The sequence below is a fragment of the Diuraphis noxia genome, unplaced genomic scaffold, assembly GCF_037042655.1.
Source record: "Diuraphis noxia isolate RWA-SAM2 unplaced genomic scaffold, SU_Dnox_SAM2 contig0003, whole genome shotgun sequence".
Lineage (NCBI taxonomy): Eukaryota > Metazoa > Arthropoda > Insecta > Hemiptera > Aphididae > Diuraphis > Diuraphis noxia.
This window is the reverse complement of record NW_028301713.1, coordinates 48,720,919-48,865,097: the sequence shown is the minus strand read 5'-3', so window position 1 is coordinate 48,865,097 and position 144,179 is coordinate 48,720,919. Positions and strand designations below refer to the sequence as shown.

The 144,179-nt window shown below is 27.6% G+C and overlaps 6 protein-coding genes, 1 long non-coding RNA gene and 1 pseudogene across 9 annotated transcripts; 4 read left to right on the top strand and 4 right to left on the bottom strand.

The window, feature by feature from the left end:
• The first annotated feature begins 62,353 nt into the window (after positions 1-62,353).
• LOC149057476 (uncharacterized) lies at positions 62,354-62,895 on the top strand (annotated as a pseudogene).
• A 17,303-nt stretch (positions 62,896-80,198) lies between these two features.
• LOC149057475 (uncharacterized) lies at positions 80,199-91,432 on the top strand. The gene is made up of 2 exons (XR_016191005.1): positions 80,199-80,312; positions 91,246-91,432. It is a non-coding gene; the product is annotated as an uncharacterized LOC149057475 (long non-coding RNA).
• Positions 91,433-94,574: 3,142 nt separating this feature from the next.
• Positions 94,575-98,063, bottom strand: epsilonCOP (coatomer subunit epsilon). 2 transcript variants are annotated; one of them, XM_089222573.1, is made up of 8 exons: positions 97,180-98,063; positions 96,956-97,032; positions 96,769-96,878; positions 96,469-96,632; positions 95,567-95,716; positions 95,362-95,497; positions 94,917-95,141; positions 94,575-94,854 (listed from the first exon to the last, which is right to left on the bottom strand). In XM_089222573.1, the coding sequence occupies exons 2-8, from the start codon at positions 96,960-96,962 to the stop codon at positions 94,738-94,740; spliced, it is 909 nt and encodes a 302-aa protein (XP_089078699.1). In that variant the 5' UTR covers positions 96,963-97,032; positions 97,180-98,063; the 3' UTR covers positions 94,575-94,737. The 2 variants fall into 2 exon arrangements, with proteins under 2 accessions (XP_089078699.1, XP_015369723.1); XM_015514237.2 differs by lacking the exon at positions 97,180-98,063 and adding an exon at positions 97,108-97,126 and having other exon boundaries at positions 96,956-97,030.
• A 705-nt stretch (positions 98,064-98,768) lies between these two features.
• LOC149057474 (52 kDa repressor of the inhibitor of the protein kinase-like) lies at positions 98,769-99,646 on the bottom strand. Its single transcript, XM_089222574.1, has 2 exons — positions 99,478-99,646; positions 98,769-99,394 (listed from the first exon to the last, which is right to left on the bottom strand). Exons 1-2 carry the CDS (start codon positions 99,564-99,566, stop codon positions 99,199-99,201), a joined length of 285 nt encoding a protein of 94 aa, XP_089078700.1. The 5' UTR covers positions 99,567-99,646; the 3' UTR covers positions 98,769-99,198.
• Positions 99,647-99,947: 301 nt separating this feature from the next.
• Positions 99,948-107,585, top strand: ash2 (Set1/Ash2 histone methyltransferase complex subunit ash2). Its single transcript, XM_015514236.2, has 10 exons — positions 99,948-100,187; positions 100,472-100,659; positions 103,779-103,957; positions 104,013-104,185; positions 104,310-104,478; positions 106,011-106,400; positions 106,484-106,628; positions 106,703-106,832; positions 106,921-107,187; positions 107,262-107,585. Exons 2-10 carry the CDS (start codon positions 100,496-100,498, stop codon positions 107,358-107,360), a joined length of 1,716 nt encoding a protein of 571 aa, XP_015369722.2. The 5' UTR covers positions 99,948-100,187; positions 100,472-100,495; the 3' UTR covers positions 107,361-107,585.
• A 4,338-nt stretch (positions 107,586-111,923) lies between these two features.
• Positions 111,924-112,883, bottom strand: LOC107165831 (uncharacterized). Its single transcript, XM_089223646.1, has one exon. It carries the CDS (start codon positions 112,881-112,883, stop codon positions 111,924-111,926), a length of 960 nt encoding a protein of 319 aa, XP_089079772.1.
• Positions 112,884-116,150: 3,267 nt separating this feature from the next.
• LOC107165830 (mitochondrial tRNA methylthiotransferase CDK5RAP1) lies at positions 116,151-122,076 on the bottom strand. Of its 2 annotated transcripts, XM_015514233.2 has the most exons (9): positions 121,698-122,074; positions 121,366-121,602; positions 121,075-121,288; positions 119,910-120,055; positions 119,639-119,844; positions 119,290-119,574; positions 117,219-117,368; positions 116,501-116,638; positions 116,151-116,377 (listed from the first exon to the last, which is right to left on the bottom strand). In XM_015514233.2, the coding sequence occupies exons 1-9, from the start codon at positions 121,957-121,959 to the stop codon at positions 116,270-116,272; spliced, it is 1,746 nt and encodes a 581-aa protein (XP_015369719.1). In that variant the 5' UTR covers positions 121,960-122,074; the 3' UTR covers positions 116,151-116,269. The 2 variants fall into 2 exon arrangements, with proteins under 2 accessions (XP_015369719.1, XP_089080188.1); XM_089224062.1 differs by lacking the exon at positions 117,219-117,368 and having other exon boundaries at positions 121,698-122,076.
• A 203-nt stretch (positions 122,077-122,279) lies between these two features.
• Strump (WASH complex subunit strump) lies at positions 122,280-131,489 on the top strand. The gene is made up of 20 exons (XM_089223999.1): positions 122,280-122,838; positions 122,980-123,082; positions 123,156-123,347; positions 123,437-123,648; positions 123,887-124,112; positions 124,174-124,314; positions 125,427-125,574; positions 125,648-125,784; positions 126,070-126,187; positions 126,260-126,379; positions 126,445-126,680; positions 127,037-127,288; positions 127,357-127,539; positions 127,594-127,901; positions 128,486-128,648; positions 128,754-128,856; positions 129,331-129,514; positions 130,425-130,654; positions 130,737-130,893; positions 131,175-131,489. The coding sequence occupies exons 1-20, from the start codon at positions 122,732-122,734 to the stop codon at positions 131,335-131,337; spliced, it is 3,483 nt and encodes a 1,160-aa protein (XP_089080125.1). The 5' UTR covers positions 122,280-122,731; the 3' UTR covers positions 131,338-131,489.
• The last annotated feature ends 12,690 nt before the right edge of the window (positions 131,490-144,179 follow it).

Genomic DNA, 144,179 nt, shown 5'->3' with positions numbered 1-144,179 from the left:
AATATGACTTTCATAAACTTATTTAATTAAATACATACTAAAATAAGTTATATTTTAAATAAATAAATACATTTTGAATAGTTATAATAATAATAATAGCTACAACATTTGAATCCATACAAATAAGATTAAAAACACACAGTTTAAAATTTGTATTTTATGTATATAAAACACTTTATTTATTATAAAAAAAAATAATTTAGCTTTTTTCATCACACCAAATCATTTTGATTGACGTTAAAAATTTTATGTTGAAGTCGATGTTGATTCTTGATATTTCAAGTAATAATAAATACTAATAATAACTAGTAATAATAATTCCATCATAAAAATACACCTTTAACTGAAAATATTATGTATACTATTCTACTGTAGTATAATAAAATTATTTTCGTACCATTACTTTCTCAAGTCTTGAAATTTACATATGAAATGTTTTTACTCAGTTCTACTTACCTACTGATATTAGAAATAAATAAGAGATTTTCAAGAAAAATGATCGGTTTATGCATAGTATTAATTATTTGATCTGAACATGGTAAGCAATTAGAATTAGTTTAGTTATATGAATAACAATGTGTTGAGCATCATAAAAAATATGGCGTTTTGAATTAGTGATGTTTAAATAATTAAAATTAATTGTTCGGCAATCTTCTTCCTGGACTCAGGTTCTCTTTTAGTCATAATTATACAGCAAATCCACTGTCAAAAATCGATAGGTAAGTTATACTTAAGAGAAGCTGCAAACGACGGGCAGAATAATCAATTGCATGGAGATCAATAAAAATAATTAGATCTGAATTACTGAAATCACAACACGTAAATACCTCTAAGGGTAGGTATATCAATCAGTAAATAAATCTATGATGAACAAAGAAAAAAATTTCCCTGCACTATAATACAAATTAATAGACAAAGCTTTGAAAGAATTATGGAATTTTCCACTTTTCTAAAGCTTTAATTTTAAAAACCATAATTTATTCATGCATCAGCAAACAAAAAAATTCTGTTAGTAATAATATATACAGATTGTTATAAAAAAATACAAAACAACGTTCTAAGCTAGATTTAATTCAACTATTTAGTTTTCATAAAATATGTCAATATTCCCTCAATTTTATAGTAATACAGGAATTTCGGAACATACATTATTATACAATAATAATTTAAAAAAATAAATAGACAGAAATATCACAAGAAATTTTTCATATTGTAATTATTAAAAATGTCCAAAATTCAAGTATAGTACATTCTTAAATAATATAGATTTTATCATTTTTTAAATTTATTTAATCAACTATAGTTATAATAATAATCCAATTATAAGATTAAATATTTCTTTTTAAAAAAATGCGGAATTCGCTATGTGTTTGTGCGGTGCGAGCTTATGTTACCATTTCGATTCAATTTTCAATCAATAGATAACGATAAATGGCATTTTTAGCATTTTTTCTACAAAAAGAAATGTTAAAACAAAAAACTTAACATTGAAAAACGAATAAATATCTCGCTTTTCAATACCTTTAGCAACTACAACTATATTAAGGTACAAAGAAAGAAAGTATACTCTGAATAGTCTGAATTAAGTTTAAAACAACTGTATTTTATATAGTAAATATTGATCGAAACGCAATTTCAACAAAATAAGATCAAAAACTCTGTTTAAAATTAAAACTGTACGTATAAAAATTAATTAATGTGATTCAATCATTTATTTTTTTAAATTTCTTTAGTATTACCTATGAAGCGTACATTTCGTGTAATGTGACCTAATACGATTAATTAATAAATAACTGGTTCACTGAAAACAACAAACATAATTAATAATAAGAAGAAAATTACATTTGTTTTTAATTAGAAGAATTAATGGTATGATAGGATAACATTATATTAATTTCAGCTAAAAAGCTCATAAAATAAATAAATTATTTTTGTGAAGCTTTCGTGTTGAAAATTCCACTAACAATCACAAGATAATCAAAATATAGAAGATAAAATGTAATCAAATTCAAATTCATGTCTAAACACGATATGGTGTAGCTGTCACCATATAATACATTCAATCACTTATATTGCAATATGCTTGTGCAAGGAGTTTTTTTACTTTTCACATTAATTTTTCAATAAAAAACGTAAGAGCAGAAAGAAGTTTTATACTTTTATATTCAAACCGATTTAATGTAAAAATAAACACTGTGTTATAATTGTTCTTACTTCCATTAACATCTACTATCTATTCTTAAATTTTGAAAATTTATTATTATTAAACTAGCATAAACAATTAAAAACCTACTTTTAACCTATAAACAGATATACGAGTACTTTTAACTCTTAAATTTTTATAATAATAAATATCTTGTAATAATATTATGATTGTCAATAAAGCCAGTCTTATTTAAAATTTGTATATTAAAGTAGAATCACATGATATAAATTTTTGATTGGTAAATATCATTTTAAACTTAATATTGGCTTAATGATATGTCTTATTGTTTTTAACTCGGAACGAATTGATCGATTTATTGATTTTACAATTATGTTTTATTATTTATTGTATATTCCTTCAAATCATTTTCCTGCAAAAAGTAGTGCTCAAAAAGTTTAATATGACCTTATTATCTATCGATTGAAAATCTAGTTCTGATGTACTTTGAGAGTATTTTTTGTAATCTAATTGTGGTTTCCCAGTTTGTAAGTAAAAATTCCTATATTAATTAATTATTTAATTGAATGGTGATTTGAATTGTTTTTTAATACTATGATCAATCATTCCTATTTTAGTATCATCACATAATCCCATTTGACTTGTAACAAGACTAGTATATAAATCACCATCAATCCATAACAAATATCATCCAGGATTCAGTTCATTACAACCGCCAACCTCTAAACAAAAATCTATTAACACTTAGATTTAGTAACTACACAATTATTATGTAATTAATTATTTTGTTTTAAGCCCAATGGCCTATGTTGCCGAGGGTATATGTACAATTAAAAAAAATAATAACTAGTATATACACAATATTGGACTACTCCGGGACCTACCTATTCAGGAACCTACTAAATATTTTCACTCATGCCATTAATGTCATTTCGGTCAAACTATTCAACGTATGCATATTGTTTAGTCGTGAATTGCGATGATGAACAACAAAATTTGACGGCCACCAAATTATATACCTACAGAAAACAATGTACATTTGTATACCAACGACATACAGACAACTATAATGTATTTTCTAGTTGTCCAAACTCCTTCGATTTGCAAAGACGACTTCTACGTAAAAATCAAAATCACTGCAGTACGTTTTACGATAATATATTATAAGATGTTCTAGACACTTCTAGCACAACGATAACGACATTCCTGCAGCAAGGTTCAGCGTAATATCATAATATTTATTATTAATTGTCACCGGGTCTTTGCGCACATCATAATCTATTTACAATTGTAACAAAACGACAGGGTGTATACCATGCCCATATAATAACAATAGTAATGTACGAATATTGTGCAGTGCACCGCATTGGTATTTCGTTTGTTAACTTCTACAATACCTAGCCGGTCCGTGGTCGGAAGAGCGTAGCGGAGTGGTTGTTTACGTCCCACACGAGTATTTGTAAAGGAGGAAGGGGGTAAAAATGTACCACCCGACCTGCCAAAAATTCCGCGCATGCTTACACATAATATAACTTCCCAGCATCCACTACCGGCTTACCCTCCCCTTGATAGGTATATAATAGGTTAGATACACCCTCTCATCACACCCCTGAACCACCCGTACGCCATCTACTTCTCCGGCTGCTGCTGCTGCTTGCGCTCGGGCGCCCAGAAAAATAAATTGTCCACGCCAGATGCTGTCTGCGTATTGTGTTCCACCCACCACCGGCGTTACCCCTCTTCCAATGTCACACAGTCAAACGCTGATATACCACATCATCATCTATGAAAACTCACGTAACACGAACACACATAACATGCGATGGCACCTTGATAATAATTCTATCAAATCGGTTGTTGATTTAAGTCGAGCGAATCATCGTAGATATTTCATAATATTATCGTGGATTCTAGAATTTTTTTTTTTTTACCAACCATTATCTATTTATAATAATGAATATTAAATCAATCTGTAATATAAACAAAAGTTATTTGTAATTTTTAACGATTTTGTTTTGATTTTGATTTTTTAATCTTATACTAATTTTTTGTTCTATCGTTTTTAACTTTTAATATAGAGCAATTGCAATTCTAAAGATGATTTCTCTAGATTGTACCTATGGGAATGATAAAGTGCGATTTTCGTAGATTGCACACTAATAAAAATAAATTAAAAAATACATAAAAACCCACAAAAAAACTATTCTTATACGCGAACACTATATACCTACCTATTTTGTAATGGTATATACGTATAATCATGTTTTAGTGTTATGTCTTTTTTTAAGATTATACTTTAAGGTCTTAATCTAGAATATTAGCAAAGTAATTTCTTGAGTCGATAAAAATATTAATATATTCATATTTTTCATGCACCATGAAAAATGTTGGTTTTACATTTTATACAAACGACCATAACCTTTACTTCGATAAACTTAATATAAATTCTTTCAATATTTTATTAAATAAAAAAAACATAAGGCCTTACTTATCATTTTTTTCATATGATATAATAGTATAATACATATATTCAAGTTTTCATTATTATTATTATTATAAATTAATTACCGAATATACTTGATTAACAATGACATATTTTAGTTTTTAAAACATAACAAGGTTATTTGTAAATTATAATGTTTCTTTTTGATTTAACTGGGAAAATTAAATAAAAATCTAAGAAATTTGGCAGCTCAGTAACTATTTATTTATGTGACTTATTCAAAACTTTAAAAAGTAATCTTATAATATAAGTTTTAATGAATCAATTTTTTTGTTTAAAAATATGACGTCCGATTTTAGTCAATACAATTTGGTACAGGTAAATTTCTCTATCGTTAAATTTATCAACCAAAAATCTTATTAATATTCAAGCATGAAAATGTATAAATTATTTGAATGCATAACAAATGTTATGTTTTTATTAACACTAATGATTTTTTTTTTAAATAGGTAGTGTGTATAATTTATGAAAATTGTTAGTTTTACTTATAACAAGACTTAAACACTCTTATATAATGAAGCGCTTAATAGTTACTCAGTTTTCTGCTAGTAGATTGTTTCATTTAAAGCGATATAGCTATGCATAAATATATAGTTTTACACTCTGACATAATATATTTTTTTATACAGTAAAAGTTTTCGAAAATTCTGTATTATTAAGTTTTCTGTGATTTAGCATGGCCGCTCAAAATGAAATATTTCGATTTGTATTGTAAATCTTCAAAATTCTAATAGTTTTGTTTTATTACTCCAATTATAATATTATTACGATTTATAATATCGAACAAAAAATACATATACTACATTTTTATATATATGGCTATACTTGTATGTAGTTTATATTTTTCATAAGTTATTGAACTTTAATTTTTTTATAACTATATGCAAGGCCGGACAAGGCCTCTGTGCTACTATTCTACAGAGATCGGATATGTAAAAAAAAAAAATAGGTATTTATATAAATATTAATATCAATTAGAGTATGCAACAGCTTACACTAGTTAAACTTAGTAGTACCATAGGATATATTATGTTCGATTTAAAATATATGATTAAAAATATTATGTTTATAATACAAATTAGTACAAATTTACTGAATATTCATCACTTTGCAGTTTATCACAAAACACAGTGGAAATATTAAAAAATAATGTAGGTTCATTGGTGCAAACGTAGTTGAATGGCTTTTTAAAAAATTTAAAATATACACTTTATAATAGGTTTATAACATCCCTTACCATTCGCGTCTACAATAATATAATTCAGAATAAAAATTAGTACATTTTACCCATTTGGGTGATATACCAAATAATAATTGTGAAAGAGAATTAATCAGATTTATTCAAAACGGTTAATAGTATTAGCATTGACACAGTGATTTGTTACTTAAATTTTGTTCCAACTTAATTTGTCAAACACACGCACAGCTTATTATGACAATTATATAACATAATAATATGATTACAATCAGTAACTATAGTTTATAGCTTCTATAGTATACCAATATGCACCTACAACTAATTCACTTTCGACATTATATTTTATAAACATAGGATTAAGTAAGTTCTATGATATGTATGATATATTAATTTCCATTATTTTTATCTAAACATTTTATTATAAATAATAACAGAAATCTGTATCAATGAAAAACGAAGAAAAACTTCCTTTCACCAATATTTCCAATATCCTATCTAATTTCATTTTCAATCTTAATCCCATTATCAGCTCTCTAATCTCTCTTCTCACAACTACTCTTAATTCTTTCCTTGCTAAATCAACATAACACCTTATTTATGTTATATATATATATATGATTTAACGTAGATAATTACTAAACAGCTATCGATCTATTTTCATTTTGTAATAATATTCTTATATAAATGTCTCACTATTTCATATTTAATTCACTTTCTAATATTTTAATTTGATTGTCTTTTGTTATCATGTATCAACTATTGTATCTTATCTTAAATTGTAACCTTTGCATCCTATATTATTAATTAATTGTTGAACTGTAATAGCTATTGCTGAAGGTTCTAAAATAAAAAAAATAAATAAAATAGTTATTAGTTTCTATAAGTTATATTTATACAAATTTATGCTAATTATACAGAAAACATGAACATGTTTTATTTATACATTTAGATTATGAACGTAGCAATGAATGTATTCTATTTAATGATGTGTATTTTCTTCTGTCTATCATCAACATTGGTGGTAGTAAAAATGCTCCCATTCCAGACATAAACATCTTTTCAAATACAAAATTGAATCTAGTTGTTCCTTTTTGAACAAAAATTCTCAGTTGTTTTTTAAAGCGTCGGGAAACCCCGAAAAAATAAAATAATTTTTATAAAACAAATTGTTGTCGTAAATCAAAAACTAATAACCGTAGACAGTTAAAATGTCCATCAAACATTTATATTAGCATTTCGGATTTCCATTTATGGAGACATTTACATAATATTTTTACACTTTTTATGCGATTTATAACAATGAAAATTTTTTGGAGTTTTGTAAATTATTTTTCAGTTAGAAATTTCTTTTCATGCCTAAAATTTAACATTTTAATTTAAGATGATTCAAAAGTGTTTCTATTTATTTCCAAAAGAAATTTCACTGAAAAGTTAGACTATTTAATACTTATATCTATGATATGTTTTCGATTTTTATTACAAACTGTTTTTTAATTATTCAATTATATTATTTATACAAGTATGCTAGGATAAGACAATGTCTCCGCTCAGAATCATTTTTTGTATGAGATGATTTATCATTAAATTCAAATGTAACACATTCATTAGTCATCACAAAGTCATTGCAACTGTCATTGCTAAACAAATACTGTATTAGCATAGCTGTAGTCACTTGTCAACCTTTTTATAAATTAATTTTTCTTTTCTTTTCTTTTTTTTAATTTGATTGAACGCTTCTATGCAATCTTATATCTATTCATTTCAGATCAAATCATAGATAGCTTATAGTAGTCTTTATAGATAGTGCCATTAGAAAAGTACAAGGGAACATTTAAAATGTGGCGTAAAGTCCTGGATTAGAAGGTTTGAATTATATAAATATTTTATGTTTTGGCGACACCCCAAATTTCAATTCCGTATCACCACATGTGCATTATAAGACACCTATTTATTTATTACATACTAATTTAGCGTAAAAGTTGGTTTTAGTCTTATTTTTTAATTAGGTAGTGTTTGAAGGACTCTTGGGCGTTGATTTACGGCTAGCTTTTGGCATGAATATGGACTGTGTTATAAAGTAGTTGTGTACAAGTATGTTTATGGCTTACGTATACACAGTGAAAGTGGGTGGAAACAGTTTAGCCAAAACATATTCTAGAAATTGAGTAACAACATTTAGAAAATTGTCAAATAAAGTATTTATTTTGTAATACAAAAATGGCACGACTGCACGAGTAAATTAGTACAGAGTAATTCATCAAGCATGCTTGCTCTGTTTATCTTTAATAATGCAAATATTCAAAATCTGATTGTTTTCGAACTTTTAATTGTTACTTAAAAATAACTTGTGGAGATAAAAACTTCTGTTTGTCTATTTAACCCCTCCCCTACTCTACACTAAATTACTTAACGAATAATTTTCCTGATTTTTATCAGAATCAAAATTCAAAGAGTAGGTTTGAGTAATTAAACTTTGTAGGTATACAACTAAGAATAGTTCCATGACAATGGGTTTAAAAGATATGGGAGGGTGTGATGATTTCTAGTTTAATGATTAAGATTAATGTATCTACATAAATAATTTGTAAAAATGGTCAAAGTATAATAAATACTAGATTCAATATAACGTTTATTTAATATTTTTGAAATGTCGTTTAAGGACTTAATAACTGAGAAACCACTCGTCCAAATTTTGAAATAGGTACCTAACATTTTCAAAAAATAAAAACCACTGAAAAATTTTCAGCCACAAAAATAGGTTCTCATTTAAAGATAGAAATTATTGTTCCACCATAAGATGATTCTTAAGTAATAACAAATATTAAAGAATTTGAAACAAAATGGTCTTTGATTAAATAATTAGTTAATTCCAAAAATTTGAATTATTAACTTAAAGGTTATATTCTATTAAACAAAAACATTATTAAAAATCGTACAAATAATTATGCACTTTAAATGATATTTGAAAACATTTCATACAATTAATGATCGTCGACAATAGTTTAAATATTCTATTTTTCACTGTTTAAAAATGTAAAGTAATAACTCAACTTTTGTGAGGTGAACGATTTGTGAACATGTCTCGTAATCCCTTTTTCATTAAAAAACAATAACAATTGTTTTTGTGCGTTTAAATGATTTTTATAGATTTTACTTGTGTCGTAGAAATACCTAGCTGGCTAGCTAGTTTGAGCACTATAGCACAAATATAAAATTAATATCGTGTTTATTTTTAATTATTCCATATATTTCATAGTTGTATTTAAGTAAGTAGTTACATAAAAATTTTTATTTTATAACTAATTCAATATATTATAATACCATATATTATACATGTTTTCTTATAAATGTTTTAACATTAATACTTCGATAAGTTGAATAAGTTTATTTATTGTATTGATTTTTGTTTTAAAAACTTGTGGTGTTTGTGTCTTGCATCCACAGTATTTAATGAAACGTGAGGTATGATTGATGAGCACGATAATAATTCTAAGAGAGCAATTAAGATACTATTTTCGCATTTCTCAGGAAATAGTTTGTGTGTGGAAGTTCAATGTTCAATTTTGACGTAAACTATAGTTCATATATGAATAAGTAAATCGTCATTTGAAATATATTTATAATTATCAACAGATACTAATTTGACACGGTATAATGGGAACAAAGACCCAAAGAGTAATTTCATTAACACGAAGTTCGTACTTATTGTTGAATAAGCCGCCGGCTATGATATTAGTAGTTTATTGAATGATGTAAACTTCTACATAATATTATGCTATAATATCTAACTGAATAAAGAGGTCTAAAAATGTGTGATATTTGATTATTTAAGTATCAATAAAATTGTTATAAAATTAGATTAGATTTATATATTTGTATTAAATGTGTACAGTTTGGCGAAAGTAAAAATGTGAATAATTAGTGTATTAAAGAATGCATAGAAATTAGTTTTAATTTGCATGTAAACGCATTGTTGAGGGGTTATAGGATTTTTAATTAATTCTGCATATTTTTATGCGCATTTTGTAGAATTTATATTAAATATAATATATTTTGTCAAATCGCGGGCTGAGAATGAAAAGGTTCTATGTCAGAATATCAAATTGTTCAGCAGAGCACATAAATAAAACACATTAGGTATCACATCATCGTCTTGACAAAATATTAAAACAAAATAATAAACATAAATTGGCGGCAATTGAAATCGATAACAATATAGTAAATAGTTTTAAAATTCAAACTATAATAATATTATTAAATCTACAAATACCGGCTGGCTACTATTACAAAAATATTGTACGATATTATTGTAATTTTTGTTTTATCGTATAAACGACATCGTGTATTATTGATACAACCTTTTAATACTAACCAACATTGAATAACATGACGATAGAACCTTTTCATACTTATGTAAACTTATCAGAATAACAAATTTCTATCGAGCTACAGCTATAATCACGATTCTTTAATTTTTCATGATATAGAACCTTTTCATTTTCTATATCTCACTAAGTACTAATTGTAAAAACATCATTTTTGAATCAAAAGATGCACAATTAAAAACTAAACAAATAAATGCAAAAAAACGATTTTTGAAAAAAGTGGACATAGAACCTTTTCATTCTCAGCCCACGAAATATCAAATGACCCATTTTTAATTTATCAGATACATTATGTGAGTATATACGAGTACACGCCAATATTTTTTTAATTAATATTAATATTAACAAAACAAAGAATTTTTTAGTTTTTATTATTATTAACATAAGTACTTTAATTATTAAATCGATGCATATATTATAATTGAATAGTCAATTTTAACTTATTACATTTGATCCATAAGCCAAAAGTCAAGATTCAGCTTTAAATATTAATTAAAGAAACAAATTATTTATTCTTATTAATATTAATTTATCTTAAAATCTGATCATGTCACTGTGCACAAATATTTAACAATAATAATTGTGTCTCAGCGTTTCGACATAACTATAATAATCATTAACACAAAAATAACTACTTATATACTATATATTTACAAATAATAGTATTTTCAATTTTGAACTAATTTTCGGTAAGTATAGTGGTAAGTAGTAATATGGATAGTAAGTTCTTTCCTAATAAATAATAATGTACTTAAGTGTGATGGAGAGCCAATCTTAAAATTAAGCACTTTAGTCTATACCTAGTTAGCAGGAAAATTTGTTCCAGTTGAAAAATACGTAACGATCTTTTGGTCTTGGGTGTCTAAACGTATATCTTGTAATATATAAATACTCCAAAGGCAAGATACCAACTCATTATTTTCTTTTTAAAGTGAATAATATTATAGGAGGAAATGTTGTTTAAAATACCTGAGATAGAATTTAAAATTTGATCTTTGATCAAAACCATCACATAACGTTCAAGATTTTCCAATTATAATTAATATTCCATTTAATATATGAATTCAATTTTAGTTTTTCAGTTAAAGGTTCAATATGTTATTTCATGTTACATAAAAAAAGTTATATCTTTGTAATGTTTAACTTATTTACTCTTATTAAATAACAAAATTGATTGTTTTTTTAAGTCACTTTTTTAGTACCAGGTATTTGACCAGAAGTATTAAAATATATGAGTGTAAGATTAAGCTATATTATTTTATGAACAAACATGATTTCCTAAAATGGCTGATAGGTACTACCACCATTGTTTTTTTTCAACAATCAGTATAAAGTTTAAATGCTCAAATAACATTTTAGTAGTAGTTAACTTCATGTTATCCAAAAACTTTTGCACCGAATATTTAATGTACCTACCTCACAAAACTATATCAGTCAACAACTTACTGTTCAGGTAAATAATTTTGTGTGATGTTATCTAGTACTTATACTAGGTATACACTATACGTATTTACAGTCAATAAAACAATTCCTCACTCATTCGAAATAAACTCTTTGAAGTGTATCTAACAATGAATTCCAAAGTTTAAGACTGCCAGTGCAAAAAATTATTAAGTGTATAACGTCTGAAGAATTACTTATATATAAATTGAGATATCTAAAAGTTCGTGGCAGGGCCGTTCTAAAGGGGAGGAGAGTAGTCTCACCCAACGTTAACACCTGCAGTCGGCAGTTGGGCTTGTTTCATTATAGATAAGGCTGTGAATTTAATGCACTAAAAAACCTTAAAAAATACCAAAAAAATGCAATAAAATATGCACTTAAAATGCAAAAAAAAGGAATACTCGTATAATTTATAGCCTATAAGGTAAGGTTAGTTATTACTTATTGTACAACTACTTACTATAAGACATTTTTTTTTTTTTTTATAAGAAATTTACAATCTGTTCTTAGCTAGAACAATAAGCAAATGTGCATAAAATAATTTACATATGAATCTTTTGAGTGAAGAAGCCACCAATTAGTGACACTACCAATTTTTTTAATTTTTTTAATTTTTTTGGTTTATCTAAATCATTGGTTTAATCTATTTTAAATTTGAGATAGAAGGTAATGACACCATCTTGGGGGATTTCCTGTAATGAATAAGGTAGATAGTTTTTTTATAAGAGGATTAGAATGAAGAGGTAGTTTGGTGTGAAATGTTTTGTAATAGCATTCTGCTTCATCAAGAACTGTTGCCTTATATTTTTATTCTATTATTGAGTTTAATTTTCACCATAAATAATCTAAAAATAAACTAAAACTATTGCACTTTCTGCGAATGTCAATAGTCGGTTTCCACTTGTACACAAATATACATGTTAAAATGTAAAAACACGACCAAATATAGTTCGTTAATTAATAATTATATTATATATACATTACAAAAAATTGTAGTTGAAATTTTTCATATTATTCACCTCCAATTAATTTTCAACTTCGGGACTGCCCTTTCATGGTTACATAATATAGAAATCTACGTTATAAATACCAGATAGATGTTCATTATAAACTGGCTATATATGGTCACTGCTATATGGATAACACGATAAGAGTTTGAAATTAAAATTTTAATGCTTATAGGTATACAACATGATGTATTGATTACATGACTAGTTTTGATTGAGATGTACATCAAAAACTTTGGCAACGCGTGTACCCAAAACAAGCTTGCTATTCCGATTCATATTGTATCCACGCACGAGACATCTGCTCTTTACTGTTCGCTTGTACCTATAGGTACAGTGTCAACGCCGCACCGTACGTATACTCGGATATACCGCTCCGCAGAGGATAATACTACTAATTCTGGTTTCATAAATTTCACTAGAATAAGTTTTGACCTTTATTGTGTTATTCAATATTCACCCACCAACAACCCTCGACGGCAGTATCGACCTTTGTAATAACGTTCTCCCGCCTCGTCACCATTGAAACGACACTATGTAATATATTTCGTATTTCTCTTACCACCCCCCCTAAAATCAATCAAGACTCATCGATAAATTTAAAATGATCGGATGTAACTCAATCCTCGTTCAACACGAATAAATCTGTTACATCCGGTACCTGCGTTTCAATTAACCACAGATACGATGACACAAAGATATTGTTATATAATAACTTTCGACCGTATTCTAGGCACAAATTCCATAAATATTTACAACATAAATCAACAATGTAGCCAATGTAGATTCTATATTTATATATATAGACAGTTTATAAGTAAAATATATGTTGAAACGGTGCACGTACTCTACGTAGCATTGTTACGTAATAATAGATAACTTTTATTTTATTACAGTATAAAATGTACGTGTTTATTTCGATTAGATATATAAATTAATAATATATTTTATTAATAGCTAGGAGGGGCTCGAAGGCCAACTGGTCATCGAGATCCCCGTACAAGAAAATGAATGTTTGTTCTTTACAAGGTTAGCGTTAGATACAATTATGGGACGGGTAAGAGCCTTAAACATATCGGACCCTTTTACAAAAGTGACGTCCACTCTACGAGTCTCGTCCGGGATGCGTAGCCGTAATGGCGCGCTTGGAGGGCTGTGTATGTATAGTTGTCCTGAAAAGATCAATTTTCAAGTGTTCCCCGTGATTATCCGACGAAATTAGCCGTCGGCCGGGATGGGTTCAGCTTCGACGTCATTAGAGCCGGTGTCCCCGTGGTCTTGGTAAAAATATTACGGCATTGCCCGTATTTACGCCTTGACGTGGATTGTCAGCACTTCGAGGACGTTCGTCAAGTGCCTGTGGGTGAGACAATTCCTGATAGCCGATTGGCCCTGAGTGGTGCTGAACAAGATACACGCCGTCACTTGTATGGTATAGGTGACCCGTAATTCGTTGCCGCCTTGCCGATGTGGTGTACGTTGTCTTACGGTCCCTATGGTCTTACTATCGTCCTGCAGTTGGCCTCGTTGGAGCGCTTGATAGCCCATTTCTACAGCAGGCTGTTCAGCTTCGCAAATCGACGTTGGCCGGTTCACTGGATAACGGATTCGGTCGGTGTTTATTCGATTTCTTCAGGCTTGGTAACGTTCTTGCGAGAAGATGTTGACTTGATTTATGATGGTTTGAATTTAAGTGACATACATTGGGGAACGCACTGGACACTGGTATATATATACCCGTTCACCGCTGTATTTCGGTTTCTTATTGGCTGACTTATTGGTCCTTTGGTTAGGCGAGCCCAACTAATCTCGTTTCAATGGTCACTTGGTTTAACGGTGTTATTTCCATCGGCAGAATCCATATATTTGTCAAAAGTTTCGTGTCTCCTTCCATGTGATAATATATGCTGGCCATGAGAATGGCCGTTTTAGTAGTGTGTATTTGTTCCGTTACAATGTATAATTATTTTATGTCACAAATTTAACCACAGCTTAAATTTTTTAAATGTATTTCCTAAAAGTTCTTACTATCAATAAAAACATATTTTCGATGATAGCATTATACCTACTCATAAAACTATTTACTTCAATAAGAAATGGGTCTCCTATGAAATATAATATTTTATAATAGTATCTAAATTTGTTTTTAACGACTCCAGATTCTCACATTTAGATTGTACATACATCGGATATTTAGGTATCATTTTAAAATGAGTTTTGAAATTAACAAACATCAGAGTTTATCAAATTCAAATACAATATCATTAAAGTAGATACTTCAACCATTAAAGACCATTAAGGAAAATATGATTTTGCTACATAAATAGAATATTGTCTCATTATATTTCAATGGTGTTATTTATGGTTGAAATAGCAGTTTTATATTTAAAACGTTTTCCCTTATTTTATTTTATCAATATTTAAAAAATTGATTGAATATATAGCAAGTTACAGTATAAGATAAATAATACATAAATAACTAGCATTTAGTTTCTGTTGAATTTTATCTATGTTTATTATTTATAAATAAAAAGAAGGTACAATATTTGCCTACATAATATTCAACTATGTCTTGAATGTATTTTTTTTAATTAGACAAATAGGTTTATAATTTAAATTACAAGCATATTTTGTAAATGTTTTATAATAATTATAAATACTATAAATAATGATTTTAAGAATAAATAAAGTTAAAGCTAGTAAAGCTAATCCTTGGAGATCATATGATAAACTAATATCACTATTAAAAATTAAGCAAAATCAACCTGACCCACATTCATATTATAAAACATGAGAAACAACCACTCTGTAGTTAATGCAACGGACCGCTCTCAACCAAACATATAGACTGTCTGCTATTCTTCAACGCAAGAAACATCCTCAACTAACCTTCATAGATCAAAGAAGTATTATATAGGAGAACACAATACACACCTGATTCATAGTTTCTTCAAATCCATTGGCATCAACTCAATAATTTGATATTAAGATAAAATCAAACAACTAAAATAAATGTAAGTATATAATTCTGTAAAAATTACTGACCTCATCAGTATGTCACCAATCACAGCTAAACTATCCGTCAATAATAATGTAAATACAATAACGGGCTAATAATAACTTAGCTGTTGAAGCTTTTACTATAAATAAAAAAAATATATTATTAATTATTCATCTTATAAGCTATAACTACGAGAATCTTTGAAATTGAATTATAAAATATATGGGAAACTTATTCTTTTATAGTTACTATAAAAGAATAAGTTCCTTAATAATTATTTTCATCAATTATATCTAATACTTAAGTTACAATCATAATATTATAAAAATTTTATTTGTTATGATCGGAATTTTCAAACAAAGTTATAAACCTAAAAGTAACATTACATACAATAATAATAATAATAATAAGGTGAATAAATAGATTATTGAATATAATTTGCCATTTCTAAAATAAAAATAATAAAAATGATATTTATAAATGCATATATTTGTATAAACGATTTTATTATTATGGATATCATTAAAATGCATTTAAAAATGTGTTTGTATACAAGCTTATATTTTTAAGAATACGCCTAAAAACACATTTTTTCTTGAAATTCTCTACACGCTCTAACAAAATATTATTTCAGTCGATTTAAGAAAACATTTTTGTTAACAAAATCATAAGTAGGTATTATATATTTTTTCGATGAGTACAATGAGTACATTATTGTTAAATCGAAGAGAAATATTTGTTTATTTTGTTATTCTATTCACATTAGTTATTTAAATATATGATAATATAAGTACCGTTTAGATACTTACAAAAACTGTTGCTATCAAACTAGATAAGGAACTGTGGAATCGTAGAATATTTTACAATATTTTCGATTTTTTTTAAATTTTTTTTTTTAACAGCATTTGAATACAAAAAAATCTCAACACTGACTTTTATTATACGATGAAAATCTGCATTCGATTTCAAATAATGAGGGTAAGTTTTAAGTAGATTATAAGAATATATATGATCTAGTTTATACTTTTATAAATAAAAAATAAATATTCCTTAATAATCAAGAACAATTCAAAAAATTGATTTTGTTTTATTTTTGTAACTCAAAAATCAATAACCATCAATACTTGAAATGCTCAAAAAATATTTATATTAGTATACTTATTTAGATATAATTTAATATTGAAAATATTATAATTTTTTTGAGATGTTTATAGAAATTTAAATTTTTTTATAAATGTTGATAAAAATAGTTTCATTTAGTCAAAATGCTTGAAAACGTAATACGAAATTCCCTATAATTTTTCGTTGTATTAATTTAAAAATATCAAATGTGTACACAATTTAACATTAACATTAGAAAAAAATCACAAAAACCTACAAATTATTTTTTAGTTAAAAATTTATCAAATTTTAAATTTTATTGTAAAATCTTATAAATTTCAAACAAATCACTTTATAAGTGGTTTTTACTGGAAAATAAAAATATTAAAATGCATAGATATTTGAGTTTAAAGTTTGATAAGATTGGACATTCAATCGAAAATATATGATATTTTTTCTAATGAAATTAGTTATTTAGAAATGTAATCCAAAATAATTAAATTGTATAAGGGCTTTTAACTTTTCACTATTATGTATAATATTGTTTTCTATACACAATATAATTTCTAAACTTCAGTGTGGATTTAAATGTTGATAAGAATAATATTATAAAATAATATAAAAATGATTATAATATTATTTGAGTGATATTTAAAAAAAAATTATTTAAAAGTACACTAACTAATAATATAAAAGAATAAAAAATAAAAATAAAAATTGTGGCTTGGCGCCACACGTTGGCTGCTACCAATCGCGGAATGCGACTGGGAGTAAGTAACGGTCACAGCTACTAGCTACCGGATGGGTGACCACCCGGGATCATAGTAGTTAAAATCCATTCACTTCACACATACACGTGTTTGCTACCTACCGTCACAACCGTAAAAACAACCTACCGTACTAAAACCTTACCCTTATCACAGTTCATTACCCCTACAACAGCTAATGACTTTAGTCACCGGGCTTAAATATCAAAATCAATCAATAAAAATCAATAAAAATCAATAAAAATTAAATAAAAAAATAGACAGATATAACAGATCGTAGAAGCCTACCAGTAGAGGTAATACAATATTAAAATATTATAAATAGTAAAAATTGACACGAGTGACACGCCGTTTCCATCACACTCGAAATTTTTTTCTGTATGCAATGATTTACCAAATATCTAGGTATTAAAGTTACCTCGATAACTCAATATCGAGGAACACTAAAAACTTAATATACCTATAGGTACGTAAGAAAAGTTTAAAGTTAACATTTAACATTTAATTTAACACAATTAAATATCAGTTGGTTAATTTTTTTAAATATTATCACCTGGGTCATAAATATTTTTAAATTGTTTATATTATAACTAGGACTGTTTTTAAAATATATCCTACTATTTCTTTTTATGAATCCTAAAAAAAAAAAATTATTAATAATAATTTAATCGGTAATACATAGTAATTTAAACCAATTTTTATATAAATTGATCATAATTTATATATTCTATCACATAATTTACTTATTATGCTCATTTGTATTTTTCTCAATAAGAAATATGTATAATTAATTTTATTTTCTATAAAATAATATAGCATAGAACTTTTATTATAAGGTCTATGTAATATAGGCATGTATATTTTTCCTAAAACATGATTTATAAGAATATATAGTTATAATATATTATTATTATTATTATTATTATTATTGCTATCATATTATAAGACCTATAGTAGGTATGTAAATTGGAAAAAAAATATATAGCTATATTATTTTTAAATGTAAGCATAATAAATTTACATTATTTATAATATTGATAGTAGAAAATAGATTATATTTGTGTTTATATTAATTATCTAATTATATTATAATGTTAATTTTTTTCCTTGGTTTTTTTCCGTACATCCTTTTTATTGAACATTAGCTGTAATTTTAAAAAAAAATACAGTCTCATTAAATCAACGATCTAACATTTTTTTATTTAAAAACGATTGTGTACAGCGTGATTAAACAAAAAAGTAATTAATTGATTAGTTTGAACTACAGTTGTAGATAGTATAATATGAATCAACATATAATTTTAACATGCGTATTATTTTTCAAATTATTTTGAAAAAAGCTAAATTTTTACAATAGATACTTAACTATTAAAGAGAATTAGAAAATTATTTATCTGGTCAAACGTTAAAACAAAACTATCAGCCAGTATTAATACCAATTATTAGTTATTACCCACCTTTGTAATTTTTATCATAAAACTGTTTTGTTTAATATAATATTTCCAAACCATATTTAAATAAAAGTACGACTACGGAGACCTAATTATGACGTGACTATATGAGATGTCAGCTGATGCAATATACATGATATACACACGTATAACATGATATACACAATATGTGTGTACAAACGCACTGACGTTCTACGAAACAACACTAATGGTGATATATACGCGTAACACCGTAATTGTAATACATAAATTTACGAGCGTATATAGACGCTCTAACGGTTCGTTTAACAGATACTCATTAATATTAGAAAGGATGACACTAAAATTATTCGATATAAGCGTCAAACGATGATAGTCTCTTAGTAAAAATCAAAAGAAACGTCACCCACACCCGTATCACTTTGATACATTTTGTCATTCAACACTTGAAATTCACGCTTGTATGCATATTGAGTTACTCAAACTTGCTGTAGGTATTGTCATATAATTATCTATCTTGTATTTTTAACCAAGATTCATATGTTATTTTATTACATCACTATCCAACCGTCCATATTACCTACTATTAAACCTTAAAACACAAAAACCATTAACATGATATAATATTTAAGTATAGGTCTATTATATTTATTAATATTATATCTGACCAATCGCATAACCACACACAGAATGTATTAATATTATAGTATATAGTAATTATTTAAAATCAGTAGTATAACAATATTATTAATTGCATAGCATTAGTGTATAATTATTTAAAAGAAAAACCTATGTCTGAGAAGTATAGGTACATTATAGTAGCCCGAAATCTGAAAACGTTTGGAATCTGAAACAATTTATTGTTAAATTTTCTAGCTCTATAAGTAAACCTGATAAATTCACGAAAAAATTAAACAGATTCTATATAAAACTGTAAATAATGAACTACGGTAATACGTAATATAGTATAAACTAATAACACACATCAATGGTGATCAAATTAGGTACTATTACAGTTCTATAAAAAAAACATTGAAAAAAGAATATCTCAGTATCTTATTTGTTTAACGAATATAAATTGATTCAAATAAAATAACGTCATATGTCATAGGTACGTATTTTATACGTCGTAGTACTTCGAGCATAGAACATGACTCCGTGAACAATTATACACGAAAATATCGGTTTTATATTTGAACAATACCTATTATACCAGTAAGACGAATGAATTGAAATACATCAGCATACACATTAAACACAAAATATAATATAGGTAGTGATAGAATAATTTTACATCCACCCTTTAGGCTATTAAAATAAAACCACTAAACAACCTTAAATGACAGCAAGACACATGCACATTTCAGACCCATAAACTCCAACTCATAACATTACGGTACATATACTAATTCACTGCACTAGCTGTTTAACACATGTAACATAGTAGCAGCGGTCGTGGCACCTTATTTAGAGGACCTCATATGGGCGGATCCTGCACACATCGTTTTTTACGTATTCCTTAAAAATCATCCCTATGCTTTAAACCGTTTTTTCTATAGTTGTAATTTTATTATCCTACGATTTTTAATAGTTTTAAAATATGCATCTAATAGGTATGTTTAGTTAGGAATATTTTCAAACATGAATTAATCAAACGCATGACTCTTGAAAACATTTTTTTTTTCAAACACCTATTTTTATTCAAACAAAATTTACCCCCATAAAATAAACAGATAAATATATTTAATCTAGGTGTTCGCGCAACACGTAATGTTTTTCTTTAAATATCACTGCAATATGTAATATAGAAATCAATTAAATATATATATGCATTATTCTCTATTGGTCCGTTGGCCAAAATACGTTGCATAATAGCATGAGATTCGGAGTACAGTCGGTCGGCACTCTGACTGGTCGATCGTCACGAATAAACGCTGAAACGGCGAGCACGTTTGACGTCGGGAGGCGTACATGAGCTACCAACCTCCCACCGACTGTACCGCGGCCGGATCTATGTATTATGTAGAGCACGTGTCAGACTGGTCCACAGAGCACCGGTTGCAATAAGGTACACTATAGTACACACTTGCTCAATCAAACTGTTGATGACCGGTGTATATTCTGCGATAAGGAATGCGCATCATATCACAATGGTCATTACACTAGTAATAACTACTAAGGCTCAAATGAGCCAGGGTGGCATTGTATGCGGACAAATGCCGGTACCGTGTACGGGAACTCGTGCGTAGCGCGCCGGATCTGCACGCCGGACGCTGCACCACGCGCAGCAGTCAATCGGACTGCTGTGGGCGTGGTTTCGAAGGTGGCAAAAACCAATGCATTGGTCAGCGTCGTCACGTGACCGTACGCAATAACCAACCACCGACAATCATGGGCGGTTCATGCTAGTGCACGGCGCCGCAGCTGGCGAGACCAAGAGTATAAAAGGGAGTACGGAGCACAAAATCATTCAGTATTCCTTCCTATCTTACCATAGCAAGACCCAACCAGGGCAGACTTGCGTGGTATAATTTCCCTCCTACCTCACCGTGCAAGACCCACCCAGGGCAGACTTACGCGGTGTTGACTCTCCACTCAACACAAATTAAGAACCAAAAGGATACAGTCCACTCAACATCAAATTAAGAACACTAGGTACTAATGATGTTATTCATATAAAATTAGTTAAATTAAAGTATAATCAATAAAACAGACATTTTACATACATTTTACTATTTTAGTTTAAAAAAAATATTTTTAGTTATCTTATTTTAATAATCTGTTATACACAGATTGTTAATTTCATACATCTCAAATTAGCTCAAATATAAATTTGGACGTTAGTAATTAAAACACTGTCGATAATATCCAATGTCTCAAAATATACCGTGCAAGCTAAATTCAAGCGTTAAGATTTAAACAAACCTTCATTAAGTATTAACATATTTAGCCATGTATTATGTATACTTATTGTCATTTAGACAATACTTAAGTTTAAGGGCATCTGGAAAAAACCTGAATGAATGGATATAGTTATAAACCATAATTATAACCAATAGTTGTAAGATATTCCAAAAATGTTTGAATATTTATAATTTATGTTATGCCATCTGTAAATGTTATAATAATAATATACAGGGTGATTCTTTTAAATGGGTACACTAATTATCTCGAAAAGTATTTACTTTTTTCAAAATATTTTTTTACATGGTTTCAGGTTGTTAAAAAAACCAACGTTTTTATTAAAAAAATTATATTTTTAAATATTTTTTATCCTTCTAATTTTTTAAGTTTTTTACTTTTTGAATGACAACATAGAGTTTTAATTTCATATTCCAAAGCAGAATATTTTTCTAAGTATTTTGATTCATAAAAATCGAATTTAGGACGAGTAGTTTATGAGTTATATGTATTTAAAGCATAGACAAGCGGAGTAGTGGACAAACACTTTGCGGGGTAACCCTGTACCACTCCACTCTGCCAATCTAAACTTTAAATACTTGTAACTCAAAAACTACTAGCCCTAAATTCGATTTTTATGAAACAAAATACTTTGAAAAATATTCTGCTTTGGAATATGAAATTAAAACTCTATGTTGTCATTCAAAAAAGTAAAAAATTTAAGAAATGATAAGGATAAAAAATATTTAAAAATATAATTTTTTAATTAAAACGTTGGTTTTTTAACATTTTGAAACCATGTAAAAAAATATTTTGAAAAAAGTAAATACTTTTCGAGATAATTAGTGTACCCACTTAAAAGAATCACCTTGTATATTTGTAGTTCTCAAAATTTTGTAAAACTAAATTATATTCCGATACACAATTTGTTAAATTTAAAAATTATTTAATCAAAATTTAAAAAAAAAAAATGGATACGATGATTGAATACTAAACTTGGGCTCCAATTGTATTGCGTTTTATTGAAGTTCTCTTTAAAAGTCTGATGATACGTCATAACACATCGTTATATAAAATAACAATATTCAATAAAGAAAATCTACTAACAATAAAAATCAATTCTTTTTCTGATTGCAACTTTTAATTAAATGTTTTATGCATTTTTTTATGTTTTAGTTTGAAATTCTGTGCGATGTGATAAATGTATTAGTTTTACAGCAGATCTATGTGTGTGCTTTTTTTTATTACATCACCTTTTTGAGCCGTAAAGAATAATAATACTTCGACATTCAACATCAACGATAATTTCTTTTAAAAAATTTAACCTACTTTGTATATTAGAAAGGGTAAAAAAAAATTTTTTTTTATAACAGAAAGAATCGAGAACATTACGCTAGACCAGTTTTTGATAACACCTATTTTGTCTTTTTATTGTAACTCGACAATTTTTCCACACACATTCTTTATACCAAATAACCCTTCAGATATCAGTCTAACACACACTCAAACACATGCTATACCACTAGACTGCACCTCGCCTACGCACATCCACCACCATGCGCTATACTCAAACCCAAAAGACAAACCCTCATACGCCGAAGCCACAGCGAATACACCACCATCCAATCAACCTCTGCAAATCGTCACAAGTTTCGCTAACAATTGAAAATTATTCTCCTTCCTAGCTGCTCTAACATCCATAATACACAAAATCTCACTCCTTATCACTTTGACTCCATAATTTTTTATAACATACGCATCACGTATCTTCAAATCATACATACCATATTTAATAAATAAATTCTTAACTATATTAATTGTATTAAAAGAAAATTTGTGAAAACGTGTGATATGTTGACACATTTAAAATATGATAAACGAAAAACGAAAAACAGTCTAAAACTTCTAACTTCTGTTCACAATCTTTAAAATTATAATATTCTGAATTCCCATTCACGCTAATATGAATTAAAACACTGATTAGAAGGTATATTTTATCCACTACATATTCACATTCAAAGAAAACCTTGCCGTGATAAAAAGTTGAAAGTGCAGACAAATATTATTAATTTTCAATCTCAAGTTGTCCAAAAGTTTTGAAGTTATTATAAAAATACTCAGAATTGGACTCAAAAAAATACACAATATTTTCTTAGTGAAAAAATAGAAGCCTTAATGCTCCTAATATGCATCTTTTGTTAAGTTCATGTCAATATTTTCATAGTTTCAGAATTTTTTTTAATGATTAAGTAAAATTAACAATTATAAGTATGATTGAATCTGAAATCATCAAAGTTTCTTTTAAAATCTTTGTAGATTAATATTTGTATTCATTAACTACACAGAGTGATAAATGTTCGAATCAAACAATTTAATTTTCATGCTTTCTGTTATAAAAATAGAATACCTCATACTAGAATTTTAATGATTAAATATCAATTTAAGCAATTCTGATTTTTTCAATGGTTTCTCCAATAAAATTTCTTTCAACTAAAGATATTTGAAAAAATATCTAAAATTAGGATTTTTTAACTATTAATGGTCGATACATTTTTAAACGCCACTATTATTAGCTGCAATTAAAATAATTACAATATACTTTAATGGCTTAATTCTTCATAGAAGTCAATCAAAACAAGTGCTTAATACCTGGACAGAGTACTATTTTCGGTTTCATTTAATTATTTAATTATTATTAATCTCAGTACAACACTTGGATATATTTTGTTATTATTATTAATAGTGAGAGCCAGCGGCAACAGACTATTGGGTGTGGGGTGATACGGTATGAGTTGTTTTTGTGTATTTGTTTTTAGTTTTTAAGTTGGTAAGTTGTAACACGTATTCGTGGCAAGGATGTGTTGGTCACCCATCCGGGAGCTAGTAACTTCGACCAAAACGTACGTTCAGTTCATTTCCGCAGAATGAGCGTACCACCGCACCTCATCAAGGACACTCGGATATTAATTTGTATGCATAATTTAATATATTTTAAGCTTACGTAATAATATAGCATATACCAGCAATTCTTTGTTGACTTAAAAAACATTAAAATTAAATTAGATAGCAAACAAAAACCATGGAGATAATGTATAACCTAAATTATATTATTTAATATTCATCACACATAATTAATTTCCATGTGTACACCTAGTTTATAACTTTTCTGGATTATTAAATAATAAAACATATTTTATGTCTCATATCTTATGTAATTATTCATGAAACATATTTGCCAGCTCCTCAGAATTAAATTAAATTATTTTATCTAGACTTATATAAAATAACAAAAAACAAGTTTAAATTAATTTAATATTTTGTGACTAATAGATAGGTATCAATTAAATTATGCTCTATTTGAATATATCGTGTTAAATAAGACATCCGATAACTCATTTTAGGTTAATATCTTATTATATTTTGGAAAGCTTAACTTATTACTATTAAGTTGATAAAAAAATTTAATATTAATTACTGAGTTCTAAATTTAATAAACCATTGAAATCAACATTGGTTTGATATTTACCCGTATTTACTCATTTTTTAAGCTGGTTGAATATAAAAGGTGTCACTAAAAAAAAATTTTTATGATATCGCGGTATTAATAAATTTGTTTAACACAAAATATACTTAACTGAAATAATCCAAAGTTACATTGTAACACTTAATTATTAACTTATTTATAAAAAGAAAAAATCCCTTTATACTAAAATTAGTGAAATATAATTGGAGTTTTACATTTTTAATTTTTTAGAGTCTCCAAGGATCGTGGATGCCATGTGAAAAGTTTTAACGATGAAAAATGGCTAATTTAAAAAGTTAGAGTAATGAAAACTTGATTGTATGCTCTCTGCGAGATGTCATCTATTACTAGCGGAACACTACATCTCTTTGTACCTACAATTCTTAGTTCATACACACGATTAATTCTTGGATCCATACACAGACATCACGTTGGAATTCGTTTATATATTTTTTCGGCATTACTTAGTAAATATTGCTATTCAACACTGCACGTTGGGTGATGGTGATAACTTTTCCCTGGGATAGAGATTCTACACGACCTCTTATTTACATACAATTTGGACAGTTAATAATATTGATGAATATAATAAATAATCTATTATGATAGGTTTTGTATATTTTAATCCCTAATATTAAAAACCTTTAGGGATTTTCAAAATCTAACACTGTTAAACATGGTTTTTTAGTAGGTATAATGTATTGTGAAACGACAGATTTTTAAAATGTAAAACGAATGAAATTTAACTTACTCTTTTGGCATTTCAATTTAAAACTAAAAACTATTAAAACTTTTTCAGTTTAAAAGGCGAATATTCAAATTATTATCATCTAAACTTTTAAATTGATATGATGATATAACGTTTTTGATGAAATGAGGCTTGGTAATTGACAAATTCTCAACGAGAACAAATTATTTGCTATATAAAAATTGTTTTTGTGAAATATTATATTTAGAATAAACAGATCTGAATAATTTGAAGTACTTATTTATTAGACTGAAAAGTTACCTTTAAGACTCAATAGTTGATAATAATACATCCTACTATTCATGAATCTTAAAAATACCCATACTTGTCGATAAGGTTCGTTTACTGGACATCCGTTACGTAAAAATATTGATTTTGTGAAATGGATACGACATATTATAAATTATAATGTAATATCATGTACCATTATACCCTGTGGAAGTTTTAGAGGATAGACATTAATTTCCAAACGGAAATTTAAATTTTCTCTCCAACTAAAACTCATTATCTTTAGTTTGATATACTATAGTTGAGTGTTTTTTTTTCTTGAAATTATTATAATTTTTAGTAGGTATCTAGCTAAATATTGATATGCATAAAATCCTACTCAAGTAAACCATGTATATAGAATTTTATTTAAACATTTTATTAAACTAAAATATACTAAGCAAAATATTTTTAAACGATGAACTTGTTAGATGATGAATGATATATTTATTAAGTAATAATATTATTCTTAGTAGTATGATAAATATAATTTATAAAATTTTAATTATTAAAATATCTACAATCTACATACCTATTATAGCAAACACATACATAAAATTAAGTTTGGAATCACAACAATTAAATTTTGTATAAAAATTGACAAGATCGGTTTAAAAAAATCGGTCATTTGTTGACTACTCGATTTTAAATAAAATCTTATGATGAGTTGAGAAAATCTAAAAAAAAAAAAGATTAAAATGCAGATTTGACATAATTGGTACATATCAGAGCGGATCTGATGGATGTTGGTACAGTGACACTGGCGTATAATCCTTATGAGATAGATAAATTATTTTAATCAGTGTTCTATTGTTTAGTATGTGCTACTGAAATAATAAATGCAGGAAATGCAACATAATATTATACTCGTTACAAAGTTAATACATTTAAATTAAGTTAAAAGTGAGTTTTTTTTTAATAATGCACTTATTTAAGTTTAACTTCAACTACAGTTTTTGCAAATGCATTAAACTGTCACAATTAAGCTAATTTTGAATTTTTTCCATTATCAGAGTAATGAAGGTACTATTTTCAAATATGTATGATGTATATGTTAGCGGCAATGTGTATAATATTGGTATTTTATAAAATTTATAGGAATTCTATATAACACCAACTACAGCTGGCAATCTATAAAAATTTTTAAATTACCTAAGCATTATATGAAATGCCAAACAATGTATAGGTAATATATTAAATCCATTATCCATATTATCAGTACCTATTGATATTTGACAATGTACCTTCACCTAATATAAATCCATTAGTAATCTGTAATATCGATAAATTTAATGAAGTAGAATTCCGACTGCCGACAGATAACGCGATAACTTTGACGCCGTAGTCATATTATATTCTTATACTATTTTCACATTTTAGTCTTTGACAAAATGTCGTGCGTGGAGAGTCGATTGCGCGAAATGAAAGTTCGTTTTAACGCCGAGTTATTGAAGCATCATTGTGACTTGAAAAATAGTATTATATAAGCCGTAAGATGAAAATATTTATTTTTTTAAATATTATTAGTATAACGTCAAAAAAATTTTTTTCTAAAATTGTACCTATACAAATTTTTTTTTTTTTTATTATTTAAGAGATAATATACAATCTATACAATATAGCATAATAAGTATATGTGAAAAGAGTAGTTATACATGAAAAGACTTGATTAAGAAATCACCCTATGGTAACCCTATAAAATTGAAAAGATTGGAAGGTGGGAGTAAGAAGGCAGGAAATTTATTAAGCAGTAGGTAAGGTACACATTTTTTTTTTTTTTTTTTTTTTTAAATTTAAGAGATCTCTTCACCATCTTCTTTTTAGCCTCCTACGAGAGTTTTCCGGGAGCGTTAAAGAATTTAGGCTTTGAATCAGTGGATTTTCGTGATTGTTTAGACGTGAGAAAAATTATACAAATTTAAAAGTTTATTTTCAATTGTTTTATGAATAAAATACGATAGTATAGAACTAAAGATTCACGCATATGTGTTGTTAAATCAAATAAGAGATGAGATTTAGACTTTTTCCTAAAATACTTCATCAGACAAATACCACAATTAATGACTATCTACAGGTTTTTTTCAGAGCAATTTTAGAGATTTAAATCTCTATTTAATGCTATTGAATAATTGAGGTCCCAATACATAGGTACTTAAACATGCAGATGATCCAGAAACATATCTCATAGGTCTTTTTTCATCACTTCTATTTAATTGAAATTCAGAGCATCAGAACTATCCTAACATAAAAGAAGATGGTTAGTCCCTGAAGTATTAAAACTGGTTGTATCGCTTAGACATCCTAGAAAAATAACAATAATTTATTCTATGAATTCTTTATAGTCTAAAATTCATACTTTTCGTGTAAGTATTTACTGAATATCGTCACTTATCGTCAAATAATTGTATAGCTTGGCCATAATATTAATAGTATTCTCATCCTTTTTCTCTCGGATAAGTAAAAAGCCTCCATCTTACTGAATCACTATAGTAATATGTATATGTTTTTAATAACTTTTATTCAATACTCAATAGCTATAATTAACAAAATAATATAATTACCAATCGTATTTAATAAGCAAAGCAAATAAATGGTCCATTTTCAAAGTAAACTCTTCTTCTCTTTTTAATTGGTTAATTAATTTTATTATATAGGTACCTACCTAACCTATAATTTTAAAATTAATGGTTTTTCCACTCCGCTCAGAATCTATAAACTGTTTAAAAGCGTTTAATCAATATTTGAATGAGAAATAAGTATATATTTTTACTTTTAGATATTTATATACTTAAAACAAAATAATTCGTTTTTTAGCTACAAATATTACCTGTTGCTAATAATATCATTAACTATCGTATAAAATATTTAACATGTATTATATTAACATAATATAAAATAATAATATGTTATATTTTTATTTTTAACAGTTATTATTGTGTTCCCTGAAATTCATGTTACGAGTACTAGATATATTCTAAACTAAAACTGCATACCTACTTAGATAATCTATCGGAAATTTTTGAAGGTAGCATCCCAACATAATATTATAATGTATGATTTTTTTTTTAAACTTGATAAATTGTATTTTCATAAAAATGAATTATTCAATCCTGTTAAAATCTAAAATACAACAATTGCCAATCACATTTACAAACTCCAATGAAATTCAGTTTTCATTATGTCAATAATAGATTTCACGGAAAAACAACGTGATGAGAATTATTTTTATTTGTAGATATTAAAATAAGTAAAATTGAATTATTTTGGCTTTAATGAATCTATCTTATTTATAATGCGTGGTTAAAAAACGGTACCTAAATAAGAGGATCCGTGCATGGTGTTTTTAATTTTGACCTTATAAGTTCTGTTCAAATAAGAACACTGTTCCAGTGTGTCATTCATATTAAAATTATTAGGTAATCAAATTTTACCGAAATATTTACTGTAAACCAATATAACACAATTTCTGATACTCAAAATGCATATCCACTGCACATTGTTTGAATTTTAATTGTTACTCAGTTAATAAGTTAAGGACGATTAAAATTGTATCAACCATTTTTTTATTTTTTTTTGTTATGTAAATCAAACTATTTATTTTAGCGTGTGTTATTATTGGTTTGAATATTCTACAATATTATGGTATTTAAGTGTTCGGAATTTTACCCATTTAATAATTTCTGTTAATGAGTGAATCACTTTTATGATGGTACTCTAGCACGTACACAGAGAGAGTTCAAGGGGTATAAGTAAAACCGATATTTTTTTTCTAATGTATAATTATAATTGTTCTACCTTCTACATATTTACCTACGTTAAAACTTACAACAATTGTCTAGCTCATACAGATACTCACTACGTTGTTAAAAACATAGTATACATCAATATAGTTATCTATATTATTTCTTGTGCTTATAACGAAATAGTAAAAATTAAATAAACTTACAAAGAGATAAAAAATAATTCGGGTAGAAAAACATGTAATTAAAAACTTAAAAAAATAACGTGAAAAAGAGGGTCAACTGCTGCATCGAAAACAGTAAGCACACTCTTCCGCAACAGCCAAATCGAGCCAGATCGGGTCATTGGTAGTTTTATTGGCGACTAAGTAAATGTATATATACACTTTTCAGAAAACGCTTTGTTTGTTAGGGATTTATTGCAATACTACGGAGCAGATAAGCCCGCGTGAACTTTTACAATCCAGCGGAAAATTTAAAAGTACTATAAAAATAACAAAAAAAGTCGAACTTTTCCAATCCACGACCGCGGCAGGCGTGAAAACGGGGGATGAAAGTGGTAGGTTTTAGAAAACCAGGTAGAAAGTAAAATATATTATAATATATACATAAAACATATTATTCGGACACTGTACGTGGAACCCGGATATCACAGAGAGTTTTATTTCCCGTTGTGTCGAATGCGATTGGCGGCCACAGAGAAACGGCGTACCACGTAGATAACGCACTTACTATAGACACGTGATTATCCCTAACCGAGCTTATCCGGAAAATCGACAAACATTTATTATTTTAAGTAAAACGGCACCAACGCCCGTATTATTATGTACCTTTGCTGCAGGAGTCAATCTAACCGTTCGTTTAACGTTATATTGATGACAATAACGTTACTGCGCGTATAATAATAATTAATGGATTTCTTTCATGGTTTAAAATAAATCTGCATAATACAAGGAGTACCAGATAGAACTGACTTTTGTAATAACTTTTGTTCAAATGAATATTTTTTATTTCTATTTTTTTTTGTTCAATAAGTCACCCATCGCTACATGTATAATACATTATTTTTTTGTTCATCTTTAGATTCTGAGCGGAGCGATGAATGTTTTGATTTTACCATGATGTGTGTGTGTGTTTTTTTTTTGTGTGTGTCTGTCATCACGTTTTGGGGCAGTAAAAATGCTTCGATTTTTGACTTCAGTACCTTGTTCGATCAGAAAGTGAATCTAGTTGGTACTTTGGGGGTCAAAAGTAAAAAATTCTTAATACTTTTTCAAATAATCGAGATAAACAAACAAAAATTAAGGGAAAAACTGGAAATTTTCGAACAATCAGTTTTTGACTAAATCGATTTTAGTTTTTGATGTAACTTTAAAACAAATGACCATAGATACATGATACATGAAATTCCACCGAATGTTTATATAAGTATATTCTATCCACCATGCAATTTTCAAAAAATTTCGACTTAAGTTGAACTATTCATAGGCATTTCAAATTTTCAATAATTATTAGTTTTTTTTAAATTAATATCGATAAAAATATATTTGTTAGGCAGAAAAGCTTGAAAATTTAATACAAGGCTCTTAACATATTGTTACAATAGCAGTTGAAAAATAAAAGAAATTCATTGTCACAATTTTTTTTTATAAGCATTCAAAGTTTGAATTTTGACAAAATACGTAAAAATCACGAAAATTCATAAATTATTTTAAGCTAGAAATTCATAAAAAATTTTCTTTTTAAATCTAAGATTTAAAAATTTAATACAAGATTCCTTACAAGTTTTTCAATCTTTATCACAAATAAAAACTCCACCGGAAATTCAAATTAAATTTTTATGAGCATTTGAAATTTAAATTTTTACAACATTGGATTTTCACTTTTAGCGATTTCCTTATTTTGGTATAACTCTAAAACAAATTACCGCAGATACTTGAAATTTTGACTGAATGTTTATAAAGGCGTTTTATATATTTGATAAGATTTGTTTTGAGCTGTTTACTGACATTTTAATTTTTCAACTTTTTTAGTTTTTTTTTCTATAAATATCGATAAAAATTAATTTGTTCGGTAGAAAAGCTTGAAAATTTAATACAAGGCTTCTAACACATTGTAACAATAGAAGTTAAAAAATATTAAAAATTCGTAGGCACGATTTTTTTTTATAAGCATTTAAAGTTCAAATTTTGACTAAATACGTAAAAATTACGGCAATGTTCAAATTATCTTAGATAGAAATTCATATAAGTTTTTCTTTTTAATTCTAAGATTTGAAAATTTAATACAAGGTGCCTAACATATTTTTACAATAGCAGTTGAAAAATAAAAGAAATATATAGTCACAATTTTTTTTTACAAGCATTTAAATTTAAATTTTGACAACATACGTAAAAATCACGAAAATTCGTAAATTATTTTATGCTATAAATTCATAAAAAATTTTCCTTTTATATCTAAGATTTGAAAATTTAATTCAAGGCTCCTAATATATTTTTACAATAGCAGTTGAAAAATAATGAAATACATAGTCTCAATTTTTTTTATAAGCATTCAAAGTTTGAATTTTGACAACATATTATGTAAAAATCACAAAAATTCGTAAATTATTTTATGCTAGAAATTCATAAAAAATGTTCTTTTATATCTAATAGATTTAAAAATTTAATACAAGGCCCCTACATATTTTTACAATAACAGTTTAAAAATAAAAGAAATATGTAGTAACAATTTTTTTTTTATAAGCATTCAAAGTTCAAATTTTAACTAAATACATAAAAATTACGGCACTGTTCAAATTATCTTAGTTAGAAATTCATAAAAGTTTTTCTTTTTAAATCTAAGATTTGAAAATTTTTAATAATCTATTAATCTATAATATATCCTTGACAGATAAACCGTTTCCGCTTAGAATCGTTTTTCGTATACAATGATATAATATCATTGGATTAAAATAGCCTATTATTTGTGAATCTGATTCTAAAAACAATTTTGATGGTAAAAAGATTTATCTAAGTCGAGAAGTTTATTTTTTAGAATTTTTTTGAAATTCAATATTTTTTGGTTAAATTAATTAAGAATGCAATAAATTTTTTTATATAATTATTTTTTATAATTTGCTGACATGAGTATCTAAAAATTATTTACTTATCATTTAATATCAACAATTGTTATCATACGATGAATTAGCATTTTTTTTTTTTTTGGTCATATCTTTCTGTTACACCCAGTATAGTAACGTTCTGGATACTAAACTAAATTCAAACACAAGTAATTACTTAAAGATGTTTTTTGGTCTCCTCTTTTTGAAACCCGGAGAAGTAAAATTAAAAAATATCTTTTCTTAGTATCAATTTTACTGAAAATTAAAAGTACTATAAATTATATTTTAGATACATATATAAAAAAAATAGCAACTTCAGATTATAGCTTTCATCTTTGTTTAACAGTTCAAGTTCATAGGAAATGTATTATGATTCAATTGCAAAGCCAACCGTCAAAGTTGTAAAAGTTATCGATCGAAACTTAACAAGATGTTTTATTTTTCTGGTCCAAATGTATATAAATAAATCAATTTCTATATGATATACCTACTAAAAACGAAATATTATGTAATCATAAAAAAAAAATAGTAATAAAAATTAAATATCACCCCCCAAAAAAAAACAAAATGAAGAATATCTTAATAATTAATCTTAACACAAATATAACTGTGTAACACGTTTGGATTGTATTTAAACTGGAAAATCTCATTTAAATTGTTGCCAGTTCAACCAACCATTATCAATACAATGTTCAATATGGCTACTGTCTATTGACAGCCATAATTAATCTGTATTATGGAAAGGAAAATAATATATTTACATCGGGCGCAATCATTATATAGACACTTGAATATTTCTGGACGCATTACTAATTAGTGGAATAGTTGTTGTTAAATATTATTGCGGATATTATGAATAGGTGATGACGGTAAGACGTTACGTTAATTAATAACCAATTTAATAATATTATGGTGACGTAAATTCGTTCTCAATCATATTAGTTTATTTGGAATAGTTCTTTGTGAATTTTGAATGTTCTCAATCGTTTGATAGCCAAGATGTGTACAGGGCCATTTATACTGTAGGGGTATGATATGAAAATATCAGATCCCCCATTGGCCGTTATTTTTTTTATATAAAGGCATTTTAGGAGTTAATGTTTTTTTTTTAGAAAAGCTTAAAAAATACTGTATTGCAATATTGTTGATCAAATTATGTATTTAAAAAAAAAAAGCAAGAAAGTGGATAATTCAGTTTTACAAATTATAAGTTTTCCTACCTTAATCAAAAAAAAAAAAAGTCTATATAGGAAATTCAAATTTAACCTACCATTTTGGACGGTTTTGAATTAGATGGATGGTCCAACTTCAGAACTTTAAAAGCTCATATCCGAGTTTTGGAGGACTAGCGATTTCCGGAGGGTAGTTCAGAGAATACTAGATAATTGAGATGAAACTTTTGATTCACTTTTGGACGGTTTTGAGTGAGATGGGTGGCCCACCTGAAGTTGGCATAGAAATTCTAGCAAATTACTCGCAAAATATTGGCATAGATTTTGAATGGATTTTGCGAAGTCGGTGGGCCAACTTCATGGACGTGTATTATATGTTTACAAAAATATATACCTGATATGATAAACTCCTATGGCTTAGTATTTAAATTTAAGATGTAATTGCAGTAGTTTCGGCACATATAATTTACGTTAAGCATTAACAATTAACACCAAAATGAAATAATTCAGTGCAGCATACTGAGGCGTTGCCATATTTTGGTAGAAATTAGAACATCGGAAAACTAATTGGATGGATTATGTAGGTACTTATTTAAAGGCAATTCCGAGATTACAAAAAAACTATGTACTAGAAGTCATTTTTGTTCAAAAGTCACATTTAGTGTTCACAGACATGCGTGAAAAAATGTCGCTTACACTTTTGAGTTTTGATTAATCATTGTAATACTGTAATACGTAATTAAACGTAGAAAAATGATTTGTTAGCTACACATGTAAACAATTTTAAAAGACATTTTTCAAATTTTTCAACTGAATTATATTATTGTCAAACTTGCGTACGATCACCAAATAACCACCGCCAACAGTAAAACTTATGTCCACGGGTTTCCATTGAACGATGGAGTCGAAACGACCTCGACACGACGAAAATTTGCACACCCATGTACGAGTCACTGCACCACGATGACGGAGGTTTTGAGGTCAAATCCAGTATAAATTTGACGCTAAAACTAATATGCCGTGTGTGTGTGTGTGTTTTTAGCTAACGGTGAAGGGAGGAGTTTCGCCAAGACGCCACGTACAATCTGTTCACCCGTACACAATTAATCGTTTTGTGTACCCCCAGCTGACGTCGTATATGGCATATATATACCTTTATAATATTATAGTAAGTCGTTGTTGTCGTAACCCGTGTCATGTTGTCCACGCCATCGGTGAAGAAGGAAAGGGTCCAACGATGGTGGTTACGGCGGCTGCAGCAGTATAATACTTTTAACAGCGCGTCTTGTTCACGGTGTTGAAGGCAGCGGCAATAACGATAGCGGCTACGACGTAATAATTATATGATAGTAAGTGGACGGCAATGAAAATTATTGCGAAAACCAAACGAAACGTGTCCCACGTTGGCTGCCATAATCTGTACCCGACGACTTCCGGACGAAATTTACAACCGTATCGCCTACACAGTAGCAACACGTTTGTGTGGGTGAATACTTTACCTACCATCTAATGCTACAACTTGGAACAGCTTTAATGTTAAATTTTCTTTACTTCTGATTTAATACAACTGCACTTTTGATTTTGGTGTCAAAAGTTTATTCTTGAATTGCTTGTTAACATCTTTATAGTTTAAATATTTTTGTTTTACTTAAGTATTTTTTTATTATTTTTAGGTTAGGTCCTAAATCTTACACAAGGTGCTACAACTTGGACCATTCTACTAAAATTGCCTAAAATCCATGTTTCCAAATCCAATCACAATTTGGAACAGCCGAACAAATATATTATACTTTTTGAAAATTTTATTGTGTAGTATTTAAGAAAACCAAAAGAACGAATTCAAAATACTTTTATATCAACATAGATCAATTACATTTTTTACTATGTTAATAAAATAAACACCAGTTTTTCCTTGTAATTATAAAATATGCATATTTAAAATGTAATCAAATTGAATTTCGTTTTTTAAACTTTAAGTTACACATATTTATCTATGAAAAATAGATAAATAATGAATACAAATTTGTGATTTAAAACATGGTTAATGACTTACCGATAAAGTTTTTGTGGAATGCCAATTGTACAGAAATAATAGAAAATGTGGAGACAGTTCTCCGTCATTATTATTTGTGTTTTTTTGGCTGTATAATCATATTGATTCCATTGATAATCTTGTTTAAATAACGATACAAAAAAAGTTGCTAATCTCAAACATATTGCGGCCACGATGAATCAACCTAAAACTAATTTTCCTGTCTCAAATTCTGGCGTATGACAGCGTTTCACACATACTTGTCGTATCACATTTAGTACAGATTGAGGGTAAAAAAAATATCTAAACACATAAGTAGACTTAGTAAGACTGTAAGTAGGTAACCTGCCGTAACCATAAGATTATAATCTAGAAAAACTCTGGTGAGAAGCATAGAGAGGCTGAGAAGAGCGATCCATCCAGCATGACGGGTTGCAGCATGTGGTTTTAAAGGTCTGCCTATATCTGGTGTTGTTCGATCCAATTTTTTTATAGTAAAGTCGTTGCTCCTTGTCATCGTGACCCATGTCGTCTTTGTTCGCCATCGCCGGGTATGTCAACAGCACACAAGAAGGACACGATTAGGGTACACATACGGTATCAATATATATGCAACCACAGCAACAGTAATTCGAACGTGTCTTTCAGATGACAGCGGGGGAGATAACAATAACGACGTTAAAATGATGTGAATATATATTGCGAAACCTCTAGGAATATGATGCATAAAAAAAAGAAACATGGACCGGGGTGACGATTATCTCCGAGAAACGTCCATCCGAAAATTACAGCGGTCACCAGACACACGCATTCATAATGTGACCGAATATTTCACGGCTAAATTATTCCATCTATAAGCTGCATATATGAGTATACACACACACACACATCACGAGTGTATTCAAAAACCACTCAGTTGGACTGACAACTATATTTTCCCTTTTAACGACATTGTAACAATAATAATATTATTATTCGCTGGCCGCGGGTCGGAAACCGAAAGACGCGTCCGAAGCAATACCAGATTGCCCGTCGTCATCCACCGTGGAGGATAATATTGTTAACGTACCGTCTATTGAGCACTTATATGTATACCACTTTGGTCGATTGTGTATACTATACACCTCTTCATCCAACACACATTACTATTATTTGTATTATCATTATTATGTTCCTCATCTGTATCTGTTTCAACGCCATATAACTTCGGTTCGTCTTTCATTCGCCGTCCTGGGTACCTATACTTATACCATACTCGATATAACCTGTAGTAGAAATACGAAAAAATAACATTTTTTTACTATACTACCCAAATTATACTATTCATTTTTATAATAATTTGTTACATTATATAGTTTTCAATGATTCTTCAAATATAATTTAATTTTAGATTCTGAGCGGAGCGATGAATGTATCGATTTTACCATGATGTGTGTATTTTTTTTTTTTGTCTGTCATCACGTTTTGGGGCAGTGCAAGTGCTTCGATTTTTGACTTCAGTACCTCGTTTGATCAGAAAGTGAATCTAGTTGGTACTTTGGGGGGTTAAAAGTGAAAAATTCTTAATACTTTTCCAAACAATCGAGAAAAACAAACTAAAAATTAAGGGGAAATCGGGAAATTTTACGCAAAATCAGTTTTCGACTAAATCGATTTTAGTTTTTGATGTAACTTTAAAACAAATGACCGTAGATACATGGAATTTCCACCGAATGTTTATATAAGTAAATTCTCTCCACCATGCAATTTTCAAAAAAAAATGACTAAAGTTGAACTATTTATAGAGGCACATGCAATTTTCGATCATTATTAGTTTTTTTTTAAATTAATATTGATAAAAATGTATTTGTTAGCAGAAAAGCTTGATAATGTAATACAAGGCTCCTAATATATTTTTACAATAGCAGTTGAAAAATAAATAAATACATAGTCACAATTTTTTTTTATAAGCATTCAAAGTTTGAATTTTGACAACATATTATGTAAAAATCCCGATAATTCGTAAATTATTTTATGCTAGAAATTCATAAAAAATTTTCTTTTATATCTAAGATTTGAAAATTTAATACAAGATTCCTTAACAGTTTTTCAATCTTTATCACGAATAAAAAGTCCACCGGAAATTCAAATTAAATTTTAATGAGCATTTGAAATTTATATTTTTACAACATTGGATTTTCACTGGATTTCACATTTAGCGATATTCTTATTTTGGTGTAACTCTAAAAGTCTAAAACAAATGACTGCAGATACTTGAAATTTTCACTGAATGTTTATATAGGCATTTTCTATATTTGATAAAATTTTCAAAATATTTAGATTTGTTTTAAGGTGTTATCTGACATTTTATTTTTCAACTTCTTTGGTTTTTTTTCTATAAATATCGATGAAAATTTATTTGTTGGGTAGAAAAGCTTCAAAATTTAATAAAATGCTTCTAACACATTTTAACAATAGCAGTTAAAAAATAAAATAAATTCATAGTCACAATTTTTTTTTTACAAGCATTCAAAGTTTGTATTTTGACAACATATGTAAAAATCACGAAAATTCATAGATTATTTTGTGCTAGAAATTTATAAAAAATGTTCCTTTTATATCTAAGATTTAAAAGTTTAATACATGGCTCCTATCATATTTTTATAATAGCAGTTGAAAAATAAAAGAAATGCGTAGTCACAATTTTTTTTTTTTACAAGCATTCAATGTTTGAATTTTGACAACATATGTAAAAATCACGAAAATCACGAAAATTCGCAAATTATTTTAAACTAGAAATTCATAAAAAATTTTCTTTTTAAATCTTTAGATTTGAAAATTTTTAATAATCTATAATATATCCTAGACAGATAAACCATCTTCGCTCAGAATGTTTTTCGTATACAATGATATAATATCATTGGATTCAAATTTAATTCCATCCATTACAGTAACCCATTTGTAACCTACTGTACAGCAGAGTGACATCCACGACTTACCCCCTTTTTAAAGATTGCTATGGTTTTTTAAGCCTCATAAATACCATGGAGGTGAATATGAGGTTTTAGGAGGGATTAGCCCACGCTGATATATCTTAAGTCGCTCTTCGTTTTAATATTAAACATTTTAATATATAGCCTATATAGGTTATCTTTATTACACTAAATTATATCATTTATGAGCTAAAAAATACGCAATATACATGCTCAAGATTTGAGGAATCTATAAGTAAGTACTTATAACTTTTACTTCAATTGGTCAACTCGTTCCAAAGTCACACGATTAATAACAGTATATACACACAGAAATTATATTATCCATAAAGAAGAAAATATATATACTGTACAACTGCAGTATACAACTTTTTTAATTAAATTTGGGTACGACTATACAATAATAAAATATATTAATTTACATTGATTGTTTTGATTTGTATTATAAATAAAATTATGTGATTGCATTTGCTCATTTCCGGGGGTGTAAGGGAGTGCTTAGCACTCCTAAGTCTTAAATTAGCATCCCCAAATTATTTTGAGTTAAAAATATTGTTTAAAGTATAATTTTGCATTTATAATGAATTAATTCCATTTTATTTTTGTAATGCACTAATTTTTACTTAAAAATGTTGCTTTCGTATATTGTCTACCGGGGGTCTACGACAAATGAGCGAAAGAAAAAGAGCGAACGTAAATGAGCGAATAAAAAAGAGCGAATACAAAATTAGCGAATAAAAATAAGAGCGAAAACATATAGAGCGAAAATATAATAGATTGCACATATAATAATATAAACTAAAATATTTCATATTTATTCATGTTTGTCATACTTATTGAATATTGAATTAATACATTTAAACTTGCAATGAAAAATTAGATAAATAATAATATAAAATAAAAAAAATAATAAACAATAAAAAATATAATAATAATATAATATAAAATATAAAATATTTGTTCATATTATTTGAAATACTTATTGAATTAATACATTAATTATACTTGTAATGAAAAATTATACGCGATACCTTTTAAATATTGAAGTGTCATATTGGGTCATTGATGTATTTTTCCTGCATTGAAGTTATAGTCTGCAGTTTTCGCCAAATACACTGACTGAGATGAAAAAAGCATCCACGGTTTTCGATTTGTGGAAATACTTCTTTAAAAGCATTAATAGAGGCGTTTTCAAAATCAGTTAAAATAGATTTTGGGTTTAAACTATTTTTTTTTTCTTTTTATTTTTTTAATAAACTGACATAAGTAGATGATTTTTTATCGGGTAATAGTGCATATAATGTTGGTATACATCTATCATATTTTAATATGTGTATTGTATAGATTTGATTAAAAATAGGTGGAGCTGATTTGAAAGTACCATCAGAAAACCAGTGATCGGATTCCGACATCAGATCCAAACTATCGGATGTACAAAAAATTATAATTCGTTTGTTTGACAAACCATAGTCATCGATACTGTCATATAAAACAAATTGTTTACCATGAGTAGTCAATTTATATTCAATTGGCAATTGGTGTAAATCATCGAGAATTTGTGGATTAGGTGGAGCTAAGCAATTTCTTTGTCTCGTTCTTTGAATTGTACGTTTCAAGTGTGCGATCTGTGGAAGTGCACCAAAAACAATTGGAACTGTAGAAGAAGACGACTCACTTATTATAACTGCAGGATTATCTTGAGTTTCAACGGCACGCTTTTTAATATTTTCGACTACTACTTTCGCTTGATTTTTAATTATATCAGCAACATGATTATGATCAGAAGGGCCTTTAATAATTTCGTCGTGTTTTAAATTCAAACGCCCTGTACATAGTTTGTCTATACATCGCCAATATTCAACATCTTTATGTATTTTTTCTTTTCTATATAAGAAACTATTTAACTGTAGTAAAAGTTTTCCTTGTTGTGACTGAATATACTGCATTTTACATACACAATCGAAAACACTATATAAATCGAACACACTAATATAAGAACTCCGGCGGACGACTAAAATAACAAATTCAACCTAGGTACGACGACAGTGACACAGATAAGACAAATGATCATAAACGTAATCTTATCGAATCGTTATCGTGGACTTTTCGAATCCTAAAATATTTCACTAGTTTCACATAATTGGTACATAGCTTGTATAAAATATTTAAAGACGAAAACGTTTATACTATATATTTTTTCGCTCTATATGTTTTCGCTCATATTTTTATTCGCTAATTTTGTATTCGCTCTTTTTTATTCGCTCATTTACGTTCGCTCTTTTTCTTTCGCCCATTTGTCGGGATACCAAGAATATTATATATTAAATTTATATAGATCACTAGTTGGATCAAAACTTGACTACAGCTCAATCTGCTACTTAAACTTCAATAGTAATATATCCAAAATTCTTGACCCAATTCATAACACTGGAATAAGATGTGCAACTGGAGCCTTCCGAAGCAGCCCTATCTCCAGTCTATTAGTCATCTCTGGGGTGCCTCCACTTCAATACCGCAGACTTAGACTATCACTCAAGTATATAACCAGAATTTTGTCGACTCCTGATAATTCAACTATTCATTATTTAAATATAAACCAATCTCCATCTACACATGATTTAAACACGAATCGCAGAAAATCACAAAGCTCAAGACTTCGTAAAGAAATGTCCGACAACAACATCTCTCCTGATACAATCCTTCAATATGAAACCTGTCTTACTCCTCCGTGGAGTACATGAAACTTCGAAATTGATACAAGTCTCAGTACCCAAGCAAAAAAAGAAACACCCGAAATAGTCTACCGAAATTTATTTAATGAACTGATTCATACTGATAACCACAATAATTCACAAATCTATACAGACGCATCCAAAACTTCTACAGGCATAGGTCTGGCTGTTATACATCAAAGTTCCACACAAGTATTCCAATTAAATATTCATAGCGGCATTTATACAGCTGAATACACAAGCAATTTTAAAAGGAGTCCAAACAGCTGTTAATACAAACCATGACAGAATCGAAATATGTTCCGACTCACTCAGTGCCTTGTCAAACATAAAATATAATTCTCAGATCAACCCCTTAGCGATAAAGGTAATAAACATAATACATCTATCGAATAAATACATACGTTTCAAATGGACTACGGGTCACTGCAATATCAGAGGAAACAAAGAAGCAGACAAAGCAGTCCGAAATGCTATAAATAACCCCAACGCCCCAACACTTTATCTTGTGTCACCAGTGGATATTATCAGGAACGTTGACAAATACTGTATGCGATTATGGAACTCAGATTGGCTTCAAGTTACCAAAAACAAATTAAGGGAATTCAAAAATTCAGTCGAACCTTGGCCAAAACTCAACTACTCAAATCGAAAGGAAGATGTTATTATGAACCGACTTAGAATTGGCTACACGAGAATTACTCATGGATTTAACTAATGGAAAAGACCGAACCACCGATATGCCCTTCTTGCAATATTCCCCTTACAATCAAACACATCATCCACTGCCAGATATTCACGGAAGCCAGGGAAGAATTCGGAATACCTGATAATCTATATGAAGCTATAGGACCCTATTCTGACTCACAAAAAATCATCACTTTTTAAAAAAAAAATTGAAATGCACAACCTAATTTAACTCTATTATTTTTTGTAATTTATTTTTAATTTTTAATTTTGTTTTTTTCTGTTTCTTGTTTCTCAATCATGTAAAAAACTCATGTATGTAACCTAATCAATTGTAAGCTAATAACCACGATGCTGATGCTGTACCAATAAAAAAAAATATATTATAATAGTCGTTATAAATGTTATAATAATCGGTTATAGGATATAAGATATATTGAAAATCCGATTCATAAATTTGAGACTTTCAATGTATAGTCCTGTAGTAATTTTGTTTGATACGGTAAGTGTAATAAGTGGTGTGGAGAGAGCAAAATCCCCCACAAGTCACTTTGGGGTAAAATATTTTAGCACTCCTAAGTTTAAGACTGAATGTGCGCCTATGTGTGTATGTAGTGGGAGAAAGACGAATCTCCCGCCCTTTATGTTTTTGAAACCTTTTAGAGGCTCTATGCATTTGAGGACGTCATTTACGACCATGATAAAAACACTTAGAATTAATTACTTTACTATTTGATTTAGTTTAGCTGTCCGCCAATGTTTCTTGAACCCACTTTTGAACAACAAAAACGAAACGTACCAGTAATACATGCATACCTTATTATTATGGCAGCAAAGACTAATACATCAGAGGTTCCTGGATGGCTAAATCTGTTGGCCATAAATACATTTGTAGTTTCTAGCATTAAATTTAATTAAAACACAACGCTCACTTAGTTTATATAATATTATCAATTTTGAACTTTATAACAGAGTGATGGTAGTATTTAATATAAGATATATACATTATATAATCATAGGAATAATTATTAATTATACATTATCATTGGAAACACCATAGTACAAGTTATGTAGTCTATTATTGTAATCATTATGTGTAACTCCCATTCGCCATCATAATATGATACACAAAAATACGAGGTATGTAACATATAACTCAAGTAGATACTTATCTTTTCTCTACCATTTTCGGGATAACGTTTTTAATACACTACATTACAAAATACCTAATAATATTATTTTCTGTCGCAACTCTGCACCAGAATAATCTTAAATATACATGCACAATGCACACATATACAAATCATTTAAACCTGCCCAAGAAAACATCAACAAAATCATAAAATTCTTAAAAATAACTTAATTCTCTTTAACTTTTTCTTAATATCTTAAACTAATTATAATTAGTAATAGAATCTTGTAATTTGTAATATTATGTAAACCTACTTGTAATAGCATATATATTATATGCTGAGACATTTTAATCATAATAAATAAAAAATAAACTTTTTCTTTTTTTTTTTTATATTGTACATACTCAAATATTTCTATTGAACAATTCCATACCGTTATAATTAGTCTAGTGATGTAATTTTGTATATTTCTGTTAATATTTTAAGCTTATAACCTTAGGGGGGGGGGCTTTAATAAAATAATAATAGTATTACAATAATATAAAACCAGCAGATTCGTTATGATTTAAAGCACATTAATATATTTAATGACGCTTCAATCGTTGATTCTCCATGGTAAACAATATTTTTTTAGCCTTCTCTGAAACAGAACAATAAAAATTCATGGGCACTTGATCGCACGATCGACCTAAGTTCTAGTAAATCCTCAGAAAACGGGACGAATACATTATATGTGATAAATAATGTGTTTTCTCGTGATAGGTCCTTTTCATTGCGATAAACGTTGTATAAAAGTATATTTTCAGAATATTTTTACCGGTCTTGACAATTGTTTTTTTTATTTAACAGTTAAGACACTTACTTTATATTTTTTTAAGAAATATCCCCATTTTTAACGTAATATGTTTCAATGTGGAAAAATCCTGATACTAGCAAAAAAAATAATATTTCAATTTTGGACAGCTCTTAAAATACATAAAAAAAAGGTGCTTTAAAGAAAAAGTGAAGTTGGTATACAACTCAAAGTACATATTTAAAACTGTTAATATTACCAAAATTAAAAATAATAGGTTCTCTTTTGTGCCGTTATTATTCTTATATAATATGATCAAATTAAAGTTATGTTTTAAGAGTGAATTCAACTTTTTCAATTTCTTCCATGAAAAGTTTATTTAAAAATGTTTCAATAAATAATAAAGAACAACAGAATATACTAAAATATATGTGTGTAATCGGTTGTTGGAAACACTCTATAACTTAACAAATATTAAAGATATTTGAATTCTGTTTGTTTGTGGTGCTTAACAAAGTTTGTTATAACTTATTAAAGTAATTAAATAATTTTTATGCCATTTCATTTCGCGCATGCGCATAACAACTTTTTTTTTTAATGGCAACCCCACTATTTTTTGGTTAGTTATTTTTTCATGAATTTTAGTGGTAAAACCAACTTCCTATGTTAAAAAATAGCTAAGTTATGGATATTTCAGTGATTGATATTATTTTTTGACATTTTTGAATTATTCATCAATTTTATGGCTTAAATAATTAATCCTTTTAGCACCACATGATATCTTCTAGTGATATTTTTAGTACCTGCTTTTGGAAAGCATCCTCTTTCCCTAAAGCAACTATTTTTTTAAAGTTTATCTCCTTAGGCGATTAAAAAAAAAAAAAAACAATGTTAATTAATTTTATTTTTATTACTTATTTCAAAATTACATTTAAAACAAATAATCAATGTATCTGGGGGACAAATGTTTGGTGTGGTTTGATTGGAGGTAAATTGTTGGGACCTTATTTCTACGACGGTACCTACATTTAATGGAAGACGGTATTTAGAATTTCTAATGAATGAGCTACCGATCAACCGATCATGCTAGACGACATTCCTCTTGCAACAAGAAACAATTTGATTTTGCAACAAGATGGAGCCCAGGCACACAATGCAAATGTCGTGAAGAATTATTTAAATGAACATTTTGAAAATCGTTGGATAGGAACTAATGGTATAATAAAGTGGCCACCTCGATCCCCAGATCTTACACCACTTGATTACTTTTTGTGGGGACATCTAAAAACTGTCGTCTATGCAAACCCACCTACTAATCTCATTGATTTGAAACAAAAAATAATTGCGGCGTGCAATCAACTTACTGAAGGGCAAATTTCATCTGCAACAAATAAAGAATTTATACGGAGGACAGAAGCATGTTTAAATTATAATGGAGAACAGTTTGAACAATTCATAAGATGACGAATAAATGTAATTTTGAAATAAGTAATAAAAATAAAATTAATTAACATTGTTTTTTTTTTTTTTTTTAATCGCCTAAGGAGATAAACTTTAAAAAAATAGTTGCTTTAGGGAAAGAGGATGCTTTCCAAAAGCAGGTACTAAAAATATCACTAGAAGATATCATGTGGTGCTAAAAGGATAAATTATTTAAGCCATAAAATTGATGAATAATTCAAAAATGTCAAAAAATAATATCAATCACTGAAATATCCATAACTTAGCTATTTTTTAACATAGGAAGTTGGTTTTACCACTAAAATTCAAGAAAAAATAAGAGTAAAAATAACTAACCAAAAAATAGTGGGGTTGCCATTAAAAAAAAAAAGTTGTTATGCACATGCGCGAAATGAAATGGCATAAAAATTATTTAATTACTTTAATAAGTTATAAAAAACTTTGTTAAGCACCACAAACAAACAGAATTCAAATATCTTTAATATTTGTTAAGTTATAGAGTGTTTCCAACAACCGATTACACACTGTATATATACGTATTGGAGTTTGTTGATTGATTTTACTAAAAAAGTATTAAATACTTTTGAATTATAAAGCGTTATCATATAAAATCTTTAATTTTTTAATATTTCAGTGAAAAGAACCATCTTAAAATATTTTTTCTTTTAATTATTTTTTTATCTTGATAATTTTCAGGAAATTTAAGTATAATTCGATGAAAACAATTTAATTTTCCTAAAATTAATTTTAAGATTCGTGCATTCCAAAAGTCATAATTCCTTTAGAACATTTATCAAAATATATTTCCTTTCCGTAGGCCATACATTATGACCAGAAGATATGAAATGTCATATACATTCAGCTTATGTAAAAATTAAAATGAACAAAAGTTGAATTAAGCAGCATAGTAATTGCGTCTTAAGTAAATATACATTTAGTAATTAGTACAGTTAGTAAATTCAAATTGAGTATATCAAATACTAAAATAGTACGATCAATCATAGTCGTTTATTATGCATAAAAATTCGATAGCTGTATGTTATGGACGTAATTATTTCTTTAAAATTTCAACCCACAATCTGCGATATAAAATATTGTTATGAAAATATTTTCATATCATATATTCAGTTCAAATGATTATGATTAAAGATTATTATTTATTAAAATTATTATTATTATATTTAAGTTTTGGTTAATAATTAATACATTTAAAAATTATAAATGTTTACCTTTTAAAGTTACAGTTAACTAACACAGCTAGATAGGTATTACTAAAATCCACAAAAATTTTTCCAATCATATAATAATTGATAATTGAATGATTATTATTTGTGTATGCTTTTTTGTGAAATTATAAAAGGTAATAAAGGAAATACAAACTATGATGGATAATATTATGTTTATTACATTATTCTATCGATAGTTAAGAGCACAAGTTCACAACTTGGTTTAATAAAAAACACACTATAGGAAAAACCATCTATGGCATTTTCTGAATTTATTTTCACCAACAATTCAATGAATTGTTCCTGCTAAGACACATAAATACTAAACAAAAGTTAAGCTTATAGCAATGTAAAAACATTTGAAACACTTTACTCATCATGCATGTATAAGATATATTAAAACTGACTGTATTAACTTTAATTAATGACTAAATATAATACAAAATTGATATCTCATTTGAAAAATATTTAAATAAACAAATTAGTATAGTGTAATATGTAAGCTCTAAGCAGTAAATACATTTTTAACATAATGTATTCAAATTTAAATAATATATTTTAATTTTATATAATACATTAATTTCATTATCCAAGAATATATTAATGTCCTTCAAAATTTTAATGAAATATTTTCATTTCGTTTCATACACAAAACTTTGGATTTGTAAATTATACAAAATAAAATAACTTGAAAACAGATAGCTAAAATTATTAGTCATACAGTTTATCATTTCTAACTATCTTTACGACAGAAAAAAAAACTATTTAAAATTATCAGTGAACATTTTGAAAAAATTTTTGCTCTAACTACTTAAATAATTGTGTGTTGTTTTATAAACAACTGCACTAAATCCTGATTAAAATAAAATTTATTATGATGAAATTGATCTACAACAAGTATTTAAATGATACTTCGTAGTGTTTGAGCTCTTTTATTTAATTTTAAAGTTTTCACAGTAATTATTCCTACCTGCAAGAAATGTATTTCATATTAAAATATAAGTTATAAATAACTGCTGTGCCCAAAGAATTTGAATAACCAAACAATATACTTGTGTACTAAAATTCACGTTTAGTTTTATGAGTGATCATTTTACACGGTGTATACACGCTGATCCTTTTATTATATTGATGGTACAAATAAAATATAACTTATGTTATAGACGTTGTATATGTCTGGGCGAATACCCAAATAATGGGTTTTCGGCGCACCATAGAGCAGCTAGAAGCTACATAATATACATTATTATAATGTACTACTCATTCGGACTTTTGTCCCCGGATGTTACACAATGCACAATGCTCATCGTAAGTAATAATAGTAATAATTACTACTGTGGTAGCTAGTGTAGCAACAAGAAAAATAATGAGACAACTCACAAATCACAGACGTGCATATTATGTAAGCCTGCAGATAAATTTACCAGTCAACTTATTTTCACTAACAAAATTACAAAGTTACCCCTCAAATTAAACATCATTACGAGGCTAATGTTCATAAAATTAAAAACATAATCATAATTAGGTTGATCAAAACCATGAATTTTTTACTAAGGATAATACAAATATAAGTGATTTATATTAAGATTTTAAAATATTTACAAAATAATTGTATTTTATACTTTCAGATTTTCATATAAAACGTACTAATACTCGTATATTATCAATAGGTAGAATCAATATAAATCATTTACCATTCCACTCCCATAATGATTTTTACAAAGCAACATTTTCTGTCACATAATATATTATTAAAAATTATAAATTATCATATCCGGATAAAAGACCTATCAAATAAACATTTAATTGACAAAATAGGTTCAAATAGCGTTTGAGATTTGAAGGTCTGAAACCATACTGTATAATACTATTGAATATACTTAAATTAAATAAATGTTTGGGAAAGGGAAGCTATTGACATTTTTTGTGAGTATTGCTTATTCAAGTTTTTTTGTTGATATATGCTATATTTTGACAAAATATAATATTAACATTTAGTATTTATACATTTATAAAAATATATAGTATTAGAGAAGGAGAGATTTTTCTGGAAATAAGTGTGTCAAAACCGTAAAAATTTTCCAAATTTACGGTTAATTATTCTCTGTAAATTATCGAAATTAAAATTAATTTACATTTAAAAAATCTAATATTTTAAAGCTATGGTAAATAAATAATATGATTCTTAGTGGTGTCATTCTGTAAAGACTGTAGATAATGGGGAGTAACTATCTGAAACTTTTTTTTCAAAAAAAATATCTGATTTACGTAAATTGATAAGTATTGACAATTCTAAGTTAAGTATCATTTAATATCGGTATTATATGGTCAAGAGAAACATATTAACATGCCTTCGGATGAGAAGTGCTCTAAAAGTAGTTTGTTGACTGATATAGCACAGATAGTACACACTGATTGTAAATTGAACAAGCAGATGATAAATTTAGGTCGTACAGAAAAATACAAATGTAACACCCACATAGTAAAACTAATGCATTTTCAGTGGTGTCCGAGTATTGAGAAAGGGATGGTGTGATGATCATTTCCAACTTTTTTTTTCGAGAGAGAAAAATATTACCCCTGCACACCCTTCTATAACAACAATAAAATAAGTAAAAGCAACACTAATTAGGTGTGTGGTGTGTGTGTGTATTTTAAGTACGCGTACTATTACATTATTATATACAGCGTACCTACAATAGACTATAGAATATAATTTCTGTATATTCTATATACCTTTAGATATTACGTGATCCAGGTTTTTCGTTTTATTAGAAACACGTATTTGATAATATTATACCAATAATCGTAAATCCTAATAGACTGGTGACCCCAGTAACGGATCTAAAAACTTAATCAACCAATTGTCGGAATATTGGTACGTTCTATAGAATTTATAACAAAAGAAATAAAAACGCGGAATACTAGACAAGATACAATATCATATAATACTGATATTGACTAGTTAATACTCTTCAAAATTTAATTTTCAGGGGTCCTAAAATATTTACAATGTTTACATAGTTTTGAATAAATCACCATCGTCTACAAGTTAAATTTTAATTATATGTTAAAAACAAAAATATAATGTTAGCGTTCAAAATTAACTAGAAACACAAATAAGTACATACAAAATAGTAGGTATTTAAAATAAATATAAAATATACAATTTATGAACAATAATAACTATTTCCCACATTTTCCAATATTATTTAAAAATCTTCCTGTTTTCATGTTTTAAATAGCTCTCACATTCGTTGTGTATGATGTCTTGTAGCTTGTAAAGTATTTTTTTTGAACTTTTAGGCGTTAAGGTATTGTGTATATTTGATTCAAAACGGGTTAAAATAGTGGTTATTTTTACTACCAGTCACTCGTGGTTTCCCATCGATCGTGGATAAAATAAAATTAAAAATAATCGTTCATATTTTATCATTTTATTTCTTTATATAATTTTGGAAACCTTGATTATTTTGAACCGTACCAATATTCCGCGTTTATAAAGACCGTACCAGTTTTCTGTTTACCGGTTACATTGTTTGAAAGCAATTGTTGTGAACAAGTTTTCACGATGTTTCCTGTCAAAAATTGACGAAATTATACCGACACAATGTCTAAGGTATTGGCATGCAAGCCACTAAATTATTATGTTCATAATATGCAATTAGTAATTACCTGGGGCATACCGCAATACGTGCAATCATGCTTAACGCACGCTTGTTCAGGCTCAAACGCAGTGTGCGTCCTCCACACAAGCGTCTAGTGAAGTAGTGACAGGGAATCCGAATGGCTGCAAGATGGCCGACTTCGTTAGATATCATTATTAGTTATCACAGATTTTACTATCACTTCATTCTCAAATGATTATATTTCTTTCCTTTACCTTATTTCTAGGTACCCAAGTTGTATTCTAAGTAGTGTGTTCTAAGTCTAATATACTAATTTCAAGTTTATTATACTACGGTTAAGTATCTGATTACCTTATCTGATTTTAAATTTTGAACAGGTAAAATGAACTCAATACATCAAATACTTCTGAAAATATTTGTATTTGATTGAATGATTATCAAAAAGTAATTTTTACTAATTGTTAAAAAACTTATCTGTTTTATTAAATGTATAATACTGTGAAAGTTTACACTACTACTTTAGATTAAAATTTTAAATGTTTTATTCATCCCATTTCTTGATATTCTAACCTGGAATATTGTTTTAATTGTATTTTTTTTAATTTTTTTTTTATGGTTTTCGTTAACTATGTTATGGAGGCCTATGGTTATGGATGTCACTCTCGGGATAGGTATATGGATTTTTCTATGTATTATGAAAGTTATAGCTTATTAATAATTAACTGAAATATCATCATTTTTGATAATTATAGAATATTAATAAACTTGGAATTATAAATAATATAAGTAATATAATATATTATATATATTATAATTATATAGTATATATAATATATATATTATTTTTAGAATCAAGTGATAGTAAAATCTGTGATAACTGATAATGCATTATTATGATAACGGAGTCGGTCATCTTGCAGCCATTCACCCTGTCACTAGACGCTTGTGTCCTCAACAGAACAATCATTACAGCAAATAACAGCAATAATGCTATTGTTATTGTGCGTCTATTTAAAACACCCGACTTGGGCAGAAACTTAGCTTTTATTTCATTTGTTCTGTATAGTGTATTAGTGTTTATATATTTGATTAATAATAATTCCATATAATACAATATTATTTATCTTTCTCGAAACGAATTTAAAAAAAAATCAATTTTTCGTCAAATAATCCAGAAGTTAATATTTATTTCCTCCCCTTCATCATAATAAGAGAATTAATTACGTTTTACGTGGGGATGGCAAAAAATTTGTTTCTACATTTTTAACTGTAAAAAATATAATATAATATATTAATATTCGTGAAAAACATCGAATGCGTAACTGTTAAACCATAAAATAGATCAAAATTATAAAAGTTGGTAAAATTGTGCAACTTTATTTCTTGTTTTATAAATATTTACAAGTATTTAAAAGGCGATTTTTAAATTATTATCAAATTTAATATATATATTAGATCTTTAGTTATTAAAGTTTATTTTTTTTATCAATACCACTATTTTTTTTTTTTTTAATTAAAGTCTAGTAAATAAAACACATCAAGAGCTTAATATAAAATTCCCATGTCGATATAATTTAAAATACATCTTTGTAAATAGTTTAGGATATTATGTAACTTTAGGTTAAACGCGTATACGCTATACATAATAATGTCATATTCAAGGTTTAGTCTCTTTTTACAGTAGAAAAACTGCATACATTTTTAACTTTAAATGTGATTTTAGGTAGGATATCAAATTAGATTAATTTTGTAAAAATAAAAAATTTATAAAGTGGTGAAGTGCTAAGTGGATACCACTCTACTGTACAGTAGTTATCGATTATATCATTGTAATGGATGTGTTAGATTTGAATTCAATAATAAATCATTGCATACGAAAAACTTTCTGAACGGAGACGATATATTATGTCATCCTAACACACTTGTATGAATAGTTGAATTTAACAATTAAAACAATGAATATCAAACATGGCAAACATTTTAAATTCAAACGTTCATAAAAAAATTAAGTTACTTTCCGGTGAACTTTTTTGGGGTAATAGTGTAACAATGTAATATTTTACCTCAGATATGTATATTTGTTACCTATGTATTTTACTCTGATTTCTAAAGTGATAGATATAAATTAAATATTGAATTTAAATTATGTAATTTACAGGGATCGAAACCGTTTCATATTTTAACGGTTTCGGTTTCGGTTTTTGAGAACGGTTTTCTAAATTTTCTGGTTTTGGTTTAGGTTTTAAGATCGGTTTTTCAAACTTTTTGGTTTTGGTTTCGGTTTCAAAAAAGGTTTTTAAAAAAATTTATCGGTTTAAAGAACGGTTTTTGAAAATGTTTGGTTTTGGCTTTTGGAACGGTGTTTTAAATTTTTATTATATTTTCCTACATCTAAAAACCGTTGACCCAATTTTTATTATCTATCTATTAACTATTAAGGGCTGAGCCTAAAGCCCTAAAAATATAGGTATCTGATTTGTACACTTTGTGTACAATGTACATACAATATGCCAATAAGTTATGATCAACAGAACTAATTTCGTGTTCTCAACAACGTAGGTAGTAGGTACCTGCCTGCTTTTGCATATAACATATTATAGAGATCATTATTTCATTATTCGATTACATTATATTAATATTTAATTGTAATTCACAATAATATTACATTATATTACAGACTACCTACAGTATAATAAATTCATTTAATCTCATCTCATGTTACGCTATATTTAGTCGGTCTACAGCACTTTTATAAAGATCAAAAAGTAAAATTAAAACAAAGATGTAATCCAACAATAAATATAGAAAAGAGTAAACTTAGTATTTATTAAATTTATATATTTTGATGCCATTTAAATATACAATTAATTTTATTTTGACGACGCCATAATAAATTGCAGCAAATCCAAATCTAGTACCAATGTATACCTAATATAAATATTATTACATTATTATAATAACTATTCTAAAGAATACAAACATAATAACTTTTTGGAGAGTAATATAAGCTACCTCCTCGTGATTCTCTTTGGAATCATAATAAATTACTTTATTTAACTAATTTTCTATATACTAAAAATAAATGCTTAAGCAGCAATAACTTATAACTAATAAGGAAATATTCAACGTATATTAACTTGAAACATACATTCCAAAATTTTGAACGTAGAATACCAAGGGCAAAAAAAATATGCAATTATTATTAGGCAAAAAGAAGACGTAGGCGAAAAGAGAAAGGTCGTTTTTGAGCGAAGCAAATTACGTCCCTACGGAATCCTTTCCGGATATTTTACATTTTTACGTATAATGTATTATACTCGACTAATTAAATTAAGTGATGTAATGTGCTGCAACACGCCATTATGCCGAAATATCAACGTAAAAGTATATTATTATTGAGTTTACCTTTACTTTTAGATTCTGAACGAAGTGAGGAATGTATTGATTTTACAATGATGTATGTTTTTTTGGGGGGGGGAGGGGTGTCATCACGTTTTGGAGTAGAAATATACTTTGATATTTGACTTCAGCCCCTCTTTGGAAAGTGAAATTCATCTTGTTGGTACTTTAGAGGATCAAAAGTAAAAAATGTCCAGTAGTTCAAAAGTCTTAGGAAAACCCCTAAAATAGTAACGAAAAAAATGGAATTTTTACACATAATCAGTCTTAGACAAAATCGATTTTTTAAATTTTTTTATAACTCAAAAACGAATCATTATTGTAAATACTTGAAATTTTCACCAAATATTTTTATTAGAATTATCTATTTGCGATTAAATTTTCAAAATATTTTGAATTTTTCTAAGTTTTTTCTTTTCTTTTTTTTGAAATACCTATAAAAAAATTTGGGTTTCCAAAAATTGTTTGAAAAATCATAAAATTATTGTGATTTATAACCAAGGTTAAGAAACCCAACACTAGGTTCTCCATATGACTTTTTCTTTCTTCAAATAACTGTAAAAAAAAATTTCAGAGTCAATATTGAAAACAATTTTTTTTTTTTATGGTTAGGGCTTTGACAACTGAGGTCATTAGCCTGGGGAACTGTAGGGGAAGGTACTGTAAGGTTTTAACTCGTGGGTTTTTTTGCAGAATTTTGAATGGGCACCCGTGGGTTTCTTCCATGCCCGGTTGGGGGCCGGCGGCCTCTCTCTCCAGACATCGCGAAATGCCCAAAGAGCGATGCCGCCCGTGACCAAGATTCGAACCGGCGCGGCGACTGCGTGCGTCGCAACCGACGCCTTAGTCCGCTCGGTCACTCCACCCCCAGAAAACATTTTATGAGCATATAAAATGTATATTTAAATATCGTGTGCGTATAAAATATATTATAATTTAAATATAAATAATATTATATTATATACTAGACTAACAAATCATCTATGTTCAGAATCGTTTTTCGTATACGATGATACCTGCCAATGCATTCAAATTTAACAAATCCATTATAGTGACCTACTATCCACTTCTATTACACAGCAGATATACTTGCCTACTTTTTTTCTTTTAATTTTCATTACCTATTAGTGTTATTAAATATTTATGATCGAATAATAGACAGTTTCTAAAGTTTTTTTCACCAATTTGAAATTTCATTGGAATAAATTAACATTAACATTAATAAACATGATCAAATGCAGTTAATATAGCAAACTGACATATTAATTATGTTTGAGGACAGTTGTATTCATGCTAATAACAAACATATATGATAATATAATATGTGATAGGTTTAGTCTAACTGTTTTAATTAAAACCGTAAATTAAATATTAATCCATTTAGTTTTAAGTCTTGCCTATATAATATTTTTATAATTTTTTTCTATTTTTAAAAATTAATCAACATTGCGAATTACAATTAAATCTTACTTAAAAGTATTATATTATACGTCATGTAACACTAAATTAAACCAACGATATCTTCTGCTAATTGTGGAGTATCCATCATTCAAAATATTAATATACTATTATGGTGAATAATTACTCAAAATATATTTCGTAAAAACCTTACTTGTTTTATTTAATTTCCATAGTTTAATTAACGTCATAAAACTGACGTTTATAATAAAATAAGTATTGTATAATTAGTTTTTGTTTAACATTAATAATACTAAAAACATTTTACTCACAACTCACCAAAATACCAAATAACAGAGTCCATACAAAAGATATTTTAAGCTAGTTGCCTACCTATTATTATACTAATTTATTTAACGGATACGATATAACCGATAATGGACATTTCATGTGATTAATCAATACAAAAATACATGCTAACATGAATATCAATATTCAATATTACCAAAACAGATGCATTATAATATTTACCAGTCAATAAAATATTTCACATAATTTAGTACAAGTAATAATCATTACATGTCGTCCATAAACACAATTCAAAATTTCAAAAAAGGTTTAAATTATTTTGTTGTCATTCATTAAGTATCCATTAATATGCACTTGTATATATTATTAAAAAATGATGCCTACAAATATGATAATATAATGTTTAATGTTAATCAGTATTATGCTATTTAAATAAGAACTGAGACGAAATAAAATCATATAATCAATGATTTTTAAAATGAAATAGTTTTATTTTGCATAAAGATTAAAACAAAATAAAAACCATCCTAGTGAAAACTTTATCATTCATAGAAATTTAACAAAATGCTTTTAATATCCAAAGCGTATAAAATAATAGCGAGAGTTTAATCACTTAAAATACAAATCAACCAATGCATTATTAATTCAAAATACGTGTGCCAAAAAGTTTTAAAGTAAACAGATAAAAAAGTAATTAACAGAATACGAATCAAGGATATTTCGCAATGCGCTTGAATATAATATTACCCACAAGGGATATTACGAGACTAAGACAACTTAAAATAAATCTGGAGTCTAAGAATTATTTTTAATCACTACTCGTAAAACTGAATATTTATAATATATATATATATATATGTATATGTATATGTATGCTTATAAATCGAGTATTTGAACAATTTAAATATGTAAAGTACTAATCTTAATAGAATTTAAATGACACTTTAAGTTATAATAGCTGGTTTAATATATACCATAAAATATTAAAGTTTATTATAAATACAACACATATTTTAAATGTATTGCGATCATAGAATTACAACTTAAAAAATAATTTTCTTTCTATTTCATGAAAAAATAATGTGAGTATAAGAGTTGTTATTCTATATATAATATATTATATACCTAGTATACGGTTTAGATTTGGAAACTGATTAAAAAAAAAATGAGATGTTATAAGAGGTTTAGTAGGGTTTAGGATTAGCACTAACTGAAATTGCAGGTGAATAAGCAAGTAAAAAACATTTAAAAACAGCTATGTCAATTAAAAACATTATGCTTAACATTAAACAAATGAATATTAAATATAATCAATAGTAAGTATTATATTATTTAATAATTTTTTACTGTCGCTTCAATAGTAAATATACAATATAAAAATACTGGATACTATATTTCAAGGTACTTTTTAAGGTTGCTTTACTCATTAATAATAATACATAATTACTATTTTACTGGTTTCACAATTAATTCAAAATTTTAATATTTAATATTTATTATTTTTAACTTAAAACTAAATATTATTAAGATAGGCTGAAAAAAAATAATTGTTTAAAATATTCACAAACACTTATCAGTAGTTTAAAATTTTTTTTTTATTATTATTTTTATTTTCAAAAACAATCTGTACAACAAGCACATTTAGTAATTTTAATATAGAATATATTCATAATTTTTTTTTTTAAAAAACAACAACTTTTAAGGAAGTCACCCATTGGTAACACCTAAGAACTTATAGTTGGATTTAGATCACTTAAGGAGATCTCGATTCCAATTTCGTTTGAGCCTGCGAGGGGGGTTGCCTGGGGTATGCAGTGAAGCCATATCTTTAATGAGAGGATTAGTACTGGAGTTGAGTTGGGAGTGGAAATGGTGGTAGTGAATTTTGGCGTAGTCATTGGCATTAGTTACTTTGAGATCGTTGTGAAGTGAAAGGTTTGTCATGTACCATGGAGCACCAGTTAAAGTACGTAGGGCAATGTTTTGGAAATATTGGATGGGGCGAATGTTTGAGGGTTTGGCCATCCCCCATATTTGAATACCATACGACCAGACAGGTCTGATCATTGTATTATACAATATGGTTTTTAGATTAAGTTTAAATTTAAGAAGAGGTCGGAAAGTTTAAAATTTACGTAACAAATACGAAAATTTTAAATGTAATTTTTAAACAGAATATTTCATACTTGAGTGCACAACTTACTGATAATCATAAAATTATAATACCATGATTTTTTTGAAAGGTTAACATATTTCAATCGATACATTTTCTTAATATAAAATTTTAACCATTTTCTACCAAACATTTTTGCAAATATAATTTAAAAAATCCATTACTATAATAAATCAAATCATATAACTCAGAGTTATTTTTTCCTACAATAATAAATCGCTTGGCTACTCTGTAATCTGTGTTTATATACCTACATAAAATAATAGGAACTTGATTTTTTTTTTTTTTTTTAATCATTTATCTAAATTTATACTTATGTTAATGAACCATAATATTATCATATATTATTTTCAATATTTGAATAAGTATTGATACAATGTATTTTTATATTTACCCCAAATATATTTGCTGAATGCATTTACTTGAATTTACTATGAACATTTATATTATAAGAACGTAATTGAGTAATCTGTATTCCAGGTGAAATTCAAAAGTTTTAAAGCCACATATGATAAGAGTCTAACAGCAAAACTTTTTTTATTTTATTTAACATTTAAAGCAACAGAAGTTGTTTGGGATAACAACAGAATTTGTTAGAACCTAAATAGCTTAAAATAAACGATGAGAATACTATATACCTCCTAACTATATAACTATGAACTATACTTACCTCCAATTCACCTTCATACGTGATTAATATCTATAAAATTAACTAAATAAATATTCAATAATAAAACAAAACTCTATTGTACTTTGTACATGCAACTGATAAGGCAAAAGGTATTTTAATATTCATTCCATTTTTCGAAAAAAAAACCAAAAAATAATCCAAACGAAGCTTACACAAACAGCAGAATCTGACAGTTTTATTCAATGAATAAAACGTAGTAGGATTAAACGAGTGATCCTGACTTGTTACAGTACAGTTTGTAAGTTTCTTTTTCTTGATTATTATATTATAATTCAACAAATGCCTTAGAATCCTTACATTATAGTATTTCTGTCCTTGTAAAATAAGTATTCGGACAGTCGGTAAAGTTCATTAATAAACTAATAGTATGTGTATACACTATACAGTACATCTACATTCTACATATATATATGATTAGTGATTATTGATTACTAAAAAAAAACTATTGTTTGTAACTATTTTACATACAATTATTTTTATCTACCATGTTTTTATTTACTATATAATATATAATTTAGATACATATCACTTATTTAAGTTTAATGTTCTTATTCTAAATGAGCGCACCATTTGCTAAGTTTGATATACTATTTATAAGTGTTGAAGCCCCAGTTCAATTTTGCCATATAAGCTTTATAATTTACATTAACAAAATATACCTTTAATAAACAGGCGGGAAGCTAATTTTATAATAGGTAAGGCTGAGATACTAGCAACAAAAATTAAACAATTTAATGTACCTATACAAAGTAATTATTTTTTTACAGTAAAAATTCATTACCTATTTTAAATATAGTTTTAAAACATTGTTCACTGTTTTTTTTTCCTCATAAAAATGAAAATTTTATTTTATTCAAATATTTCCTATAAATTGTGATACCATAATCTTTTCACTTTTATGTATTGAATTTATTTAACTTTCCCGATAATGACTTATGAAATGAATAATTATGATTTAAAAAAATTAATTAAATCATACAACACTATACGCACTTCCTATATTATGTGAACTTTTTATTATCTGCTCATTTACTCTATGTCAGTATTTGTATGTACGTTTAAGAGGTTGTCAAAATATCAATCACAATTATCATTATGATTATTGTTAATTTGTTTCCTCATTTTCGATTATTATTTAGAAATTGTTGGGAAGCTTAACATGAGCTTCAGTTTTATTTGTGACTATGATTATAATAAGTATCTATGTATCTAAATCAAATACTAAACAATTATAAATTATTTATTAAATAAAAAGATAGTTAATATTCTATACGTACATAACCACAAGAACCATGCAAAACCCATAGTACATTTTCATACAAAACAAAGAACTGTAGTGCACAAACACCAACACTAATTTACTTTTATCATAGAGCAATTTATGTTTATAAACAATATTTATGCCAAATTTTAATTGAAAATTATAACAAAGCATTCCGTTAAGTTTAAAAACTTAGTTTTATGATTATTCAATAATAATGTAGGGCATCTTTTTTCAAATAAGTACCTATCTAAACTTTAGATTCTAAAGTATTACACTGGAGTAGGAACAACAATAGTATTAGATACTTCAACCTCAGTAACATAGCTATTATATAATATATTGTATTAGATATATGTTCAAATACAGTTTTTTTGTAAAGTTGTAAGTATATTTATATATTTTAGAACCAATTAAAATAGTTTATAATTTTCAAAAACCATGCTAAAACAATACTTTAAATATACACACAAAACTGTACCTACACAGAACAATAAATAATTTATAATGAACTATTAAGTTTTCGAGGCACCGTTATAAGAGTTGTTACACTGGAAAGAAGTACTTTTTATTTCGTTTTTATATACCTACCAGAATGTGTACTATAAATAATACACTCCGATATACCTTTCTACCTATTAGTCTTATCTTAAGTGCAACCACAAACTTTTTTATGAATTTTTTTCCATTATACACCATTGACAATACTGGTTTTGAGTAGTTGGTTCTGCCCGAGTGCCACTTGACTTACTATGAATTACTGCCTGTACACAATAGAAATTTCACCATTAGCAATGATCAACCACCGGTTTCTTTTTCATATAGACATATTATAATAATTATATGAATATCATAAATTTGTCTTAAAGTTATTTATTCATCTAACCTAACCTGTAAAAATTTTTGACTTTTTTAAAGTTATTTATAGAACACTGAAATTTTCGATTTTTATGAGAATTTTTTTTGAATTGTCAATAAAAAAATGTTGGATGACCAAAAAACTTGAAAATTGAATGCAAGGTTCCTTATGAGTTTTTCTTGTTGTAGCTAAAAAAATTAGAAATCGTTAGACACAATTTTTTTATAAGCGTTTATAGTTCAAATTTTTACGAAATCTATCGAAAACGCGAAAATTTGCAAGTAATTTTGAAGTTGAAGAATCATAAAAATGTTTGTGTTTATAACTAATGATTAAAAAAACAACACTTAGTTTTCCTTCAATTAGCTATAGAGAAAACTTGAAGCATCATTATAGGAAAAATTTTAAATGCGTTTGAATTTTAAATTTTTACGAAATAACGTAACGATAACGATTTATCCTCAAACGATTTTAAATATTTGTTATTATTCAAAAAGTATAGGTCGTAGACACTTGAACATTTTACCAGTTATTTAGATTGTAATTTTCTTTACATAATTTAATTTTCAAAATATTTTGACTTTTTTTTGAGATATTTATATTTTTTAAGTGTCGATAAAATTTTTTTGGCCAAATCAAAATACTTGAAAATTTAGTACAACATTTCTCATAAGTTATTCTTATAGTGATTAAAAAATTATAAGAATACATAGGCACAATTTTTTTTATTAGCATTTGAAGTTCAAATATTGACAAAAATTCATCAAAACCATGAATATTTGCAAATTATTATGTAGTCAAAATTCATAAAATTGTTTGTATTTATATCTAAGGTTAAAAAATTCAACGCTTAGTTTTCCATAAGTTTTGCTTCAAATAGCTATAGAGAAAATTTGAAGCGCCATTATAGGAAAAATGTTTTGAATGTTTGAGTTTTAAATTTTTATGAAATCGCGTAACGATAACTATTTATCCTCAAACTAGGTATATGTATATTGTATATATATGTTACGGTGAATGATGTAAACGTGGTAAAAGACGTCATTCCCCGGTAAATGACATCATTTACCTAAAAATTGGCAAACGTTGTAAATGCAGACATTCTCCGGTTATTGTCGTCAATCACCAGTTTAATTGGAGAATGATGTTTAAAAAAATTTTCAAAGCTTGATGTCGGTACAACTGTTCGTGTCCCAATATTAGATGTTGATAGAGCACGTGGTTCTCCGCGTAATTTACTTGCTGTTATTATTTCATGCGAAGATGACATGTATAAATTATGTAAGGTAATTTTAATTTGATAATGTTTATTTAATTTAAATTAAATAAATACCCGAATGTTTGAACCAGGTACAGAATATGGGGTGTTGAAACACAAATATACACGAGCACAAATTTCTCCGTGTAAAGAAAAATTTCTAGAGCTAGATGAAGCCATGAAAAAAATTAAAGACAGGAAAATAACATTAAGAGAAGCTGCAGCAGGACATGGAATGCTGGTCATCAAGGATTTAATCGATGCAACTGCAAAACTGGTTGTGGTACTAAAAAAATTGATTGCAGTGCAGCAGAAATGTTGTGCAATTCAAAATGTCATGTTAACCAAAATTGTACAAATAAAAATTTTATTAATAATAAATCATTATTATAAATAGTACCTACCTATAGTAAAAAAATCAGTGTATTATTTGAGATTTATCATCATTTACCACTAGTTTTGGTAAATTACATCAATGACCGGTGAAAGATGTACATTTGAATTTAAAATTTGGTTTTTTACATCATTTACCTACATAATCGAATCAATTTGGTAAAAGACGTCATTCACCGGAGAATGACGTCTTTTACCACGTTTACATCATTCACCGTAACATATATAATAATATAAGGAATTTATTATGAATTATGATAACTACATGCAATTTTTTGGAAAAATTGTTTAACTATACCTTATGCAAAATGCGTCCTAATTGAAAAATAAAATATTTGTTTCAAAATAAAATATATGACAATATTTAAATATAATATATCCTAGACTGACAAATCATCTCCGTTCAGAATCGTTTTTCGTACACAATGAAAATGATACCTATCATTGCATTCAAATTTAACCTACCCTAGTAAGAGGTCCACCCCACCCCCTAATGTACAACAGAGCGGTACCCACTTACCCGCTTTTTTATTTAATTCTGTTATTTTTTTTAATCTAGCATACAGTTGTATGATATTTTAGAGCATTTTTTTTCACTTGTAAGTCTTAGGTACATTATACAGAATTCTAATATGGCTTAGATTTAGTAGACTACCAAATAAAACTAATTCTGTTTTAAAATCTAATCCCTTAATTTGTTTCAAAACTATATTATGCTAATTTTCAGAAAATACTATTATATACTTTTTACACTTTGAGATTATAAGATAATGGCATAATGTTTAAAACATTAACTTAATCAATAAAGAGTGTTGGATATAGCAATATACATAGAGGTATTATATACAGTATATCGTATATAGTACATATATAGTACAACCCCATTACATTATAAAATCAAGATCATATAGATCAAACATATTCATTAATAGCGTTATTAACTTGCTTAAAGTATTTAGAATTTAGAACGATTGTGTAAATATACATTGATATATCTACCTTTGATATGCATTTATAATTCATTATATTTTTTGGTAAATAATTTAATACAAGAGAATAATTTATCAATAAATAAAGTATACTATGTATCTTATATCAATATAACCTTATATTTGCCTTTTCTTGTATTACTAATGTATTTACCATAGTTATTGAAAAACAAATAAATAATTAATGTGTATTATTATTTATCTTACTGCTGGTATAAAGTGATTCCTAAGGGATTCATACATGCAAATTATTATAGCCATCAGAACTCATTATTCTAGCAGTAGTTATCAGTTGCATAACCAGAGGATGGACTCCAGTTCCGGATCCCGCTTAGCACGTAGGTATAATAGTGTTATTAGTAAAAACATACACTTATTGTTTATACAAATTAAAATGGTTCATTTTGCCGGGACCTCTTATGAATAATTTCTAATTGCGCCACTAATATACAAGGTGTAAATGTATAATATAATCAATCATAATAATATGTAGTACCTGCAGTGCAATAACATTTGATTTAATAAATAAAAATAAAAATATTTAAAAATGTATTTCAGTTCTCTCTGTAACCGGCGTATTAAACAAAACAAATCATTCCATAAATAAAATGGAAATATTTGTTAATAGTTGTATTTTATTTCATTAAATTACCTCTTTAAATTTGTGATATTAAGACATGCATTTTTAGAGAATATTATCTTTATAAGTATTGTAATAATATATTATTAATTATTTAGACTATAATGTGCGTATCACAAATTTCGTAGGCGATTAAATATTTAAAATTACTTATTTTTTAACCCAATATAAACTTTTTAGATTCAATATTTTTTTGTTTTACAAAACAAAACAATAGGTTTTAAATTTGCTACGAAAAATCTCTCTTTCACTTTTATTTTATCCGACCACTTAGTTTAATTCTTTTGCAGATATATAGCTATATCATCCAATCAGTTAAATTAGCGTATTCTAAATTGTTATCAAAATACCTAAATTTTAAATTGAAATGATTTTATAGAATGTACTTAATGTCAGTAGTAAATGTTATAATTAAAACACAAAAGTTAAAACATTTGTGTGAATAAAGTTAAATTTTGATATACCTACGTAATAATACAAATATATTAAGCTAACTAATATAATTTTCACACAAAGTTGTACACCATAATATGTTGAATTCACATTTTTCTATGAAAACTGTTATTTTTCAAGTACAATATAATACATTATTATTATTATTATTAGTATCTACTAAAGATTAAACGCTATCATCTCTTTTCGTTTAAAAGCGCTTCCTGAAATCTTTCATCAAAAATTGTACCGTCTTATCTTGCGTATAGACTATATTATAGTCAGTATATACCATAATAAAAACTTTAAATGAAGTATATGAGACAGATATTAAGTAAAATTCAGTCTAAAAATTACACAGAGCAAAATCATTTTATTTCAGGAAAGAGAAGTTTTAAAAAATCGTAGAAATTATTAATTATTATAAGAAATTTATTTGAAGTAAATGAAATTATACTTGGAAACGATAACAAAGTAATGACAAAATCACTTAAATTATCATTTTTTCAAGCATAAATAAATAAATTTTACAAAATCGTTGAGATAAAAAAATATTTAGATACATTTATTTTAATTTATTGCTCTTTTTCTAAGCAATGGACAAGAAGTTTATGCATTAGCATTTTTCAGTTATCAATGGATGAGTATCGATGCTATTTTCATGCTGAAATCTTTCCAAATTATTTAAAGTAATTAACGTAAGTGTCGAGTGGTAGTTTCTTCAAAACTTTTAATTTTTATTTATTACCTACCTGATTTCATAACAAATGAGTATGTACTATAGTTCATTTAGTATGCAAATAGGGAAATTTGTCTCTGTTTCATATGATGCTCCACTTTGACAGTAATTACTAGCAGCCAGCAGGGAAGAATAAGATACTTAAAAATAAATATTGTAGTAGCAGATTCTAAATACATGTCTTTGGAGTATCGTAATACTAACTTACCTAAATCATCAATATAACTCTCAAATTGTATACCTTTGTAACCGTCTGCGTTCATGGTTTAACATTAAGTACTACCATGCCACATGACTTCAAGTGACCGTAAATGAATATGGTTTTATTTTTTTAACTTTTCCATAATGCTGAAAAAAAATGTAGGTTCTGAAAAGATTGCAGTTTTTTTATACTAAAAATATATTCTATGACTGTTACAATTAAGTCCCTACAGACTACAATAAAACAATACATTTTCATTGTTTATTTTGAGATTCACGACAAAAGCCTATAACTCATAAGTCTTAAGTTTTAACTCATAAACTTATAAATATAAGTTTAAAAGAAAATTATGATCCTCTGGAATAAAAAAAACAATAATAATTTAATAGGTAAGAGATGAATGAAATTTGTAAATAAATTAAATAAAAAAGGTGGACAACTAGGTGCCGCTTTAATACTATATGCAGTAGATGTCTAGAGAGGTCATTGTAAAAAATGTGTTAAATTTTAATTCAATTATATAAATTCACTGTATACAAAGATCAATTCTGACCGAGGACAGTCCGTCATCCTATAATTTTACCAATTATATTTCATGGTATTACTCTCATGAAGTTACTTATTTTATTATTAGAAATTACTATATTAGATAGTACCTAATACAGTAAGTTAGTTTAAAATAATTGTGTTTGAAAATTTCATTGTGCATACTTACTCGTAATATGGTATTTATATACTTGAAAAGTACCCACGACCAACATTTTATTAGCTACAGGCTACAGCTAAAACTAAAATCGTTATTCGTCGTTTAAATATTTAATTTCGTCCAAATTTGAAGTTAAAATATGTATAAAAAACTGTATTAATATATTTTTAGATTTTATGATTACAGTACTTACATATGAATTACCAGTGAGAAACATTTTTTTTAGTTTTTAATCCATATTTAGCTATACAAATTTAATATTTAATATATTTTAAAGAACATAATAAATTGTGAATGTTAAAAATTTTAGCAAAATTACCAAAGTTCTATAACTTCAGATGGTCATAAATTTCTATTTAAAAAAAACTTATGAAAAACCTTGTGTTAAATTTTCAAGTTTTTTGATCAAGCAAATAATTGTGTACCCACAATAATTGAAAAAAAACTTGAAAAAATCTAAAATTTGTCTTAATTTTAAACAGCTCAAAAGGAATCAATATAATTATGTTATTTTATCATGTATATATTTATAGATTATAAACAATTTGTTTTATTAAAAATGATATAAATGACAGTTATAACTTTTTATAAGTTAAAAAAAATTATGTAAAGCTATATGCCTATAAACAATGATTTTTATATTTTAAATAATACCTTCAAAAAGTCAATTCAATTCTATCAAAAAACAATATTTAAAAGAAGAACCTGCGGCTAATACATTGAATACAATAATATATGATTTTTAATTATTATAGATATTATACGTTTAACCGAAAATATAAAATAAACTGTACTTATTGGTGTATTATTTAGACTCAATAATAATATTATTGTATCGAGTGTTACAATTATTTTTTGAAATATTTGATTTATAAATTAAAAAATCTACTGATACTAGGTACTCGATAGTTTTCAGAAGACATAAATATTAAGTATCTAAAACACATTTGACTTTGACACTACCTATTCCTCAGTAATAATAATTACCTACTAAACTTCAGAAAAGAAACAACATTGTAATTATATTTTATTTCATGGTCAAATGAAGTTACTCTATAATAAGTTAAGTACCAACTTGAATACTTAATTCTATAAGACATATGCATAAGTATAATGTCTCTTGCTTACTGCGTCCCATGCTGTCTATATATTATTATTATTATGAACCAACACAATATTAAAATATTTATCATTATACATGAATTAAAATTATATATTATACCCACTTATAATGCAAATAATAAAAGCTCACTACGTTTACCTTAAAACATTACACACTGTAATTGTTTCACACGCATGAACTATTCAAAAGGTTATTATATTGATAATGCCTACAATACATCACTTTAATTCCACAGATAAGTGATGACAAAGTTACTTCCGGTTATTACATTAAACTCCGCGTTGTTCACGAACAACTGTATATAGTATATGTTACGTTTAATATACTAACGTTTTTACAGTGAGTTAACAATAGAAAATAAAATGAGAAAACTACAAATAAAGTAATTTGTCTTGGAAATCGCAATGAGCTGAATCACAAAAAAAACCAAGAAAAATTGCAAAAATACATATACAACTGCATGGTCAGATATGCTGCAGGATCATTATTGAATTTACTGTTTATTTCATTTGATTAGTTTTTATAAAATGTATTTAGAGAGTTTTCAAAAAAAAACCCATCGTCTTACATAAGTTCAAATTAAAAACGTTAAAATAAAATTTCTCATCCAATAAGTTTGAATCCATAATTAGTTTGATTTAATTAATTATAATGAACCGTAGGTAAATGGTAAATGATAGATACCTAAACGGTAGATCATTTTAATGATTTAAATGTTATTAAATATTTAAGATAAAAACGTAAAATAACTAATTATTTAACCCCAAACGGGTATTTTTTAATGTATTATAAATCAAAAAATATAAATATTACAAACTTGAAAAGTTCCAACTAATTTTAAGCTATTTATAGGAATTTTTAACTATCAAGAAAACATTTTATCGTTTAAAGAAAAAAAACTGTAAGTTACAACTGTAAGTACAAAAATACTACAGAAATTAAATAAAAAACTAAACAATGTTACCTCTGCAATTTTCTGAAATATTTCACCAACTATAAAGCCATGCACAATTCAAGAAAAATCAGATGAGAAGCAATCAGAGTGTACATTGAAAAAATCATCTCCATCTATTCTGAACAATATGTTTAAGAACACAAAAAATTCGTTTCATATTTAAATTCTATAATTATCTATTAAAGTATTAACAACAGTTCCAATTACAAATACAAATGTACTCTAATTTCCAAAGGAAGAATCGTGTTTTTCCACAATCATTATATGTTTATATTATAACTGTATTTTGAACGAATTATATTTTATTATTGTTAATTTATAGTAATATTAACCAATTGCAACTGACTTAAGTATGTAACCTAAGTATGTATTATATTTATAATAATTATAATTATAAATCATACTATTTCATGAAACACCTCTCATAGATGATTAGTCGAATAAGCATTAACAGCTTAAACATTAAAGTAAACCTCATTCGTTCCTGAAAAATGACAAGAAATGCGATCACCAAGACGAAAATTGGACACACCATCCTAACCAGCTCGTTTCTATTTTAGTTATGTTCAATAAATTATTGAATAATTTGAATGTTATAATACTATAATACTCGTACAATACATACGAGCAAAGACACGTATTAATATAGCATTATAGTATACTATAAAAGTGAGCGTTGACAAGTAAATTTTTATACAAATATATTATATTCAATCAAAAAAGTTAAAAAGCAAATGCAATAACGATAAAAACGTCTATTTAAAAATATAACTGTTTATATCAAAAATGTTGTTTCATAATAATAACTTTAAATTATGTGAAATAATATTCCCTTACGTTTTAATTATTTTCGATGTAATAAGTGTCTGTTGAAAGAATTATGCTGTATTAAGTACCTATACACAGTGCTCGTATTGGGAAAAATTAAGTAGAGGAGCTCAATCCAACGATTTAAAAACTGCGTTCCAAGTGCACAATTAATCAACACAGACCCGTGGGGGGGTTTCGCCACCCATATCACCCTTCTCACCAAACAACATGTGTACATTTTGAATATATAATTTAATTATATGAAAAATACTGATTGTTGTAATCTTGTTCCAGTCTGTGTAAATGTGTAATTTGTAAAGAAAACATATTATAATATTCTTAATGTCTTCAATTATTATAATTTTAATAATTAATTGAACACAAAATGACTCGAAAAGTCGAAATTCGTCAAATTCGATTACAATGCAAAATCGAAAAATTCATAACACCGATAAATGATAACCATAACAGTAATAACCATTGACTTTCTAGTAGAAAGTCAATCGTAATAACTGAAACTAATTTCGTTCGGAACCATAGAGTAAGATCTTACTCTATGTTCGGAACACGATTTTTTTAGATAGTGCCATCGTACACTTGTATCAGTTGTATCTGCATGTGCGTCATATATATTCTGTGGACCGTAGAAAATCACGGTTGTAGATATTAAACCGTATATCTTAAACCGCGTAGAAAAAATATAATACATTATTAAATTTAATATCAAAAATAATTTTGATATGAAAATAGTAAAAAATGAATATAATTGATATTAATTAAAAATCCATATTTTAATAAAAATTATTTCGGACATTAGTTGGTACTTTCCCTCCGTCTAAATAAAAAAATAGTAGGGGTACACAAAAAAAAATAAAAATAGTAGGGGAGCTCCGCCCCCCTGCATATCCCCCCAATTCAATCACTGGGTATATAGGTGCCTATAATACATTCATATTGCATAAAAAAATATATAATTTCTTGTAGTCGACTAGTCGAGTCTCGGGCACTCAACTCTAAAGTGTTTATGAAAATAGACATATTCACATATTATACCATATTTCGCATAATTGCTTATTTGAATTAAAACGATATAGAGTCATTTATCAATGTGTTATAATAATCATAATTTATCACATCGTGTAAACCAGGGTTGAAAATGTTTCGTATACATACGTTAGCGTAGAGCATATAAATGTTTGTCAAAATCGATATTCGGCGATACGCAACACATCAATCCTTAGGGTCGACCATTATACTGAGATTTCACATAATCATTTGTTGATGACTACTAATAGAATTGTCCGTTGCGGATGATCAATATCTTGTAGGTATGACACATTTATAGTATATTCGATGTATTTCATTTTTCCACATCACACGGCGTGAACCTAAAACGCACATCGAATTCTTCTAAATTCAATTTATGTTGTATTGGCGAATAAAAAATAAATAAAAAAAAAACCATTAAGGCTATCTCACACTTTCAATTCTCTAGTAGCTGTTTCGATTGTTATCCGCTTTTCCATCTATTTCAGAAGACATATCGAATCAAGTATTATAGATTATAGATAGTTATACGTATCAGATATGGTATAATATAATACTACACTTATAAAAATTGCTTACAATAAATATTTTATAATTTAAAACTAGAGTATGTACTTATATTACAGTTTAATATCTACCTACTATAAAGATTCCATGGCCTTTTTTTATAAATAAAACAATTATCTCAAATAATAGGTACTATTGTAGTTATTGTATTGACTATTAACTAAATAGGCAAACTATAGTAGCTGTTTAATGATTTATTAATTTTAATCATTTTTTGGTAGAGTTATAATCTTATTTAGAGCTTCTGAATAAAAATTAACTACTGCAGTACACCAAGCTATAAAATGTTTTCAAATAGGTAAGTAGGTAGTATGTACGCTATAAACTAGTTTATTGGATGGAATACTCAAGCGTAAAATTGGTTCTTCAGAATAATGTCGGAAATTCTATTTACATGTAATATATTTTACTGTTCAGATTTAATATTTAAATTAAATCACCATATTATCTTAAAGTGTCGATGAATATTGAAAATTACAATTCTTCAACTTAAAATTCCAATTTCTCTCATATACCTAATAATAATTGTTTGTTAGCAAATAAAACATAGAAAATATTCATAAAAACATTGTATCGACAAATTATACTAAATAAAATGAGCAACATCGATAAATAGCAAGTTTGACAAGAGTCTGGAAGAATTAGGTATCTACCTACCAATTTAATAAAAATGAATATGCTAATATTTTGAAGATTCGAAGAATAGTGCAGCAACTGAATATATTGAGCATTTGTCTTGATCATATGGTTTTTGTGATTTTAATTCATAGAAGAAAAGTTTTGAGTTAATATTTTTTTCTATCAGACAGGTGAAATAATTTTAGATTCTGAGTGAACTGAAGAATACATAGATTTTACAATGATGTGTTTTTTTTTATTTATTTTTATATTCTAAGACACTTTTCTGGTCATGATCCACATACCACATGTAAACTTTGGGGGAAGTTTTTGGTAACAAATTAGATCTAGTTTGTACTATTGAAAAATCAAAATTGAAAATTCTCAGTAGGTAGGTACCTACTTTTTAAATAATAGGGAATTACAAAAAAAAATATGAACATTTTTAATTGTTGTCAAAATTGTTTTATTATTATTATTAAAATAACCTTGGCTATCAACAAATTTAACTGTCTTTACTCAAAACCGTTTTTCAACTCATACAATGATCTATCTATCATTGAATTCAAGTTTCGCACATCCATAAATACCAAAAATCAATATGGATTTGGAGTCAATAATGATTGGTGAGGTACACCCGAAACCCAAAGTACAGCAGAGCAATCACCTACTTGACAGATATTTGCTATTTCTTTGAAGTATGGAGGATCAAACATATTCTTTATTTTGTTATAAAATTATCATTATTTATGTTGAGTTTTATCTATGAACGGAAAGTGCATAATATGTACTGATACGTGTCTAAATCCATACATGTATATTATTGTACATCCCAAGAGAGTAAACACCTTTTTGGAGGTTTTGATGAATCGGATAATTAATAAATATATTTTATTAGTTAAAATGGATTGAAATAATGTGTAGGTCATAGTATTTTGGTTGGATAAAATATATGTAATTTTTTTCCACCTCCAAAATAGCCAAGCCGATTTCAATTAATATTTAATTATTTTAAATAATGCTAATTTAAAAACTTCCATATTTTCTATAAATAAATTGGGAATATAATTCAAAAAGTTAATTTTTAATATTTCAATGTTAGTAAAGATAATGTAATTTTTAAAACCTCAAATATTTTTTTTTTTTGTTTTATAGGCATAATAACTACACATGAAGTAGATAGTACGATTAACAATTATTGTAAATAGTAGGTACTAATACTTTATTGATAAGGTTTTATAAAAATTAGAATTAATAACATAAATTTATTACTCTCGTCTCTTGAGAAAATAATCAACTTTTTAGTTTAATCATAAAACCAATTGTATTCTTGATTAGTTTGGAATTGAAAATTAAAGACGTCAAAATTTAACGACTAATACAGTTATAAAATTAAGTACCTAGGTATTTACGTTTAATCTTGTGCTTAACGGCTGTAACTTTTTACTTTTCAATAAAAACTCTAATTTGTTTTATAACGAACTTTGGTTGAATTCACATTTATGAACCCTTTGTTGTGCATTTGTAAAAGTAAATTCATGACCAATACTGTCATTTTTAATAAAGATCATTGGGCAGAAAAGCCAAAGCATTCTCCATCCCGGCCATCATTCATTGGATATATATATATATATATCTAATGTTTTCTCCTATTTCTCAAACCATTTAATTCACCTTGTAGCTTGTAAACTCTTCATTTTGATTAAACCACTCTTCCGAAAAACAATAAACATGTAAATATAATTAAAATTAATTTATCTAAACTAATTTTTTCTAATCCCTTTAAATAAATAATTACCATCCGTAGTAAGCTTACTTATAAATCATTTATTTATTATTTAGATTGTTTGAATAGGTAATTAGAAATTGTTTCCTACCAGTAATGATTTAAATACTCCTATATAGATAAATAAAGGTGCATCGTCATAAGTTATTTAGCGCTTTATCTCTATTCTCTCTGATTCTCAATATAATTATTAGGTACGCTTCGACTAATCCATTATATTATTATTCTGAAATGTCCCAGAAATAATTAGTACACGGGAGGTCATTAATATTTAGTCGAGATGTGTTCTTGTGTTTAGTTGTGTTAGTGCCTATTCAATATTATAGTGTTTCGTTCAGATTTACTAATCTCAATAACGTATATACGCTCTAATATTTTTATTTTTGACTATTCATTATAGATACCAACACCAATTAATTATTTGCATGTATAAAATATCAAATTTTAAGCAATTAACATTTAAAAAAAAATCATTAGACGCATCATAAGATTTTAAAACAAAAATATTTAAGGACAAATATCGATATTAGACATTAGGGGAGAATGGGGGGGTAACGACCACTTTAGCAACAATTGTTAAAATATGTCAGGCTCTAAGACTCTAAATGTTATGCTTCTGCAATGAATGAATGCGTTAAGGTTAGAACACATTGAACAATGTCTCAGATTTGTAAAAAATACCTAAGCTTATATTTAAGAATGCAAATGACACATACAGGGTGTCCCGCGAGGATTTACCCATTGCAATATCTCACGAAATAATAGAGATATCAAAATTCTGGTTTCATAATAAGATTCACAGGGCTAAGAACTACAATTATTTCATTTTTAAATTTATTTCAATGTTTTTGTTAAAAATTTAAAAATGATATATTTTTATTTAATTATTTCTAAAAAAAAAATAAAGATAGCCATTTTGTAGGGCTTATTTTTTTTTTAAATATTGACGTTTCAAAATTTTATTTTCGTTAATATCCTGATTTTTAATATTTTTTCTAGTTTTGAAAAAATAAAATATGATTATAAATGTATAACTATTAAGAACACGGAAAGTAGTCGGCCGGCCGTATGGAAATGCTCGCGGCGCGGCGGGTCACATGTTTGATAAAATTACTGTGTTAAATAATTCGCAATTTTTCTCAAAACTAAAAAAAAAGTTGAAAATCGGGAAATAATTGAAAATAAAATTTTAAAACGTCAATATTTTCAGAAAAATAAACTTAATTAGTTAATTAATGATCAGGGTTCAAAGTACAATATTAATCTATAATTAATTGTTATTTATTTTGTCACCTTGGATTCAGTGATATCTAATTTATCACTAGTTCCTGGTCTTTACAATTATTGGAAAAATATAATAACCACCAATACTTTGAGGTTCTGTATCCACAAACCAATCAACGAAAACTAAGAATGTTCACACATAAATTCATGAAAAAAATGACTTTATTGATTCTTGCAATTTTAATTATATGTTACCATTTTAAAATCAAAAGTTGATAGTGGTTTCAACAATAAATATAAACGTGAAAATAATTAAAATATTATACCTACGGTTTTAGAAAAACATAAACTTAAAGTTAAAAAAAAAAATCAATAGAAGTTAATACTTTTCGAGATAATTAGTGTACCCACTTAAACGGATCACCCTGTAGATATCAAAATGAAAATAAAACAAAATAGTTTTTGGAGGATGAGTAATTAGAACCGCCTCCTCGTTGTGACCTCAGCTCTAGCCGGAGGGCGTACTTAGAAATTTGCCACCAAACAAAAAAAACACCTTGTTATACTGAATAAAAATGTACAAACTCGAAATTTTCCACCCACTCCTTATAATCAACTGCCCGGGACACTCAGTTTTCATCCCCTCTGTAACGAGACAGAACAATAATTACCTATTTGTCCTCGCTACCGTAACAGTCGCGCACTCTAGTTAAGATCATTGAGAGCAGCATAAATGTCGAACGCCCGCGATGTACCATAGTATACGCCGAACCGGTAAAGATTCGCGGCAATAGAGTGCGCAGCCACCGCTTTGATTATACCACTTTGACTCACAATATTTGCACCCTTAGGAAGTATAACCAGCGACTCATACCTGTCTAAAGGTACAAAAGTCAACTCATTTACATATGTTTGGAACCCGAAAAGTGTGAACGTGAAGATTAAACCACCATGTGATGCAAAAACATGCAATCCATCATGATCGCATAAATAATAAAAATATGGATAGGCCACGACTAAGTTAAATAAAATTGAGGTCGTGTACCTGGAAGGGAGGGCAATTGAGACCTTTTTATAGTGCTTTTATATTGATAGTCGATACTCGATATAGATTAACTTATTTAGCCTTAATTGTACCCCTATCGATTACCGCTGATAAGACCGTTATGTCCTATCCATATCTTTATTGTCAATGCATAATATTGATACACGTCGTCGACCAACGATGACACATTAAGTAGGAGTCTCAAGGTCTCGACGGACAGCAAAACCATCTCGTCTAGATATGATGTGCTAGAGCGTTCGTAACCGCACAAATTAAAATTTCACTAAAATGTCAATATTTTCTAAGTTTTTTATATTCTTTTGTAGCGACACACCAAGCAACTATACAGCAACTCAGTGGTTGTCGAGTTTTTTTACTCATTATTCATAACTCATTAGGTATGCCACGGCCCACTTAAAGAATATTATTAATTATTTTTGTAAATAATAATTATAAACTGTACACCCTTTTGCCCCGTAAAATTCAATAATTATTATTTATATTTTACGCGTGTCTACATTTTATTCTAAACAGAAAATTTTCAGATTAATTCCCCCCCCCTAATAAAAAAAAAATGCTGAAAGTAGGTAAATAAATCGTTAGGTTTACCGTTAGGTAAAAATTGCATTACGTATAAAACTGACAATAGACAAATATTATTATAAGATAGCTTGAATTACATTTACAAGGTTTTTTACGGGCAACATATTATTAATATCTATCGGAAATAAACTAATGAAATTTAAAATATTCATGAATGGCTTAAAATAAACTAATATATATTTTACCTACCCAATACAATTAATTTATAATATTAAATATTAATTATTAAACTCGGAGAAAATGTTTGACTTGGAATTTTACAAACCAGCTGGCGCCTGGTACGGTCAGTACGGAAATTTTGTGTAAACACGACTGTATAACTTTATTTTAACTTTAAAAAGCAATAATCACATTTATTTAAATCAACATTTTTATTGAATAGTTCATGAAAAAATACTTTTTAGTGAAAATACGCAATAACACCATCTTAATTAATAATCAAATAAATTTTTAAAAATAATTAAAATAGTTCCTATAAGTACTTTATAGCTTATATGTATATGTATGTTGTAAGTTGGTCTAGAATACCGAATACCTAATTGTTTTATCACATTTAATTATTTCAATGAACAAATTGTAAACCACGGACCTCAATTACTTCATTGATATAAAAGTTGTATTATAAATTATAATATATATCTATGGATTTATTTCATTAATGTAATACAATATAAAATTATACCTATAATCTATGGCGATTGTCAAAGTCGTTGCAGAAGGCGCAGTCGATTAAAGATTCTAACATTTCAATTAGCTAACGAAGCAGACATGAATGAAAAACATACAGAATTACGTATAATTTTTTTTGTTCATAAATAATATTATTTTCAGACTTCAATTCAGTAGTATGTGATGTGTTTCCACGTCAACGTCGGAGTGTATAGACGTCACGGACATCACCGAAGCCCGAAAGAATCGATATTTAAGGTAAGTTAGTTTTAATACCTATTCTTTTGCGGCTTAAATTTATATTTTAGACTGAAAATAAATATTTAATATCACGAAAAATATGATACCAAAATGCCATGACGCATATTTTATTCTTGAAACGTATAAAATTCAAAAGCAGTCTTTTTTCCCTTCACTAGGTGTATAGTATAATTACAATTATAAATTAATTATCTAGGTAGGATCTTTTAATAGAAATTTCGGTTCAAATAATAGAATTCATATCTTTTATACCTAACTGATAAGTCATATGACAAAATTTTATTTTATAACTGGTAATTTTTTCCAAATCCAACATTGAAGCTATAGGAAACTATTAATTTAGTACAACATAATATATATTCTATTGTTATATTATAAGTCGGTATATTATATAGTTATATAACCTTTGTTGTTCGCCATATTATGTTTGTATAGATCGTAGTGACATAATATAACCTTGTGCAACTAAAAAAAAATTCACCGAGTGATAAATTGCCTATCCTGAGTTCTGACTAGTGATTACCACCTCGTGTGCTTTTTTATGAAAAATATACAAAGTATTAAATACACACAGGAATTCTAATTTCTTAAATACAATATATCAAAAATTTATAAACAATAAATTGGAATAATATTAATAAATTATTGAGATAAAATAAATACATCAACTAATAGGCAATTCTAATATTAATCCTTCTATTATTAAAATAACAATTAACTGTTAGGTAGTAGTGTATAGTACCCGAGCTCTAGTCGTGATATCGTGGCTAGTGAAGAAATATTATAGGTATTCGTAGGTATAAAAATATTTAAAACATAAATTAACACATAATAAATAGGTAGGCAAGAAAAATATTAAAAATTATTTCTCACAACTCCTTTAAGCTTAAACTGCTTAAAGTTTGTGTTGCAGTGTAATACCGACAATTATACCTAGACAATGTATACTAATTTACTAAGAATACAATTTAATAAAAGATAATGAATCAATATATTATATAATCCAAATAAATAACTTAATATTAATAATTTGTGAAAATAAATGATTAATTTCAAAATGTTATGTTTAAAATGCTTATAATTTCTAAATTGATTATTATTAATATTTAATTCTTGAATTGCCATGATAGGTAGCAGTATTCAAAGAACTTTTGAAACCAATATGTTTATATCAATACTTATATTAACATTTTTTTTTTAAACCTAATATTAAAATTATGAATACCTACATTTTGAAATACCATTTCCATGTTCATATAGAAGTAATAATAGACATTTTTTAAATAATCTATCAAAAGACTCGTTTATGATTATTTATACAAGAAATAAAATTATGACTTGCCGTAATAACTATTAAAAAAGTCTATTCGATATAATCAAATCTAATATATTTATGTTTAAATCACCTGCTATTATACTTATATAAAATATATTATTATTATCAAAGTGTTCAAAATAAGAATTCAGACTAATCAAAAAATTATCAATATTACTGTTTGGAGATCATAAATTGATACAAATAATGACCAAAGGATTATTTTCCTAATTTCCTTATCAAAACATATTTCCATAGAATTACAATCAGATAGAACTTTATGGGTAATATTATTTATTTTAAAATATCGTTTCTAATGAATATGGTTATTCTGTCATTTTTATTAATTACGGCAATTGAATTTGTGCGCTGATATCCATCTAAAGTAAAATTAAAATTATATAGGTATAATACCCATGTTTCAGTATGAATGATTACATAAAATTTAGAATTATAAGTGTCTACAATTAATATTAATTCATCGAAGTTTGAAAATATACTATACGTACCTATATTTAGAGAAAAAATATTTATGTTACTATTACAATAGGTATAACTGGACAAATCTTCAATATAATTTATTATCATATTATTTCCATCTAGTAAATAGTTCCATCTAAAGCAATGAATTTAAAATTTACATTTAATTTTAATAATACGTAATTTACAATTTATAGGTATAAATAATTAATTTTGCGTTACGTTCTTCCTATTAGATAGTAGATGGCTTATTTTATTTTTGGTTTCATATAAAAATGCTTTTTTAGTTAATAAATTATTAAATTTAACAAGAATTTTAGCATCTTTTATTTTTATTATTTATTTTAATACGGAAAGCAGATATCAGATGAAACTCAATTTCAAGCTCATCTTTAATAGTTTTAATGATTTCATTACCATTTTTGTTCTTCGTAACAAGATTAAACGAATATCACTAATCGAAATGTTGTTAACTAATAACTGGTGTTCAGATTTATTTATATTTACTTTATATTATGCATTCGTTTTTTTTTCTAAATTTATGTATTTAATATCCATATCAATAATTTTCTTCTGTTGATTTTACTTTAGTAGGTACCTATTACATCATTTTTTTTTTCATTTTCATCTAGTTTATTATACTAAAAATTTACTGAATTTTCTACCTCAAAATTAGTTTTAGATAACTCTAAAACTTTTTTATTAAAATAGAAATATCATTTCTTATTACCATAAAATTATCCTCCTTTTACTTTGCTTTATCATTATTTCTAGTTTCTATTTGAATCATGTTTCCTATAGTTGTTACCTATATTATTATTATTATTTTTTTTTGATGACCTTGTCTTGTTCACATTCTTCACACTTCCAATTATAAAAACTTAGAATCGAGCACAATTATTATCATAATAATTTCTATAAATTGAGCATGATATTTATTTTGCGGGTGAGACATTCGAATTGACCACATTACACGGCATTTTATTAGAAACGGATAAACGAAGAACAAATTATTTACCTTATTATCGTAACTAACGTTATCGGACAAACAGAAGATAAGAACTGAACATTGATGAACGGGTTATTTTAGCAATATATTTTATAATTTTATTGAAATTTCAGAGATAGTATACCCACGTCAGTGAAAATTTACCAACTGAATATCATATTCAGCGGTGTAGCCTAGCTGTGTGAAATGTGTAAACAATGCATTAACAAAGCAGATATTGATTCAGATATGGGGTAAGTAATTTTCTATTTTTTAGTAGGTTTCTTTTTATATTGTTAATTGATCAGGGGATACATTACCTGTTATTTTTCAATCAATTTTTGTAACCACTGATATTACACTATTTCTGTTATAAATAAATTCATGATAAAAATTAGGAAATTGTTCAGGTACAATATTTAAAAAAAAATTTTTTTTAATAATTTTCTCAATAATATTTAAATATTTTCACCGATTATCAGGTACGATGACCTGTATGTACTATAGTGGCTAGGTGTGAGAGGGGGTAGAGAGGGATGGGAAGAGTGAAATGGGGGTGATAGAGAGAAAGGGAGAGATTGTTAGGGTGTGGGTAAGGGTGAGAGAGGGAGAGGAAGAGAGGGAGGGAAAGAGAGAGAAATAGATAGGGTGTAGGTTAGAGTTAGGTTGAGAGAGGGTTGAGAGAGGCATAAGGGAGGAGTGAGAACAAGAGAGAAGGAGGAGAGGAAGGTAGATAGATTGATAGGTTGATGGAGAGGGAGAGAGAGAGTTAGGTTAGGTGGGAAAAGGGGGAATAGTTAGGTAGAATAGTAATGTTAACAATGCCGAATACGTAGGAAAGGATCTTGAAATGCAAAGGTCACTCGACCCTTTGGCTAAAACTAGATACCAATAGTAATAGGTTTACAACCTTCAACTTATTGGATAGAATAAAAAGAGTAAGTTGATTTGATGGATAAGAGGAAGTCGACGCCTTATTTCTTTCTCTAACCCATGCACAGTATAACTTGTGAACATAGAATTCGTAATGTTTATGAATGGGTCAGAGACAGAAAAAAGAAATGCACTGATATCCTCTTAAGTGTTATCAAGTTGAAAAAGCTCATGATTGTTGATTGTTTGCATTCTTACAGTCTTGTAAAAGATACTTTTTAAAGTATTCAAATACAACAGGGCTTTAAAATATTAGGGAGAGTATCTTATGTAACACGAAAAGTAACTTTTAAAAGTGACTAATAAAGAGTATGATTTTGTTTATTATAGGTACATATTTTGTTAAAATATCAGATCAATGAAATAAAAATTTTATTTAAATATTTAATATAACATATTATCTTCATAACAAACTATAATACGAGCATAATGTCATATATATAGTAGACATACAATTATGTAAAATAAAGATCGTAGTAGTAATTTGTCCAGATAAAAGAAAAACAACTTTTGAATGTAGTTAAGAACTATAATAATTATGTTACAAAATTGAAAGCAAATTCTATTACTAGTTTTATAACCTTACCTACCGGTAAAAAATAAGATCTGGTGATAGGTAATTTTTTGACAAATAGAGTCATTTTTAGACATTTAATTTTGTCGAGTATTGGAAACTATACTAGTTTTAGCCGTTTAAGTTTTTGACTTTAATCTTAAATTTAAGATTTTAGTCATTAAATTATAGTTGTCGCGTAACCACGTAGGTATTTATTACCTAATATTTTAAGCGACATACGTATTGTAATTATTATCTAAATAAACAAAAAAAATACTTGAACTTGATGAAAAATAGACGTACAAGTACCTATTTATCTCATATAATAGATTATTATATGTTATGGTTTCTATATGCTTAAAAAGTAAATTTGGGGCCTAGTGTGTAGGTAGTACGGTGGTTGACCGGAGTCGCTTATTTGTTTTGAGGTCAACGGGTCGACTGGCGTTACTAGCTCCCGGATGGGCGACCACCTGGGTTCTTAGTGACGAATCCTCGTCCTGTTTACATTTATTTTTAACCAAACAGTAAAACCAGGCTATGCAGTTGATACCTTGAAAAAAAAAATTTGCCTCTGGCCTAGTATTATGCACATAATATTAGTCTTATATACTAATGTAAGAATACCAAAAAAACCACATTTCTATTTAGAATATAATAGATGGGTACACGAAAGGTGTAATTTGGGACTGGTGTAGCGCGATGGTTGGCCATATAGTCTTTAACGTCGTCAAGCATCGCCTGACGTCACTAGCTTCCGGATGGGTGACCACCTGGGTTCTTAGTGACGAATCCTTTCCTCACACACGTGTTTTAAAACAACCCATAATAACTACCTACTCACACAAAATGCTAACGGTCATAGTTTTCGATGATAATGTAAAAAAAAAAAGTGTATTATGTAATAATAAAAATAATAAAAATCCAATTTTACATTGTTTGAGTCTATACGAGATATTATAGTTCACAGTACAACTTTTTTATAATAATAATTAACAATAAGTATATTATTTGAGATATTTTAAAGGTTAAATTTTCTTCTGGACACATTGTCTAATGTCTTTATCACATAAAAAAATACAGACACTGCGACGTAAAGATTACCTATCACACAGCAAAATTTAAATGCCATGTCAAAAAAAATAAATAATAATATTTTATTGTAGAAAAAATTTTTTAGATTGTTTCACTTAAAAAATATTGAAAATCGTAATAATTCAAATTTTAGTGTCGATGATAGTTTCTGGGGCCGGAAAAGAATAATAACTATAATTTTAGTGTTGGATGGTGGTGAAATTCAGATAATAAACCATTTATATTCTTACATAGTTACATTTAAAAGTTATGTTTTGCTTAAATGAGGACGTCTCACCAATCCAAGTATTCAGTTATTCTTAGAAGTGTAAAACATAAAAAATTATGATCTGCAGTTATCAATAGGATCATCAATTTTTAATAATAAAAAGAAAATTCTGTTCAATAGAACTTGTAAGGCTGAGGCAATACAAACAGATAAACCATTAATAATTATTAGTTATTACTTCTACAATTTACGTCCAATCATACTTTTAAATTTAGATCACAATATTTGATTAGATCACAAACTATATAGGCACAGTACCGTGGAAAGGAAAATGGTCAATATGACAATAATCTTAACATAGGATTCAGGTAAAATCGAAGAGGTATTCCTAAGAGGTCAACAATCAACGGATCAACATGATAAGCAAACACTTAAATCAGAAATCTACTCAGGATCTTTTTATTCAAAGTGTCCTTGTTAACTATCCGTTTGTCATGCGTTACACGAATACTATCTATTATTCTACCATCATTCAATTTGATAATTACTAATCCCAGTGGCGTAGTCAGCCTTCTGGAGGGATATTGGGTGTATAGTACTGTATACACTTTACCCTCCCCAAATCCTAACCCTGGCTACGGCACTGCCTTCCCCGTGTGACGAGCAGATGGTTAAGTAAGTCATATAAGAAGGTTAGGTTAGGTACCTATATAGACTATGGTCAGTTGAAGCACAAGTGATGATATATGAATATCATCACTGGTCGTAACCTTTGCAATGATATTTTCCTACTAACTATTAAGGTATTCGCAATTGTAAACATGACCATCAAAGAAAATATTTAAAAATTTCCGAGAAAATATTAATACTAAACTCAATATATTATTAAATAATAAATACATAATACTTAAAACATAATATTATTAATACCAGATCAATATTATCGTAATTTTTAACTCGATTTTAAAGCCTTATTAATGTTATACAAGATTTTCATAAAAACTAAATATCGACAATCATAATAAATAAAGGGTCCTCTGATCAGATTTTTTGATTAATTTTTATGTATACAATACGATATGATATATTTTTTTTAATGACTGCAGTCCTAGGCTTCAAGCCTTAATTCGTCGTTATTATAAATTTAAACACACATTTTTATCTTCGAATATGTTTTATAAATTAAAACGTTCGATCGAGTTGCCCTCCTAAAATCTATATTCATTATTTCATTAACTATCCTCCAATAAATGCAATAGTGAATGTATTCAAAATGATTAATTCTTCAATCAATTTCAATCAATTTTTATACATACAGTTTACACATTGTAATCGGGTGATCTCAAAATATTCATTCCTCAATGAAATAATAATTGTAAATAGATTTTTGGTTTCCAAGTTTGGGATTGGAGATTACGGACTGCCGTCATTTGTATATAAATTAGTATGTACCCTCTAAATAATCAGTCAACCATAATCTAGAGATTACATACTGGAGTCTTCAGAATGTATTCTTACAGTATCATTTTTTCAAAATTTTTTTTTTGCTTCTTGAAATGCATTTGCCTGCGGGCGCCAATATCTTCCTTCTCATTTTATTTTTCATAATTTAACTATAGTTGATTTTTGTGTATACAATTTTTAAACTTAAATAACCATTAGCCCTCTAAATAATCATTCTACAATGAACTGGAGATTAAATACTGGAGTCTTCAGAATGTATTCTTACAGTATCATTTTTTCAAATTTTTTTTGCTTCTTGAAAAGCATTTGCCTGCGGGCGCCAATACTCTCCTTCTCATTTTATTTTTCATAATTTAACTATTGTTGATTTTTGTGTACACAATTTTTATACAATAACCATGTGCCCTCTAAATAATCATTCTACAATGAACTGGAGATTAAACACTGGAGTCTTCAGAATGTATTCTTACAGTATCATTTTTTCAAAATTTTTTGATTCTTGAAAAGCATTTGCCTGCGGGCGCCAATACTCTCCTTCTCGTTTTATTTTTCATAATTTAAATATAGTTGATTTTTGTGTACACAATTTTTAAACTTAAATAACCATGTGCCCTCTAAATAATCATTCTACAATGAACTGGTGATTAAACACTGGAGTCTTTAGAATGTATTCTTACAGTATCATTTTTCAAATTTTTTTTGCTTCTTGAAATGCATTTGCCTGCGGGCGCCAATATCTTCCTTCTCATTTTATTTTTCATAATTTAACTATTGTTGATTTTTGTGTACACAATTTTTATACAATAACCATGTGCCCTCTAAATAATCATTCTACAATGAACTGGAGATTAAACACTGGAGTCTTCAGAATGTATTCTTACAGTATCATTTTTTCAAATTTTTTTTGCTTCTTGAAAAGCATTTGCCTGCGGGCGCCAATACTCTCCTTCTCATTTTATTTTTCATAATTTAAATATAGTTGATTTTTGTGTACACAATTTTTAAACTTAAATAACCATGTGCCCTCTAAATAATCATTCAACAATGAACTGGAGATTAAACACTGGAGTCTTTAGAATGTATTCTTACAGTATCATTTTTTCAAATTTTTTTTGCTTCTTGAAAAGCATTTGCCTGCGGGCGCCAATATCTTCCTTCTCATTTTATTTTTCATAATTTAACTATTGTTGATTTTTGTGTACACAATTTTTATACAATAACCATGTGCCCTCTAAATAATCATTCTACAATGAACTGGAGATTAAACACTGGAGTCTTCAGAATGTATTCTTACAGTATCATTTTTTCAAATTTTTTTTGCTTCTTGAAATGCATTTGCCTGCGGGCGCCAATCCTCTCCTTCTCATTTTATTTTTCATAATTTAACTATTGTTGAGTTTTGTGTACACAATTTTTATACAATAACCATGTGCCCTCTAAATAATCATTCTACAATGAACTGGAGATTAAACACTGGAGTCTTCAGAATGTATTCTTACAGTATCATTTTTTCAAATTTTTTTTGCTTCTTGAAATGCATTTGCCTGCGGGCGCCAATCCTCTCCTTCTCATTTTATTTTTCATAATTTAACTATTGTTGAGTTTTGTGTACACAATTTTTATACAATAACCATGTGCCCTCTAAATAATCATTCTACAATGAACTGGAGATTAAACACTGGAGTCTTTAGAATGTATTCTTACAGTATCATTTTTTTCAAATTTTTTTTGCTTCTTGAAATGCATTTGCCTGCGGGCGCCAATATCTTCCTTCTCATTTTATTTTTCATAATTTAACTATAGTTGATTTTTGTGTATACAATTTTTAAACTTAAATAACCATTAGCCCTCTAAATAATCATTCTACAATGAACTGGAGATTAAATACTGGAGTCTTCAGAATGTATTCTTACAGTATCATTTTTCAAATTTTTTTTGCTTCTTGAAATGCATTTGCCTGCGGGCGCCAATATCTTCCTTCTCATTTTATTTTTCATAATTTAACTATTGTTGATTTTTGTGTACACAATTTTTATACAATAACCATGTGCCCTCTAAATAATCATTCTACAATGAACTGGAGATTAAACACTGGAGTCTTCAGAATGTATTCTTACAGTATCATTTTTTCAAATTTTTTTTGCTTCTTGAAAAGCATTTGCCTGCGGGCGCCAATACTCTCCTTCTCATTTTATTTTTCATAATTTAAATATAGTTGATTTTTGTGTACACAATTTTTAAACTTAAATAACCATGTGCCCTCTAAATAATCATTCAACAATGAACTGGAGATTAAACACTGGAGTCTTTAGAATGTATTCTTACAGTATCATTTTTTCAAATTTTTTTTGCTTCTTGAAAAGCATTTGCCTGCGGGCGCCAATATCTTCCTTCTCATTTTATTTTTCATAATTTAACTATTGTTGATTTTTGTGTACACAATTTTTATACAATAACCATGTGCCCTCTAAATAATCATTCTACAATGAACTGGAGATTAAACACTGGAGTCTTCAGAATGTATTCTTACAGTATCATTTTTTCAAATTTTTTTTGCTTCTTGAAATGCATTTGCCTGCGGGCGCCAATCCTCTCCTTCTCATTTTATTTTTCATAATTTAACTATTGTTGAGTTTTGTGTACACAATTTTTATACAATAACCATGTGCCCTCTAAATAATCATTCTACAATGAACTGGAGATTAAACACTGGAGTCTTCAGAATGTATTCTTACAGTATCATTTTTTCAAATTTTTTTTGCTTCTTGAAATGCATTTGCCTGCGGGCGCCAATCCTCTCCTTCTCATTTTATTTTTCATAATTTAACTATTGTTGAGTTTTGTGTACACAATTTTTATACAATAACCATGTGCCCTCTAAATAATCATTCTACAATGAACTGGAGATTAAACACTGGAGTCTTTAGAATGTATTCTTACAGTATCATTTTTTCAAATTTTTTTTGCTTCTTGAAATGCATTTGCCTGCGGGCGCCAATATCTTCCTTCTCATTTTATTTTTCATAATTTAACTATAGTTGATTTTTGTGTATACAATTTTTAAACTTAAATAACCATTAGCCCTCTAAATAATCATTCTACAATGAACTGGAGATTAAATACTGGAGTCTTCAGAATGTATTCTTACAGTATCATTTTTTCAAATTTTTTTTGCTTCTTGAAAAGCATTTGCCTGCGGGCGCCAATACTCTCCTTCTCATTTTATTTTTCATAATTTAACTATTGTTGATTTTTGTGTACACAATTTTTATACAATAACCATGTGCCCTCTAAATAATCATTCTACAATGAACTGGAGATTAAACACTGGAGTCTTCAGAATGTATTCTTACAGTATCATTTTTTCAAAATTTTTTGATTCTTGAAAAGCATTTGCCTGCGGGCGCCAATACTCTCCTTCTCGTTTTATTTTTCATAATTTAAATATAGTTGATTTTTGTGTACACAATTTTTAAACTTAAATAACCATGTGCCCTCTAAATAATCATTCTACAATGAACTGGTGATTAAACACTGGAGTCTTTAGAATGTATTCTTACAGTATCATTTTTCAAATTTTTTTTGCTTCTTGAAATGCATTTGCCTGCGGGCGCCAATATCTTCCTTCTCATTTTATTTTTCATAATTTAACTATTGTTGATTTTTGTGTACACAATTTTTATACAATAACCATGTGCCCTCTAAATGATCATTCTACAATGAACTGGAGATTAAACACTGGAGTCTTCAGAATGTATTCTTACAGTATCATTTTTTCAAATTTTTTTTGCTTCTTGAAAAGCATTTGCCTGCGGGCGCCAATACTCTCCTTCTCATTTTATTTTTCATAATTTAAATATAGTTGATTTTTGTGTACACAATTTTTAAACTTAAATAACCATGTGCCCTCTAAATAATCATTCAACAATGAACTGGAGATTAAACACTGGAGTCTTTAGAATGTATTCTTACAGTATCATTTTTTCAAATTTTTTTTGCTTCTTGAAAAGCATTTGCCTGCGGGCGCCAATATCTTCCTTCTCATTTTATTTTTCATAATTTAACTATTGTTGAGTTTTGTGTACACAATTTTTATACAATAACCATGTGCCCTCTAAATAATCATTCTACAATGAACTGGAGATTAAACACTGGAGTCTTCAGAATGTATTCTTACAGTATCATTTTTTCAAATTTTTTTTGCTTCTTGAAATGCATTTGCCTGCGGGCGCCAATCCTCTCCTTCTCATTTTATTTTTCATAATTTAACTATTGTTGAGTTTTGTGTACACAATTTTTATACAATAACCATGTGCCCTCTAAATAATCATTCTACAATGAACTGGAGATTAAACACTGGAGTCTTTAGAATGTATTCTTACAGTATCATTTTTTCAAATTTTTTTTGCTTCTTGAAAAGCATTTGCCTGCGGGCGCCAATACTCTCCTTCTCATTTTATTTTTCATAATTTAAATATAGTTGATTTTTGTGTACACAATTTTTAAACTTAAATAACCATGTGCCCTCTAAATAATCATTCAACAATGAACTGGAGATTAAACACTGGAGTCTTTAGAATGTATTCTTACAGTATCATTTTTTCAAATTTTTTTTGCTTCTTGAAAAGCATTTGCCTGCGGGCGCCAATACCTTCCTTCTCATTTTGTTTTTCATAATTTAAATATAGTTGATTTTTGTGTACACAATTTTTAAACTTAAATAACCATGTGCCCTCTAAATAATCATTCAACAATGAACTGGAGATTAATTACTGGAGTCATTAGGGTATATTCTTACAGTATCATTTTTTCTAATTTTCTTTTGCTTCTTGAATTGCATTTGCCTGCGGGCGCCAATACCTTCCTTCTCATTTTGTTTTTCATAATTTAACTATTGTTGATTATGACGTTTTGATTATTATAAGTTTTTTTTGCGGTTTTTTATAACTAGATTACACACTACTGTATTCAATGTCTATTCCTACTGTATGAATTTTCTATTTTTTTATTGACACTACTTTACTGAACTTGATACAACTTGACTATACTTGACATTACTTGACTAAACTTGATTAAACTTGACTCAAACTTGACTATACTTGACTTCGACTTGACATGACTTGACACAACTTGACTATACTTGACTTAGACTTGACTAAACTTGATTATACTTGACTCCAACTTGACTAAACTTGACAAAACTTGACTCCGACTTGAAACGACTAGACTAACCTGGACTCAAGTCTTGATGTGAAGGTACCGTGAAATATTTAGTCTCCAGGAAGTCAGCAATTATAGTTGAACATTGCAGTAATGTACCAACTTTGCTTATACGATTCTCCGGCCACACTTTAAGTTAGTATGAAATAAGTAATATAATTTATAACATAGGTATTATAATAGCTGCTTGCAATTTTACCCGGCTTTTTTTAGGGATAAATCATAAATGAAATCAGTATGGGCATCCTTATGTAATGAGTTAGATAGATTTACTATAATTTAAACCTTCCTTAATTTTCCAAAAAAAAATTGGAATATGATTTTTTTCGATATAGGCCTCAACCATAAACTTTGATGCTAATACGTAATACTAGTTGAACTGTTCTCTTAGAAAGCCTTTGACTGTAATAATCTACTTATTAATGTGTATTTCGAATCTACAAATATGTGCTAATATAGACTGTTGATTTCTCTAGATATTACTTTTTTGCGTTAGCTCCAATTCATCGGTAACACACGCTTTTAACCTTAGTGGTGAAATTAGCCCTTAATTTACCTACCAAATTATTTCTTCTGTGTTTCATCTGATTATGCGTTTGTCTACATGCATACAATGGTATAAAATAAAATCATAGCTGGCAAAAATACTATATTAAAAAATTCTAAAATTTTGTTTTTTTACTCAATTATTCGTATTTACAATAATTTGATGCTAAATATAGTATTTCAAATGAATAAATTAATTAACACTCGACTTTACTAACTTTTTTGTAAAACATCTAAATTATTTGAATGATATCTTTAAACATTCTACGTACGATCTTAACTTTTACTTTTTAATATTCTCAATTAATACTTTTATTTTTTAATTATATGGACATATGGTTATTAGTTATTACATTGTTTTAAGTGATTTAATGAAAAACAATAATGATAAATTATTATTTTATTATTATAATTAACTCGTTTTTTATTACCTATTAAAATTTTATGTTTTAATGGTTCTTGAACTTATATAAAATGATACCTAAATTTACGCAGTTTTGACAATTGTTCAATACAACCCTATAATAAAGAAAGTTAAAATAGCTTTTTCATTTATTAAAATATCGTTTATTTTTTACATTAAACTATTTTTACATTTACCAGCAGTCACAGATTATTTTTAAATACTTAAATAATACCTCAAAAAAAAAAAAAAAAATACAATGAATGTCTCTCTGCAATACAGTTAATATGTAGGTAGACGTTATCATCTTTGTGTAGGTTGATGATTGATCCTATTTAGAGGTGCACAATTTAAATTCAAAGATATATCATATCATTCGAAAAAAACAGTTTAGTATTAATACTTTAATTTAAATTATTTTACTACTACCTACTTGTTAGTCTGTTCTAAATAAGATGAATTGCATTCACGTACGGTGGTCATAGATATTGAGCTGCACATCAGTAAAGTTAAAGTTGCCAGGTGTAAAGACTAATTAATATTCAAAAATTTTAAATAGTTTATATTATTAAAAAACTATAGGTACTTCTATTGTTATTAATTCAGAAGTTGTAATAATAATAATTTAAATATACCTAATAACTTATAACTTCCCTTAAGACTGTTCTTAAAAATATTAATTTGTGGGTATTCTGTAATATTGTATATTTATGAAATTTGTATAGAAAGGATACCATTTTTTATTTTTATTTTTTTTTTCAGGAGTGTGATTTTTCACCATGTACAGAAAATACTAACATAAACATTTGGTGGAAATTTGAAGTACTTATCTTAGTCTTTCAAAATGAATTTAACCAAAACATTTATAAAAAGAATTTATTATAACAGAATTTAAATTTGTCCCTTTCTCTCCATAAATTAATAAATTATTGATTATGTCTATAATATATTTGTTCGTTGTATATTAATTTACGAAAGAAAACAATCTGTCCAAAATGTACTTAACCTATACACAAAAGACGTTTAGAAAGTTACAAATCTAAACAAAAAACTCCATAAAATTACTTTGTATAAAAAACTTGCCCACTAGCTATTTAAACAGTATTACGTATTTAAGTTTAGTATGTTCAAGCACACAATATAACAAACCGATTCATCATCCAATTTAAATATTAAATCATTCAAAAATAGATTTATTATTATCGTATACTCGGTTGCAACTTGAAGCATTCTGTATTTTGATACCAACAAAATAAGTCCGATCACGATGGGATTTTACGAATACGGCACGTCGAAGCTGTGAATCCGGCTCAAGGCAGAATATTTTATAAGAAAATATTAAGGAGTGGTGGAGGTGGTGGTGACTGAGGGAGATAAAGCCCAGCCTCCTCAATTTCGTAAATATTTAACGCAAATACAAAAAAATTAAATGTATAGACACAACATTTATATCATAATTATTTATACATAATATACAACTTAATAAGGTTTAAAAATTAAATTTTAATTTAAAAAGATGATACTCATGTTTGTGTTTTGAATTTTAAAATTTAAACATTTTGAGAAAGTTTTAACATTGAGTTAACTGTTACCCTATTGGGTCTAAGCTTTAAACTAAAATTCGTAGTAGATTAATAGTTTATTAGGGAAACGCCTTCTCAAAACTTTAGACTTCAAAATTGTTAGGTATAATAATAGATGCACTATTTAATAATTTATTATTAACTATGATAACCGGTTGGGTACCTACAAATTTGTGAACCAAACGATGTTTACTTCGAAAATAAGAACAATTAATTAATGATAAAAAAAAAATTAAAAGTGAGGCAATTAAACTCGTCAAGATTTATCAATAATATAAGTAGATAGAAATTTTGGAAACGAAATTATCCTGTTTAAAAAATTTTTAAAAATTAAACCAGCAAGTTTACTTTTTTAACCAGAAACATATTTTAATGCATTAAATAAAGTAGATAGTAAAAGATTATTTTCCTAATGTTGAAATAGTTCTTAATATTTATTTTATTCTTATGATCACAGACTGCAGTAGGTAAGTAGGAAGTGATATTTTATGGACGCAGAAAAACTTAATCAACTTGCAATAATGTGCTTGAGTGTGAAATTTTAAAGAAAATTCATTTTCAAAATGTAAATATGTAATTGATAATTTTGTGATTTTAAATCAGAAAAGTCCTAGCCCCTAGGCCATTTAATCATATCATATTTAAAATTATTATTTTATAAATAATTTATTTTTTATATTATCGCCAATATATTTTACTACTAAATAAATTAAAATGAGCAGCAAATCAAAAATATTAAATTTTACTCAACTAAAAAATGTAGAAATAATTGTGTCCTGTTTATTTATTTTGGGCCCCTAAAATAGGTTATTCTACACTTTTACTCACAGACGTCTACTAGGTACATTACTAAATCTACCTCATGTTTTATTATTATCAATGATTATTAAATTATTAATATATCTATATAAATACAAAAACAATCAACCGTAGATATGTAGATATGTACCTACTATAGACATTTCCACAAAAACGTATACAAGCATTTTCTATAGTTATATGATACCAATTACCTACTTACAAAATATAATTTAACTATTTTTAAGCTATATAATGACATTTGACATTTTCTATAGTTAAAATACTTGAAAATGTACCAATAGGTACAACAGAATAGATGAAATTTCAATATTTCATTGAATTTCATTTATTGTGTGCCAGTATTAGTTTCTTCATAACTATTATGTCTATTATCATAGTTAATAATTATAATTTAAATTGTGTGATAAAATTTTAACAGATTAATACTAGTGTAGATTTATAAGAAATCTACTACCTACTATGAATTTTTGTTTAAATTTATGGTTTCCAATACCTATACATATATATTTTACCTACATAATGTATAATATATAATATATTACTTTACTGAGACCTGATAACATGGAATAAAACGAGACTGCTTTGGTTCATGTAAATGTAACATGCTAAAAGATTATTGTCTCCAATTAGGAGATCCGGAAAGGTGAGCGTGATATCCTGCTTGCAGACTGGTCCAGTAGGTGGAGGCACAATAGGAACGCAGCCTGGACTCGTAAGATCCTCCCGGACTTGATAAGATGGGTGAGAAGACGTCCAAAGATCTCACGTTTCGCGTAACGCAGACTCTTACAGGAGATGGGTGCTTCAGATACCATTTGCACCGGAGGAATCGCGCCCCCGATGTGACTTGCCCCTACTGTCAGCATTCGATGGATACTGCTGAACACACAATTTTTTATTTCCTTCACTGAGAACCAATTCAGCTGGTAGTGAAGGTTTTCATAGGCAACCGAAACGTCGCTCCAACTGACGTACAGGATCTGCTGTGTGGTCCCACTGACGTCCTGATCTGCATGAACGATGGTATACGAGGCTGCCTCGCAGCGTGCCACACAGGCCTTCTACGACATGGTTGAAGAGATACTTAACTGCAAGTAGCACGATGCAAGGCTAGCCGATAATGAAGAAAGAGCTGCTCCAAATGACTGAGCACTCTCCGGGTAAACAGTAGAACGAGAACGAGATTCCAGGCTGGCGGGTGCGTGCGACACCAGGCCGAGAAAATATATCTATATTATATATCATATATGTTACTAATTCATGCTATGTATTCTTAGGTTTTTTTTGTATGATCAAAATGTTTTCTTTCATCAATAAACTATGGGAGCAGAGGAGTAGTATTGTACAAACAGATACTCCTCTGCTGTCGGTTCTAATTGGAAAAAAAAAAAGCTAAAAGATTATTAATTTAATTTCAAAAATATTTATACACAAATGATGAGGCTCCATAATACAGAACGAATATGAGACGAATAGACGATATACATTTGGGTTTTTATGTATAATTTATGTTAATTATATAAATTTAACTTAATTACTATAATAGTGTTACAATCACAATTAAAGAACAGCATAATTAGTCAGAAAATTAATTTAAAGAAACATTTATCACTCATTCAGATTAATTTGTAGACACTAACTAATTTTCAGTTTGACACCAAAAACTATAATATATCATAAAACAAATTATATTTATTCAATTATATTATTTTTTTACTTTATTTATATATAATACTTCTACAAATTATAAAATATTACTTCCTATATATTGAAGCAAATCAAAATGAAATATATTTTAGATTATACAAATTTATAAATGAGTGTTTACATATAACTTTTTAATAGATGATTATTGTTGGAATGCTAGGCACAATGAATCAAATTCAATTTCTTTGTTATTATATCTTACAACAATCTCAGCATTAGGATAGGCATCTCGCAACATGTTTAACTGTCTTCTAGCAACCTGCAACAAAGAAAAAAGAAAACTTACTAAATAGTAAATATAAATCTGTAGTAGTAACTTACATCAGCTGAAACTTTTGTATGGACAGAAATAAACAATGAATTTACTAAGGAATCAATATCATTAATATCTTTTTCTAAAGCATCTTGTAATGTAATCTCAGCTTTTTTATATTCACATTGACCAATATAGCATACTGACTGACAATTCAACAACAAAGCAGTAACTCCATATTTGTCTGTTAATTCTTGAAATATGTAATAAGCTTCTTGCAATTTATCTCCACCCTAAACACCAACATAATATTTATTACCACTAAGATATTTGCGTATATTGTATTATTTTTAATAAAGTAAATCAAAAACATTAATTTTCAATTTAAATATTTATGATATAGTGGCAATAGTGTAACATTAGTTTTTTTTGTTTGTTTTTATTTTTAAGTTAAATGACAAGTCATTTATATGTTAGGGTTAACATTACTTCTTAAAGCTTTTTGATGCTTACCAATGCTAAGTTTAACCAAGCTTGTGCCATTTGTGTTAATGTTGCATCTTCATCCTTTTCTTTTAACTTTTTTAATTCTTTTGATGCTAAATCTACTCGATTCATTCTCAAATATATTATCAAAGACAATGTCAAACTAAAATTAGTATAATAAGTTTAACAATAAATAATTAAAAAATTGTATTTTATACTTAAAAATATATACCCTTCAAGTGTGTCATCATTTTTAAGGATCCTTAGAGCAGATTCATAATTATGTTCATGATTATAAATTGTTGTTGCAACAATAACAAGAGAATGATTTATTTCATACATATTTTCCAATTCTTCTTCCAATGTTTTCAAAATAGAATTCCTTGAAGTACAATGAAAATAAATACATTACATAAAACCATATTATATTATACTAATAAATTTATTTTTCTGAATATAATTTGGAGTTCAGGTATTAAGTTTATACTACGTTCCAAAAGAGAAGGTCACTTTTCGTGCATACAACTGATAGCTACAGCAATTCCAAAGGCCAAATTACTGCCTACTTACGGGTCGGGTCGTTGGTAGGAGATGCACAATCACTGATGAAAAACGGTCAGCCGGAATGATCATTCTCTTTTGGAACAGAGTATAGTTACTACTGACTAAAACCTGATATTAGTTCAAGGTTTCTCTAATATACATATTATATTATTTAATAAACATTTAACATTTGTATTTTTTAAGTGACTTGAAAATTTATTTTCAAATTCAATGATATACCATTCAAATGTGTAATAATTATTAATTCTTTTCAATCATTTGCTCAGATAAGCGAATCAAACCACAACTCCAACTCTGAATCCTATCTAGCAATTTTTTTTTTTTAATCGTTGTTGACATTTTTATACTGTTCAGCCCATTAAGTTAAGGTAGTATTCATCATTTTTATTGACGACAAAAAATAGTTAACATTTCAAAAATAAAAAGTTTGCTATTTCCATAAAATATCATACATAACAATGGTGTCCTATAAATGTAGATGATTTCCATTTAAATTAATACATAAATAAAATAATGTTTAGTTTTTAAATTCTAAAAAATTTTATTTTTATTTCATTAAAATAATCTTACCTATTACTAGGAGTTTGCAAATACTCAGCTAACAGTTTAAAGGGTTTTAATTCTGGAGATGAATTAGGTTTAATTTCTGCTAATACAATACCATATTTTTTTTGAGCTAAGTAAGCACGGTACATGAATATGTCTCGTTGTAGACGCAAATTTCCATAGTTTGGCTATAAAGGGAAAAAATTTAAGGTTAACAAACAATAAAAATCAATTGTGTACTCTATAAACTAACTAAAATTATAAATTATAATCAAACTTTAAATAGTAAAAAATATAATATTAAATTATGAAAACATCTAATACCGGTTCTTTCTGAGCATCGTTAATACATTGTTGGTAGTTTCCAATGTAGTACGAGTTTTTGATGTCGAACAATTCGTTTGCCTCATAAGACTCTGCTTGTTTCACTATATCTAAAAGTAAAAATAAAAAAATATTTTTTAAGATGAGAAGTAAATAAGGAATCATAAAAATCTATTTTATCCATTACCCGTCATTTTTTAGGTATCTATAAAAATTTAAAAAAATAATCAGCTTGAATGCCACAGAATATGAATAAAAATATCTATAAAAATTTAATACGAATGACAACAAAATTACAGAAATAATAATAATTATATTAATTGTAATTTTGTCAGTTACTTAAGTATCAATATTTAATAAATTATTCATTCTCAAAACTAAAGTTGAAAAGTTTAATGCTTATTATCAGCTGCAATCACCACGTCATATTGTAGCATAACACTGCATAACCACGGACTATGATATGAGCGAGACACTATCGTCTATTCATCTATCACTATGTAAACATTTATATCATATATTTATATGACATTGTACCAAACGACAACGGGCAATCTTAAATTCTTAAATACACGACTAGTACCCATATAATTTATAATTTTTCATTTTTGTCACCTTCGGAACGAAACTCTAAATTTTAGGCACAGTGTTATCTGTATATAAACAAAAAAGCAATGAAATATTGTGTCATTGTGACACTTTCAAGTCAAAGTGTCTAACGTCAGTGGGTCACTTTGAGATTATTTCCACAGGGCACAGGCTGTATGCAGTATGCTCCATTTGTTGGAGTGCCTTTAGAATTTAGATCATACTTATTATTACGTCCAAGGATTAGACGTACCCATGATCAAAAAAATATATTTAGTCATAGATGGACCTCTGTTCGCTGAGAGAAAATAACTCCGCAAGGCATTCAATTTCTAAATAACAACTTCAGTCAAACCATTCCGGAGTTCATTTCTCATATTTATAATGGTAACGTGAAGAGCTCGAGAACCATAGGCTCCGCAGGACTACAGCACAACTGAACAACAGTTGGATCATAGTTGCGTATATCAGTATCAATAAGTAGTGAGTACGACGTATTTTGACTCGCTGACCGCAGCTGTCTAAAAGTTGCGCACCCTCAGTGTCCGACGATTGAGTAGTGGTAGTAGTGGTTATGAGGCAAACTGGCATAGAGAACGGACAACGGTGGTACCTATCCACTACTCACTATATTCTGATTGTTTTGTGGCTTAATTAAAGCTTTTTGCCTTTTGGTATCAAATTCTCAACATACTCAACTAAGGGAGTAGTAACTGAACTATGGCCAAATATTTGTTTTATGAACTGAAAACTGAACAATAATAACATGATAAATTAAATTGGTATGTCAGCAATAGATCGGTTTTGATACAAAATACAAATCGCGCCCTCAGCACGTTTACTGTGACGAAGCATTTCACCGTTTCTCCATTGGTCCGCCGCCGATGACTGCACCTAGAGAGATCTCTGACTCTAACTGCACCTCTGTACAACCACAGATTATATGAAAACAGATAGTGCACTTCCTATAACGCAATGCAAAAAATGAATACGGTGTTCTAATTGGTTTCCGCCCAAATCAGTGTTACCACAAATGCCAATGCTAATTTATTTGATATACATTCATACAATATTTTTGAAATTTGGATAACTTACTCACGTTTTATACGTAGGTATTTCATTTTTTGTCATAAGTTCTTCCAAACCAAAAGATATGTTATTCCTGATTTCACCAAAATCTTTTTGTTTGTTGTGTAATCTTTTTGCGTTATTACACACCGAATGAACAAAAAATGTATTCAAAAAATCAATTTTGAGTCATTTCGATACACTAATGTTTGAAATTACTTTATTATTAGGTTTTACGTGGTTTATAAACAATAACATTAAAAGTAAATACGATAGGTAAATTCTGATTCCACCAAAATGTTGAGTAAACATTTCCATAAAATTTCTTTGGAAAAAACACCAAATTAAGCATGTAAAAACATATATTTTTTTATAAAAGATTACAATAATATAAAAAATACATAGTTAATTAAAATATAATACATAATAATAATATAAGCTTAAAATATAACCTTACAATAAAAGATGTTGAGTGGTGTTACGACCTGCCTCTGAATGTCGTGGATATCCCTAACCGTCTGGCGACTCCGTCATACGAGGGGTCCCAGAAAGACTGAGTATTCCAATACATGATTCTTATGCAGTATTAATTTAAAACTTACGAAAATGTGTCATTGCACAACACCTTATGTATAGGTAATTTTTAGTACGGACAGTATGGGTCCGTAACAGTAGCTGAACAATCCATATGCATCTCTCAGCCGTGTAGCAGCAGCATAAAAGCATAAGCAAAAGCAAAACCAAATTAGAAGTTTCCATTTAGTATAAAATATATTAATTTAAATAACAAAAAGTCTTACCACTAAATATTGTTGGTACAGCATTCATTGTAAGACGGTTCTTATTCCTGGGATTTAAAAACATATGGTCTTCAAAATGAACACCACATACTCTATAACTCTTTTGTAAAGAAGCAGGATCTTTTCCTAACAAATGTAATGTTTGACATTTTTCCATCCATTGTTTACACCTATAATAGAATATAATAAAATAGTAACACAACAAATCATAAGATATACAGATTAAAATTATATAATAAACCTAAATACTCACCTCGATAAGTCACTTGGGAATCTAAAATAGCTAATGTCTGTGGTTTTTGACATTTTATTATTGCAAAATTTAACTGCACAAGAAGTCATTTTGAAAAAACTGAGATTTTTAAAACACGAGTGTTCAATGAAAAATTAAAAAATTTGTTTGAGGTTTTGTATGTTTTGATTTTATGGATATCACTATATCAGTATATCACCATCAAGTGTGCCACCAGTATACGGTATAATTCAAATATTTTAAGTCCGCTAAAATAGTCACATTGATTTCGGCGGAGACCTTGGCGGTGATCTTATCAACCATTTTTTGTTTACATCGAAGTGCACTATCTGTTTTCATATAATCTGTGGTACAACCAGTAAGTTGATAAAATTCTACGTCACAAACATGCGTATCACGAGTTGTTGACATACCCATTACCCATGATAGACTTATAGCATATAGGTCTATGGACATACCTATTTAGTTTATCATGAATAATATGATAGTGTGTTGTTTGTGTTTGTGATTTTGTCGGTTTGTCACTCACTGTCCCACTCAGTCTGCAGTCACCTCAACTCAACGAGCACCAAGCCCACAACCGTCCACCGGATGGCACCGGCGATCGGCATCGTGCAGTGAAGTTATAACGGCTTGAAATTCAATAATTTATACACTTATCTTCCTAGAGTTCCTGCTCTGTGCTGGTACCTACAATATTTTATATCCAGGTAATATTTCCTAAGTTTTTCAAATAAATAAATACTTAATATTTTTTTTCAAATAGGTGCTTAGATACATTATTATAAATTGCTTATTTTTTTTCATTTTAGTGAATATTTGTATACATTTCTTAGTTTTTTTCTTTTACAATTATGTGTTTTAATGTTTTTTAAAGCTACAAATCCTGAAATCTGCTTATAACCATGAATAATTATGACAGTTGACCATTGATTGATGATTATATTTATCAAATATAAATAATAATAAAATGTAATAATTTTAATTTGTTTAGGTAAATGTAAAAACTGTGATTAAGATGGATGATAATACTGATTTAAAAACTCCTACTGAATCCACTGAAACTGAAATGGTCTCAACTAATGATAATGATGTGCCCAAAGAAAATTTCAGAGATAATTCTACTAAATCTACACCAAATAAAATTCCAGAAAATAATGTTCAAACCGTTAACTGTTATTGGTAAGTTTGTTTATAAATACAAATTCATCAAACTAAGAAATATAGGTACAGGGTGATTTTTTAAGCATGCTCGCCCCATTTTTATGCTTAAATTATGCATATATTCAAATTTTGATTTTTGGAATATTTAAGTGTAGTTAAAGGCGATATTTTTGAGTACTTAGATTTTCCACAACTTTTAAGGAGTATCCTGTAGCGATACCAACTTTGGTTTTTCAAATGACAACCTATATGTTTTAAAGCAAAATGCGATTCAGATAATTTTTCTGAAAATGTTGACATATTGCAATCAAAATTCGAACGAAAACTTCCAGAGTTATTCTACTTGAAATACTAAGGAATAAGGATAAAAGTCTAATACTTAAATGCCTACGTTGTAAATGGATACACGTACATATTTCGCATTTGTGCTATTGTACACTATTGTTCGGTATTTTATTATAAGTAGGTATACCTATGCTATACAAATATTAACGTTGCCTATAAGGTATAGGTAACATGGATAAAATACAAAGGATATTATTTTATTCATATTTTCTTTTCTTTTGAAAATTGTCAGATGCAATATTTGGCCATTTAGTAATAAGTAGTGATTATTAACAAATATTTTATTTTTATATTGTATACCGAATTATAATTATCGTATCCATTTCCAACGTAGGCATTTAAGTATTAGACTTTTATCCTTATTCCTTAGTATTTCAAGTAGAATAACTCTGGAAGTTTTTGTTCGAATTTTGATTGCAATATGTCAAAATTTTCAGAAAAATTATCTGAATCACATTTTGCTTTAAAACATATAGGTTGTCATTTGAAAAACCAAAGTTGGTATCGCTACAGGATACTCCTTAAAAGTTGTGAAAAATCTAAGTACTCAAAAATATTCGCCTTTAACTACACTTAAATATTCCAAAAATCAAAATTTGAATATATGCATAATTTAAGCATAAAAATGGGGCGAGCATGCTTAAAAAATCACCCTGTATACTTAAATTCAAATTATTATCATTTTATCTGTATTTACCTGTTTATTTACTTTTTTTTTTGTTTCATATAAATGTAGATACCTAGATAAAAGAGTAACTTTCTCATTATGTTGTACTTTTCGTGTATTACCTAAAAATTAATTTATAAAACTTAATTAAGTACTATTATAATCACAGATTTTGTACACATTTATTATTTGTGATTATAATCATTGGCGCAACTAGGGGGGTGCAAAAGGGTGTTTAGCACCCCCAAGTTCTAATTTAGCACCCCTTGATATTTTAGATCTAACTATTATAATTATAATGAAATAACATCAATTTTATGTTTTTAATAGTATAGCCCCCCACGTTTTAGAGGTCTAGTTGCGCCTATGATTATAATATTGTACAGATAGTAAATTCTCATTTTAAATTTTAAATATTTGTAGGTACCTACCTATTATAGTAGTTAAAGTGAGGCCTATACAGTGGGATGACATCCTTTCACTAATTTTGTCCAAAATAACGCATCCCCCAATAATTATATGCAAAGATTATCAATTTAAATTTGTTTTTTTATAAAAATTGTATATATAAATGAAGTATTTTTAACTCATTTAAATTGAACCACTTGACATCTAAATATAATACATTTAAACATAATTTATTTTAAACTTAAATTCAAATTGATGAAGTTGTTTATAGTTTTGTTCCAAAAAAAAATTGAATAAATTGATTTTTGTACCTATCACATTTTGGAAGAATGTGACTATTATGTAATTTAGTTGGTATTATTTTATATTGCTTAATATTTATTTTGTTAACAAATATTAATATAAAAATTCAGTTAAAATATATTATAATTTGTTTCTGAGTTATTACAATTGTACCTTTTATTATATTGTTTTGATTTACTACTCAACCAAAAGTACAATTAAATCTCATAAATTACTATTTTATTACTACAAAACTATTATACAAAAAAATCACAATCTTTGATTATTTTTTTGATAGATTGATACTAAGTTTTTCAATATAACTGTCATTACTCATTAATCATTAACATCAATTTGAAAGTTACTAATATATCATTATAGGGAATACATTATAATACCTAATGTTCAGGGTCCAGCAAAAAAACCTCCCTTATTTAAAGATTGTGCTGTGTAAGTTGTGGTGTTGATACAACTACGAGGGGGGTATCAATCGATAGCGGTGTACATCCCATTTTTAGTAATTCCTAGGCATTTAGCAGTTAAACATGCAGCTACCCTGAGACTTTCTGATAAGAGTGTAACAAGAATCATACACAGAAATCTTTAGATGTACTCATTCTAAAAATGGCATAGTATTTGTAAATCAAAAATAAAATAATTTTTCTATATTTCTGTTTCTGTATATGTAACTGCTTTTTGAAATACAGCAGGTTTTTTTTTTTTTTTGCCAGACCCTTAAATAATAAAAAATAGTTCATTTTAATTTCTATTTATCTACTGTATTATGCATTTTGCACACTATTAGAACCTATTAAAAACTGTATGTAGATATAAATTATTATAATATAAACATGCAAATATGTTTTAAATAAAAATATAAATGTATGTAGGTATTCAAAAAATGTAAATATATCAACAATAAAGACACCAAATTGAAAAACATAATATATTAATATATAAAAAATTGTATTATTAATAAAGTATAATAAGGTTCAACTCCAATGACCTCTGTGTGTAAACCATAATAATATGAGAACATTAAAAAAAATTAAGCATCCCTCCACTTATCTTGAGCCACTTGAACCACTGCCTATAGATAGTAAAATTCATTGGGTAAGTTAACTTGACATTTTTCAAAGGCTAGTCAAATAATATTTCATCCAATTTGCAGCAACAATAACCCATTCACTGTTTAAATAGAATAGTTATTACTAAATAATCACCCATTTCCAATCCACCACCCCTAAAGAAACTACTTTCTCTTCGCCATGCCACTAGTAAAATTATAATATAATTTATATATTTATAAACTTTAAAATTGATTCTTTAAAACTGTTAAATTATTGTTTGTAAAACTAAACATTTAATCATTATGTCAATCAATTTATTAATGTAATCATAATATAGTATAAATAATATTATTGTATTATTTTAGCAATAAAGAAAGGAATTACAATATTATTGAATTATTATGTGCTAACTGTAATCGTTGGTATCATGAATCCTGTATTGGATATCAACTTGGTAAATTGGTTCCGTTCATGTTAAACTATATATTTGTGTGTAAAAATTGTTCACCCACTGGTCTTGAGAGTTTCAAAAAAAATCCTGCAAGTAAGTTTTTTTTTTACAAATATTTTCTTTATTTAATTAATTTAAAATATTTTAGTGTTTCCACAAATGTGTGTCACTGCAATTGGAAATCTAATGCAGGAAACTATTAAAAGTGGAAACCCTCAAGTTTATTTCTCGAGGGATAAAGATATTATTCCTTTTATTGAATCACACTGGGAGAGTATGACTACAACTGCAAGAAGAGTTACACAATCATGGCATTCAACAGTATGTAATTAATATTTCTAACTAAATAACGATACAATAAAAAATGTATCCTAATCTATTACATATTTACATGAAAGGTATTAACTCATAAATTATAATTATGTTTTTTTTAATTTTATTTTAGATTACAAGATCATTAGTTAAGGAAACAGATATTTTGTTTGGTGTGGTAAATGGTGAAAATGGTTCCCAATCATATAAGCTATTATTTGATATTTCTCAAATCAAACCAAATTATGAAGCGATGATAAAAGGGGGGCATCTTAAAGTTACAGAAACTGGAATTCAACCTAGTAAGTTAGGATTGAATTTATAATTTAAATACAAAAATTTTAATGTATAGTTGAATTTAATTCCTATTTTTTATAAATATTTTCAAAAATGCAATAGTGTACAAAATATTAATAAACTTTATGAAAATTAATATTATATCGTTAAATATATTTCCTATTAATGCTGGAGTTGTATAGTAAACAAATTTCTTAACCGTTAGTGTTCCATATATATACTGTAAAAAAATCAAGTGTAGAAATTTATTATCTATATCTTTTAATCAAAATTCTATAAAATTCTTAAACAAACTGAATTCATGGCTTAAATTATGTACAATTGTACAATTTATATTTGCTTTTGTTGAACCTTCAATATAATATCATTTAAGGCCATTTTTACAATATCCGATTAAAGTTAACTGACATTGTACCGGCCTTGGTGGAATTGATTTACTAATATGATATTATATATACTATTTCAAATAATGATTGATTGAAAATAAAGGTTCATGTACAAAAAAACCTATTTTTCACAACAGATGCTCAAAATGCATGTAGGGCGTTATTTAAAATATAACCAAACCTTTGAATTAAAATAACCATGCACAATTTTCAGTTAAGACTAATGTAGAGCGTATCAACCATAAAGTTTTAAGTCGTAAGCTATTTTTACTAGTTTAAACCTGTCACTGTGCAATGTGCACATATCATTTTCATACATTTCATATAGCCTATAGGTATTCACATCAAGTTTTTGATGTAGAAATTACTAATGACTACTAGTGACTAAAAATTTTATCTTATATACATTTTTTATCTCTTTAACAACCAATTTCTATTTATACCGTACAATTTTCAATATAACTAATGCAACTTACCTGGTAATGAAATTTAATCATAATTTTAGGAGAAAATTCCATTAAATATTAATTTATAAAATAAAAATAAAAACATGCCAAATGTTCTACCAAAGACAGTCTTTATTAATTATCTCAAATTGTTTGTATTATCCGTTGTACAAGTACCTTATTGTTTTGTATGTAGCAGACTGTAGTTAATTATAAACATTTTTAGTACAGTTGAACCTCTCTAAATTCATCACCTTTGGGACTGGGGGTCGGAACGCAAAAAGGTCGGATTTTCAGAATATACAAAACAGTTTTATTTACAGATTATATTAGAAATTTATTATATTTTACAATACTTAGAAAAAAAGCCAATTATAGATTTTTGTTTAGCAAATGACATTCTAGACTTAGCTAAGACTAATAAGGGAAATATTAAACTAGCAATTAATTGTATATATCTACTATAAATTGGAAATTCCAAATTGTACTTTTTAAATTACATATATAGTATTCATATCAATAACATTAGGGTCAGATCAACCAGAGAGGCAGACTAGCCGAGGGCGTACGAGAGGGGTTCTACTGTAGATTATTACCTCTTGAATTCTATACTTTTGTTTTGTTTTTCCAATACCATAAAAAATTGATTAATAAATGAAAACTATATTTTATTACATAATATTAGCATTTTTATTACTTTTATAGCTATCACGACTGGTCTCAAAGGACGAGGTGCTAAGAGAAAAACATTTGGTGATGGAACAAGTGGATTAGGTAGTGGTAAGAAAGGTAGAAGTGCTGGTGATCAGTCAAATGTCAAATTGCCTGCTCATGGATATCCTCTTGAACATCCATTCAACAAAGATGGTTATAAATATATATTAGCTGAACCAGATCCTCATGCTCCATTTAGACAAGAATTTGATGAGTCTAATGAGTCTGCTGGAAAGTTGATTCCAGGATGGTTATATAGACCTCTATGTCCAAACCAAGTATTGTTGGCATTACATGATCGTGCACCACAGCTACATATTTCTGAAGACAGGTTATCTGTAACTGGAGAGAAAGGGTACTGTATGGCACGAGCTACACATAGTGAGTTATGATTTATATTATTTTTCATACATAAATAAATATATATATAATATATATACCTATAAATTATATTTAATTTTAAGGTGTTTCCAGTGGAAATTGGTATTGGGAGACCACAGTTGAAGAAATGCCTGATAACTCGGCTTGTCGTATTGGATGGAGCCAAGAGTTTGCAAATGTTCAAGCACCTTTAGGATATGATAAATTTGGCTATTCGTGGAGATCTAGGTGATAAAAATGATAAAAACTTATGTTAATCAAAAATGAAATGGTTTTAAAATATTTTGAATTAATTTTTAAAGAAAAGGTACAGTATTCCATGAGAGTCGTGGGAAACATTATAGTAACGGATTTGGTGAAGGTGATACATTAGGCATAATGATATGTCTACCTACCAACACAATATCTCTTCCACCAACTCATAAAGATTTGGTATTTAACATTATTTTTAAATATTTAGTATCTTTAATAAAGGCTTCCCTAGTAGTACTAAAATATGGTATTTCATGTGCTCTTTTAGATATTGATAAAATTCAAAAGCCACTTATATTATGAAGAACAGTCTCAAGATAGTAGTCGTGATGCACTTAAATGCTTGAAACCATTAATTGGAAGTAAAATAATTTATTATAAAAATGGAGAATGTTTTAATGAAAGTGCTGTAGACATATATGATGGAAAATATTTTCCTACAGTTTCTTTGTACAAAAATTGTACTCTGTCTTTAAACTTTGGACCAGATTTCAAATACCCACCACCACAAACAGATGATTTCAAATATAAAGGAGTATGTAAACAGTAAACCATTATTAATTTAAAAACACTATAAATCACTATTAAATAATATCAACATTTTTTCAGATATGGGAAAGGGCTGGCGAAGCCATATGTGAACAAACTTTAGCCGATATATCTTTTTTAACAATAAATGAAGGTAAATTAAAATTAAGCGATATATAAAACTATGTGGTTTTATACATATAAAATTATGCCATTTCTCGTAATATTATTTATTTATGTTTTTTTTTTTTTTTTTTATTGTATTAAAGTTTTGAAGTTAACATTAATACCTACCGATTTATGATATTAGTAATTTTAATCGATCTTTTTTGTTTAATCTATATTTATATAACATAATTGTTTTGTAAAAAATAAAAATAATAATGGTAAAAATTGCTACTTGTATATTTTCTGTATGTGGACTTGTAGCTCAAAATCACTCAATTGTGTATTAATTTTTGTTATTATTATTTAGATGAGTCACAACAACAGATTATTGGCTAAAAAAAAAGAGGGTTAACATGAATTTGTATAATATCATATAAAATTTTATTAATTGGTAGATTTTAAATATTTCAAAATTGTTTCCATATTGGTTGAATTAGGACCAAGTGCTTCATGAAGGTTGTCAACAATTTGGAGATTGGGTTGGATTTCCGTGTTGATTCAGCAGTAGCAAATTATTTGTTTGACTTTAAGTATTTCTCTACATGTGGGGCATTGGTCATGAAGTGTTTGTGGGTCAGCCGTGTGTGTTCTATTCGGAGTCGATTTATATAATAACTTCTTGTGGTCTAGATCAGCGTTTCCCAACCTTTTTGCAATGGCGACCCAATCGACCTATACATTTAATCTTTATTAGGTACGCGACCCCCCACCCCCCCCCCCCTTAAAAAAAAGTATGCCTTAAATAAATAAGATTTTTAATATAATCCATTTTATCATTGAGTTTTTTTATAAAATACAATACGAATACAATATACTGAATAATAATAACTTAATTAATAAATAAATAAAATAAATTATAAAAAAATACAAAAAATTAGTATAATAGAAAATTTAGTGGATTATGGACAAACGACCGAAACCGATCGCATCGACTAGTCACTAGTCATTAGCACATTTACCGATAAGATAAAAAAAATTCCATAATCATAATAACTTTACGTTATTTATACTATTTATCAATTTACGACTAAAATAACTGTAATCGTAACCGCGAGTCGCGATCCATGGTTTAGGAAACGCTGGTCTAGATAGTGTGAAGGATGGCTGTGGAAGAATGGTTTATTTTATCTCATTAAATTTGGTGTAAAGTGTTGACCAGGATTGATGCCATTGATTCAGGATATGAGTGTGAGTGGACTGATTTATGTCATGAAATGAGTTCATAGAAAGATGGCGCAAGTCAAAGGAAAATATTGCCTGTTTAACATATTTATCAGCCAATTCGTTTCCAAGAATTCCAACATGACTTGGAATCCAAATCATGGCGATAGTCTGTGTGTTGAGTTTGAGTGAATTTATTTGGTTGTAGATTTTACTGGCTATACTATTTAGTTGAAAGAAGTTTTGGATGCTGGATAGAAGTACTAAGAGAAACACTGAGTATAATAGCTTTTTTTTATTTTTCTTGTTTTATTATATCAAAGGTGTAAGAGATTGCAAGAGCATTATGTATTTTAAATATACCTCTATTGCTTATCTTATATAATGTTATCATAGTAAACAGTATCACTAATCAAACTCTGCGTCTATTATATTTATGTAATGTACACGTACATATATGGATATTATCCTACTGGGGAAACTATCATAATTCATAATTTATAATTTGTAATAAAAACAGCACTTTAGAAAAAGAAGTGGACTGTACCCAAATATTGTCATTAACAGTTGAATATAATGGTCAATAGATACCCACAATTAAAATTAAATTTATTACTAGATTTTTATAATGGTATTTTCTATACATTATTATTTCCTATTTTGTATTTCAAAATTATAAACATTTGTAAATTATTTTGTACCTATTTAAGAATTCAAGCAAATCTTAATATTCCAACCTAAAACTTCAAAATCAAATACAAGATTTCTCATTAGTTAATATATTGTTGAAAACAATTTAAATAAAATATAAGTAGACTTTAGATACTAGATACTTTAAATTGTGAACATTTTTTTTATACATTTGAATTTTAAATTGTAACAAAATTTATCAAAATCATGAACATTTTTGGACATTATTTAGTAATTACAAATTTAAATTTAATTTTTAAAGCTAAGGCTTGATAATTTAATATAAAGTTCCTCACAAGTATTTCATATTGTATGTTATTAAATGTTTTCAACAAAATTTAAATCAACTATTTCTGCGTATTTCTAAAAAGTAAAATATCAGCAATATGAATTATCTTACAATATTCTTATTATTTATTCATATATTAAGGGATCATAACATTATTTTCTTTACTCTCGATCAGCGGCTTAATTAATTACACTTCATATTTAATTTTTTTATATAGGTACTAAAATATTATAAACGACTGGTGCATTTTATAACTAACAACTTTAAACAAAGATACTTATCTTACATCCCACCAATCAGCAATTTAACATTAGGGGCACAGCTTGGCAATTTTATTATCAAAATACAAGAGTAAAAAGTTCTTTTACACCTAACGCAAATGGACATGACCCTAACTGTCAATAAATTACATAATTTATGCAATCGATCGATACACTGCAGTTATTAACAATTGTTATATAGAGACTGAAATATTGTATGCATTTTCATATTCATAATATGCAATACTTCGAGATTTCACACTACTTGCTATTACCTATGTTAAACTTAGCCGAACAAAGATCCTCAAATACTTTATGAATTAGTTCGGTCCCGGTTAACTGAATTACAGGTTTGTCTTTAGTCTTTACTCTTTAAATGGCATCATGATAAATGTAGGTACTCGGTAGCATAAGATTTTACTAAATATAACAATTATGAGTGTAACGAGAACCGTGTGAAATACTTGTAAAAAATTTAACCCACACGATAATATTATAAGCTATTTTATCAATTGACTAATATTTTGTATAAATAATTTTTTAATCAAATTTATAATAACAAGTTTTGTTGATATTATAACTACTAGAAAAACTAAATGGTATTGGGTTTGAATAGATGTCCCCATAAAATCGTCAAAAATAGTAATACGAGTATTGTACCAGGTGGATTATTTTGTTCTAAGCTTTGTGAACATAATATTTAGTCATAAATAGACATCGGCTCACTGTGTAGTAGGCCAGTCCGACCATGAATCAACGTCAACCTATTGTTATCAAATTTTAAAGGTATTAAATTTATAATATCTTCGATCACTTGGATTTTATTTACATTATTTGCATAAACGTTATGTTATGTCACATTGTCTTCGTACCGTTTATATTTTTTTAAACAAAAAAAGTTGGCCGGTAAGTCAAATTAATTTTTTATGAGCATTTGAAATTCAAATTTTTACCACATTGAATATATTCGCCAGTAAATTAACGATTTTCTCATTTTCTTGTAACTTAAAAATGAATAACTGTAAATACTACAAACTTTCAATAAAATTAATTAATTGTACTCACGAGTCACGAATAATATTTCCTAATTACAATGATAAAAACTTTCATGATTTGTATGAATGTTAACAATTTAACTTTTAACCATTTTTTTCTGAATTTTTTTTTATATTTTCCTGCTGATTTTAATGAAAAGTACCTACTAAGAATTTTTATTTTGGACTCGTGAATCGATATAATTTATTAGATATCAGAAGTTGAAGACCTAAACGTCCTAAACATTTTTTTGCTATTATGCTACCAAAAAAAAAATAATAATAATAACAATAATTGTCATTCTATGACAAAAATTCCAAAAGTTAGTATTGGAATATAGAATTTTTTCAGAGCATATATTTTGTTAGTAACTTTTGGGTCATATCGCATATAATACTCTACCCTAACTATATAATTATAGGTATTTTTTTGACGAGAAAAAGATTTCTTGCTGGGTCCGGAAATTGGAACTATTCAATTTTTTTAAACTAAAGAAACAATTCGAAACAAGAATGTCATCAGTAATCTACTCCTCACAGTTATCCTTAACAATTTAATAATATGTGGTCAAAAATAATGGACCCCCCAAGTATTATCCCGGGCTCGAGTTTCTATATTATTGTTGAATTGTGATAACAGCGACGGACGAGTGACAACAGTCAACAGTGTACCGTCCAGCATAATCCAGAAACTATTTAAGCTTTATATCTATAAACGGGACTCTAATTAATATTATAGTCCATTGTTAATAAAAAAAGGAAAGTAAACATGCGCACACGTAACAACTGTAAACAATTTTTATTATTTTTAAATATAGTATTGGTTTTACTAAAAATTAATTTAATTTACTACAACAATAACTTTTTCCCAATTTGAAAAATATTTGAATGGTTATTCAGTGTGTGCTTAAGCAAATTTAGCACATCCCATAGATCTTCCTATGATAATAATATATTATTTATAATAACGGTATTCTCCCCCCCCTCACCATTACCCGTAAACTATAATAATATATGAGTATAAAACACATATAGACATCATATCATACAATATATATATAAGTATATGGATATGTTTATCTATACAAACTTATATTATATATAATGTATTTCTTTAAAAATATATTATTTGTTATGTGTTTTAAAGTAAAATGCACTGCGTACTATGTTTGGAAGTCCGTCTCGTCGCCTTCACTGTGGCAACGAAAACATCACGGACTCCTTCCTTGGTCTTCGAAGAACATTCTAAAAACGCGAAAGCTTTGATATCGTCAGCCACTGATTGACCGATCTCTGTGGTAGTCATGACATTATGTTCCGGTATCCGAATGGTAGTTTTTCTTGGCATGTCCTCATTGTGGTTTTCTGCGATGGCTACAGAGTTTTCTGGTTCAAGCCTGGTAATCTTTTTTTGGCCACTTTCCGATTCATTAAAGTTTTCTTGTCTTGCTACTACCATGCCAGAGTAGCCATCCAATTTTTCGTGTACTGGCAGCCCTTCAACCGTTTCCGTTTTATGTGGTTTCCTGTCCGATTGCAGTGTGGATTTCTCGTTCATCGAAAACCTGCACACTTCGATCTCATCCTGCAGATCAATACTTGTCACCGTTTCGTTTTCAGTAATCGTTTGTTCAATAGTGACTTCAGTTACGTTGCATTTTTTTTGGTCAGACTTGGGTAGATCCACAGACCTATCTAGGTCTATGGATAGATCATTGTCCTGCTGATGACTATCCCGAAGGTCCTTCTTATTGCCAACCAATATCACCGGCACTTCCTTGCAAAAATACCGCACTTCCGGCACCCATTTATCGATTATGTTGATCAACGATTTGGGATTATCGATTGAATAGCATAGGATCACTACATCTGCTTCCCCGTATGACAGTGGTCGCAGTCTGTCGTAATCTTCTTGACCAGCAGTGTCCCACAAGTCAAGCGCTACTTTTTTTCCTTCAACTTCGATCACGGTTGAATAGTAGTCAAACACCGTTGGCACGTATACTTCTGGGAAAATATCCTCAAAAAACACGCGCAAAAGGCACGTCTTACCACTCTCACCATCGCCGACGATCACCACTTTCTTTTTAGCGGGAGACATATTTTCCTATACACAAAAACACATATAACACGAATTTTAGATCCGTAGGTACATTTTGTTTATATATTTTTCTGAACCTCAGTAACATGGGTCATTGGGCGTATGACCCAATAATGAATGATATTATTGAGACAACGAAGAGCGGGTGTTTACTAATTCCCCTAAATGGCTGTTTTGAGTATTTTAAGAATGTACCAGCCACTATCATGTTTCTTCGACCAAATGTACCGGTAGTGAGTTGTCCTCACAAATTATTTACGATTGTAACATCAACACGTAAAATAGGAAAATATGTAAATAATTAATACTATATATTAGTATTATAGTTTAATGTATAATAAGTACGGCTCGGATGTTGTTGCACTAAAAATGTTATAAAATTGATTGCATTATTGCTGTGAAAAAAACCCAAAATTGCACTTGAAAATTATAATAAAAAATATTTTGTACCAAAAAAATAAAAATATATATATTAACAAATTATTTTATGAAATGGATTAAAAGTCATTTTATTAAGTAACATTATAAAGTTTTATTAGATAGCTTTTAAACGAGTAGATAATAAAAAGATTCAAATACAAATTCTCGTTAGTTGTCATTAAAAATCTTGTAAATTGTGCGGTCTTCTTATTTTTCAGAAATCTACAAATAATTTTATCAAAATTTTAAACTTTTTATTTAAACTATTTTTGATTTGTTTTTTTAAAAAAACCTTACCTTACCTTAAAAATTATTCCGCTGTATAATCTAGGTAACAAAAAAAAAGTGAAAACATAAGAAAATATATAAAATTGTATTGAAAATGGCGACAATCAACAAAATTACAATAAAATTGAAAAAAGGTCAAAAAGTTGCACTTAAAATGTTTATATATTAATTGGTACTCGTTTGAAATAAATTTATAACTTACTTAGTACCTATAACGAATCCGAACAATAGAAAAAAAAATTGCAAATGCAACAACGTCCGAGCCCTAATAATAAGTATTATTAATACGCAATATATATTTTGTGTTGACAAATTTATTATACTGTAGGTATGTGTATGCCCCTTAAAAATATAATTCCTTATTGTGTTTATTCTTTTGTTAAAAAATATTATTATTTACACCTTCCCTATTTTACAGGACGGTATTATAATCGTGTATATAATAATACGGTGAGGGCAACTGGTGCATTTTTTTTATTATTAGTTTGAGCGGGGGATTAGTAAAAAAGGTACTTTAATTTTTTACTTTTGACTATAGCCAAAATACCAACAAAATTTACTCTCTTACCAGAAAAGGTGCTATTGAACAAAATCAAAGCAATTTTACTACTCCGAAAGTTAATGATAGGAAGCAACAAAAAAACACCAACATATTTGTAAAATCATCACATTCCATCAATCCACCAGAATTTAAAACTTTAATATAGCTAGGTACAAGATTCAACGGTTTCATAAATTGAATAATAATTAAATTAAGTGCATAAAATATAAATCGATAGGAGTATAGGACAACTCAATTTCTTTGCAAATCATAATAAACATATTATACTAAATATTTGTCATTATTGAACACATTTCACTGGAATTTTAAGACTTCCCAAATTATCTACAGTGACGTTCAAATGATTTTAACAAAGAGGACCTTTTTAAACCTTAAACCCCCTTTTTAAACATGCATTATTTGATTATCAAAAATACCACGTTCGTAGTCAATTACTACTGTAACAGTAGGTACTATTTTCAATAGTTTTAAATGAAACTAGAAATGTGACTGACCTGCTAAATGTTCGAGCACAAATAAATATAATAATAATAATAAATATCTTTTTATGCTACAGCAGTAATTTAAAAGTGATTCTCTGAGGTGAACTTGAATAACATTAAAAAGTGAAGTGACCACGACGGCACGACTGTGATATAATTTATGGTTTTCAGATCTTAAACATTGAAAAAAAGGTAATGGGGAATATATACCTCTCGTCCTCCCTGTTTCACCACCACTGGTTGTCTACATAATACCTATAACTTAATACCTAAATTACCAACCTTCAACTCAATATTTTCTTGATACTATGATAAATCTTGATCAGATTATTTAGCTACATCTATATCTTGTCAACAAGCGCTGGTCCAGGAACACAACAAATATAGTTAAATAAATAGTTATGCGAGAAGTTGGTTATAAATACACTATTTTATCTCAGAACCAAGTAAAAATAAAAATGATTGATGTCTTGTTTATTTTATAATTATGAGGGCATGTAATAATAAGTTGATTGTTAAGTGAAACAATGATAGTAAAAATTCAAAAATTATTTTATTGTAAATAGAAATTATAATTTATGGATTACGCCATAGAATACCCGCGCGTTTGTGTAGTGAAAATTGCAGTGCACGTAACTCTCCAATTATCGGAAATGATTTATGTAATCCATAATATAAAATAATATGTGTTCAATAATTTATTGTATAAAATTTATACCAATATTAAGTTTTATTAATAAATGTATTGAACATAGTTTAATACACATTTGAACATGTCGAACACGACAAAGAGTTGTGACACTGTGACAGGTGACTCCTAACATTTTGTAACTGACCAATAAGTTAATCCCCAATGTGAAGGTCCAATTTTGTCAGTTGTTACAAATAAAACTAATAGTTTTTATAAAATATGTGATAAAAAAAATTATAGGAAATATAATTATTATTATGTAAGTAACAGGTACAGTTTGAGATATACTGAATGTCTGAATATACTATAAAGTATATATATGTATATACATATAATATACAGTAGGTATATTTCATGCTATGAGTACATTATGCATTTACAATATGTGTGTAAAAATCATTTTGTAATCATTTAGTAATAAAACTTGTTTTGAATTTGTTATTACTATCTGTATACATATCTGTAATATATTTGTATTTGAAGTTTTGTAGATAATTCAAATTCAAAATACTATTTAGGTATTAAATTAAATAAATACAGATATAAATACCTATTATGAATAACAAAGGCCACTAAATGTTGATAGTTAGCCTGCAGACATGAAATTTATTTTTTAAATTACTTTTTTTGAAAGTGAGAATGTGAGTTAAATGAGATTTTAATAAATTTTAATTTATTTTTATGATTTACTTTCTAATAAGCATGGAAATATAATGTTTGTGTCCCCTTAACATTAATTGGTAATCCCCGGTGTATTATATCAATAATACACAAATTAGAGGTTGACAATTATTTGTATTCAGACAAATAAGTATAAATGACTGTTTTATATATACTTATAAATGTTATTTATTAAAGCTCAAATAACAACAAAATATTTATTCATACTTCAATCAATAATCAATATAATACATTTAAAAATTGTACTTAGCATTATTATTCATTAACAAAAAATGTTGGTATTTTTCTTATTTTTATTTTTTTCATATTCTTGGAGACCTGTATGTTTTAGAGGCATGCCTTTTAATATTTGAGAGTTTGATTCAATTATCTGAAAATAAAATTGAATTAAAACATAATACAATTATTTTAATAATTTACCATAGGTACATTATATATATTATTGTTAATTGTTATATCTAGTAATCATAATATTATAATATTAAGTACTAACCTTTACTGTAATATAATCACCAGGTTTAATTTCTTGATTTAATGATGATTCTTCAAGAGGTAATTTAGTATTTGGAATAATAACTTTTATGTTTCCATCTGTTTTCCCGCATAAATCAGATGGGCCTCTACGACTTTTCTAAATTAAGCATATTTATGATTATGTTGATAGTTATAGCTTATGTATAGTTATGACAAATGTAAAATTAGAAATACTATAAACTTGAGTCTATAATCAATAGTTTTAATTTCTATCTATCTACATTTTATAAACAAATTAAATTCAAACGCTTTTAGGGTTGAACTATGTAGATTAAAAAAAAAACCAAAAAATATGGTTAGAATAATGAAACAAGTATAATAACTAATAAGTATTCGAACTAATCAGAAGCCTGAACAATTCTTTTGTTTGTGATCTAAATATTTAGTTTAATATTTTAATTAATAATATGAAAACAATTCTTTTTGAATCATAGGTTAAAACCAACAAAAAAATAATAAAATACATTTTCAGATAGTTGGAGTAATTTATAGTTCAAGTCCTTTCTTGGTAAAGTCGAATCATTAATCATATATTTTCACTTTAAGTATAATCTAACTCAAGCTAGAGAAATACAACCAAACTTATGACAGTTGAAACTAGAATATAACATAAGAATTTTTTAATATTTGTAATTTTAAATAAGCACTAATTTCTTAATTGATTAAAATTAACTTACACCTTCAACCAATACAAGCTGTTCAGTATTAACAAATTGTTTATTTAAAATTTCTGCATCTCTTCTAAATACACTAAACATCTTTTTTACTCTTTCTACTTTAATTTCATGTGGAACGTCATCTTTATAACGACGATATGCTGTTGTTTTCTGGAACATATTATAACATAAAAAAAATTATAGCTTCAGATTGTTCTCCAATCCTTTCAGTCTATTAGTCTCCGTCTCCTGACAAATGCACCTTGGTATGTTAGTAATCATACAATCCATAATGACCTGAACATTTCAAATCTTCACACCCTCGCTTCAACACACTATAAAAATTTTCATTCTAAAACAAATAATCATCATAACCCGCTAATTTCTAATCTCTCCTCTAAGACTCTCCCGGATAACCCTCCCCATCGACTAAAACAAAATTGGAATCGTGATTTACTTCGCTAAATAAAAAAATAAAAAATAAAACAAGTTTGAAGTAGTGTCAATGGACACACCCTTCAGTCAAGCCTCCAAACCTGGTAAAATATCTCATATTTACATATTGTTTTATCATGCTACAGATTGTAAATATATTTATATTATAAAATAAAAAAAGCTTCAGATTGTTCATATATATAATATTATGGTTGGCATAAATATAGACCTCGCCTAACCTAAATTGTTCTATGGAATTATTAGTTACTTTTAACTAATGTTTATCTATATGTGCATTATCTTTAAAATCACTATTCATATAACAATAAATAAGAAGGCAACTAATATCCAGTATTTATTTTAATATACTGTCTAGAATATTTAATATGCCACCTACGTGTAATAATTAAGCATTAAAAATTACAAAATAACTATCTGTTTTTATGATTTATAAAATATTAAGTTAGGTATTACAAAAGTGACTTTTATGTACAAAAAATGTTGGTATTACCTCATATATAAATATCATGTACAGATTTTTTCAATACATTTTTAACCATTGAAGAACTTTTGGCAATTTAGCTTAACATATATAATATATTTGTTGATTTCATGCTAAAACTTATGAACGGCAAAATGTATACATTTTATTTTTAATGCGTTATCAAGTGTATACATTTTACTTCAATAATTTGTGTAGGGTTACTAAACATCAAAATCTCCATAAAAATGTGATTATATTTAGCTTTTTCAATATTCATAATTTTATATTATTTTATAGTAAGATGTAAGAATTCATTAAGCCATTAACGTGATTGGTTAGTATGATATGTTTATGTGATGTAAAATAATCAAAGAATATTAAATATTTTTGTATCATATGAAAAAAATTAACAAAGTCCTAGAGAATCTTTTTAATTGTTTAAAACGCCAACTGTCTTTACTGTTAGGCTAGCCTCATACTCGGGGGTCGGCAGCGAGCGCTGCCCGGTGAGGGCCCACCATGAGCCCGCGGTACACGGCCCAAATCTTGGGAGGACGACAGCTGAGGCACAACGCCGACGAAGCTCGGCCCTCCCATCTCACCATTGATGTGTTTTCCTAACGGGAGCGAGAATGGTACTTCGGGATGTGGGAGAGCCCCGCGGCGTTGAACGATTGACGCCGTGCCCTCACACGGCGGTCGCGTGGTGGCTACGGTCGTTGCGCGGTCGACGGCGGTTTGGTTGCGGAGTGGTTGTAGCGGGAGCTACTATGTGGTTACAAGACCGACGCTTGGTCTAGGGGAAGACTGCCGAGTGAGTATTCTTCATAGCGCCCACCCAGCTTACCGGTGGAGCTATATGCACCGGAGGTTGCCCGTGACCAAAAATGGGAAGCGATGAGGATAGCTCGCGACCCGATCCGACCAGGGTGGCAAAGGGCACGTGCACACCTCAGCCAGCGGCTGACGGGCAGATGGCTTAGCCGACGCGCGCCGGCCGTGAACCTCCGCGGCTCTCGACTAGCGCATAGTGCTAATGTGAGGTCTGCGGTTGTAGCCGCAAGGCACCAAAACCCAGGAGTCCTAGTGTCTTTACTGTTAATGAATTTTGGCAAGAAGCCAACTAACTATAATATAATTTATGTATTGACATATAAAATATATTTATCATACTTCTCTCATGCTGTATGCAAATAAGAATGCATTATGATATTTTACAGTTTCCATCAAGCTTAAAGTATCTTCAAATTCTTCATCAGTTTCACCACAAAAGCCAGCTATGAAATCACTAGAATAAGTTACACCGGGTAATCGATCTCTTATATGTTGTGCCAAGCTTAAATATGATTCACGTGTGTAACCTCTTCTCATTTTATCCAAAACTTTTGAATTTCCACATTGAGCTGGTAAATGTAAATTTTTGCATACATTAGGTTTCTCCAAAATAACATCCAAAACCTGGATGATAAAAATAAAACATGAAATGTTTCAGTAGATACTAACAATCAAATTAAGTATTAACTTCATCAGGAAAATCTTTTGGATGTGGTGAAGTAAATCTTATCCGCATTTCTGGATCAACATCAGATACTCTACTTAGTAGTTCAGCAAATCGAACACCACCTTTCTTCTCTTTGTAAACAGTTTTGAATCCTGATGCTAATGTATTAGTTGAAGGCATAAAATATGAAGAAGTACTCAAATCACGATAGCTATTTACATTTTGACCTAATATTAAAAATTAATGAGTGATGATATGATGATATATTCACACAAAATTAATTTACTATTACCCAATAAAGTAACTTCCTTGAAGCCTTTATCTGATAAATATTTGATTTCTTCTAATATAGATTCAACAGGCCTAGAGCGTTCACGACCTCTAGTAAAAGGTACAATGCAATAAGTGCACATGTTATCACAACCTCGCATTATAGATCTGGAAATAAATTTTTTTACATATATTACCTAATGTTTATTTGAAACAGATAAAAAAAATAAATATATTTATATAGAAATTAAAAGCCATTAAAAATATTTCTGAGTAGTCACATTTATTTGGACAATTTAGCTTTACTTTATCTGTATAAATAAAATGACTTTTCTTGGATGATTTATCATAGCACAGCTGGAAACACTGAAGCTATGAGTATGAAATTTGAACAGTAGTTTTGTTTCATGGTGTAGACACCTATTAAGAAAGGATTTTTGAAAATTCAACCCCTACTGGGTTAAAAAGGGTTAAAACTTTAAAAGGTTAAAAAAAAAAAAATGAAAATCACCTAGCAGGAATCACTGAAGATGTGAGAATTAAATTGTATCAGTAAGTTTATTTTATAATGCGAAAAATTAAAAATGTGGCCAACTTTGAAATAGTTTCATACATTTGCGGCTCTCAAAATTAAGGTTAGTGGTCATCCCTGCTATGAGCTATATTTTATCTTGATAAGTTGCCCTTAATTTTTTTATTGCAAATTTGAGATTTTTTATAGAAATAATAGTAATATTAAAAATGTTTTGTGTATTATATTGTTGCTATTGGTTATTTAATTTAGTATGGAAAAATAAGAAATTAACAATTTGTTATTACTTTATTAGGTACCAATTTTAAAAATTGTTTCACCTTAACAAAGCTAAAAATGCAATAAAATATTATGATTGAATATACTTTTAGTCCTGTATTTTAAATGACTGTATTATTAATCTCTTATAAAGATTAAAATAGGGTAAATCCACGGGAAGTTTTAATCATGATTAGCCGGGTATAAACGATAAATTAACCAAACATTTTGAATCATATACAGTGGGCATTTTTAACAGAGGTAACAAAGTGCATGGGGATCAGCTAGTCATAGATATAATTCTTTAATATATGGATATTTATTAATTCCCATTATTAAACACTTATTTATACAGAAATGGTAGAAAATATTTGTTTAAAAAAAAATATTAACTTACACATATGCAGTAACATTGTCATCATTTAACTTAACAGGTTTTATTTCGGCATAAGTTTCATCAAATGATAATAAAACATTAATTGCCTTTTGTCCAGCTTCAGTTTTAGCTAGAAGTCTAGGCAAGTCCCTGTAACTATCAGGACCAGCTACAAGATCTACAGCTCCCTTTGTATCACTCACCAATTTCTCTTTTAATCGTTCTGCCATACAACCTAAGCCAAGAATAACAGTGATTGTAGTTCTAAGAACATATATTATGGTGAATTTTTTTTTAATCCAATAGTTTTACCTAAAATTCCAATTTTTAATGGATCCAATTTACCTCTCCATCGTTTAACTGACCGTAATTGTTTTATACGAGTCCATATTTTATTTTCAGCACCGTCACGAATAGCACATGTTACAAGTAATACTACATCTGCTTCATAAATACTGTTTGTTTTAATATAACCTTTGTTTTGTAATATTGACCATACAATTTCAGCATCATTTACATTCATTTGACAACCATATACTTCAATATAAACTTAATAATAAAACATGGTTTAATAATTAAAAAATGCAATGAAAAAATTTGAATTTCTAACAACAATATTATTTTGTTTTTAATTAGGTATTTACCTTTTCTATTTTGTCCTAAATCAACCATATCATCCACATACGGAATTTTATCTTCATTATTTACAAGCTCAATTTGTTCTTGAGGTAAATCTTTTGCAATGAAGTCTTTTAAGCTCGGTCCATCAAATTTGTTTTCATTTTTTTTTTTAATAGTTGGATTACAACTTTTCACAACATTAGATGTGTGTAATAATACAATATTTCTGTGTTTCGAAATTAAACTGGAGTAACGATAAACTAAATTGATTTTCTTTAAAATCATTATTGTAATACATTCACAAGAAAGAATAAATATTATGTATGCATAAAATTTGTAAGTTATAATAAAATAATAAATTAATCCCAAATTTTGTATTTTTATCTTTTGAATTTTTTGAAATCAGCTTGGTTTTAAAATAAATATCATGAATTTATGACTGATAATATTATCACAATAATATCATTTTTCTTTATCATAGATTTGATAACATATATTTATATCACGATTTGTTGTTATTCTGATTATTATTGTTATTGTTCTGTGTTCTGAGCGAGCTGGTATAATCACATATTTTATATAATCTGTACTTAGTCTGTAGTATAATCATGTTTTTTTAAAAAATATTTTCTATTTTATGTACTTAAATATATAAATTTTATAATGATAAATATGATATAAAATTGTATATTTACATAATATCACAAATTTCATCATTTCAAATTATATTTATGTAATTGAGTTATAACTTTAGTTATAGACTTAAAGAAAGTCCATGCTTTTAGTTAACTTTATTGTGAAACAATTTTGTTCATTAGTAAGTCTGTGATATCTTGGCACTAAGCAGACTGTGAAATATGCAGTTGTAATTAGCACATTTCTATAATAATTTATTTTAATATATTGTGTCTATGTACTTATTTTTCATTAAATGATTACATCACAAATCATTATTTTGTCATTAACATCGGTACTATAGTTATTTATTACCAAACTAATTACGCTCACCGAATCGATTTATGGATACCAGATTTGAATTGTATTGAAAAATAGTACTATGGAGAATAATCCTTGCGGCTTGGCTTTACTACGAATAGTATCTAGAGGAAATGCTATAATTGCTGAAATATTACGACTTAAAGATTACATCCCTCCAGTGTATAGGTAAAGTTTATATTATACTAATATTTGAGTTTTTAATATTAATAACAATACAATAATAAAATTAGTTATTGTTAGAAAAAAAAAATTATGGTTCAATTACACAAAAAAAAATTAATGTTTAATATTTATTTGTGATTTTAGACTAAACAGTAAGCAAGATTTACAAAAATATGGTCAAATAATATTAGATTTTTCATATTTTAATAACTCAATTGAAGTTGAAAAAAAAATTGAGACAAATCCAGTAATAAATATTGAATTTATATACTATTTTCAGAAATTTGAAGAATACTTATACATTTATTTTTACATTTCAGGTCTTAAAAGATTTAAATGAAGAATTGAAAGAAAATAATTTGGAAATCATTAACCAATTCTATTTTTTATTTGAAAATGTATATAAATACATACGCGATTTAAATGAATATCTCGATGAAGTTGAGGAAGGGTCATATATTCAACATACTATTGAAACCATGTTTCTTACAATTGAAGGAAAACAACTATTGGTAGTTATATTTTATAAAAGTTTTTGTGCCTACTGCCTACCTATGTATTTTAAATTAAAAAATTTATCTATATGATTTATTGATTTCAGTGTGAATCATTGTATTTGTATGGTGTCATTTTATTATTTATTGACATTTACATTGAAGGAATTATTAGAGAGAGATTGTTAGTAGCTTACCATCGTTACAATGCACAAGACTATAACAGTGAAAATCCAATTGATGATATTTGTAAATTATTACGTTGTACAAAACAGAACTCAGTTAAATCTTTATCGTCATATCCAGAGAATTATTTTAAGTAACTAATATTATATTTTAAAACTATAATTTGTAATACAAAACTAAGTTGGTATATAAATTGTAAATAACAAATAATCTATAAAATTTGCCTAATTTCACAAATTAATTCATAAAATTAGGATATCAATAAAATGTATGTGGTTGAAAGAGGTTGAAATTATTAATTTTATATAAAATAGAGAAATATTTTTAAAATTAATATGAATGTAATTTTTGATTAACTAATTCATTTTTAGACGAGTACCAGTTAATAAAAATTTAGTAAATTTATCTATTGGAAGACTAAGGTCAGATGATATATACAATCAATTATCATCATATCCAAATCCAGATCATAGAAGTATTGCACTTGCTGGTCAAGCTGCAATGTTGTTTGTGTGTTTATTTTTCAAACCTAAAACATTGCATGAAGAATTTGCTATTATGAGAGAAATAGTTGATAAATTTTTTCCGGATAATTGGGTACTTAATTATTTTGTTTGGCTTGTAATAGAAATTTAAAATCACATTAATTTTGTTGAAGGTTGTAAATGTCTATATGGGTGTTACAATAAATATAATTGATTCATGGGAAGCTTTTAAAGCAGCTAAAACAGCTGTAAATAATACAATTCAAACGTCAGAAATAAGTCGTTTGGCAAGTTCTCGTTCTGAAAGTCTTCAGGTAATGTTGTTGATGTTATAAATATTAAAACATTTTGATTTAATATAGATATTACATCTAAATCATATAAATTAAATATATTTAGGCAAAGCTGAGAATTCTAAGATGGGTGTTTGAGGTTATTAGGTAGGATAGAATAAGAAATGAATTAATTAGAGGTAGTGGAAAAGGTGGAACCAATTGTAGTTTGAAATGGTTTGGTCATGGATGGAGAGAGGTAACTTTGAGCCAGTAAGAATGGATATGTAAGCTAATGTTGATGGAAAGAGTGGGAGAAAAAACTGATGGATAGATAGAATCTTAATGACATGAAAATACCTTAAGACTTAAATATGTATGAGCTTAAGATAGTCAAGTTGAATTGAATTTGATTTAAAAAGGTTGTAATTTGTACTGATAAAGCCAATAAAAATAATAATTTCATACAATACATAATGGCAAAAGTAATAATAATTTATTTTTATCATTTAAAATTGTGTTACTTATATATAATAGATTTACTGACTTGTTACATTATTTTAAAATTATAAATACTATAAATATATAATAATCTAATAAATTCCATATTTATTTACTTATAAATAGGGCCCGAATTATTGTTAAATATGCATATGTTTATGCACTCAAAATTCAAAAATATACAAAAAAATCTTTATTGTGTGTTTAAAAAAAACTGAATTTCTTAAAATAATTACAAAATATATTATGTGAAAAAAATACAATTTAAAAATCAGTATACATGTGCTTATAAAATATTTACAGACTATTAAACATATAGCTAGATTAAATAAATATGAAATTAATAAAGATAAAAATGTAATATTAATTTTGAAACTAGTATCAACATGAGTTAATGATAAAAATGTGATTTTAAATTTTCAAATTTTAAATTCCTACGATTGTTGTATCTAACTTTTATGCAATTATATAAAAATATGCAATTAATATGTATTGCTATAGACATAGACTCCACAGACCACAAAATGTCAACATCTTTAATCAAAATTATTCTAGCTCAATTGTAGAAAAATATGCATTTGCATAATAATCCGAGCCTTACTTTTAAATGTTTATATTATGAATAATAATATTGAAATTTGTTTATTATTTAGAAAATAATAATTGAGATAAAAAAAATACTTGGAAATCCTAATATTGAAAAAAAGATATTGGACAACATTAACTCTGTCATGAATCTTTGTCGGAGTTGTAATGTTCTTCTAAGATGGTATTTATTACATACATCAACAAATCATCTTCGTAAGTTTAATCTTATATAAGATAGCAATATTTATATAATAACTATTCTTCACAAATGTCTTTTATAAATCAGTTTCAGAAAACACCAAAAAAAGTAAACAAATCTGTGATCAAATTTATAATCAGAGCCTATATAATGACGATCTAATTTTTGATTTATTAATAACTACTGCTGACTTTGAACTAAAAATAAAAGACACATTTAAGAGTGTAAGTTTAAAATAAGTCTATCTAATAAGATGTGTATTTAATTATTTATAAAAAAGTAACTTTATTTATTCTGGTTTATGGCATTCAAATTTGTAGTCCATCAAAATTTTCAAAATTATTTAAACAAGCATTCCAAAGTTATTTAAATTTCATTAAGATATATCATAAGTGTGTTTCTGCTACAATAAATCTTATTCATTATGGAAACTTACATAAAATATACCAATAAGCAACAGTAAATTTACTCTTAAAATAACTTGATATTTGTATTTTATTTTCATCTAGTTGTTAGATGAAAAAGAAGCTAGATGGCTTAAACGGAAAGATGACTGTGTTGAACGTATGAATGAATTATCAGAAATCTTTTCAGGTTTAACAACTATGTCACGTGTAAAAAAAAATGGTAATAACATGTTATATTAAATTTAAAGAAGTGTGTGTTCTTTATTAATAATTATAATAAAATTTTTAAAAGAAAATCTACAGATTTGGTTTATTAATATTGGGAAACAGATTGAAAAAATTTCTATGGAAGATGAACTTGTTACTAGTAGAAAAATCACCCAAATTATCAAAGCTTTAGATGAGGTTCAAGGTATTAGTTATTTTCCTAGTTAATACTTAATCTGGTATATATTTATAAGTTTATACTGTTAATAGAATTTCACCAACTTGCAAATAATTATCAAGTGAGTCAAACTATTAAGGATACACATACTTATCTTCGTGAAATGATGAAAACAATAAGTGTCAAGGATAATGTTCTAATAGATCTTCAAATTATTGGAGATTTTAGTTATGCTTGGTGTCATATTGATAGATTCACTGGTTTAATGCAAAATACAATAAAAGAAGAACCTTCATTTGTGATCAAACTTCGGGCAACATTTTTAAAGGTATTAATCATTATTAAGACTGATTATATATTTTAGTACCAAAAAAACAAAAAAACAAAAATGCATAAATGTACATTGTAACTAAGAGCATTTTATGTATGTGTTTAACTTTTTGATAAAGATTAAAGAGGAAATTAAAAACTAGCTAATTTTTTTTTAAATCAAATGATATTTGTATCAAATATTTGGAAAATATATGATTTTTTATAAATTAATTGTTAATTTTTTTTATTTTTAATTTTCTTTTAATGAAATTTATATAGCATGTAATGTATTAAAACATATATAATTGTAATAATAATTAATAATAATATTTTAAATTTTAATGTGTTAATGTTTTTTTTTTATATTTTTAGTTGGTGTCATGTATGGAAGTACCTCTTATACGTATTAATCAGTCTGGTAGTGAAAACTTAATGTCAGTCAGTAAATATTATTCACATGAATTAATAGAATACATACGTAAAGTACTGCATATAATTCCTGAGACCATGTTCAAATATATGACTAAAATAGCTACTCTACAAACAGATATTATTAAAGAAATACCCACTAGATTAGAAAAAGATAAACTTAACGACTATGCACAACTTGATGAAAGACTTGAGGTAAAATAATAAAATAAAATTGTTAAAATGTTATATTTATGTAAATATATTATTAAAAATATTTGTAGGTAGCTAAGTTGACTAATGCTGTGTCTGTGCTGACAGAAGGTGTATTATGTATGAAAAGTACTCTAGTTGGTGTTGTGGAAATTGATCCAAAACAACTTCTGGAAGATGGAATTCGAAAAGAGTTAGTTCAACATATCGCAGTTGCACTCCACAATGGTCTTATATTCAACCCTAAAGCTAAGGTATATAATTTCCAAATGTTGAAGTTACTATAACTAATGAAATCATTGTTTCAGACTAGTGAGTTATTACCCAAACTTGATGCTCTTAGTAACACTATGGCTGGTTACCGTCGTTCATTTGAGTATATACAAGATTACATTGGTATATATGGATTAAAAATATGGCAAGAAGAATTAAGTAGAATCATTGGCTATAATGTTGAAATGGAATGTAATAGCTTTATGCGCGCAAAAATATTAGATTGGCAAAGTGTTTACCAGAGTAAGGTTATACCTGTACCGTCATTTGAGCCATGTGATAGTCAATCCATGACATTTATTGGCAGCCTTGCTAGAGAATTGATTCGCATTACTGATCCAAAGTAAATTATTTTTCCTAGTTTAATTATCAGGATTTGGATTCTTTAGAATTTGATGAATATTATCAAATACCCATAAACAAATATAGTAAGTTAAAAATTTGTTTTGTGAATCAATGATTCCAAAATCCAAAATAGAAAATAGAAGTCCAAAATAATTTTTTGTATATTTTAAGTATTTTACTGTGATATTTGCCATTTTTTACTAATTTTATTTGATAGGAAAAGTTAAGAAGAATTATTAATATTCTGTTTTTTGGATAATTTTGAATAGGATAGCTTTGACGATAAATTAAAACTAAGACTACTTCCTATTTATTTATCAATTTTATTTTTGCAAGAATTTAAATTTATATTCTACATATTATAATCTAATAAAAAATATTAAGTAAGTATCTAATAATTAGTATAAAATAACAAAAAAATATTAGCTCTATATTTTTAGATGGGTTATTACATATTTCAACCTTCAAGATTCCTTATATTTAATTATATTTTGGAACTTTTTATTGCCTCAAAATCCAAGTCCTGCTGATTATTAATCAAACCAATAAACTGATAAACTAATTATAATATGTTGTACATAGGGTTGCTGTTTATAAAGAGCAAACTACAGCGTGGTATGATTATAAAACAAATGAGGAGATTATTAATATTAGATTTTATTCAAATATAATTAACTCAATGAATGTTTGTGGACTTACTGGCTTAGATAAACTAATTGGATTTATGATAGTTTCTGAACTTAAGGTGAGTAATAAAAACAATGGTTATTTCTGATTAATTTGTATACTGTTATTTAATTATCAATTAAATTTTTTGGAGTTAATAAATTATTATTTTGAACAATTTTAGAAGCTGTTGGATTATTTACAAACAAACATAATTAAAGATAGAGAATGGTTACAAATTCTTGGAACAATATCAAAAGAATTGGTTTCAAATGGCAATATTATAAGTGAGAAATAAGAATAATAAAATAATAATTAATTAGTAAGAAACTATTAAAACTAAAATGTACATAAAAAATTAAAAACCGTATTTGTTTTTAATCTCTGTACATACAACAATTTTTAAAAAGTATAATTGTGTGTATGACATAAGATTGAAGGAAAAAACATTAGACCAGTGGCGCCGAACCCTATATTAAGGCCGGGCCATGGCCCGACATATTTTAAAAATTTAAGATAGGGCCGCATCATATTGACCATTTTCCTCTCCACGGTATGCCATTTTTCCGATATTAAGATGTTGGGCCTCTTGAAATATTTTTCGCCCTACTAGATTTTTAGGACTTCGGCGCCACTGTATTAGACACTAAATTAGATCATTCAATTGTTTTTGTGTACAAACTGACCTTAGTTAGTTTTAATTCGATCCATAAATTGATAAACATTTTTATTTTATTAATTTTTATAACATAATGTTTTAGGTAATCCAATAAAAACATATCAAAAACACTGCTCAAAATTTCAAAAAATACTACCTACTATATTGGATTCTATCTTGAGAATTGGACAACTTCAGATCATACGCAAGCAAATATTTTTTGAGCTTGAAGTTTCGTGTAAATTAAATGCTAGAAATTTATTTGATTGCTTAGAAGCAATGAACAAGTAATGTTAATGTTGATTTTTATGACCGTATATTAATTTATTACATTGTAGATTATACAAAGAGTTGGGCTGTTAATATACGAAAACAAGCTTCTTTAATATTTACATTTATCTCACTTATGTATCATTTTACATATTTATAATTAAAAGTATAGATATAATAAATCTTAAAAATTGTTTTCATCTTTCAAATTTACAACACAGCAGGTTTGCGTTAAACAAATTTTAAATTGTTAGCTTTCGTGTTAAAAAAAATAATAAATTATCAAATTAAAGGAAATAATATTAATTTTAGCATCTCATAGGTTATTATTGATGTTTGAATTTTTAACTATGTATTATGTTATGAGCATTTTAAAATTGTTTTATCATTAAAAGACATCAATATATCCTAATTTATATTCTTACATTTAATTTTAATTATAGGTGAATTCACTCTTATATTAAAATTAACATCACAAAACTTGTTATTTTGAACGCACATTTTCTATGTCATATAGAAGATGCAGACAACATACACGGATACATATAATAATGGGGGGGGGGGGGGGGCTTAAGAAGATTATGAATTTTTATTCCTTTCCTCTCTACTAACATACACTAAAAACAAAATACAATTAATGCAAATTTATACATATTATGTCTTTAAAAATATCAAAATATTTTTTGTTTTTGTATTTTATGTTAATCAATAATATCACACAAAAATCATTAGACTAAAATATAGTTTCTTAAATGGCATGTAAAAATGTAATTGGTATACAGTGTGTTACTTATGTAAGTAATGGTTATCTAACTTCAGACTTAAAGTACAAAAATTAAATAACTTGCCTAACTTTAACTATAAGTCTATACTCTATACATATATAAGTAGAACTAATATTGATTAAAAACTGTTATTTTGTTTTAGAGCTGTATTAAACGAAGTAAAAGCACATTTTAGAGACCCAGAAAACAAACCATACCCAGCAGATGACAATCCATTATTACCAGAACTTAGTAAAATGTTGGATTGGGCAGGAATTGGAAATCCATACTTAAAAATTTATATAACTACAAATAATACTCAATACATATCTTTAATTGCATTTTTATTTACTATTTCACAATTCTCGAAACTACAATATTCAGAAAATTTAGGTTTGATAATTTAAAAATATTCATTTAAACAGAAAAAAATAGTTTAAATTATTACTAATTTATTTACCTAATTCCATTAAAGCTCTATTGATGTGGAAAAAAATTGGAGATCCTGTTGATGGTGCTCCATTATACATAGGCATGCAGACATTCCTAAAACAATTTCATCCAGACATAACTACACAATATTTAGAGTATTTAGCTCAATATATCAAATCAATCATTAATCACTGTACCAAGTATGTATTTTGCCCCACCTTGTCTAAATCTGTTTTTGCTTTATTTAAATAAAATGTTAAGTACTAGTTTTTAGTTTTATATACCTAGCTTAAATGGTTTTTAAGTCAGCCTTTATTGCCGAGTATATTTTGTGTAATTTATTTTGCCATTATAAATTATCAATACAGTAGATTTAATTATTTTTTGCAAATAAAATTGCATTTAAAAATATCATTGACCATGGTTTTTATAAAATATAATAATACCCATACTAAAATGTCAATTATATTTTGTTTGACAGATCAATTGAAAAACTTGAAATACCTAATGAATATTATGTCACTCAATTTTATGTGGAAAGGTTTATTTTTGTCGGAGAGTTAAATCAGCAGATATTTTTAGAAATGGTACCACACTTTTTGACTGATACAATCGAACATTTAAAGGAATTATCAATAAAGTAATTATTATAATATGAAGGCATGACGTAGCATTTGTAATATTAAAGTAAAAAGATAATAATTGTTGCCATATAAATTATTGTTATGTTATAAATAATTTGTTCCAATTTTTTAATTTAATTTACTACAATAAAATATATATTTTTTTATAGTTACATGTTAACTGTGATGTTTTATTAGAAATTGTATAAATATATATTATTTCTATGTATCTATAGCTGCACCACTCACAATCTTAATTTTATCCTGGAAAAGTTGAAAATAACTTCTGGATGTACCTATAATGTATAATTCAAATCCCGCAATCACAAATGTTTATTTGTGAAAATCGCTTTACGGTTATACGATTTAAGTAAACAATAATAATACGAGTTTAAATAATAATAAAATTCTACATAGATACTCACCTAATATCCTAAAATATACCTTAAAATACATCTTGACATAATGTGATCAGTCTTATACTTTACAATAATTAATATTTAATTTACCTATAATAATTCCACATTTAGTTAAACATGCAATCATGTAATATTTATCAATATTAATAGATAGGTAAGTCTATTACATTATTAAAAGTCATATTTGTTATTAAAATGTTGAATCTTATATAATTAGATTCCATAATGGTAAACATATAAAATATACCTTATACCTATGTCCTATGCTTTATGCATATGACATAATATATCTAAATATGTATCTTTGTGCCTTTTTTGGGAAAACTTCTTTAAATTAATTCAATGTTATATATTTATAATCTAATTGTATTGAATATATCCAAATTTTCAATATATTTCATAAGAAAATATGATAAGTATCTATATTATCTTTATTTATTATGTTGTTTTTTTTCGTTTATAGGTACCTTACCTACTCATTGATACATATTATTATCCATATAGGTATTAATTAAAAAATCATCACGAAAAACTTCTAATAATTTATCAAAATTTATAATACAAATATAATGTACCTAATATTAATATATTAATACAATCAATAAGTTTATATGACTTTATTTTAAGTTTACGAATATAAATATTGTTTTTTTGTATATATATAGTATATACCTACCTTTCAATTATAGAAATTTGAGGTTCTACTAAAAACTAAGATTATTTTGAAATATAACAATTTTACAATAAGATAATAAATATAGCCATATAGCCATATAGCCCATATAGGTATTAGATAGTAGAGATACACATTATTATTAGAGATGGCTATATAGACTATAGTTTATAATTTTATATACCTATAGGTAAAGTAGGTAGTCACTCGATAAATCGGAATTCAGAGGATCGAGCTTAAGATTCGATTTATAACATAAATAGCATACAATTTTTCACCTGCTTCAATTACTGCGATTTTTTTATTGTCTGCGATTGACAAACACTTATAGCCTATACGGACTTTTACGGACCCATATTGGCATATTCCGACTGACTACGTTTTATTCGATTTCAAATTTTCAACTACCTATTGTTTACCCACTGCAAAAGTTTATTTTGGTATAATACGATTTTAAAGTCTAGACTCTAGATTATAGGTATAGGTGCTTTACCTATGATACAATTTAATCGCCGCCGTATGATTAGATTCATTACGATAATACGTCAAATATAGATGATTGCAGTATACATACCTAATCTTTATACATATGAGCAAACATATAATCAATCATGTTTAAGGAAATTCGAATTAATATAGAGGCTCTGGAGAAAAAAATTCGAATTGTTGAGTGTGTCCCATCGGCAGACATTTCGAATTTTATCGCGAAGGTACCGGAATAGATGTGTTTTCTTCTAACTATAGATATAGGTTTTCTCAAGGGACTAAGCGTTCTATCTAAGTTCGATTTATGGTATTTTTTGAATTATCGAGTGACGTACCTACTTATATATATTATATATACATCATAAAATATAAAAATATCACCTATAACGGCTATAACTATTTTTCGGCTTCAAAATAGAAATTTTCAATATACATTGCGTCAATTATTATTATTTAATTTCGAATTTTATGAACTTATGTAGGTATTATAAGTATTATTAGTATTAAGTACCTAAATATAGAACCTATTTTATGAACCTGATACAATTTATACCCAAACCCAATTATTTAAGCTAGGTACTCGCATATTATACCTGCAATATTTTTGTTATACTATATAATTAAACTATATTCTATATAATATAGCCTATATATTAGATATTTAAATATAGTTAGATAAATATACTCGTATATAGTGATGAATTGATGACCATTGATCATTACTTATTACAATATAACTGCCTATAAATTATACTCATATACCTACCTATAGGTACAAATATATTAGGTATATAGTTATATAGTCAAATTACTACACTATAGATAGACAATTTCATATACATTGAATCATAGGTATATAAATCTTATAATCTATATATAGTGAACAATATATTAAGTAGGTATATACGTGCAGTATAAATAAAATAACCAATATAAATAGTAATACAGTGAATTTCACTGTTAATTATGCTTATATACATAATATTATACATATTAGGAGATAAGCTTATATATATGCACATACCTATATATAACGTGCGGCAATAAGGTGCGCCGAAGAATGCAGCTGAATTCCGTGGAATGTGACAATAATATGTGATCTTACGGTGCGCGACGGTAGCAAACGACCGCAGCGCTGTACAAAATAAAACATTTGGATTATGAAATATTTCATCATACGCGACCTATAAAAATACATAGCCGTAATAAATGGTAACAAATTTTGCACGGTGATGGATATTTATATTCCAAAATGCATAAAACATCCTGGTCCAGCGTCCCACGACGTACGTGTCGCATTACTACGGAGAAGCTAAAGTAACCTGCACTGCCACGAGAGACGTTTCGTACGTGTTTTGGGAAACCTTGGCTATTGTAGTTTTTATGTATTCGGAACGTAAGCATGTCGCATGCAGAGGGGATACATGAAAGTCGCTGAACTGGCGCAGACTCGGTCGCCACCGCACGCCCAGTGTACCAATAGGATCCGCCCCGCCACGCCCAGTCATACGGGCGGTTGGTCGCCCAAGTGTTCTGAGAACCGACCAATGATCGACGCCCCGCGAAATTAAACGTTCCGACACGGACACCACCGGTGGCGGCGGCAGCGTTACGGACTTTGGTGCACCATTTTATAACACTACCACGTTATATAATGATGGGTGTTATACTGTTTTTGTTGTAAATTTTCTTATATAAGTGTTTATTATGCTGATTAGTATACTATGGAAAAACGAGGCACCTAATATTACGATTATTATTTTAATAATAGCTGTAAGTACTGCAGTGGCAGTCTAGAAAAAGATTATACACCTACTTGGTTGACTATAAATGAGAGATGAGGGACTCTCTATTTAGGTACAATTAAGAAGAGATGTGGCTTTGAACATAGTTTTTCAATACATTTTAAGGGTGATCGTCGTCTTGCCGATCTGCAGGCTAGTCCACCACTTGGTATAAATTATACACATAGTATACATTATGTATAACGTATAAGGTGCAGACGTGTAGTAGATACTTGAGTAAGCATATATATAATTATATATAAACTATATAATAGCCTATAGTATACCTAATAAGGCTATAACCATATATAATATTAAGTCATTTTCAAGCTGCTTTTTCCATTACGATCTTAAACCTGCATGTATATAGGTAATACTTGATATATATATATATATATATACATATCCATTAATATAAAATATTCCTTAGGGGAAACTCATATTTAAGTCATGATTAAAATACATATCGGTGACGTACCTATAATTGTATATATTATTTTATAATTGGCGTACTTTCCTATATTACTTATATATATTTATATCAATCTATATATACCTGATTGCATTATTATATCTATATAATATATTAATATAGGTACTTAAGTAGGTATACACGTTTATATAGGTATAATACTGCTGCAGCAGATTATACATAAATGTGAGGGCTGTGAGGCTCATCTTGATCCAAAAAGAGCGTTTGCAGCCAATAATAGGATATATCTATAGCTGCGATGATTATATCTATATATTACAATAATACAATAGATATTATATTTCAATGAATTATATATGGCCAATATAGGTAATCTAATAAAGCCTAAAGGTAGGAAAATGGTCGGCATGATGTACCTATACACGAAAAATTTGGTAAACGAACACTATTATTTGTGCTATAATATCTATTGTTTGAGTTGAATACGCTGCGTGGACGCACTTTGTAGGTATACGGCGTGTAAATATATTGATAAAAAATAAAAAATAAATCGTGGGCACTTTTTGTGCGGTGATTTAAATTTAAATTGATAAAAATCGATCGTGGAGGACACTTTGTACGGTATATATAAATAAACCGGGAAATATATTTTACAATCAGATAAGATAATAAAATAAAATTATATAGGTATACCTGGAATAGTACAAACTGCATGTCCGCCATGATATACATTTTTTTTCTATCTGAAATAGTACTATAACTGTCCATGGTTTTAATTTTGTCTAAGTGATCATACAAAAAGTGTGCTACAACTGAAAAATTTGCCTAACGAGGTACTTATAAATAGAATAAGAAAAAAAAATGTATAATAGTGCAGTGTAACGCTCGTAACTTTAGTCCTTATCTATAGTACCTAGTTGGCATGTACCTATACCTATAGTTGGCTTTAAGGTAATACCTATAGCCCAATAGGTAAGTTTTATGTTACCTAGCTGCTCCTTGAGTTTCAGTTACGTATAGGTACTCATCCTACTATTGCATATATATTAACTATATATATAGTTTATAGAAATATAAGTACAGTACATAAACCTAACACCTAACGAAATGAATTTAAATATATAATACCAAAAAAACTATACAAATACAATTTAGTATGTAAATGTATTAAGTAGATGTCTCGTACCTATAGGTATATAGCCATAACCTAAGTACCTATTAAAATTTAAAATGTCTGCAAAAATGCTTCATAACATTGTACTCTGGCAACAACTATTTTAATAACTGTATAGCGTATACAGTATTTAGTATAGGTACAAGATCGTGTTCTAATCGCTCAGTTATATGGCTGTAAAAGGACTCATAATATGTATAATGTATTATGTATACCAAAACACGGCTATTAATTTTCGTTCTGACAACACGCGGTTGGTGGTCGGTGCATGTCAGGGCGACGGTGGTTGCGACGTTAGCGGCGTTACACATAGCCCTGTGACAAGGAGCTGTTGAGTCGTTTGTGTGTGCGCGCGCGGCGCATCCGAGAACTGTTGGCAACACTGTAGTGTGCGCGCGGTGGTTGGAAAAACGCGCGTGTGCGTGCGTACGACACGGCCTGCTTCGTTTTTCTCGCCAAACGGGTGGGTGGGCGGGCGGGTGTCTGGGTCATGCGGCGGTGGTAGGGTAGCCGCACCCTACAAATGCACAGGCGCGCGCGCAGAGCGGTCTAACAGAATCAGCGGCAACGTCGCCTTGTTTGCGCGCGCGACAGCGACGCTCTATAATACAAGTGAACCTCTCGCTCTCTCCCGTCTCGCTCACGCCGTCCGCTGGAGCCTTTCAAGGTTGCTGCGTCCTATATCAAACAGCGGCGCACGCACGCACAAGCATTTGTACCATCGTTATAATATTATGTGATGTGGCGGTTGTCGGTGGATGAGTGGGGGCCCTGCTGTTCAGTTCAACTATACATTTATAGCTGTTCCACCGCTGCCGCCGCCGCCGCAACGACTAGAACGTCTATATACACCACGACTATATTATTAATATCGTGTGCGTGTGCGTGTGCGTGGCATACCCTGTCGGCGGCGACAACATCAGTTGCAGCTGCTGCAGATCGTGGCATGTTCTCACCGCCATGTTGTGTTTCGTCTTACAGGGTTGCCGTTCTTTCGCTGCGGTGTGTTCCATTTTATCGGGCGCGCGCACTGTCGCATGGACTGTGGTGCGGACGCGTTGGAAAAGCGCGTGGGTACATACTGTGACATTGCGTTTTAAACAAAGCGCTCCGAACGTGCCCATTATTATTATATTATTATACGGTTACAAACTGTGGTCGCCGCTTATTGGCCTCGAGAGTCGAGATCAATTGCGATTGCAGTCGTCTATTCGACTTATACAGGCTGATCCCGATGTTCACGCATTCAGTACATAGTACATAGTACATACTACCATGACAAAATATGCAAAAATTATACAAAATTAATATATTGTACCCAATACATTTGCATCCCTCTTACAGTCAATGTATAGCTTATATATAATTAAATATGTATAGGTACATTTTCTAAAATCTGAGTCTGGTTTCGAACTATATTTGATTTTGATTACTGTACAATATTATTAATTTTACCTCCTTAAATAAAATAATATTTAAATGATTGTCATTGTTTGCGCGTACCTAAGCTACCTATATATATTATGATGATTTCATTGGTTGGGGAGGGGGGTAATATGGCTAGAACTTATTATAATAAGTAGATACCAATCTATATAAATATATATAGTTCACTTCTCAAACATAATAAAATGATTTATGGTACACACCGCCCACGCTACCGCCGCCTTCCGGCAATGATCTATATGGGCCGGCCCACGGGGTAGGGGGATCGTCCCCACACTGCAAGTACGCTCCAATAATGGTATGTATATAATAATATCTATACAAGACTAGTATAGTAATATTTATAATTCATTTATATTTTGTACTTATAACTATAGGTATATATGAAACTGGTATAAGTATATAAACTATACTGTATACCTATATTTTTCTTTAAATATATTATATATACCAGCTAAATCTGTCAAACAGCCATATTACCTACTGATCTAATGAAGTATTTATATAATTATATTTATAGTATATACCTTCAATCTATTGTTAACTATTGTTGTTTAAAATTCGTTATATACATATAGTTATATATATATACCCTTCGAATAGTTTCAATATTTATTTAGGCGCATTTGCTTGTGTCAGCATTCTGTTTTTATATAGATATATAGTTATACGTGCAGTATAAGTATATATATTTATAGGGGAGGAGGCTACAGATATTGACAACCACATTCAAATAAATATAATGTGTTGAAAAAGTAGGTATAGGTATATGTTAAATATACATATTATACACATGTATATATAATTTAAATCAATATATTTTCTGAACATGTTTATGATAAAATTGTACATCATATGATGAAACAAACATACATGAAATCTTTAATATAAATGTTGCATATTTTTAGCAATAAGTATTAAATGTAAATAATTTTTCAAAAACATGCATGATAGGAAGAAGACATCCCATTGGATTATTCCATGGTGATGAGATGAATATTTATTTTAATTTCTTGGGAGTTAAAGATGGAAAAAGAATTTATTTTAAAAGGTCTCTATATAGTCTCTATACCATTGCTGTTTTTGAAACATGTTTAATATATTATAGAAATGTTTTAAAACGATACTTGAGAGCATATAATAGCTGTTTATTATTAATGAGCTTGAGTGCATATAGGAACTAATGCGGGGTATTTTAAGCAGGTAAGTACCTATACTTACACTATTACGAGTTCCGTGTTCATGTTCAACAACTGTCTGCAATAGGTCCGTTTATATAGTTGTCAAAAGTTGATCAATAGCTGATCTTAATAAAGATCTCTATGTAGGTATTGTTATATATACCAGGAGACGTAAAATAACAAAACATATTATATGTGATTGGAAATCTGCAAACCATCGAAATAAATTATTTTGGAATCTTTGGTATTTTGCCTATTCAGATAGGTACTTACAGTATTTATTTTTTCTATAAAATATAAAATAATAAATTATAGAAATAAAATCTAACATCTAATAAGAAATAAATTAAATTTAGAAAACTATAATAATTATTATAGGTATAAATATTATGGTTAGTAGAGAAATGATAGATCATCTGCCATCTGGTTTAAAAATATCGAAAGAAATTAATTTTTTATATTTGGTAGATATTTTATTTAAATATAGGAGTGTTATAAGAGCATAATTGGAACTATTAGATTATATGAAAAAAAAGGAGACAAGCGTGAGAAATATTAAATGAGACAAAATGATTCTGCAGACAAGTGCTAAGAAATATAATCATTAATCTATAAAAACATTAAAAACTATAAATTATATAGCAGTGGTTACCACAACGAGGCTAGCGAGCCGCATGCAGCTCTTGTCCCAAAGCTTAGAATAAAATTAATTAATACAATATAAATAGCATTTCTCATATAAGTAAAATGTTTCTTTTATGTGTACCTGAATAATAATATTCTATGTAAAAAATGAATGTTCCTTCATTTGCTGTAAAATGAAAAATGTATCTTCAATTTATAAACATATATCTTAACATGCGACTCGATCACTTCGAATTAGTTTCATTTACTTGCGGTTCCCAGATTTAAGGTTAGTGGCCATCGCTGTTTTATAGCATACATATTGCATAGAACTAGTAGTTAATTTAGTAATTAATTATTTAACCTTTTAACTTCAACGCATAAATATGTACAATATGCTTTTTATCAAACGTGGACATAAAAATATCATAATTTTATGGCCATATCAAATACTTGATAAGACGATAACGGATATACATCATCAAAGATGCATAACATCGACAATGCACCGTCTTCACTTATCGATTTGTACCGATAATATATTTAAGCATTTTAAGCTGAGTATAAAATTATTAAAGCAACTGAAAATTAAACTTAAAAAAGGCAAAAAAATAAATATATTCATATATATGTGATATATACATATAAATATAGGTAGGTAGTATGTAATCATAAATGTATTATTATTTTTTTATAATTTGATTTTAATTTCGAATGCTTGCATATTAACTAATTGATATAATATGTATAATACAAAATAGGTATTGTATGTTAATTTTAATGGTAGGTATTTGAAAACGATTTGCGGTAAAATAATTAAATAAAAACGATAATTATTGCGTACTTATTTGATAGAGTTTCTAATTTTAGTATAAAAAGTGTACTACATATAGATCTACCAATGCCTAAATTATAATTATTGTTACTTAAGTCATAAATTAACCCATAAACATATATTAAATGTAGAATGTGATATTATTAATTAAATAAATAATAAATCATTTTTTATCTTGCAAATTAGAACACAACACGAATTCAACCGTAATAGTACCTATATATATATATTAATATATAGGGTAGATATCCATGACATTCTAACTTATTCTATAAATATGCATCATTAAAATATAATATAAACGTCATATTATAATGTGTATAATTTAGCAATTTGGCTCATACTTTTTTTATGAACATTTCTCTTTTTAATTATGAGAAGAAACGTTTAAAACTTCACAACTACTTCATTATTTTTTTTTTGCATTTATAATTTCATAACATTAAAATAAATATAAATTCAATTATACGAATTAATTATTATTATGCTTGAATGCTATATTAATAGTTGAAACTTGCAATTAGGCACTAAAACTAGAAGTTCTAATTTTAGTTCAAGGTTGCTTATTCATTATATAGTCATTACTTCATTAGTCATTAGTCATGAACCCATAAAATCATAACTGTGTATAAACACTGTATAAACTATAGCTATATTGCCTATTATTATACTTTTATAATTATGAATCGGTGTGTGCTGTTACTTTTTGTAACTTATAAAGTTATAATGTTATATCACGTGTTATATGATGTATTGATATTTCATATATCTTAATATCTGTATAGTGTATACACTATACTAATATAATATTGCATAATATTAGTACCTATTTATAGACTATAGTAGGTATACATCTATACAATATGTATTATAATTTAAAGCCAAAATACCCAATAAATTGTCAACCTATTCAATATACATTTTGGAAATTTCACTTTATATAATTTATTTTTATAATTTCTATAAGGCTATAATAAATTTAAAACAATTTAAAGATTCAACAATTTTTTTTTGGACATAACCGATCCCTATAATAGATTTTAACATATTCAATTTTTTGATATTATACACTTAACACAGCTCATACTTTACATAAGATGTATTTTTTTTAATTTCTTAGTGGTATAGTAATAACAATAAATTATTGTAGGAAATAAAATTCAATGAAAATAATGAAGCTGTAATGGTAATATGGTATTATTGCATACGTCATATAAAGTATATATAGTGTAACTACATTTTTTTTCAGTAAGTACCTATTTATACATGCACAATGCACTATAAATACCTACATTTCATGTATAGTTATTTGATGGGTCAAGGTGCGTTTTAATGTATTTAGCTTAATATTCTTTTAGGAATGATGATTGATTTAGTGTAGTCAGCTTTGCGGAACGTTAGTCAACGTGTACCGATTTATCGACATTATTGATTTTAATTTTCCAACGCCTCTCTCAGACTAAATACTTAAATAAATATACTCATAATATAATTATTATTGCAGAATAAACGATACAGGAATCCGTTCCTGGTTTTTGAATAAGAAAAAAAAAGGAATACCTACTTGTATACTACCCATCTATAATATGATACACATAAATTTACATTGTGTATAGTTGACAATCACATAACTGCAGAGTAATGCGTGAATTTAGGAATTCAGTATTAGCATTCTGCAGTGCGATTTATTGATATGTACTTACCCACATTTATAAGTATTAATAGGTATGCCTATATTGCAATATAATTGTGTAACGAACAATGGCCAGTTAATATAACTTCAATTTATTTCTTCTTTTCTCAGCTTTTACATCTTTTTGCTCATTTATAGCCTTAATTTTCTGTCTCCATTTACACCTCTTCGCTTATAAATGTCTTCACTACAGTTGGGGGGCTTTCATTTGGGCGAATGACCCAAAATAACATATCGTTTGGGCGAATTTATACATATCATCTAGGCGAAATTTACAAGGACCCCTAATTTATCTAATACATCGTTTGAGTGAGCTATAAATATATATTTATAAACATTTATATATAGACTAATAGGTTTTCCTTCCCATTTTTAGGACTCTCAGTTAATTTTAACTGGTATGGTTAAAAATCTATTATATTGTCATATATATATAATATATTTTATTATATTAACTACAGTTTTATATAATTGTTGTTCCTCGGGATATTTCACCAAGATCTGCAGACTTTACCTGCTCCACTCATCTTTGTCTATCATTTTTATTCAATCTTCAAAGGTTAATATTTTATTTATAGTACCATTTTATATATGATATTCAAACATGGCCGGTCCATTTTATAACTTTGCCTTCCAATTAAATAAATGATTAGTTTTATTATTTAATATATTTTCATAACTATAATAATGAAATAAAAAATATTGCGCTTCTATTTATATATTTTGAAATAAAGCAAGTGGATTGCGAAATATAATTATTTTATTTAATTTTTTTAATTGAGTTTATATTATTTTTCAATGAAAATACAGTTGTAACATAATAAAATACGACAAAGAAATTTTTTAGAAAACGAATACAACATAATTTATTATATCACCTAATCGCTTAATTTGAAACACTAAATTGAAAAAAAGATTTTACGAAGCGTTAATAAACATGTTTTTTGGTATAATTAGAAATCACGATTATTAAAGTATGGAATGCTACAAAAAAAAGATCAACAACCCATAAACAAAGAGTTTTGATAAGTATAGATAACTCAATTTATCTTAAACATTAAATGAGTAATATAATATATAAATATAGTATATCTACATTTTTTTAAAGTAACTTGTATCTTGTAGGTATTTAGTGATACTTTTAAAAAGTAACATTCAGTTAATATATTATGTACCTTTACTATTTTATAATAATATATATTTTATTGTTTGCAGTTTTGTGGTATAAGTATAATGTATATATACTAGAAATATATCAAGCTAATAATGTGGATCTTATATTATCTACCATTTATACAGGTCTATAGCCTATAATAGGAATAAACGTTTCGATTAGTAAACGAAACACGTACCGGCCTGAGATGTGATAGTAAGTAGATATATATACTATATAGGCATAATTGCATAAATACATCACCATAAACTAATTATAATATATTGATATAATTATATTATTATCACACATCATAGCGTTGACTAAACAGATTAGTTCAGTGACACGACTGGCACGATATTGCTATGTATATTATATGTGTATTATATCTATATCTATATATATATATATATATATATTTTATTACCACGTATACATATAAAATCATTTTATAATGTACATCAGGCAACAGGAAATTTAACACCAACAGTGGCGTCGTTTTTTGGTTGAAATTTGGAAGTAGGTATTTGATTTTGCATCCCATGACTTTATTTATAAACTGAACTATTATAAATATTAATTATACATTTCAATAGCACTGTAGAAATCATATTAATTAACGATATATGTATAGGTGCACCACATATAGGTACGAGACACCAATTAATTGGCAGCTATATATCTATATGACTATAAAGTAAGTAAAAGACTTATTAAAAATCATGTAATCTATAGGTATACAAGGTAAGTATATCTTACACGCAATTGTGCATTTTTTTTTTTAATGGCCCCAGTAGATATAATTCTGTGCTCACGTATAATAATATATACACAAACATTGAAACATACAACTTTATATAAACAATAACAACTATATAGTTTTAATAATAAATTATTATAAAAATAAATATAATATAGGTACTATAAACATTTTTTAGTAAAAAAATTTGGGTTGGAAACAT

Excerpts from the sequence above, each read along its gene's own strand:
- LOC107165830 (XM_015514233.2), bottom strand. The coding sequence starts at position 121,959 with ATGATTTTAAAGAAAATCAATTTAGTTTATCGTTACTCCAGTTTAATT. Across the intron at positions 120,056-121,074 it reads GACAATGTTACTGCATATGT|ATCTATAATGCGAGGTTGTG; the intron begins GTAAGTTAATAT and ends ATTTATTTCCAG. Across the intron at positions 116,639-117,218 it reads AGCTTGTATTGGTTGAAGGT|AAAAGTCGTAGAGGCCCATC; the intron begins GTAAGTTAATTT and ends TGCTTAATTTAG.
- ash2 (XM_015514236.2), top strand. The coding sequence starts at position 100,496 with ATGGATGATAATACTGATTTAAAAACTCCTACTGAATCCACTGAAACT. Across the intron at positions 103,958-104,012 it reads TTTCAAAAAAAATCCTGCAA|TGTTTCCACAAATGTGTGTC; the intron begins GTAAGTTTTTTT and ends AAAATATTTTAG. Across the intron at positions 106,629-106,702 it reads GGCTATTCGTGGAGATCTAG|AAAAGGTACAGTATTCCATG; the intron begins GTGATAAAAATG and ends TAATTTTTAAAG.
- LOC107165831 (XM_089223646.1), bottom strand. The coding sequence starts at position 112,883 with ATGTCTCCCGCTAAAAAGAAAGTGGTGATCGTCGGCGATGGTGAGAGT.
- LOC149057474 (XM_089222574.1), bottom strand. The coding sequence starts at position 99,566 with ATGACTTCTTGTGCAGTTAAATTTTGCAATAATAAAATGTCAAAAACC. Across the intron at positions 99,395-99,477 it reads TTCCCAAGTGACTTATCGAG|GTGTAAACAATGGATGGAAA; the intron begins GTGAGTATTTAG and ends ATTCTATTATAG.
- Strump (XM_089223999.1), top strand. The coding sequence starts at position 122,732 with ATGGAGAATAATCCTTGCGGCTTGGCTTTACTACGAATAGTATCTAGA. Across the intron at positions 126,188-126,259 it reads GTCACGTGTAAAAAAAAATG|AAAATCTACAGATTTGGTTT; the intron begins GTAATAACATGT and ends AATTTTTAAAAG. Across the intron at positions 130,655-130,736 it reads ACAATATTCAGAAAATTTAG|CTCTATTGATGTGGAAAAAA; the intron begins GTTTGATAATTT and ends ATTCCATTAAAG.
- epsilonCOP (XM_089222573.1), bottom strand. Across the intron at positions 95,717-96,468 it reads TTGCAAACTCCTAGTAATAG|GAATTCTATTTTGAAAACAT; the intron begins GTAAGATTATTT and ends TTGTACTTCAAG. Across the intron at positions 95,142-95,361 it reads CTTGGTTAAACTTAGCATTG|GGTGGAGATAAATTGCAAGA; the intron begins GTAAGCATCAAA and ends GTTGGTGTTTAG.